Source organism: Euprymna scolopes, chromosome 27, assembly GCF_053919585.1.
Source record: "Euprymna scolopes isolate OS-2025 chromosome 27, ASM5391958v1, whole genome shotgun sequence".
Classification (NCBI taxonomy): domain Eukaryota; kingdom Metazoa; phylum Mollusca; class Cephalopoda; order Sepiida; family Sepiolidae; genus Euprymna; species Euprymna scolopes.
This window is the reverse complement of record NC_136508.1, coordinates 107,354,510-107,498,688: the sequence shown is the minus strand read 5'-3', so window position 1 is coordinate 107,498,688 and position 144,179 is coordinate 107,354,510. Positions and strand designations below refer to the sequence as shown.

The 144,179-nt window shown below is 34.7% G+C and overlaps 1 non-coding gene across 1 annotated transcript; it reads left to right on the top strand.

The window, feature by feature from the left end:
- The first annotated feature begins 83,946 nt into the window (after positions 1-83,946).
- LOC145249107 (U1 spliceosomal RNA) lies at positions 83,947-84,109 on the top strand. The gene has a single exon (XR_013863485.1). It is a non-coding gene; the product is annotated as a U1 spliceosomal RNA (small nuclear RNA).
- Positions 84,110-144,179: the final 60,070 nt, after the last annotated feature.

The window sequence follows — 144,179 nt, the reverse complement described above, 5'->3', positions numbered from 1 at the left end:
TCCCACCCATGTTAAGCAACTGTTGAGGGCTTCCACCAGCGTATCTGTAACGCCCATGGAACATTTGTTAGAACACGCTTGAGCCATTATCAGAGATGAAGAGGACATGAGGGAACCGGTTGTAATGATGGCGCAGGCAGCCAAGACTAATGCTGAAAAGAGTCCCAGTTTGAGACCAATGACCAATGGGAGATGTTTCTGCTGCGGCCAGCGAGGCCATTTTGCAAGAAATTGTACTAACAAAGGGCGGGGGCGCCTGTGCTGTTTCCAATGTGGTAGTTATGGACATTTATCCCAAAATTGTGCGGGAAATGCATCAGGGGGCAGGATGTCAGCGCCGCCCTGTTCCCCGGACAAGATTTAATTGAGGCGCAACCGACAATAAATGTGTACGTGAACCAAGTGTCTTGTTCAGCTCTTCTCGACTCCGGGTGCTCACACACCATCATGAGTGTCAAGTTGTGTCGAAACTGTACAAAGCAGAACATCAAAGTAACCACAATAGGTGGCAATATGCAAGCTTGCTGTGGAGCCGGAATTGTCAAAGTCCACACAGACTCTGGTGTGGCTGCAGACATTAATGTGCTGGTGATGCGAGGGGATTTGCTGGGATTCGATGTACTGTTGGGATATGATGCTATTAAGGCACTGGGGGAAGTGGTTATCGGAAGAGATAGGACTGCGATTTTTGGAAACCCCAGTGTGCGCTGCAGTTCACATTGATCAGCTGATTTTAAGGTGGACTACGACCCTCACTAAAAAGCATGGACTGCATCGTGGAAGTGGACAGAAGGAAGGGCGCCAACCGAATTCAAGAATAGCATTGCAGAGTACTCGAGACCCGAGAAGGCCCATAATGAATATGAGAAGGAACTTGAGGCATGGATCCAGGATGGATGGCTGATCCCCTACCCCAACAAGCTGGGACCACCCAAGGGTCTGATTCCCTTAATGGCGGTAGTCCAGCATAACAAATCAAAAGTTCGTCCGGTGGTGGACTATCGTGAACTCAATAGATACATTGAGACGTACACTGCCGATCTGACGTGTGCGTCAGCAAGCTGAGAGAATGGCGCCAGAAGGGCTCCAATGTGTCTATAGTAGACTTGCGGAAGGGTTATTTGCAGGTGCGCGTGGATGAGACATTTTGGCCATTCCAGACAGTGTGGTTCCGGGGTCAGAGATACTGCCTTACTCGGCTTGGCTTTGGGCTGAATGTGGCACCGCAAATCATGAAGACCATCGTAAATGCAGTGTTGTCCCAGCAAAAGACCACTGAGGACGCAACATCGGCCTATATTGACGATGTGTACGTCAATGAAGACGTACAATCTGCATCGCATGTCAGAGAAAAGTTAACTCAATTCAGGTGGGAGTGCAAGGATCCCGAATGTCTGAGGGATGGAGAATGGGTATTAGGATTGGACATTTGCGGGAAAGACGATACCTTACGATGGAGGCGTGGCAGTGAGATTCCAAACATCCCTGATGTTATTACTATTTTTTCCTTGTATGGGAAACTTATTGGTCACTTACCAATGTGTGGCTGGCTCCGAGCAGCTGTGGGTGTCATCAAACGCAGGGCAAGTTTAGTAACTATAGGTTGGGATGATGTATCTGCTGATGCTCTTCTAACTCTGATGACGACAGAAACCCTAGAGAGAGTTAGCAAGGAGGACCCTGCCCATGGAGAATGGAGTGTCGATGGGGATACTGTGAATGTGTGGGTTGACGCTAGTTCTTTGGCATTGGGAGTGTTATTGGAGCAACGTGGAAATATAATTGGAGACGCATGCAGGCTGCGACCCGTGAATGATGCTCAACACATCAACCTGGCAGAACTGGATGCTGTTGTGAAGGGTTTAAATCTGGCACTGCAATGGCAGTCAAAGAAGTTTCACTTGTACACGGATTCTCTCTGCATCTACCACTGGGTGTCCGACACTCTTTCGGGACGAACGAGAGTCTGCACTAAGGCAGCCAGTAAGATGTTAATTCGGCGGAGGCTAAACACCTTGAAGAGTCTTGTATCAGAGTATGACTTGTCGGTGAGTGCAACGCTCGTGGCATCACACTGTAATCGTGCAGACCAACTAACCCATGTGCCTCACAAATGGTATGAAGCTGTGAAGACAGGCGTGGAGTTCGCTACTCGATCTTGCGCAGTTGGCGCAATTAGCTCATACAAAATACAAAGAATTCATGTGCAGAGTGGACATCCAGGTATCAAAAGAACTTTGTATTTTACGAGGCGTGTGGACCCGGCAGTGACAAGGGCGGATGTCAGGCAGATCATCAAGCACTGTGAGGCATGCCAGTCTATCGATCCTGCACCTGAACAATGGCAGAAGGGGCGGTTGGAAGTTGAGCATGTGTAGCAACGATTAGTGATGGATATTACCCATTGCAGTGGTAAGCCCTTTCTAACCCTTATCAACTGTGGACCCACTTGTTTTGCGGTGTGGAGGCAAATGACCAGGCAGGAGTCAGCGAATGTTGTCCGCCAACTGTCATCTATCTTTTCTGAGCGAGGTGCGCCGGAAGAGATATTGACGGACAACGATGCTGCTTTTTGTAGCCACCAAGTTCGGGAGTTGTTGAATGAGTGGGGTGTCCGACTACGACTGCGATGTGCTCATGTGCCATCAGGGAATGGCATTGCTGAGAGGAGCCATCGCAGCATCAAGAGAATTGCTGCCAGAAAGCAATGCATTATTACGGAGGCCACGTATTGGTATAACATCACACCAAAGGATGAGAAGACACTAACAACAGCACCGGCCAATGCCATACACAAATACCGTGTTAGGATAAAGGGCATTGACACTGACCAACCAATCGACAAGGAGAGTCATGACAAATACAAGGTAGGGGATCCAGTTTGGGTTAGACCCTCTGGAAACCAGTGCACCACCAAGTTCAAGCGAGGACGAATATCTGGAGTAGTCAGCCAGCAGTCGGTCCTTGTTGATGGAACCCCACGCCATGTGCGCGATCTTCGCCCGGCTAGTGAAGTACATCCCACAACTACAGAGAGCGATGAATCATTAGATGATGAGTGAGGTCACCGAGCAAGAGAGTGGTAGTTGTAGTTCGTCTGATCAGGCAGGATCAGAACCAGAACCACACCCAGAACCAGAACCACACCCAGAACCAGAACCTGAATTTGAGATTGTAAATACCACCCTTCGCAGAAGCCAACGAACTAAGAGGCCACCCCGAAAGTGCACTCTATGTGATCATCAGATCAGGGGGGAGTGTAGTACTTACCAACAAAACAAACGCCCACGTGTTTGTGCCTTGTATAGGCATGCGCGACAACAAAACTTGGGTTTTTGTAAGCGGAAGTCTCAAGGTTGTCAGGAATCTACAGGAGCATGCGCAAGAGAAGGGATTGAGATAGTGGTATGAAAGGCAGGTTGAGTGAGAAGGTTGTTGTTGTCATTGGACGTTACAGTGACGCGTGCATTAGCAGGTGATTAAGAGGCTGTTTTTTTGTGTGTCAAGTCGCGCACCTCGGTGAAGATCATATAAGTCGTGCACCTCGGTGAAGGTGAAGGTCATAGACACAAAATAAGCTTTTTGCAAACAATCCCAGAACTTTCTACAGGAATCTAATAAGAGAAGAAATTAAAATACAAGATCCCCCATGTAAACAGGAATTAGACGATTACTGGAGACCCTTATTTGAAAAAAAGGAAGTACACAATGAAGAGGCCCAGTGGATCGAGGATATTATCATTGCAATTAAAAACAAAAGAAAAATGCCAGGGCCAGAAATAACGCCAGATAAAATAAGATCAAAGCTGGCACGAGCTTCAAATCACAAGAAACCTGGCATCGACAACATATCTAAGTTCTGGTTAAAACAGCTAACAGCATTGCATGATCATTATAGCAGATGTTTCACCAGAATGTTGAAAGCTTATGAAGCGACACCATTATGGCTATTAAAAGGCGATACAAGCTTAATAGTTAAAACCACAGAAATCAAAGTCCCCAGCAAATATCGCCCAATATGCTGCCTAACCACGACTTACAAGCTATTCACTGGATTAACAGCTGACAGCATATATGAACACTGTCATCCGGTGATTATCTTGAGGCAGAACAAACTGGATGTAGGAAAAACTGTCTGGGCACCAAAGATCAATTGCTCATCAATAAGACCATTTTGGAAGATTGCAGGAAAAGAAATCTAAATATGGCATGGATAGATTATCAGAAAGCATTTGATAGTGTACCCCATTCGTGTATACTAAAATGCCTCCAATTATACAAAATCCACCCGACTATATGAGAAATTTTAGCTGCCCACATGAAGGAGTGGCAAACATCCATTACCTTAAACCATAGCAGGGGAAGGATATCCATTCCAAATATAAAAATAAAAAAAGGAATCTTCCAAGGAGACAGTTTATCTCCTCTACTATTTTGCTTGGCAATTGATCCTCTAAGTAAGTAAGAACTGCCAAGGTGCTTATAATCTAAGCAACAGCCGCCAAAGAGAATCCTCCAAGGTAATAAACCATTTATTCTTAATAGTTAAAAGCACAGAAACTAAAAACCCCAGCAAATATCGCCCAATATGCTGCCTAACCACGACCTACAAGCTATTTACTGGATTAATAGCTGACAGCATTTATGACCATCTTTCATCCGGTGATTATCTTGAGGAGGAACAAACAGGATGTAGGAAAAACTGTCTGGGCACCAAAGATCAATTGCTCATTAATAAGACCATTTTGGAAGATTGCAGGAAAAGAAAAAGAAATCTAAATATGGCATGGATAGATTATCAGAAAGAATTTGATAGTGTACCCCATTCGTGGATACTAAAATGTCTCGAATTATACAAGATCCACCCGAGCATACGAGAAATTATAGCTGCCCAAATGAAGGAGTGGCAAACATCCATTACCTTAAACCATAGCGGGGTAAGGATATCCACTCCAAATATAAAAATCGAAAAAGGAATCTTCCGAGGAGACAGTTTATCTCCTGTACTATTTTGCTTAGAAATTGATCCTCTAAGTAAGCTCCTAAAGAACTGCCAAGGTGCTTATAATCTCAGCTACAGCCGCCAAAGAGAATCCTCCAAGGTAATAAAACCTTTATTTTTCATGGATGATCTTAAGCTGTATGCTAGCTCTGATAAGGATTTAGATCATCTACTAAAAATTGTCCACACTTTTTCCAATGACATTAAAATGAAGCTCGGGCTGGATAAGTGTGCTAAGTGTACTCTGAAAGCGGGCAAGAAGATATCTACTGAAAACATTCAGCACAATGAAAATCGTGAAATCACAACTGGATGAACAGGAAACATACAAATAACTCGGCATTGATGAAAATGAGTCCATCCAGCATTCCAAGATGAGAGAGAAACTAAGCCAAGAATATTTAGAAAAATCTGCAAAACTGAAATCACAAACAAGAACAAAGTTACGGCAATTAACCAACTTCCCATGCCAGTACTAACATATAGTTTTGGCATTATTGACTGGCATCAGAAAGACATAAATTGGCTTGACACAAAGACAAGGAAAATGTTAACTTTATACCGAGTTATTTATCGAAACCAGTGCATGCCTCGTTTGTACCTACCCAGGCGAGAAGTGCGTATGGGATTCTCGGAAGTTAATCATCAACACAGAGCCACAATCGTCAGCATAGATCAGTACATAATAAATTCCTGTAACCCCAAGCTTATGAAAATTAAAGACCATTATCAGAATCGAGCAAGTAGTACAACATCTATAACACAACTTGCCACTCATTTTGGAAAGGATTGCCTTACAAATGATACTGAGAATCCAAACAAGCCTGCCACTGACATATCCCAGAAAAGTCGGAAAAAATACACTAGCCAGTTCCATAGTGTTAAAATAGAAGAATGGACAACCCATAAACAGGCAAAATATCTACCGACTGAACTATCCCAAGAATATATTGATAGGTATGGATCCCTGGACTGACTCAAAAGAGGATCGCTCCATTACGACCAAGAGAGGTTGATATTGGCTGCACAAGACCAAGGCCTGACGACGAAAAGAAAAAGTTTAAGAAAAATGAATGAAGAAAAAAGGGGAAAAAGAACTTGAATGCCTACTAGACACTATCCTCGAGTGTCTAAGGTCTCTCTGTTACAGGGGTTTGTCAGAACAACTTGGCATGAGGATACTTTTTTCATAGAATAATATTAAACATTTAAACAATATGAATGTGACTTAAGAGTTTAATTCTCTGATTTTACACTACGAAATATCTCTTATCAAATGAACTAAATTAATTTAGTATGAAATCTAACTTTCATCAGCGACTCCGGATTAAAACTGAAAAAGTCAGGATAAAATTTCATATTGTTTATAACTTGGTAGTGATAATCTTGCTGCAGGAACCATTTTATTTAACTATGGATATACACATTAGGGAAAAGCCACAGTCTTGTAAAGTGTGTGGATATTCTTGTTCTCAAAAATCAAAATTAGTAGTACATATGAGAACTAACACTGGAGAAGTTGAAAACTTCTGGAGGCCACTCTATGAGGACACTAAAGTACATAAAGTGGAACATTCGAATATCTATGTATCTTATATAGATTTCAAGTGTTAGCCCCAGGTTGTGGGCCCCTTGATTTATGAGAACTTCAACTGAAGTAAAATAAAACCAGAAAGCGAGGAGGGACAAGACAAACTCCAAATATCAGTGTCCAGCGAGGTATATTTCAAGGTTATTGTTTGTCACCACTGCTCTTCTGCCTTACTATTGACCCACTCAGCAAACTCCTAAAAATACGATGCTGGGCACAATCTTAGTAAAGAAAGGAAAAAAGAAAAAAGTAAAAGAGTAAATCATTTACTTTTTATGGACGATCTCAAACTCTATGCAGAGACAGAAAAACAGCTTGTCTCTCTGATAGAAAATGTAAAGACTTTCACAGAGGATGTCTGCATGGAGTTTGGATTTGACAAATGTGCCAAATGCACAATAAAAAAAAGGAAAAAAAGACGACATCCGAAAATATTCAGTTCAATGATGGCTTTATTGAAGATCTAGGAGAGGATGCCACATATAAGTACCTCGGTATAGAGGAGAATGTAACTGTGGAGCATGAAAAAATGAGACATAAGGTGGAACAAGAATACACATCACGCCTTAAAAACATCCTCAAATCTGAATTAAGCCTGAAAAACAAAATAACTGCCATAAATTAATTTGCAATCCCTGTCATCACATATGGGTTTGGTATTATTGACTGGCCTCAATGCAATATTAATAGGTTAGATACAACGACCAGGAAACTCCTAACCTTACATAAAATAATATATCGAATCCAATGTATGGACAGGATATACTTATCACAAAAAGAAGGTGGCCATAGTAAGCATGGAGCAGTATATTAAAAGCTCAACAGATATGTCAATAGAAATAGTGAGGGACCACCATGGACGTTTACCCCAACAAACCTCAGTCACAAAGCTTGCTGAAAACTTTGGAGGTGCCATACTGGAAAATACTGCCGAAGTATATGATGAACCAGCAACACAGATTGCAAGAAAAAACAAAGAAATACACCGAAATAAAGATAGACACAAAAAAAACAATGGTGGGAACAACATAAAAGAGCAGGAAAGTTCCTAGAAGAGCTTAAACAGGAATATATAGAAAAAGATGCTTCACTCCAATGGCTCAAGAGCGGGAGACTTCCATTTGATGAGGAAAGACTCATTATAGCCAGTCAAGATCAGGGCTTACTCACAAATGGATTTAAAAAATGGCGGGCATACAAGTAAATGGCCAATGCCGGTTTTGCGACTCAGCAATTGAGAGCCCAAGCCACCTAATGTCTGCATGTCCAATCTTATTGGCAGATGGCCTTTATACTGCCCGTCACAACAAAGTATGTAAGTACCTCCACTGGAAGATCTGTGGAGAGATGCAACTTGACAGAGTAACAAAAATCTGAGAACATGAACCACCACCGATAACATCAAACGGAAAAGTGATTGTGTTCTATGCCAAATACATACAGGCTGGCAGATACATAAAAGACAAAGCTATCAAGCCAGATATTGTAATATGGAACAAGTCCGAAGGAACTGCGCTCATTATTAATTTCACAATCCCAAATGATTTTCGCCTTAATAGAGCTTAACGGGAAAAGATAACAAAATATCAGGACCTAAAAAATGATCTAAAAACCATATGGTCTCTGAAAGAAATAAACATTTTACCGGTTGTGATAAGAGCAACTGGTTTAATAAAAAAGAACCTTCAGAAATACTTAGAAGCAATCCCTGGGAGACAAAGCTGTTACGAGATACAAATAGCAGCTATAAAGGGAACAGCATCTATTCTTAAAAGAGCCCTCGGATATAAATTTAAATCATAACAGAATCAAGTGTTAGCTCCAGGAAGGAGCCCCTTGGTATCTTAAAACTTACTGAAGTGAAATAAAACAAAAAGAAATCTTCCCTTCAGAGCAGATTTCCAGTATGATTAGAGATATTCGTTTAATGATTTAAGATGACATCTGCCCAATAAGCAACCCCATCCCTCTTCCAAGAACCCACTTCACCTCAACTACCCGACATGGTCCCAGACTTTACATTGACAGAGGAAACACATTATCAAGGGCAACGCCCAATAAACAACGGTAACTCTCCTCAAGGCTCACCCCTGAAAATATCTCAACTAAAATATGGGCAAAAACAACACTGCAATGTCCCACCTGTAAACATGACATTGGATGCAAACCAGATGAAGCTGGAAGAAGAACTGGCTAACAATAGAAATGGCACGATGCCTGGCTGTTGAAGATCGACCCAGACTGGTGAAAATAAATTGTACCAAAGCCTTCAAGATCCTTGTTACGAAAGTGAATGATGCTCTCACAAAACTTGTCCCAACTAATGCGTCATTAACTGAAATAAACCATGCAACTTTTGGGGCAGCATGGTATATGCAGAGGAAACTTTAGCCTCACCATAAAGAGAAAAAAGAGGGAGAATTTCAGGTCACAACAAAAGAATCAGTCTTGAAAAGTAGGCTACAACAGAAAATCTTAAAACTCAGAAAGGGAACATCCCAGATATCTGCCTTTCTGTTATGTGACAGCCCAGGGGAAACATTAAAAAAGAAGATGAATAAACTTAAAACCGACTATTTACTCCATAACCAAGTGCAGCTAAGAGCTAAGGTAGCAGAAAATTGAATATTAAAGCCGACAGAGGTATATTTCTTGGATACGATAAAAACAGTCCAGCCAATTTGATATTTTTTCCAAAAAAAAAAAGATAAATAAAATAAAAAGAATCCGATGTGTAAAATTCACAGACACGTTTAATTTTACAGAAGAAACCCCGTCATATGAAGAAGATGAAATTATATTCCCTCAAATAATTAAAACAAACGAAGACAATAAAAATAACGGAGACAAGAGTGTCCATGATGATGATGATTATAAAGTCGAAACATATCCCAAAAGAAATAGAAGGCGACCCGATATTTTTGTGATCGACAATATAAAAGATTATCAAATCGATTATTGCTATTCAATATGACCTAAACATCCATTAAATGGACGTATTCATATATCTATAATGTTCTCTAGCCATCGGTTTTACGGGACCATTCAAGTCACAATGCACCATTGATAGGATGTTTTAGCCTTTGTGTCTGGTATCTTGTTTTAATAGTTTGTCATTTTCCCTTGCGTACAGACGTCGCAGTTGAAGTTTTTGATGTTTGTATTTTCATTCCATCAACTACAGTCGGCAACTTTTTGATATCAGGAATATTGCAATGTCCAAGAATTTTATGCCATGTCTGTAGATCATGGCAGGCGGTTTTCGATGGGACTACGCTATTTAAATAATATAGTCTTCCATTTTTCTTTAATGTCGAATACAGTTCCATTCGGGTATACCAGTTTTGATTTATTGGGGCTAAAGTTTATATTTGCATCTTGATTTGTGGCAGCTTGTACAGAAAATATATTTTTAAACTAAACATGACTTACACTTTTAGAGATAATGCGCCCAGCGTGCGTGTTTATTTCGATGGATCCGAATCAAAACATTCAATATGGCCTAAACATCCATCAAATGGACGTAAATAAAATGCTTATTTGAATGCCCCAATAGACTGTGAAATTTATATTACCCCTCCAGATGGATTTATAATGAAAAATTGCGTGTGGCGACTTAACAAGTCATTATATGGTCTAAAGCAGAGTGCTCAGTGTTGGAATACAGTATTTCATTATAATATTATTAACACCAATTTAGACAATGCGCTGTAGACCCCTGTTTATATACCCAACAAAAAGACGATAAACTACTGATTTTAGTTTTGTGGGTCGATGATATTTTAATCGCATCAAATTGTGACATAATGTTAACTGATGTTAAGAACAAATTAAGTAAAACATTCAAAATTACCGATCTTGGAAAAGATCCTGGTTTCTGGGGATAGAATTTACTCAAAGCCAAGGACTTGTTACGATGAATCAATCGAGATACATCGACAAAATGCTATTAAAATCTGGAATGGGAGAGTGCAAGAAACGCTCTACAACAGTCGAAAATGATATTAATAAAAATATACACACAGAATCTGAAATAATAAATATTATAGGTAGTCTTATATATTTCATGACTGCAACCAAAACTCACAAAAATTATCACGACCGACAATGAAGGATTTAAACAGAGCTAAACAAGTCCTGCCTTATTTAAAAAGAACAGAAGTTAGTATTTAGAAAATCAAGAAATCCCCTAAAATTAGGAGGTTTTTCGGATTGAGATTGGGGAAACGATGAAGATCGCAAGAGTATATCTGGATATTGTTTCAGACTCTCAGAAAATGGGCCTATTATTTCATGGAAATCTAGAAAGCAACAGATTGTATTTCTCTCGACGTGTAAAACAGAATTTATCGCGATCACACACACGACCCTGGAAGCACTCTACCTTTAAAATATCCTAAAGACTATTTTAGAGCCAGAATTAACTAAAAGCCCCGTAGTAACTGATTGTGATAATCAAGCCAGTATAGTCTTAGCACAGAACACGATAATCAACCAAAGATCTAATCATATAGATATAAAATACCATTTCATAAAAAACGAGGTGAAAACGGAATCCATTATATTGAATTACATATCATCAGAACAAAATATCGCTGATGTATTCACCAAACCCGCAACAAGAATAAAGTTACAGCGTTTTTCTTCAAACTGGTTGGGGGATTCAGCCGAATAATTTTTTTTCACGGCTCTGTATGTATATAAATGTCTATATATGAAGAAAAATAGTGCTTGACAAGACATTAAACTGTATCCATTTTATTTGTATTAAAACTTTAACCTACTAATGCGTAACTAATACTTTTGCTGAAATAAAAAAAGAGAAAGTCACTTTAAAAAAGAAAAAAAACTCGTAATTTTTCTTTTCGACAAAATACTTTTTGCATGCTTATTTTAAGGTGCGCAGAAATTACAATTGACTTTTATTTTTTGTGCACATTAGTTTTCTTTTTTTTTCAAAAATGTCCTATCTTTTTTGCATTGTTTTAATTGACAAAAATCTCTTTAAACGGGTACATATTGCATGTATGTTTATTTTTATGTATATTTATTTATATGTATGCGTTTTTTTCTTTTTTTTTTTTACAAAACTGCATAATCAAATTTAAGAAATGGCTTCTTTTTCACATATCCACCCCCTTTTTAAGGTTAAAATACCTCCCATTTCTTTTATTTCTCTTCTCTGTACACACATATCTGTTTTGACATTTGAACACAATTAAAACTGGCGTCTTTTTACATGCTAAAATTCTAGGATCCAAATGCATGTCCAATCTTATTGGCAGATGACCTTTACACCGCCCATCACAATAATTAGAAGATCTCTGGATAGATGCAACTTGACAGATCGACGAACATCTGAGAACATGAACCACCACCGATAACATTAAACGGAAAAGTGATCGTCTTCTATGACAAAGACATACAGACAGGCAGATACATAAAAGACAAGGCCATCAAGCCAGATATAGTAATATGGAACAAGCCCGAAAGGACTGCACTCATTATCGACGTCACAGTTCCAAACGACTTTGGCCTTAATAGAGCTGAACGGGAAAAGATAAAATTTCAGGACCTAAAAAATGATCTAAAAGCAACATGGTCTCTGAAAAAAATAAACATTATACCGGTTTGATAGGAGCAACTGGCCTTTCAAAGAGCCTTCGGATATAAATTTAAAACATAACAGAATCAAGTGTTAGCTCCAGGAGGGAGCCCCTTTATATCTTAAAACTTACTGAAGTTAAATAAAAAAAAGAAAAGCCATATTCTTGTGAACTGTGCAGATATTCTTGTTCTCAAAAATCAAAGTTAGTGAGACATATGAGAATTCATACTGTGGAAACACCCATATTCTTGTAAAGTGTGTAAATATAGTGGTTCTCACAAATCAAAGTTAGTGACACATGAGAACTCACACTTTTTAATTCCTACTAGACACCATCCTTGAGTGTCTAAGGTTTCTCGGTATAGGGATTTGTCACAACAACCTGGCATGAGGATACTTTTCACTAGTAACCATGACCAAATATTCAAAATCACATAGTGTTTGCAACCCAAATAATATGTCATTAGCTTTTATGCACCTTCTTCAAGTGATGTTAACTATAGTTGTTTTATCAATAGTAACAATCGTTGTTGCTTTATCAATCCATCGTAACTATAGTTGTTCTATCAATCTATTGCAACGTTTTTTTTATCAATGTATAACAACTATAGTTGTTATATCAATCTGTACCAACTATATTTTTTGTTTTATCAATCTATAGCAATTATAGATCTGTTGATTTGTAAGGAACTCACAAAAGCATGGGTGATAAAAGACGAAAAACCTTCACATTTCAATAACAGTTAGGCACTGCGGCCTAGAAAATATAGAATATCTTCACTCACCTGCTTACATACAACATCTATGAACAATTATTGACTGGCTTAAAAACTATCAGGAGGAATTCTGTTCGCAACAAGAATTAATTATTGATAAGGAAGCTCATCGCTAAGTTTTCCCATTTATTCCTATGAGAGCTTCTAGCTAGTGAAAACAAAATGACAACTTTCCAAGTCTTCATCACTCTCAAACAACTATAGTTGTTGTATCTGTTGATTTGCTATGAACTCACAGAAGCAGGGTTAATAAATTTTTTGTTTTGAAATTCAATTCTCAGTCCATAATCTAAATTATCATTTACAAAAATAACACAATGGCTCGCTTCAAAGATCTGATCGAACTCAAATAAACAGTTAGTAAATACAGTTTTTGTTAACCTTTTTGAAAATAAACTTTACTATAAGTTGTGTGTCTGTGTCTGTTAAGAAGTATGAGTTACCCTCATGATAGGATTTTTCTCATGAAATCTGTTCTTTAGTTATTATTTGATCAGGCGGAGACAAACTAGACAGCCGAATTCAAATTTATGTATTAATCTTTGTTTTTGAAATTTGTAAAAACATTATATATACATCTATAGACACATTTGCATAAACATCGTTACATAGACACAATTCAAAATATATGTATTAAGGTTTGTTTTTGAAATTTGTAAAAACATTATATTTACATCAATAGACACATTTGCATAAACATTGTTACATAGACACAATTCAAAATATATGTATTAAGGTTTGTTTTTGAAATTTGTAAAAACATTATATTTACATCAATAGACACATTTGCATAAACATCGTTACATAGACACAATTCAAAATATATGTATTAAGGTTTGTTTTTGAAATTTGTAAAAAACATATATACATCAATAGACACATTTGCATAAACATCGTTACATAGACACAATTCAAAATATATGTATTAAGGTTTGTTTCTTAAATTTGTAACAACATTATATATACATCAATAGACACATTTGCATAAACATCGTTACATAGACACAATTCAAAATATATGTATTAAGGTTTGTTTTTGAAATTTGTAAAAACATTATATTTACATCAATAGACACATTTGCATAAACATCGTTACATAGACACAATTCAAAATATATGTATTAAGGTTTGTTTTTGAAATTTGTAAAAAACATTATATATACATCAATAGACACATTTGCATAAACATCGTTACATAGACACAATTCAAAATATATGTATTAAGGTTTGTTTTTGAAATTTGTAAAAACATTATATTTACATCAATAGACACATTTGCATAAACATCGTTACATAGACACAATTCAAAATATATGTATTAAGGTTTGTTTCTTAAATTTGTAACAACATTATATATACATCAATAGACACATTTGCATAAACATCGTTACATAGACACAATTCAAAATATATGTATTAAGGTTTGTTTCTGAAATTTGTAACAACATTATATATACATCAATAGACACATTTGCACAAAACATCGTTACATAAACGCACTTCAAAATATATGTATTAAGGTTTGTTTCTTAAATTTGTAACAACATTATATATACATCAACAGACACATTTGCATAAACATCGTTACATAGACACAATTCAAAATATATGTATTAAGGTTTGTTTTTGAAATTTGTAAAAACATTATATTTACATCAATAGACACATTTGCATAAACATTGTTACATAGACACAATTCAAAATATATGTATTAAGGTTTGTTTTTGAAATTTGTAAAAACATTATATTTACATCAATAGACACATTTGCATAAACATCGTTACATAGACACAATTCAAAATATATGTATTAAGGTTTGTTTTTGAAATTTGTAAAAAACATTATATATACATCAATAGACACATTTGCATAAACATCGTTACATAGACACAATTCAAAATATATGTATTAAGGTTTGTTTTTGAAATTTGTAAAAACATTATATTTACATCAATAGACACATTTGCATAAACATCGTTACATAGACACAATTCAAAATATATGTATTAAGGTTTGTTTCTTAAATTTGTAACAACATTATATATACATCAATAGACACATTTGCATAAACATCGTTACATAGACACAATTCAAAATATATGTATTAAGGTTTGTTTCTGAAATTTGTAACAACATTATATATACATCAATAGACACATTTGCACAAAACATCGTTACATAAACGCACTTCAAAATATATGTATTAAGGTTTGTTTCTTAAATTTGTAACAACATTATATATACATCAATAGACACATTTGCATAAACATCGTTACATAGACACAATTCAAAATATATGTATTAAGGTTTGTTTCTTAAATTTGTAACAACATTATATATACATCAATAGACACATTTGCATAAACATCGTTACATAGACACAATTCAAAATATATGTATTAAGGTTTGTTTCTGAAATTTGTAAAAACATTATATATACATCAATAGACACATTTGCATAAACATCGTTACATAGACACAATTCAAAATATATGTATTAAGGTTTGTTTCTGAAATTTGTAAAAACATTATATATACATCAATAGACACATTTGCATAAACATCGTTACAGAGACACAATTCAAAATATATGTATTAAGGTTTGTTTCTTAAATTTGTAACAACATTATATATACATCAATAGACACATTTGCATAAACATCGTTACATAGACACAATTCAAAATATATGTATTAAGGTTTGTTTCTTAAATTTGTAAAAACATTATATATACATCAATAGACACATTTGCATAAACATCGTTACATAGACACAATTCAAAATATATGTATTAAGGTTTGTTTCTTAAATTTGTAACAACATTATATATACATCAATAGACACATTTGCATAAACATCGTTACATAGACACAATTCAAAATATATGTGTTAATCATTGTTTCTGAAATTTGTAAAAACATTATATATACATCAATAGACACATTTGCACAAAACATCGTTACATAAACGCACTTCAAAATATATGTATTAAGCCTTTTTTCTGAAATTTGCAGGAACGTTTTATATACATCAATAAACACATTTGCATGAACATAGTTACATAAACACAATTCAAAATATATGTATTTTTTTCTTAAATTTGTAACAAAGTTATATATACATCAATAGACACAGTTGTAGGAACTTTAAGTTAAGATTCTTCATCCAAGCTAAAAAAAAATAATCAGTCCACATGTTCCCGATGAGTCACTTTGGTAGACATGGCTACTCAACCAGCTCTCCTGACCTATCGTCTTATGACTCGCAAGTAACGTTACTTAATTCCTTTTTCTAACCAACGAACTCTTATTCCTTCTATATTCATTTCTTCACATGTATATTTATGTAAATAAATCTACATCCTTTCACTATCATAAATTGTTATATTTCGTTTTCACTTGTGACCTCTTGCTTCTCAATCACCTACCAATACATTTAACACATCCTCCACAAAATAAACTTGCAAGAAAGTAATATAATGGTTAACTGTCCTAATAAAAAATATTAGCAAAACTTTTTAAAGATAAACTTTACTATATGGTGTGTGTGTTTTTGTCTGTTAATATCAGTTAACCTCATGGTAAGATCTTTATCATGAAATCTGTTGTCTTTTTATATTTTTAGTTATTGTTTGATCAGCTGGAGACAAACTTAATAAAGATAAGTCTTTAACGATTTATTAATATTTTCACTTTTTATTTCATTATTTATTCTGTGTTCGAGTGTTAACACAGACAGAGAGACACTTAATATATTAAAACAAACATGAATTGAAAACATGAACGATAATATGAAATGACTTGAACATGTAGCGTCTACCCCGGAACTAAAACTCAAGAGATACCCAACATTTTTCATAATCGAGATTAACGGCAGACGTGACTCGGTCAGTGCCGATCACTTAAAGAAAGCGATTTTTGACGATGATGTCACACACATGCAGAAACCAAAGACTACGGTCCGTTTCGACGACCCCGACTCATCGAGCACGACCATTTCTACCAGGTTGGGTAGACGCATTCAGCGCCCACACCGATTTGCTGTTTACACTCAGTGACATTCTGTTCTCCTTATCGACATACTGTCTAGTAGGGGGAGGGGGGTAATGTAGCGTCTACCCCGGAACTAAAATTTGACAGAGACTTTTGAATTGTCACCGTTTCCGGAGAGCTCTAAAAAAGAGGACAAAAAAAAAACGTGGCGCCAAATTCGAGTGCCTTCTCTTCCTCTTTCGCTCGCTGACCCTTGAGGAGTTAACTCACACACTACTGCTGTGTCTGTCACATGTGCGCGACTGCGCGACACGCGCTATGCCAGTTCTCATAATGAAACCAAAAAAACATTCTTCTTACCATTCTACGCCACTTTTCACTCGAACGGCTATCCCACAGAAAAATATTTAAATTATCTTTTCTTTTCGACTTTACGCCAAAAAAAAAGAGAACATTTACCCAATCAGTCAAGATTTCTTTCTTTTCTACGGACACAAAGAAACCACATGAGTGTGATACACAAAAGGGTAAATAAAATTACACTTCTTTTAACAAGCCAAGTCTGACTATTTATTTTCCTTAATTTTTCTGAATATTTGTTTTTTATTAATGTTTATGAAACATTATTTTAAAGGAGCTGTTCAACGTTTTGCCCGGCGAGCAGCTCACTTCAAACACATGATTCTTTTTCAAACCTATTTTTTAATTTAATTTTTTAAATTTTTTTATTCATTATTATTTATGATTGACTCAGTAAGAGGAGCCATCAAATAAATACAGTCAACCAAACGAAGTAACTTTATTTAATTATGACATCATTAACTTAACTAATATTTGCTTAGAAATGTTATTTTTGATATTAAGCCCAAGATGACTGGAAATAATGCTGAGATAAGCAGAGAGACCATATAGTACATGGAGGCACCAAATAGTAATTCATTTAATGCTGACTAGGTTAAACGTTGCGTAATATCGGTGATCGAGTGCTGAATCAGTGTGTCAATGTGATTAAGCCATTTTATATATATATATATATATATATATATATATATATATATATATATATATATATATAAAATAAAAATTACAATAAGTTTACCAAGGTACTCAAAATGGTAAACTTAAAATATATTATAAATATTAAATATTTATATGCAAAATCCGATCCTGCATTTTGCTAATTCCTGCCCTCTGATGAGAAGGAGAGTATTTCTTCAAAACTCCGCAGATTAAGGACTATCCACTTATCTTGTGCTTCCTTTTTTCAAATTAAATATGTTTTTAACTCTTTTTCAAGATGTCTTTAAACATGTTTTATTAATCATTTGTTCATATATATATATATATATATATATATATATATATATATATATATATATATATATATATATATATATTTAATTAGTTATTAAAACCTCAGCATAGTTTTGATTGTCTTTTCACTGGGAGCCCATTTTCTGCGGTAACTGTTCATTTGAGTCTGAAATCATAAAAAACGGCCAGTCATCTCATATGATGTATAGCAATAAGATATTGAATTTTCAAGAGTTGAAAAGTTATTGAAGGCACTCTCATATATTGCACACCATTTGGAAATTAAATATTCTTATCATAAATTGATACAATGTTAAAGCATTGTAATGTTATGTGATTTGGATTTTCTTTCGACAAATATCGCGCATATATTGAAATGTTTATTGGATCTAATCGATATTTGTATAATGCATTGCCTAAAACAATTAGAATATTGCCATGTTTACAATTTTCTCATATAGCATATATAACAATAACATAATTTTCAAGAGTCTCCGACAGTTTTAAATGACTGTCCAAAAAAGTCTGAAAACTTATTGAAGGCAACTCGTATATTGCATTTTGGAAATTAAATATTCTTTTCATAAATTGCTAGCGTTAAAACATTGTAATGCTATGTGATTTGGATTTGCTGGCGACAAATATCACATATAAATTTACGTTTTTGGTGGATCTAATCCAGATTTGTAAAATGCATAGTCTAAAACAATTAGAAAAGAAAATGCATTCTGGTGGGGGTGAGGATAATGATAATAATCATGGGTGTGGCCGATGTTTAATGTTTAACGTTAATATGAGTATACCTATAAACTAGGAAATAATTACATGTTAGAAGTGCAACTAATATACGTCATCTAATAAATAATAGGATTAAACTTTTAATATCCATAAAGATCAAAGTGAACAACTCAAAGTCTCCAGAGAATACAAGCGTCATTCATTTATGGTATTATTACCATACATTAACATGGGTACTAATTAGAGGTCACCATTTCGGTAGGCTCCCACTTCGGGGCGCGTCCGATAACAGGAAGAACTGGAGCGCTGAAATAGCACGAAATACTGGTAAAAGAAGACACTGTCTTCTTATAACAATAAGGACGTGTAACGCGACTTTGTTATGAATTCATGAGGTTTTATATATCCAATATATATGTGTGTGTTTTCCCGAAACTCGGGTTACAAAGAAAGGCAGTGCATTTTATAAAGTCTGTATTAATGTTCAATGCTCCTCTTGGCTACCCAACGGGAGCTGAGGAGTGAGGCGTGTGCTCTGTCTCTAGTCGCCGTGGAAGTAAGGACGTTTCCTTCACTCGAATGTCCCACGTAAACCGTTTTCGCTTTTCATTGGCTGGAACCTCTGATGACGTATAAGAAGAAAGGAAGGAAAAGAGAAAAGAGTAGGGAGAAAGAGAGAACTAAGGTGAGAATACAGCCTAGTTTCATAGTAGTAGCAGCTCGCTACACATTCACGAGGTACATGAATGCAGTGTAAATAAATAATTGACTCCAGGTGTTATCTTTGTTTTCAATTATAAAGATTGATTATCAAATAAATTTTCAGCTTTCAGAGAAGGAGGGTTATTGTTAGGTTTCTTTTCATTGATTTGAATTTTTTATGAAACAGAAATATATTCGTTTGAGATCCGTTTAGTGTAAGGAAGAATTGCTGTATTAAACGATGTGGTGAATTATTTAAAATAATCTTTTTTTACTGAAGTATTTCGTAATAGATTATTTGAAATGAATGAAACAATGTTCATCTAATCGAAAGACTTTTTTTAAAAATCATTTTTAATTAATTATTTTTGTGAGTGAAACATTTTCGGAAAATTCCTAATTGTTAAGAGAGATATGAAATATGATTCATAACGTACTATATAAATCAAATATTCCTGTTTCTGGCGCTTCATTTTTTTTTTCACAGAAAGAGTTCTTGGGGGTTTTAACCGTGGTAATTTTTATTAATCATTTTAGGATCGTGTAGATTTTTTTTTATTTGCAGAGTCGAGTTATTCCTGTGCGAGGAGTAGTCCTTTTTTCGTACTTCTATTACTCGTAGTTTTCTTTTTTTCTCTCTTTTTGTTAACTTTTTCTTAAATAGTTTGTTTTGCAGAAATGTTGTTGCAATTATTTTTAGCTTTCTATTGATTATATTCCAAGTTATTATTTAGTTAATATTTTAAAATCATATATAGTATCCTAAACAACATGTATGTTATTATGTTAAAACAAGGTTTTTGATATATCCTGCGGTGGGTGGCCGTAATAAAAGGATATTCAAGAAAGGTATTCCACAAGGAAAATAAATGGATAAAGAGGTTCTGAAAGTTAATAAAGAAATAGAGAAGTTTATTGAGAATATTTACAGAGACAGCATGTTACGTTTTTAAGTGTTCCCGCCTAGGGAAGGCTCTCACAACCGGTGACCGGTGATAACGTTCTTTCGATAAAAAGTTCCGGCGGTGAATTAATTGCTTATCTCGCCATAACACCTCCCCCTAAGTTTTCGGAGAAATAGTCTTCGGGCCTAAGACTATTTCTCCCGAGAGAATTTGGCTTAATATCGTTTGATTTTTGGCTAGGGGCTCAGCCGGTTAACTTTTCTTTTCACCCTTGTACATTTTCTCCTCAATATCGTTTGAGTGGGTGGAGTTGGTGGAGAAGCTGGAACTCTCAAATCTGGAGTAAGTTCTGTTAAGGGTTGGGGAATATTAAAAGAATCATACAAAACCTCTAATGGCAGGTCATTTTCTTCTGCCTGTTTGTAGTCATCAGTGTGTCGAGGTCTTAGCTGATTTATATGCCTGCGACAGTCGAATTTATTACTTCTTACGGAATATAGCATGTGTTCGATTCTTTTCAGGATAATCCCCCCCCTCCCAAATTTTTTTTCCACTCCTCGACATAACAGTTTTACGAAAGGTGTGTCAGCTGAACAATAGGAGTTTTTGCTGTTTTTTCAACTGTTATATCGTCATTCTTTATTATATTATTTAAAATTTCATATTATTGAAATTATATTTCATGTTTTTATGCGTAAGTAATGAAGTAGGTAAATTAGCTATGTATTAGTTTGAAATGTTTTGTGCAGTTTAAAATTTGGATTTCATATTATGTATTTTCAAGTAAGTGTTCGCTCTAATATTTTTATTTGATATATCATTTTACAGACCAGTATTCGCTCTATGTAATCGTTTAAATCACAATCGTTTGAAAACAATTTTTATAACATTGGATATAAGATGGAAAAAAGAAAATTCGCACAATTTTCTTTTTTCAATTCCAGCGAGGCCAAAAAGGTGTTGAAACGTGATATCAAGAAACCATTTGACCTGTGAAACACATAGCACAATGGATGTTTAGGAAATTTCATTTTTTTTACACAGTGATCACAACTTATCAAGGCCTGGAAGACACTCAGGGATAAGGGTTATTGCAAGTACATTACGTTAGTGTGGAGATTTGCTGAAATGTTTACTTAAGGAGGCAGTTCATTAGGAATTTGTTAACGTTGGACTTGAAGACATCCAAGTTGTAGTCCGGTAGGAAGCAGGCAGACGAAACAGAGTTCCACAGGCGTGCAGTTCTAAGAAAGAAGCTTTGTTCATGAAATCCGCGTTTTGATTTAGGCACAGATATAAAGTGGGGGAAATTTTTCACAGTGGATTCAGCTAGATGGGTGTTTTTCGTGAAAGATTGACGAGTGGGGAGCCAGAGATTTGAGTTCAGACGAGCACCTGCCATGGAAATAACGATAAAACAAGGATAGGCTCGCAACGTCTCTTCTGTGGGAGAGAGGTTGCAGAGTAGAGAAAAGGGCATCCCCCACAAAGCCACGAAGTCTATTTTGTACTCTGTCAAGGCAGGATAGGCTGTTTTTAGCAGCTCCTGCCCACATATGGCAACAGTATTCCATACTTGGACGTACTTGGCTTTTATATAGATAGAGAATTGCATCAGTAGTGAGATATCTTCTGGAGCGGTAGAAGGATCCCACCATCTTTCCAGCGACCTTCGCAACAGACTTGATGTACGTGTTCCATTTGAGATCATGAGTAAAGGTCAAACCCAGAAGCTTGTCAAAACATGGGGCCTCACCCAGACGAGAGCCATCCATCACAATTGATGCCAGATGGGGATCAGAGCGTTGACGATGTAATGATAGGAGTTTGGTTTTGGATGCATTAAAGGTAACCAGCCCCATCTTCCCCCACTGGACCACGCGCTCGAGATCAGAGGAGAGAGAATCTGAGAGAACTTTGTCATTTACAGCCTTTGATGTGTTGCCGTAGATGGTCGTGTCATCAGCATAGATGTCAACGAATGATTTAGGAGGAGACGAAAGTCTTTAAAAGGATGAGCGTAATAATCAGCCGTCGGATGTTGACAATAATCAATTAAAAGCCTTAGCCAAAGAATTCACAACTGTACAATAACTTGCTTCTAAATTAAATGATACATATACGACCATTTCCAAGATATATAAAGATAAAAACGTGAAAATGAAAATGCCAGACCGCATGTTGTTAAACTCTCCCTGCAGAATTTAAACGCATTGGGCTACCAAACTCTGCCTAATCTGTAGTACTGTCTAGACCTCTCAACTACCGACTACCACTTTTTCAAGCCTCTAGAAAACTTTCTGCATAGGAAATGCTTAAAAAAGCACAAGAGATATAAAAATCACCTTCATTGACTCCGCCCCCATAATGTAAGACGTTTACGTTATTGGCATAAATACACTTGTTTTGTGTTGGTAAATGTGTTCATTTTGATGGTGCTTATTTCGATCAATACATTTTGGTTAAGCTGAGATATGTTCCTTTTAATTGAAAAGTTAAAAACCGCAAGAACTTTCTTGTCAACCGGACAGTTGACCATTATTTATCATTTGATATTTCTATTCTAATCACTTTGTTAGATTATATTTCTTTCTGATTTCGGATGGATGAAGTTTACCCCTATTTTAGTGAGTCCAACCAAGAGATCTTTTCAGGATTCTAGCCGTCCCTTTCAGTGCAATCGTTTGTATCTCACTTGCACTTAGTTCACCGGGTATGCTTGCTATGTACTTTTTAAAGTTCTTTTTCATAAGCCCAGTTGCTCCTATGATGACTGGTATAATTGAAACGTCTTTTAATTTCCAATTTCGTTTCATATCATACATAAGTCCTTGATACTTTGTTATCTTTTCCCTCTCAACTCTGTTAAGCCCTGTATCATTGGGTACACTGACCTCTATTACGGTCGCTTTTTTGTTTGCTCTGTCCCAAATCATTATATCTGGTTTAACAGCTGCGTTTTCTAGATATGTAGCAGTAGGGATTATGTAGTCATAGTGAATAGTGTAGTTGTCATTCCCAACTGTTCGTTTGGGTATATGTTCCCAGGATTTTTTACTACACTGAATGTTGAGTTTCTTACATATCTTTCAGTGAAGGTATTTGCAAACTCCGTTATGGCGATCTGCATAGTAACCATCTCCAAGTAGGACTTTGCAACCAGAAATCAGGTGGCCCACACTCTCAACCTCAGTGCTACAGAACCTGCATTTATTAATGTTGCTTAGACCACACATCTTTCTGAAGGCGTTTGTCATGAGGCCCTGGTCTTGTGCAGCCAATATCAACCTCTCTTGGTCGTAATGGAGGGATCCTCTTTTGAGCCAGTCCAGGGAACCATCCCTATCAATATATTCTTGGGATAGCTCAGTCGGTAGGTATTTTGCCCGTTTATGGTTGGTTCATTCTTCTGTTTTAACACTATGGAACTGGCTAGTGTATTTTTTCCGACTTTTCTGGGCTATGTCAGTGGCAGGCTTGTTTGGGTTCTCAGTATCATTTGTAAGGCAATCTTTTCCAAAATGAGTGGCAAGTTGTGTTATAGATGTTGTACTACTTGCTCGATTCTGATAATGGTCTTTAATTTTCATAAGCTTGGGGTTACAGGAACTTAATATGTACTGACCTATGCTGACGATTGTGGCTCTGGGTTGATGATTGACTTCCGAGAGTCCCATACCTCCTTCTCGCCTGGGTGGGTACAATGAGGCATGCACTGATTTCGATAAATAATTCGGTACAAGGTTAGCATTTTCCTTGTCTTTGTGTCAAGCCAATTTATGTCTTTCTGAGGCCAGTCAATAATGCCAAAACTATATGTTAGTACTGGTATGGCAAGTTGGTTAATTGCCGTAACTTTGTTCTTGTTTGTGATTTCAGTTTTGCAGATTTTTCTTACCCAGCGTAGATATTCTTGGCTTAGTTTCTCTCTCATCTTGGAATGCTGGATGGACTCATTTTCATCAATGCCGAGGTATTTGTATGTTTCCTGTTCATCCAGTTCTCTGATTACACTATTTTCATCGTGCTGTATATTTTCAGTAGATATCTTCTTGTCAGCTTTCAGAGTACACATAGCACACTTATCCAGCCCGAGCTTCATTTTGATGTCATTAGAAAAAGTGTGGACAATTTTCAGTAGATGATCTAAATCCTTATCCGAGCTAGCATACAGCTTAAGATCATCCATGAAAAATAAATGGTTTATTAACTTGGAGGATTCTCTTTGGCGGCTGCAGCTTAGATTATAAGCACCTTGGCAGTTCTTTAGAAGCTTACTTAGAGAATCAATTGCCAAGCAAAATAGTAGTGGAGATAAACTGTCTCCTTGGAAGATTCCTTTTTTTTATTCTTATATTTGGGATGGATATCCTTCCCCCGTTATGATTTAAGATAATGGATGTTTGCCACTCCTTCATTTGGGCAGCTAAAATTTCTCGTATGGTCGGGTGGATTTTGTATAATTCGAGACATTTTAGTATCCACGAATGGGGTACACTATCAAATGCTTTCTGATAATCTATCCATGCCATATTTAGATTTCTTTTTCTTTTCCTGCAATCTTCCAAAATGGTCTTATTAATGAGCAATTGATCTTTGGTTCCCAGGCAGTTTTTCCTACATGCTATTTGTTCCTCCTCAAGATAATCGCCGGATGAAAGTTGTTCATATATGCTGTCAGCTATTAATCCAGTGAACAGCTTGTAAGTCGTGGTTAGGCAGCATATTGGGCGATATTTGCTAGGGTTTTTGGTTTCTGTGCTTTTAACTATTAAGATTGTATCGCCTTTTAATAGCCATGATGGTGTCGCTTCATAAGCTTTCAACATTCTGATGAAACATCTGCTATAATGATCATGCAATGCTGTTAGCTGTTTTAACCAGAAGTTAGATATGTCGTCGATGCCAGGTTTCTTGTGATTTGAAGCTCGTGCCAGCTTTGATCTTATTTTATCTGGCGTTATTTCTGGCTCTAGCATTTCTCTTTTATTTTTATTTGCATTGATAATATCCCCGATCCACTGGGCCTCTTCGTTATGTACTTCCTCTTTTCAAATAAGGGTCTCCAGTAATCGTCTAATTCCTGTTTACATGGGGGATCTTGTATTTTAATTTCTTCTCTTATTAGATTCCTGTAGAAAGTTCTGGGATTGTTTGCAAAAAGCTTATTCTGTGTCTTTGCATGAATCTTTGCCATGCGATGTTTAATTCTTTGGGCAATGGCTGGTATTTTGCCGTCCAGTTCCTTTACTATGCTTCTGATATTTTTACAATTTGTTTTAAATTTCGCACAGATTCTTTTGACGATGTTTTTGAGTCTACCTTCCACTGTGGGATTATTCATGAACTGCTTTAATTGGCTAAGTTCCTTTCTACAGGTGTTTATTTTTTTATCAGCTTGGCTTTCCATTTTGGTGTTGCTTTGGTTACATTAGGTGTTTTATTTCTATTTTGGTATTTATTCTGAGGAAGTATTTTGTTGCTAATGTACAGCCCAGCTGCATATGTGACGTTATTTAGCTTCCTAAGGTCTTTTTCTTCTGTAACTAAAACCAACACAAAGTCAAGTATCTGCAGAATGTCTTCTTGGTTCCTCCTCTTCTCTTTTCTCTCTCCCAACAATCGAACACAGCATATAATAACAAAACTCTAAAGCACGTCTGACAGCACTGACTTCTGCCAACAGTCTGCCCCTCCTCTTAACAACACAGGCTTTTTATATCGCAAAATCGTTCACCTCTATTTGCATATTCTTCTAACTCACGTGATCACTACTCTATAAATAAGAGTCTTGACCATTTCTTTTCTTTGTTTTTATTTATTTTTGGTGACCGACCCGCACGTGGTCTATCCAGGTAAGTCACGCATTTCTCCACACTCCCCCCTGATCTCATGATCACAAACAGGACATGCGGGCAATCGTCGTTGGCGGGTACTCCTTCGAAGAAGCACTTCCTCATTGCTGTTTTCTTCATTACCACCATCATTACTACCAGTCTGTTCCATTATCCCGTCTCGTGGTTCCATAGGCGGTGTCTCACAATCAGGGCAGGGGGGCAGTATCCGTCTTTGTCGGGTACTTCTCCGAAGAATCGGAGGCGTCATCTCCTCGGTATGCTCCATCATCCCTTCTCGCTGGGTTTCGCAATCACGGGGGGTGGGCAGTATTCGTCTCTGTCGAGTATTTCGATGAGGCATTACTTCCTTGTGTCCATCGCTCTCCTCACTATTGTCATCAGTATGTCCCATCATTCCCTCATCTGGTTCTGTTGGTGGTGTTTCTATGCTCACCTGAAGGGGCAGTAAGTGATCAGGATCATCTCTGAACGGTGTGTGATCCTCCTCATCGTCCTCAGAATCAGAAGAGGTATAACAAGGGCGGATATCTTTTACGTGACGTGGTATGCCACCAATCAACATGGTCTGAGGACTTATGATTTCATCTATTTTTCCCCGGAAAAATTTCGTAGTGCACCCATCATTTGGGGTTTTTATCCAAACAAGGTCTCCCACCTGATATGGTGTATTGACAACACTCACCACTGATGGTATGGCATCAACTCCTTTCACACGCTGTTCCTATTGGTAAATCCCATTGGCTGGTGCAGTTGCTGGTGTTGCATTGTCCTTGGGTGTTATATTATACCAGTACACAGCTTCTGGAATAGAGCACTGCGTCCTGGCTGCAATTCTTTTGATGGTGCGGTGACACCGTTCTGCTATACCATTACCCTCGGGATAATATGCACACCGATAATGCATTTTAATCCCCCATTCGTGCACGAATTTCTGAAATTCTTGACATCGAAATGTGGCGGCATTATCAGTCAGAATTTCAATCGGGGCACCACGTTCAAAAAAGACGGCTCTCAACTGTTGTATAATGCTGGCTGCATCCTGTCGTGTCAACAGGCGCCATATTGTGAAACGCGTCGGGCCACAATCCGTCATGGTCAAAAAATGTTTGCCCCCATAATGTGTTATGTCCATCCCTACTCGCTGCCAGTTGCCCTCCACCTCGAGCTTCCCTTTTTGCCATTGGGATGGTGCCGGATCAATTCTCTGACACTCTTCACACGAACGTATGGCTGCTTTCACTGATGCTTTTGTAGTTGCAGGGCATACTCTTCGGACAAAATATGCAGTCCTCTGAATTCCAGGATGTCCAATCTGCTGGTGTATCATACGGATCTGGTCAGGTGTTAATTGATCCGTTACAGTCGCGCATGTTTGTTGTTGAAGATCGGATCCCTGCCTCATTGCATCGATCCACCTCTTTGGTACTCGAGTCAAGCTATCAGCCAAATTCTGCATCGACGAGACTAACGTAATGTCTACCTGCAAGCTGTATTCGTCAACTAGACGCTTAATTATTGCTAGTCTCCTTCGTACTAGCATTTCACTTGCAGCTCTAGTCTTAACTCGAGCCTTTCCAGTCAAGGTGTCGGTTAACCAATGGTAAACACACAATGAGTCAGTGTGGAGATGCACAACATTAGTCTGCCATTGCAATGCGAGATTAAGACCTTTTAACGTGGCATCAAGTTCTGCCAAATTTATATGTTAGGCATCATTTTTCGGACGAAGCCAGCATGCATCTTCCACAACAACACCTAGTTGCTCCAACACGACACCTGTAGCCAACGAACTTGCGTCAACCCATGCATTTAGTTCGTTTCCAGACACTTGCCACTCACCCCGGGCAGGGTCATTCCTATGCACTCTGGACAACATTTCAGCCATCATTTGTTGGAGAGAATCATCATCCGCAACATCGTCCCATCCTTTTGTTACTGTAGTCACTCGTCTTTTCACCACTCCTGTTGCCGATCGGAGCCATCCACAGACAGGTAGATGTCCTACCAATTTACCACAGATAGAAAACACAGTACGTCTTGTTAATACATTGGGTAACTTTGGAAGTGGGCTCCCTCGTTTCCATCGCAACGTATTGCCCTCCTCCCAGACCTCGAGGCCTAGCACGGGCACTCCATCCTTTAGGCGCTTAGGGTCTTTGCTTATTAACCCAAACGCTTTCAGTTTTATTCGAACTGCATCCGCAGACATTATGTCCTCATTAACATAGATGTCATCTATGTAGGCTGAAGCAGCTTTTGCTGTGGTCTCATCCTGCATCAAAACAGTTTTAATAATGGTTGTCATAATCAAGGGTGCTACGTTTAAGCCAAAACCCAAACGTGTCAAACAATATAGTTTTCCCTTGAGTAGTACTGTCTGAAACGGCCATAATGACTCATGGACACGTATCTGCAGGTAGGCCCTCTTTAGATCCAGAAGTGCTACATTGCTCCCTTTTTGACGCCACTCTCTCAGTTTAGCAGCGCACACATCTGCGTTTCCGGTAAACGCATCAACATGCCGATTCAACTCTCGGTAATCCATTACGGGACAAATTTTTTCTTTGGTAGGTTGTTCAACAGCCATGAGCGGAATTAATCCCTTGGGTGGTCCCAGACGTTCCTGTGGGTATGGTATTAACCAACCGTTGTCAATCCACATCTGAAGTTCTTCTTCATATGCGGCCCTATTCTTGGTAGAAACTGCATACTCTGGAATCGTGTTGCACAGCCGATCTGGTTCCTGGCCCATGGCCCATTTCCACTTTGCAGTCCACACCCTTTCGTTGTCATCAAATGTAGCACAGAAGTCCTTTTCTTCAATCGACATGGCTGCACAGACGTCTTTCCCTTCTCCAAGCCTGATACCTCTAGCTGCTGTGATTGTAACGCCTCCTAGTGCTTGTATTGCATCAATTCCAAGCAACATGTCGTAGCCAAGGGGTTTCTCCTGCATCACCAGAACGTCAACTTTAGCTGTGTCACCCTTCTCAGTGCAGATTGTGACTGTCCCTTCACCACAACATACCCGTGATAAGCCATTGATGGTCATAACGCCAACTGGGTTCCTCCGCCACACCGGACAGCAATGGGCACTAACTATAGACCGGGAACACCCCGTGTCTATAAGTGCTGAACACTGCACATCATCAAGTTTAACGCTAATGACAGGCAATCCTGTGTTTATTGGTTGGCAGGGGGCAAGGGTAGCGATAGTACCTTGCCCCCAACTTCGTTTCCCGAACAGTTGCGAGATATGTGCCCAAACTTATTGCAGCGATAGCATTGCACTGGTCTCTTTGATTGTGGATATACACCTCTCCTATCACTCCGGCACTCTTTAGCAAAATGATTGGCCTCCCCACATTTATAGCACACTGGGGTGGCATGCTTATTACTATCTGGAAGAGAGTCCACATTGCCTCCATGTCGAAAACGAGCTGCTGCTGCAATTGGTTCCTGTTCCTTACAGATGTTTCGAGCTCGGGCCAATAACTCATCAGTTGACAATTCATCGATTCTTGATGATGCCCGCAACAGTTTACTGACCTCCTCGGGTAGGCCTACCAAAAAAGCACAGCTTAATATTTTATCGTTGACCCCACCAAACGGTACAGATAATTTTCGCAGGTCGGCTAGGTACACGTCGACTGTTTCCTTGGGTTGAAGTGTCCGGCTCGTGAACTGTTGCCACGCAACAAATGGATCTGTACCAAACGCTGTATACAGGCTCTGCTTGATTTCATCCCAGTCTGGTTCATCCCCGAGTTGTTGGTAGACTGCATAGGCCCCTCCGGTTAGCCTCAAAGGGATAACTGTGGCTGGTTCTTTAATTTTGCACAGTTTACAGATTTTCTCTGCCTTTTCAATCCATTCAACGACAGCCGGTCCAGTGGTAGATCCGTCGAACTCGGGTATTAAGCGAATGTCGAATCTGTCCATTGTTAGTAACCGCACACCAAGCGCCGAAATAGCTTAAAACCAACACAAAGTCAAGTATCTGCAGAATGTCTTCTTGGTTCCTCCTCTTCTCTTTTCTCTCTCCCAACAATCGAACACAGCATATAATAACAAAACTCTAAAGCACGTCTGACAGCACTGACTTCTGCCAACAGTCTGCCCCTCCTCTTAACAACACAGGCTTTTTATATCGCAAAATCGTTCACCTCTATTTGCATATTCTTCTAACTCACGTGATCACTACTCTATAAATAAGAGTCTTGACCATTTCTTTTCTTTGTTTTTATTTATTTTTGGTGACCGACCCGCACGTGGTCTATCCAGGTAAGTCACGCATTTCTCCACAGGAACAAGCCTTATAAGGGCAATATTGACTTTGATGGTCAATGACTTAAAGAATCTTGAGGCTTGTATTTTAGGTAACCTAGGCCTTTCTTCCATGCTCATATTGTTGACTTTTTCTATTGTGTTACAGAGTTCGTCTTCTATTTCCAATTGCGCATCATCTGGTTCTGGAAGCAAAACACAAGGTGGAGTTTTTCCTGATGAAGGAGTTATTTCACACATTGATGGAAATGCAGATGTGTTACCTGCTTTATAGTGAGAGTGAGCTGGTGTAGAGGATTCTGTAGGTATTTGAGTTCCTGATATAGAGTGATGCACTTCTGTTGGACTTTGTGCTGTAAGGGTTATCTGTTGGGTAGCTACCGGCAACTGTTGCACTGATCTAAGGTGGTGGTGTTGCGGGCTCACATATGCGATCTCATCAAATTCGGTGGGATACAGAATAGGTTTCTCTAGTGGGTTAGCCTTTCTCTTTTTTTGTATTTATTTTACTTCAGTAAGTATTAAGAGATCAAGGGGCTCCCTCCTGGAGCTAACACTTGATTCTGTTATGATTTAAATTTATATCCGAGGGCTCTTTTAAGAATAGATGATGTTCCCTTTATGGCTGCTATTTGAATTTCGTTACAGCTTGGTCTTCCAGGGATTGCTTCTAAGTATCTATGAAGATTCTTTTTTATTAACCCAGTTGCTCCTATCACAACTGGTATGATGTTTATTTCTTTCAGAGACCATGTCGTTTTTAGATCATTTTTAGGTCCTGATATTTTGTTATTTTTTCCCGTTCAGCTCTGTTAAGGCCAAAATCATTTGGGACTGTAACATCGATAATGAGCGCAGTTCTTTCAGGCTTGTTCCATATTACAATATCTGGCTTGATGGCCTTGTCTTTTATGTATCTCCCCGCCTGTATGTCTTTGTCATAGAACACGGTCACTTTTCCATTTGATTTTATTGGTGGTGGTTCATGTTCCCAGATGTTTGTCGCTCTGTCAAGCTGCATCTCTCCACAGATTTTCCAATGAAGGTACTTACATACTTTGTTGTGGCGGGCAGTGTAGAGGCCATCTGCCAATAAGATTGGGCATGCAGACATTAGGTGGCTTGGGCTCTCAATTGCTGAGTGGCAAAACCGGCATTGGCCATTTGCTTGTAGGCCAGCCATTTTTTTGAATCCATTTGTGAGTAAGCCTTGGTCTTGACTGGCTACAATGAGTCTTTCCTCATCAAATGGAAGTCTCCTGCTCTTGAGCCATTGGAGTGAAGCATCCTTGTCTATATATTCCTGTTTAAGCTCTTCCAGAAACTTTCCTGCTCTTTTATGTTGTTCCCATCCTTGCTTTCTTGTGTCTATTTCGATTTCGGTGTATTTCTTTCTCTTTTTTCTTGCAATCTGTGTTGCTGGATTATCATATACCTCGGCAGTATTTTCCAGTATGACACCCCCAAAGTTTTCAGCAAGTTTCGTGACTGAGGTTTGTTGAGGTAGACGTTCATGGTGGTCCCTCACTATTTCTATTCTCATATCTGTTGAGCTTTTAATATACTGCCATATGCTTACTATGGTGGCTCGATATGCATGGTTTATTTCAGTGAGACCGAGGCCACCCTCTTTTCGTGGAAGGTATATCCTGTCCATACATTGATTTTGGTATATTATTTTATGCAAGGTTAGGAGTTTCCTGGTCTTTGTATTTAGCCTATTGATACTGTATTGGGGCCAGTCAATAATACCAAACCCATATGTGATGACAGGGATTGCAAGTTGATTTATGGCAGTTATTTTGTTTTTCGGGCTTAATTCAGATTTGAGGATGTTTTTAAGGCGTGATGTGTATTCTTGTTCCACCTTATGTCTCATTTTTTCATGCTCCACAGTTACATTTTCCTCTATACCGAGGTACTTATATGTGGCATCCTCTCCTAGGTCTTCAATCAAGCCATCATTGAACCGAATATTTTCGGAGGTCGTCTTTTTTCCTTTTTTTATTGTGCATTTGGCACATTTGTCAAATCCAAAATCCATGCAGACATCCTCTGTAAAAGTCTTTACATTTTCAATCAGAGAGACAAGCTGTTTTTCTGTCTCTGCATAGAGTTTGAGATCGTCCATAAAAAGTAGATGATTTACTCTTTTACTTTTTTCTTTTTTCCTTCCCCTACTAAGACTGTACCCAGCATCACATTTTTTGAGGAGCTTGCTGAGTGGGTCAATAGTAAGGCAGAAAAGCAATGGTGACAGGCTATCACCTTGAAATATACCTCGCTGGACACTGAGATTTGAAGTTTGTATTGTCCCTTCCATGTGGTGTAGAGCCATTGATGTTTGCCACATGGTCATTTGTTTTTTAAAGAATGTCCTTATGCTCTCATCAACATTATATATCTCCAAACATCGCAGAATCCAGGAGTGAGGCACACTATCAAATGCCTTCTTATAGTCTATCCAAGCCATTGATAAGTTTCTTTGACGCTTTTTGCAGTCCTCCAGGATGGCTTTGTTGAGGAGCAGTTGGTCCTTTGTACAAAGTTTATTCCTGGTGCATCCCTTTTGTTCGTTTTCAAGGTACTCACCCTCGGTCAGGTGTTGATAGATTGCATCTGCAATCATTCCTGTAAGCCACTTGTATGTGGTTGAGAGGCAGCAGATAGGCCTGTATTTATTGGGCAAGTGAGTCTCTTGGCTCTTGGGTACCAGAGTAGTTTTACCAAGAGTTAACCATTCTAGTGGATCTTCCTCACCGCTGACAACACGAGTAAATGCCTGTGCATAATGTTCATGAAGTGCTGTGAGTTTTTTAAGCCAGAAATTTGGGATCTTGTCAATTCCTGGGCTTTTAAAGTTGCCAAAATGGGTGATTTTTTTCCTTAGAGCATCTTTCGTGATTTTTAGTGGTGGCATATTTTGTTTGCCCTTGACAGCCTCTTTAATTGTATATATCCACTCCCTCTCTTGGTGTTGTTTGGGATCCTCATACAGTGGCCTCCAGAATGACTCCACTTTTTCCTGTGACGGTGGCGAATTTACCTTGATTTCCTCTTTAATGAAATTTCTGTACACCATCCTTGGGTTCTTGCCAAACAACTCATTCAATGACTTGGACTCCATTTTCTGTTGTTTGTTTTTAATTTGTGCAGCTAAAGCTTTTATTTCAGCTTGGTTTTCTGCTATTTTAGCTCTTAGCTGCACTTGGTTATGAAGAGAATAGTCAGTTTTAAGTTTATTTATCTTCTTTTTTAATTTTTTCCCTGGGCTGTCACATAACAGAAAGGCAGATATCCGGGATATTTCCTTTCGGAGTTTTAATATTTTCTGTTGAAGCCTACTTTTCCAGACTGGTTCTTTTGTTTTGGCCTCAAATTTTCCCTCTTTTTTCTCTTTATGCTGAGGTAAAAGTTTCCTCTGCATAAACCATGCTGCCCCAAAAGTTGCATGGTTTATTTCAGTTAATGACGCATTAGTTGGGACAATTTTTGTGAGAGCATCATTCACTTTCGTAACAAGGATCTTGAAGGCTTTGGTACAATTTATTTTCACCAATCTGGGTCGATCTCCAACAGCCAGGCATCGTGCCATTTCTATTTTATTCGCCAGTTCTTCCTCCAGCTCCATCTGGTCGGCATCCAGTGTCATGTTTACAGGTGGGGCATTGCGGTGTTGTTTTTGCCCATGTTTTAGTTGAGATATTTTCGGGGGTGAGTCTTGAGGAGAGTTACTGTCGTTTATTGGGCATTGCCCTTGATAATGCGTCTCCTCTGTCAATGTTAGGTCTGAGACCATGTCGGGTAGTTGAGATGAAATGGGTTCTGGTGTAATATCACTGGGAAGAGGGATGGGCTCGCTTATTGGGCAGATGTCATCTTCAATCAAGTGAATGTCTCTAATCATGCTGGAAATCTGCTCCGTAGCGAAAGCATTGTTCTTCATGAAGTTAAACTTCTGGCATGTGAGTTTTTCTCTTGCGATGCCTTTTTTATTTGGGCAATGATGCTTAAAGATTTTTTGCCATTCTTGGCATCTTTCTTTGAGTTTTGAATTCTTAATTTTTGCATATTCCATCGCCCATATAAGCATCCATTTATCCTCCCAGCTCCATTCAGTTTGCGTAAACTCAGTTGTGTCCCTTTGGCTAAAGTCTTCCTCTGCCTCAGCAAGAGCCTTTAGCTCTATTACATCTCTTATATCTTTGCTAAGATATTTTCTAACCTGTGAAACGATCGACAGTAAGTTTTTAGTTGTTGTCGCTAATACCTTTTCCTTTGGTAAGAGAGAGTATTTTATTTGGGACTCGAATATAGAATTTTTTTTTCTTCCCCATTTTTCATATCTTGAATATGCAAAACAGTGAAGAATTATTTTCTTCTCCTCAACAGACCACTTGATAAGATTATAGTTCCTTTTTTTGGTGGTCCTTGCTTGGTTTTGCCGAATTCCAGGACTAGAGTTGGTCTGGTCTGATGGAGTATCCAGCTTAGAGTTGTTACTTGTGGTAACATCACTAGGAGAAAGTGCACCGTTGCTTTCCTCATATGACCCAGTGCATAGCCATGCTGAGGGGATCTTTTTATTCTGGGCGACATCCTGCCAGTTTATAGATTTAGAAGTTTTCATTTTCATTTTTGTTTGAATGTTTGGTCAGGGTTTACTTCAAACTTGAAGCATCCTCATATCAGATTTTCTGACAAACCCCTGTACACAGAGACCGAAGATACCCGAGGTTGGTATCTAGTAGGCATGCAAAGTGTGAGTTCTCATATGTCTCACTAATTCTGATATTCGCGAACAAGAATATCCACACACTTCACAAGAATGTGGCTTTTCTCCAGTGTGAGTTCTTATATGTGTCACTAATGTTGATTTTTCAGAACAAGAATATCCACACACGTCACAAGAATGTGGCTTTTCCCCAGTGTGAGTTCTCATATGTCTTACTAATGATGATTTGTGTGAACAAGAATATCCACACACTTCACAAGTATGTGGCTTTTCTCCAGTGTGAGTTCTCATATGTGTAACTAATACTGATTTTTCAGAACAAGAATATCCACACACTTCACAAGAATGTGGCTTTTCCCCAGTGTGAGTTCTCATATGTCTCACTAATACTGATTTTTCAGAACAGGAATATCCACACACTTTACAAGAATGTGGATTTTCCCCAGTGTGAGTTCTCATATGTGACACTAAATGTGATTTGCGAGAACAAGAATATCCACACATTTCACAAGAATGTGGCTTTTCCCCAGTGTGAGTTCTCATATGTGACACTAAATCTGATTTGCGAGAAAAAGAATATCCACAGACTTCACATGAATATGGCTTTTCCCCAGTGTGAGTTCTCATATGTGTCACTAATACTGATTTTTGAGAAAAAGAATATCCACACACGTCACAAAAATGTGGCTTTTCTCCAGTGTGAGTTCTCATATGTCTCACTAATTCTGATTTTCGCGAACAAGAATATCCACACACTTCACAAGAATGTGGCTTTTCTCCAGTGTGAGTTCTCATATGTGTCACTAATACTGATTTTTCAGAACAAGAATATCCACACACGTCACAAAAATGTGGCTTTTCCCAGTGTGAGTTCTCATATGTGTCACTAATACTGATTTTTGAGAAAAAGAATATCCACACACGTCACAAAAATGTGGCTTTTCTCCAGTGTGAGTTCTCATATGTCTCACTAATTCTGATTTTCGCGAACAAGAATATCCACACACTTCACAAGAATGTGGCTTTTCTCCAGTGTGAGTTCTCATATGTGTCACTAATACTGATTTTTCAGAACAAGAATATCCACACACGTCACAAAAATGTGGCTTTTCTCCAGTGTGAGTTCTCATATGTCTCACTAATTCTGATTTTTGCGAACAAGAATATACACACACTTCACAAGAATGTGGCTTTTCCCCAGTGTGAGTTCTCATATGTGTAACTAATACTGATTTTTCAGAACAAGAATATCCACACTTTACAAGAATGTGGATTTTCCACAGTGTGAGTTCTCATATGTATGACTAACTTTGATTTTTCGATAAAAGAATATCCACACACTTCACAAGAATGTTGCTTTTCCCCAGGGTGAGTTCTCATATGTATCACTAATTTTGATTTTTAAAACAAGAATAGCCACACACTTCTACCTAATGTGGCTTTTCTGTAATGTGTGTATTCATATTTACATTTAATTGCTCCTGGCGTAAGTTATCACAACAAAGTTATAAGCAATATGAGATTTTATCCTGACGTTTTCAGTTTTAATCTGGAGTTTTTTATGCAAGTTTTATTTTATGCGAAAGAAATTTTAATTTCTATCACTTAATTGGTTTGATTAGTGATATTTCGTAGTGTAATTATCCAGTTTTATGGAAGTTAGATTTTATGCTAGAGAAATTTTAATCGTATAACTTTACATTCGTTTGATTAGAGATATTTCGTAGTGTAAAAGTTATAATATTCTATTTTGTAAATCAGCATATTCTTCTGAAATGCTAAATTCGATATCTTATTATTTAGTAAAACATTAAACAGAAATTTCACAAATTTAAATATGTGTTCTTATCGCTAATTGCTAAACAATCCAGAAAAAACTCTTCACACATATATGTCTAATAAAGTTGTCTGCTACCGTTTTTGTTGTCATCCATGTAAGGAAATAATTGTATATAGAATACTGTTTTAGAAGGATGGTCCCTTAATATTCATCAAAAACATTCAAACAGGAACGTCTGCAAATAAAAAATAAATGAAATTTTACATTTTAATATCATTGTTTATTTTAATCATGCCAACAAAACCAGAAACATAACTTTATAACACATTTAAAAATCACAGAAATAAAAACTTAATTCACATACATATTGTTTAGATTTAAAATAATATTCATATTATTTTGTAATAGATAAAGGAATTATGCAATTAATAAAGTAAAATAAACAATAATGTAGTAAGAATTTGCTACTGATAATAATAAAAATAGTAAGAATTTATAGGAACAATAAACATACAACTACTATAGTTGCTACTGGTAATTATATAAATATATTGCTAACAATAGAAATATAAGTTTATAATACAATAAAAATGAAGTTAAATACTCAGTACATTAAAGTAAATAATACAAATGAATATATAATCTAGTTACTTAGCAATGGATAATAACATGGTCTTTTAAAAGAGCTTTTGTTTTAAGTCATATATGTGGAAATATAGCCGCTTATTCATAATATGTTTGATATTAAACTTGATATTTTCCTAACATTACATATTTTTTAATACTCATAATAGCGCATTTAATGCAACAGAATTAGGTTCTTATTTTTTACTTTTATTTTAGAAATCAAGTTTTTTCATTCAACAAATTATTTCATCCAACGCTTTTGAATGCATTATTATCATTCCCATATTTTATTATACAAATAATATCAGCAATTGTAATAATCGATTATCAGAATTTCATATCTGGTAATACATATTCGTATATCATATACATTATATTCTTATTATTGTATATATTCTTTGTAGTTATTTTAATTTTTATTAAAATAATTTTTAAATTTTTCACATTCAAGAAATTGTTATTAGCATTCAACGAATTATTTCATCCAACGTTTTTTGCATATTTTATTTATTCGTATATTTTGTAAGTTTTTTATGATTTTTATCCTAATCATTTTCACCTTCTAATAGTATAAGTTATTAAAATGTATTAATGTTGAAAGCTTAGTATGAATTTTAATATGGCCTGTGAAATTCAACTATTATACTCATCGTCTACGAAATAATCTTCTCTTTTTCTTCTGCATATGTTGACTCACACATTCCAATTCTGTATGGCAGAACCTGCATTTGTTGTCATTACTGACACCTGCCATTTTCTTGAATGCATTGTTCATCAATCCCTTGTCTTGAGCAGCCATTACAACCCTTTCCAGATCGTGGTGGAGGGCTCTCCTTTTGAGCCCAAAAAAGCTTAATATGAATTTAAATATGACCTGTAAAATGAGCCTATTCAACTCATGGTCTACGAACAATTTCTTTCTTTCTTCTGCATATTAATGTTGTATCAATAACCAGTAGATTTATTACTGTCTTTTAAACCGTTTTAATTAGCTTCAAAATTACTTTTACTTTACTTTTTTACTGGATTTTGGATATTTATATCTTTAAACCTTTTTAATTCACTTTAAAATAACATTTCCTTTTTTAACCAAGAAATAATAAACATTTTCTTCTTTGATGAACTGATGAAAAGTCTGATGATTTGTATGGTTTATGCAATGACACACGTGTAAGACGCAGTAATTAAAACAATATGTAAGTGAATTTAATGTTTAATAACGTTACATATGTTCTGAAAGTGTAAATCATTTTAATTCAGTTTAATACACCATTGCAATTTTAAGATAGGCTTATTGAATAAATACATTATAAACGTATATCTGTTTTAAGGAGCATGCGCATATGCGTTTGTGTGTGAGTGGAAATCATAAAGTACATGGATATATGAAAATTTTAATGTAATATTTACCATGACAGAAATATATCTAGCTTCATCAGAAAACGTTTTTTTTTTGCTTTACTAAAGCACATGCATACTCTTGATATAGGAATACGTAAATTTAACAAATGTCTCGACAATTTCTTCAAAGAGACTTATTTAATTCCAAAACTAATTCGGTTGGAAAACCTACAGAAAAATCTATACATTTATTTTTTATTAGTAATTTTTTGTTTTCCGTATATATTTCTCAAATTTAAAGCATATTATTAAAATTTATAGATTGTTTAAGGATATCCGTTTATTGCTAATTCATTTGAACATAGAAATTGTTGTTACTACATGTGTTTAACTCATCAGCAAGTTAATATTTAATCTTTGACTATTGATTTTTAAAAAAAAATTCTTATTCAATATTTTTAATACACTATCCACATAGTAAGGATATTACAAAGCCTGCCTAAACCGTGCTAGAAAATTACTTATATGAAAGTAGGCTATACATTTACAAAGCTAAAATTACCAGATGTATTGTGTATTGTTGCAAATATGTATTATGTATTGTTGCAAATATGTATTGTGTATTGTTACAAATATGTATTGTGTATTGTTGCAAATATGTATTGTGTATAGTTGCTAATATGTATTATGTATTGTTGCAAATATGTATTATGTATTATTGCAAATATGTATTGTGTATTGTTGCAAATATGTATTATGTATTGTTGCAAATGTGTATTGTGTATTGTTGCAAATATGAATTGTGTATTGTTGCAAATATGTATTGTGTATTGTTGCAAATGTGTATTGTGTATTGTTGCAAATATGAAGTGTGTATTGTTGCAAATATGTATTGTGTATTGTTGAAAACATGTATTGTGTATTGTTGCAAATATGTATTATGTATTGTTTCAAATATATATTGTGTATTGTTGCAAATGTGTATTGTGTATTGTTGCAAATATGTATTGTGTATTGTTGCAAATATGTATTGTGTATTATTGCAAATATGAATTGTGTATTGTTGCAAATATATATTGTGTATTATTGCAAATATGGCTTCGTGCCACTACCAAGACAATCTTTAATAGAAGCCCTACACCAACGGTAAAGATCAATCCTGTTTCACCCCTACAAATAATTTAATGAAATGTTCTCTGATGAACTCATAGCAAATTGTATTCTCTCAACGTATCTACTAACGACCAATCGGACAAACATCAACATCTAACCATTCTCCTCTATTGATGCTTGTAAGACTTCTACCGTTTGAGACGAAAAAAGTTAAAAATTGGCGTTGGAATATTTTATCTGAAAATATTTGTTCATTCTTAATTCATCTGAACGTCAAAATTATTTTTAATCATAGACGTTTAACTTATAAGCGAGTTTAACGTTTTATATTTAAATATTAGTAAGACAAAATATTTAAATTATTATTAACATATAACAAACATTGAACCTTATTATACTATTTTGATTTTCGACTAAACATTTTATAACAATACAACTACCACATATAGATTGATATTTTCTTTGCTTGGGACAATTACATTTTCTATTTCTTCTCGTGTTTTTCTCAATGTGTCAATCCTATTATTTCAAATCAATGAAGAAAAATATCTGTTCATCTCTAATTCAGCTTAACATAATATTATTTTAAACTTAATCACATGTAAGATCAGCACATTTAATAAAAATCTCTAAAAATGGTATTATAGTTAGAAAGTTGATTTTTTTCTTTCTATTTTTAAGGAATATAGTTTTTAGAGATTTTATAGTGAATTGTTATAGGCAATGAAAACATAGAATAGAACTCCACGTTTACTGCTTTGAATAGAAAGGTAATGGAATATGATGATGTATTATAACGAGGTTCCTGAACAGAGAATTGATGAAGGGTAACACTAGATCAACAAGTAAAATAAGTTAATCTTTGTTTCTGTATCTTGCCGATATTTAATGTGCATTAATTGTCGGCCATGGTTTGTGTAGACAGAGCGGCAGGCACTTCCTGATTGAAGTAAATTTGTCCTTACAACCAGCTTGTTAAAGACTTTAAAGAGTTTCTCCCTTTACCGTTGAATGTTTTGAGGGTTCTACACCTAATGTTTTAAGATTTAAGATTATTATTGAGTTTTTATTGAATTACATGTTATTTCATATGATTATCATTATTAGTTAGTTTGTATTGAATTAAATAGATTTTATATGAGTATTCATACTAGTGATTTTTATATTGAATTAAATAAACATTAATATGACTATCATTATTATTGGGTTTTTTATTTAATTAAATATCATTTAATATGATTATCATAATAATTGAATTTTTTATTGAATTAAGATTTCATATGATTATAATTATTATGGAGTTTTTTATTGAATTAAATAAGATTTAATATGATTATCATCATTATTGACTATTTATTGATTTAAAAATTATTTCATATGATTATCATCATTATTGACTATTTATTGATTTAAAAATTATTTCATATGATTATCATTATTATTGATTTTTTTAAATTAAATATGATTTCATATAATTATAATTGTTATTGAGTTTTTGTATTGAAATAAATAGTATTTAATATGATTATTGATTTTTTATCGAATAAAATAGTTTTTATGATTATGATTATTATTGATTTTTTATTGAATTAAATATTATTTCATTTGATTATCATTTTTATTGATTTTTATTGAATTAAATAGGATTTAATATGATTATCATTGTTATCGATGTTTATCGCATTAAAAATTATTTCATATGATTATCATTATTATTTAGTTTGTATTGAATTAAATATTATTTCATTTCATTATCATTATTACTGATTTTTTTATTGAATTAAATATTATTTAACATGATTATCATTATTATTGAGATTTTATTGACTTAAATTTGATTTAATTTGATTTAATTTGATTATAATTATTATGGAGTTTTATTGAATTAAATATTATTGCATATGATTATCATAATTATTGAGTTTTTATTGAATTAGATATTATTTCATATGATTATCATTATTATTGAAGTTTTTATTGAATTAAATAGTATTTAATCTGATTATCATTATTATTGAGTGTTTATTGAATTAAATAGTATTTCATATGATTATCATAATTATTGAGTTTTTATTGAATTAAATATTATTTTATATGATTATCATAATGATTGAGTTTTTATTGAATTAAATAGGATTTCATTTGATTATCATTATTATTGAGTTCTTATTTAATTATATAAGATTTCATATGATTATCATTATTATGTATTTATTATTGAATTATATGAAATTTTATATGATTATCCTTATTATTGAGTTTTATTGAATTAAATAATGTTTTCATATGATTATAACTATTATTGAGCTTTTATTGAATTAAATATTATTTCATATGAGTATCATTATGATCCAGTTTTTATTGACTTAAATATTATTTCATATGATTATTATTGAGTTTTTTATTGAATTAAATATTAATTCATATGATTATAATTATTATTGAGATTTTATTGAATTAAATAAGATTCCATATGATTATCATTATTATGGAGTATTTATTGAATTAAATAGTATATCATATGATTATCATAATTATTGAGATTTTATTGAATTAAATAGTATTTCATATGATTATCACTATTATTGAGTTTGTATTAAATTAAATATTATTTCATATGATTATCATAATTATTGAATTTTTATTAAATAAAATAGTATTTCATATGATTATCATAATTATTGATTTTTTATTGAATTAAATATTATTTCATATGAGTATCATTATTATTGAGGTTTTATTGAATTAAATATTATTTTATATGATTATCATAATTATTGAGTTTCTATTGAAGTAAATTATGTTTCATCTGATTATCATTATTAGTGAGCTTTTATTGAATTAAATAACATTTCATATGATTATCATTATTATTGAGTTTTTATTGAATTAAATAGGATTTAATATGATTATCATAATTATGGATAATTTATTGAATTAAATATTATTGCATTTGTATTATCAATGTTATATATCTTTTATTGAATTATATAAGATTACATAAGATTATCATTATTATTTAATTTTTATGTAATTAAATATTACTTTAATATAATTTTACTTTATTATTGACTTTTTATTTAATTCAATAAGATTTCATATGATTATCACAATTATTGAGTTTTTATTGAATTATTATTTCATATGATTATCATTATTATTGGGTTTTATTGAATTAAATATTATTTCATATGATTATCATTATTATTTTTATTGAATTAAATATTAGTTTTATATGATTACTATTATTGAGATTTTATTAAATTAAATAGTATTTCATATGATTTTCATTATTATTGAGTTTTTATTGAATTAAATAATATTTCATATGATTATTATAATTTTTGTGTTTTTATTGAATTAAATAGGATTTCATATGATTATCATAATTATGGAGTTTTTATTGATTTAATATTATTGCACTTGATTATCATTATTATTGATTACTTATGGAATTATATAAGATTTCATATGATTATCATTATTATTGAGTTATTATTGAATTAAATAGTATTTCATATGATTATCATAATTATTGAGTGTTTATTGAATTACAGATAATTTCATATGATTATCATTATTATTGAAGTTTTTATAGAATTAAATAGTATATCATATGATTATCATAATTATTGAGTTTTTATTGAATTAAATATTATTTCATATGATTATCATTATTATGGAGTTTTATTGAATTTATTATTATTTAATATGATCATCATTAATATTGAGTTTTTTATTGAATTAAATATTGTGTCATATGATTATCATTATTATTGAGGCATTCAATAATGCCTCAATAATAATGATAATCATATGACATTATTAATTATTACTTCGTATGATTATCATGATTATTGAGTTTTTATTGAATTAAACAGTATTTCTTATTCTTATTATAATTATTGTGTGTTTAATTAATTAAATATAATTTTATATGATTATCATTATTATTTCTTTATTGAATTTAATATTATTTTTATATGATTATCATTATTATTGAGTGTTTATTGAATTTAATATTGTTTCATATCATTATCATTATTATTGAGTTTTTTTTATTGAATTAAATATTATTTCATATGATTATCATGATTATTGGCTTTTTATTTACTTAAATATTATTTCTATATGATTATCATTATTATTGAGTTTTTATTGAATTAAATAAGGTTTCATATGATTATCATAATAATTGAGTTTTTATTTAATTAAATATTATGTAATATAATTATCATTATTATTGATTTTGTATTGAATTAAATATTATTTCATAGGATTATCATTATTATTGAGTTTTTATTAAATTAAATTTTATGTCCTATCATTATCGTTGTTATAAAGTTTTATTGAATTAAATAAAATTTACTATGATTATCACTATTGTTGTGGAGACGCCCACTAATTAGCATACGTGGGTGAACAAGATATAGATATAAAAATAATATGCTACAAGATCACCATTACCCATTACCAAGGCCGAAAGTGATTTTTGCCAAAGTTAATGGCGGGAAAATTTTTTCAAATGTATATTTGGCCGACGCCTATTTGCAAATACCGATAGAAGAAAAATGCTCAAAGATTTTATGCAGTAACACACACAAAGGCTTTTCCAAGTATAACCGATTACCGTTCTGGATAAAAGTCATGCCGGCGATATTCCAGCAAGCAATGGACACAATGCTGAATGGTTTAGATTTTGCTTGTGCATACCTGGATGAACTAATCATAAGGAGTGCGTCCATAAGTGAACATATAGAGCATTTAAAACAAGTGTTCACAAGAATAAAAGAGTACGGATTCAAGGTGAAAAAAACAAATGTGAGTTTTTTCTAGACGAAATCAAGTATTTAGGACAAATAATAAGTAAAGATGATCGACACCCTGATCCAGAAAGAGCGATAGCAATTAGAAACATGCCAGTACCACATAATGTGACGACTTTACAGAGCTTCTTAGGCCTCGCGAACTACTACCAGGTATTTATCAAAGGCATGCACGACCTAAGAGCTCTGCTGAACGAATTATTAAAGAAAGAAACACCATGCATATGGACAAAAGAATGTCAAGACTCATTTGAGGAAATTAAAAAGACTTTGACGTCAGATTTATCTTTAACTTATTACGACTTAAAATTACAAATAATTGTTGTGAGTGACGCGAGCACGTATGGTATAGGAGCATGTATACAGCATATCATGCCAGATGAAACAAAGAAACCTATAGGGCACGCTTCAAGGACCTTAATTCCGTCAGACACGGCTTACTCCCAAAGAGAAAAGGAAGCATTAAGCATTATTTTTGCGGTGATGTATTCCACGTTTATCTGTACGGGAGACATTTTATACTGAAAACAGACCACTAGCCCCTAGTTACAATTTTCGGCTCAAAAAAGGGCTTACCAGTATATACGGCAAATCGGTTACTCCATTGGCGTACGATCTTGCTAAATTATCATTTTCAAATAAAACATCTACGTCGGGAAAAATAGGTCATGCGGATGGATTGTAAAGGCTTATACCGAAAAGGGATGAAACCCTTGAAGAGTCAGTAATTGCAGCTATACATTCCAATTATGAGGAAAAAAACATGGTGGCGAATATAATAAGAGAATTACCAGTCACCCTTACCGATATAAAAAGGGAGGCTGAAAATGACGACGTCATCAAAGACATAAAGAAAAAATTAAGGGAAAATGACAGAAAAACGCAAAGTATATTTTCCTTATGCAATGAGGAATTATTACATAGTGAAAGAGTGGTTGTACCGAAAACCTTGCAGAAAAAAATCTTACATGATTTTCATACAGGACACCTGGGTATAAATAGGATGAAGACACTTATGAGGAGTTATGTTTACTGGCGTAATATGGATGTGGATATTGCATTTACAGTAAACAAATGTAACGGTTGTGCGTTAGCTGCTAAGGCATCACCGATAGTTCATAAACCTTGGAAAAAAACTGACCAGCCATGGTCACGCATTCATCTAGACTTTGCTGGACCGATCGAGCGACAATACTACCTTATCATAGTAGATAGTTTTCCAGATGGCCGGAAGTAAAGCGGGTCAAAAACCCAACGACAGATAACACAATAAGTTTTCTGCATGAAATATTTGCACGTTTTGGGGTACCAGACATTGAAGTCACAGATAACAGAACACAATTTACTTCAAGTGTTTTCAAGGATTTTTGTGAATCGTTTAAGGTAAACCATATAACAACACCACCATTCCATCCTAGTTCAAATGGATTAGTGGAAAGGTACGTAGATACGATAAAGCGAGCCCTCAGAAAATCGATAGAGACACCGACGGATAAAGCATTACAACAGATCCTGCAAATATACAGGATAACTGAGAACCCAAATACATCGTCGAAATTATCAGCAGCAGAATTAATGTTTGCAAGAAAAATAAAATCACCATTTGATAAATTAATACGAAAGCAAGCAGTCGTATATAAAACGACACACACATCACGTAAAAGGTTTAAACCTGGTGATCAGGTATATTTTAAATGTTTTAAAAATAATATGTCATATTGGGAGTCTGGTACGGTAGATAAACGTATCGGCGACTTAGTCTACATGATAAAAGGTGCAAAAGAGATGCACAAAAGACACCAAACTCAATTGAGAAAACGTCATAAGGACAACGAACATGACAACCCTGAGGAACAGGAAGATCCAATTGATATAGTATACGAAACGTTTAATATTGAACCACCACCAACCATGCCCAAACCGAGGAGATCGGGAAGGAAAAGAAAGGCTATAGACCAAATGATAATGAACTCCAAAAGGAAAAGATATTAAAATCTACACGACTTCAAATCTTTGGAGGGGGTGTTGTGGAGGCGCCCACTAATAAGCATACGTGGGTGAACAAGATATAGATAAAGGTATCAAGTCAGCAAGACCGGAGAGCTGTGTTCGAACGCCGGATAGGTAAGAAACATGTGCCGGTTGCTACATTACAGGCTTTAACATGCCCTCTGCTGGACAATCTTCCAACTACAGTACAACTGCACCTTTGTAAATATGTATTATATTTTCGCCTTAATATATTTGTTTTACCTTTACTTTCTCCGTTCGTGTTGTTATTGAAACAAACACAACAATTATTATTGAGTTTTTTATTAAATTAAATTAAATTTCATATGATTATCATTATTATTGAGTTTTTATTGAATTAAATATTTCAATATGATTATCATTACTATTGAGCTTTTATTGAAATGAGATTTCGTGCTATTATCATTATTATTGAATTTTTTATAAAATAAAATATTATTTCATGTGATTATAATTATAATTGAGTTTTTATTGAATGAAATGTTATTTCATATGATTATTATTATTGAGTTTATATTGAATTAAATATTATTTCATATGATTATCATTATTATTGAGTTTTTATTGAATTAAATATGATTTCATATGATTATCATTATTATTGAGATTTATTGAATGACATGTTAGTTAATATGATTATCATAATTATTGAGTTTATATTGAATTAAATATTACTTCACACGATTATAATTATTATTTAGTTTTCTTGAATTAAATAAAATTTACTATGATTATCCTTATTATTCAATTTTTATTGAATAAAATACGATTTCATATGATTATTCATATTATTGTTATTGTATTTAATATTATTTCATATCATTATAATAATTATTGAGTTTTTATTGAATTACATATGATTTCATATTATTATCATTATTATTAAGTTCATATTGAAGTACATATCATTTACATATGATTATCATTATTATTGAGTTTTTATTGAATTATATAGGATTACATATTATTATCATTATTTTTTAGTTTTTATGGAATTAAATATTATTTTTATATGTTTATCATTATTATTGAGATTTTATTGAATTAAAAAAGATATCATATCATTATAATTATTATTGAGTTCGTATTGAAGTTAATATTTTTTCATATGATTATCATTATTATTGAGTTTTTATTGAATTAAATATGATTTTTATATGATTATAATTATTATTGAGTTTTTATGGAATTAAATAAAAATTAATAGAATAATCATCATTATTGACGTTTCTATTAAATAAAATATTATTTAATATTATTATCATCATTATTGACTGTTTATTGAATTAAATAAGATTTCATATGATTATCCTTATTATTGAGTTTTTATTTAATTAAATATTATTTTTATATGATTATAATTATTATTGAGTTTTTATTAAATTTTATATTGTTTAATATGATTTTCATTATTATTAAGTTATTTTATTGTAGTACATATGATTTCATATGATCATCATTATTATTGAGGTTTTATTGAATTAAATATTATTTTCATATAATTATCCTTATTATTGAGTTTTTAATTAAATTAAAAATGATTTAATATGATTATCATTATTATTGAGTTTTTTGTCAATTAAATATTATTTTCATATGATTATCCTTTTTAGGGATTTTCCATTAAATTTAATATTATTTAATATGCTTATCATAATTATTGAGTTTTTATTGTATCCAATATGATTTAATATGATTATCATTATCAGTTAATTTTTATTGAATTAAATATTATTTTCAAAAATTATCATTATTATTGAGTTCTCTTGAATTAAATACAATTTAATATGATTATTATTATTGAGCTTTTTCTTATATTAAAAAATTATCAGTATTATTGAGTTTTTATTTAATTAAATATTATTTTTATATGATCATAATTATTATTCAGTTGTTTATTGTATTAAATAAAATTTCATATGATTATCATTATTATTGAGTTTTTATTTTATTAAATATGATTTCATATGATTATCATTATGATTGAGTTTTTATTGAATTAAATAGGGTTTCATATGATTATCAATTTTGAGTTTTATTTCAATTAAATAAGATTTAATATGATTATCATTATTTTTCTGTTTGTATTGAATTAAATATTATTTTAATGTGATTATCATTATTATTTAGTTTTTATTGAATTACGCAAGATTTCATATGATTATCATTATTATTGAGTTTGTATTGAATTTAATATTATTTCACATGATTATCCTTATTATTGAGTGTTTATTTAATTCAATATGATTTTATATTATTACCATTATTATTGAGTTTTTATTGAATGTAATGTTATTTCATATAATTACCGTTATTATTGACTTTTTATTGAATTAAATATTATTTTTAAATGATAATACTTATTATTGAGATTTTATTGAATTAAATGATATTTCACATGATTATCATTATTATTGAATTTTTATTAAATTAAATATTACTTCATATAATTATTATTATTGAGTTTTTATTGAATTAAATATGATTTTATATTAATACCACTATTACTGATTTTTTATTGAATTAAATGTTATTTCATATAATTATCATTATTATTGACATTTTATTGGATTAAATATTTTTTCATATGATTATCATTATTATTGAGTGTTTATTGAATTAAATATGATTTCATATGATTATCATAATCAATGTGTTTTATTGAATTACTTGTGTTTTCATATGATTATCCTTATTACAGACTTTTTATTGAATGTAATATTTTTTGATATGATTATCATTATTATTAAGTTTTTATTGAATTAAATAGAATTTCATATGCTTCCAATTATTATTGAGTTCTCTTGAATTAAATACAATTTAATATGATTATCATTATTATTGAGCTTTGTATTACATTACATAACATTTCATATTATTATCATTATTATAGAGTTTTATTGAATTAAATATTATTTTTATATGATTATAATTATTATTCACTTTTTATTGTATTAAATGGGATTTCATATGATTATTATTATCGTTGAGTTTTTATTGTATTAAATATACTTTCATATTATAACGATTATTATTGATTTATTATTGAATTAAATATTATTTTCATATGATTATGCTTATTATTGAGTTTTTATTGCATTACATAAAATTTCATAAAATTATCATTATTATTGAATGTTTAATTAAATTAAGGATGATTTCATGTGGTTATCATTATTATTGAGTTTTTATTGAATTTAATATGATTTAATATGATTATCATTATTATTGAGGTTTTATTGAATTAAGTATGATTTTATGATTATAATTATTATTGAATTTCTATTGAATTAAATATTATTTCATATGATTATCATTATTATTGAGTTCTCTGTAATTAAATACAATTTAATATTATTATCCTTATTATTGATCTTTTTATTATATTAAATAAATTGTCATATTATTATCATTATCATTGAGTTTTTATTGAAGTAAATATTATTTTTATATGATTATAATTCTTATTCAGTTTTTTATTGCATTAAATAAAATTTCATATGATTATCATTATTATTGAGTATTTATTTAATTTAATTATTTATTATGATTATCATTATATTTGAGTTTTTATTGAATTAAATATTATTTACGTATCATTATTATTGAGGTTTTATTGAACTAATGATTATCATTATTGAGTTTTAATTCAATTATATAAGATTTTATATGATTATCATTATTTTTTTAGTTTGAATTGAATTAAATATTATTTTTATGTTGTTATCATTATTATTTAGTTTTGATTGAATTAAACAAGATTTCATATGATTATCATTATTATTGAGTTTGTATTGAATTTAATATGATTGTATATTATTACCATTATTATTGAGTTCTTATTGAATTAAATATTATTTAATATAATTATTTTTATTATTGAGTTTTTATTGAATCAAATATTATTTTTATATTATTATCATTATTATTGAGATTTTATAGGATGAAATAAAATTTTATATAATTATCATTATTATTGAATTTTTATTAAATTAAATATTATTTCATCTGATTATCATTATTAGTGAGTTTTTGTTGAATAAAATGTTATTTCATATGATTATGATTGAGTTTTTATTGAATTAAATTTTTTTTATATGATTATCATTATTATAGAGTTTTTATTTGATTAAATATGATTCATATGATTATCCTTATTATTGAGTGTTTATTGATTTTTATATTATTTCTTAGTATTATCATTATTATTGAATTTTATTGAATCACTTGATATTTCATATGATTATCCTTATTATTCAGTTTTTATTTAATTTTATATTAGTTCATATAATTATACTTATTATTGACTTTTTATTGAATTAAATAAAATTTCATATGATTTTCATTAGTATTGAGTAATTATTGAATTAAATATTATTGCATATGATTATTATTATTATTATCGAGTTTTCTTGCATTAAATAATAATAATAAAATTGAGTTTTTATTGGATTAAATATGATTTCATATGATTATCATTATTGAGTTTTTATTTAATTAACTAATATTTAATATTATTATCATTAGTTTTAAGTTTTTATTTAATTAAATATTATTTTTATATGATTATAATTATTTTTTAGGTTTTATTGAATTGAATATAATTTATATAGTCTTATCATTTTTATTGAGTTTCTATTGAATTAAATACGATTTCATATGATTATAATTATTGAGTTTTTATTGGATTTTATAAGATTTCATTTGAATTTTTATTTAATTAGATAACATTTCATATGATTATCATTATTATTGAGTTTTTATTGAATTAAATATTATTTCCTATAGTTATCATTATTATTGACTGTTTTATTGAATTAAATATTATTTCATGTGATTATCATTATTATTGATTTCTTTTAATTAAATATTATTTGCATATGATTATCATTATTATTGAGTATTTATTGAATCAAATCGGATTTTATATGATTATCATTATTGCGTTTTTATTTTTTTAGTTTTTATTGAATTAAATATTATTTTCATATGGTTATCATTATTATTAAGTGTTTATTGAATTAAATAAGATTTAATATCATTATCATTTTTTTAGTTTTTGTTTAATTAAATATTATTTTCATATGATTATCATTATTATTGAGTGTTTATTGCATTAAATAAGATTTTATATGATTATTATTGTTATTGAGTTTGTATTGACTTTTATATTATTTAATAGTATTATCATTATTAATGAGTTTTTACTGCATTAAATATGATTTATATGAGTATCATTATTATTGAGGTGTTATTGAATTAAATAAGATGTTATATAATTATCATTATTATTGAGTCTGTATTTAATTTAATATTATTTCGTATGATTATCATTATTCACTTAAATATGATTTTATATGATTATTATTATTATTGAGTTTTTATTGAATTAAATGTTGTCATAGAATTATTATTAGTATTAAGTTTTTATTGAATTAAATATTTTCTCATGTGATTATCGTTATTGTTGAGTTTTTATTGAATTAAGTATGATTTCACATGATTATCATAATTATTGAGTTTTTATTGAATTACTTGTTATTTCATATGATTATCCTTATTATTGAGTTTTTATTGATTTTAATATTATTTCATATTATTATCATTATTATTGAGTTTTATTGAATCACTTGTTATGTCATATGATTATCCTTATTATTGAGTTTTTATTGAATTTAATATTAGTTCATATGATTATCATTAGTATTGAGTTTTTATTGAATTAAATATGATTTGATATGATTATCATTAGTATTGAGTTTTTATTGAATTTAATATTAGTTCATATGATTATCATTATTATTGAGTTTTTATTGAATTAAATATTATTTCATATGATTATCATAATTATTGAGTTTTTATTGAATCAAATATTATTTCACATGATTATCATTATTATTGAGTATTTATTGAATTAAATATGATTTCATATGATTATCATTATTATTGAGTTTTATTGAATTAAATGTGATTGCATAGTATTATCATTATTATTGATTTTTTGTTGAATTATATGAGATTTCATATAATATATGATTATCATTATTATTGAGTTTTTATTGAATTAAATATGATTTCATATGAGTATTATTATTGAGTTTTTATTGAATAAACTAATATTTAATATGATTATCATTATTTTTTAGTTTTTTTTTAATTAAATATTATTTTTCTCTGACTATCATTATTATTGAGTTTTTATTGAATTAAATTGGATTTCATATGATTATCATTATTATTGAGTTTTTATTGAATTAGATAACATTTCATATGATTATCATTATTATTGAGTTTTTATTGAATTAAATATTATTTCATATAGTTATCATTATTATTGACTGTTTTATTGTATTAAATATTATTTCATGTTATTATAATTATTATTAATTTATTTTATTGAAGTAAATATGATTTCATATGATCATCATTATGATTGAGTTTTTATTGAAATAAACATTATTTTCATATGATTATCCTTATTATTGAGTTTTTATTGCATTAAAAAAAATTTCATATAATTATCATTATTGAGTTTTTAATTAAATTAAACATGATTTAATATGATTATGATTATTATTGAGTTTTTATTCAATTAAATATTATTTTCATATGATTATCATTATTAAGGAGTTTTTTTATTAAATTCAATATTTTAAATATGCTTATCATAATTGTCGAATTTTTATTAAATTAAATATGATTTAATATTATTATCATTATCAGTGAATTTTTATTGAATTAAATATTGTTTTATATGATTATCATAATTATTGAGTTCTCTTAAATTAAATACAATTTAATATTATCATTATTATTAAGCTTTTTCTTATATTAAAAAAATTTCATATGATTGTCAGTATTATTGAGTTTTTATTGACTTAAATATTATTTTTATATGATTATAATTATTATTCAGTTTTTTATTGTATTAAATAAAATTTCATATGATCATTATTATTGAGTTATTATTTTATTAAATATGATTTCATATGTTTATCATTATAATTGAGTTTTTATTGAATTAAATAGGATTTCATATGATTATTATTATTGAGTTTTTATTGAATTAAATGAGATTTTATATGATTATCATAATTTTTTATAGTTTGTATTGAATTACATATTATTTTAATGTGATTATCATTAATATTTAATTATTATTGAATTAAACAGGATTTCATATTATTATGATTATTATTGAGTTTGTATTGAATTTAATATTATTTCATATGATTATCCTTATTATTGAGTGTTTATTTAATTCAATATGATTTTATATTATAACCACTATTACTGAGTTTTTATTGAATTAAATATGATTTCATATGATTATCATAATTATTGTGTTTTGATTGAATTACTTGTGTTTTCATATCATTTTCCTTATTATTGAGTTTTTATTGAATTAAATATGATTTCATATTATCATTATTGAGTTTTTAATGAATAAACTAATATTTAATATGATTATCATTATTTTTTAGTTTTTATTGAATTAAATATTATTTCATATGCTTCCCATTATTATTTAGTTCTCTTGAAGTAAATACAATTTAATATGATTATCATTATTATTGAGTTTTTATTATATTAAAAAAATTTCATATGATTGTCATTATTATTAAATTTTTATTGAATTAAATATTATTTACATATGATTATCTTTATTATTGAGTTTTTATTGAATTAAATATTATTTACATATGATTATCTTTATTATTGAGTTTATATTGAATTAAAAATTATTTACATATGATTATCTTTATTATTGATTTTTTTTTAATTAAATATAATTTCATATGATTATCATTATTGAGTTTTTATTGAATTAACTAATATTTAATATGATTATCATTATCTTGTTTATTTTTTATTGAATTAAATATTATTTTTATATGATTATCATTATTATTTTGTTTTTAATGAATTGAATATACTTTACATATTCTTATCATTATTATTAAGCTTTTATTGAATTATATAGGATCTCATTTATTATTGAGTTTTTATTGGATTTAATAAGATTTCATATGATTATCATTATATATGAGTTTTTATTGAATTAAATATTTTTATATGATTATCATTATTATTGAATTTTTTTGAATTAGATAACATTTCATATGATTATCATTTTAATTGAGCTTTTATTGAATTAAATATTATTTTATATGATTATCATTATTATTGAGTGTTTTTTCATTAAATATTATTTACATATGATTATCATTATCATTGAGTTTTAATTGAATCAAATAGGATTTTATATGATTGTCATTATTGCGTTTTCATTGAATTAAATAAGATTTGATATGATTATCATTTTTTTTAGTTTTTATTGAATTAAATATTAAGTTCATATGATTATCATTATAATTGAGTTTTTATTGAATTAAATAAGATTTCATATGATTATTATTGTTATTGAGTTTGTATTGAATTTAATATTATTTCGTAGGATTATCATTATTATTGAGTTTTTACTGAATTAAATATGATAATATATGATTATCATTATTATTGAGTGTTTCATGAATTAGATATGATAATATATTATTATCATTATTATTGAGGTGTTATTTAGTTAAATAAGATTTTATATGATTATCATTATTATTGAGTTTGTATTTAATTTAATATTATTTCTTAGTATTATTATAATTATTGAGTTTTTATTGAATTAAATATGATTTTATATGATTATTATTATTATTAAGTTTTTATTGAATTAAATACTTTTTCATATGATTATCATAATTATTGAGTTTTTATTGAATTACTTGTTATTTCATATTATTATCGTTATTATTGAGTTTGTATTGATTTTAATATTATTTCATTATTATTGTGTTTTATTGAGTCACTTGTTATTTCATATGATTATCCTTATTATTGAGTTTTTATTGAATTTTTTATTGAATTTAATATTAGTTCATATGATTATAATTATTATTGAGTTTTTATTGAATTAAATATTATGCACATGATTATTATTAGTATTGAGTGCTCTTGAATTAAATAATAATAATATTGAATTAAATATGATTGTATATTATTACCATTATTGTTGAGATTTTTTTATTAAATATTATTTACTATGCTTGTCATTATTATTGAGTTCTCTTGAATTAAATACAATGTAATATGATTATAATTATTATTGAGTTTTTATCATATTAAAAAATTTCATATGATTGTCAGTATTATTGAGTGTTTATTGAATTAATTATTATTTTTATATGATTATAATTATTATTCCCTTGTTATTGTATTAAATAAGATTTCATATTATTATTATTATTATTATTGAGTTTTTATTGTATTTAATATTATTTCATATTGGGATTAATATTGAGTTTTTATTGAATTAAATGTTATTTTATATGATTATCATTATTATTGCGTTTTTATTGAATTAAGTATTATTTCATATAGTTATCATTATTATTGAGTTTTGTTTTAAATTTGATATGGCGTAAGTCAACCAATTAAAAATTCTCACTATATATATATATGTGTGTGTGTGTGTGTATGTGTGTATATATATATATATATATATATATATATATATATATGTGTGTGTGTGTGTGTATGTGTATATATATATATATATATATATATATATATATATATATATATATATATATATATATATATATATATATTGAATAGCGAACCCCCAGTTGTGTGTTCAGTTGTCTAACAAGTCAACCAACTTCGAATCAAATTATTGTGTTTATGGTAAACATTAGGATTTTCTAAAATCTTAATCTTAAATAAACGCATTTTTATTCACGAAATCAATATTTTATTGGATTGCAATAAAATTAAACCTTTTTTTATGTTTAATATTATTTTAAGAATCAATATTTTTGAGTGAGTGCAAAAAATAAAACTGTTTCAGATTATTTTAGAATTGATTGAATGGGATTTGTTTAGAGCGTAAAAAAAATAACTTACCTTTCATATTGTATTGCAATAAAAAAAAACTTATCTTAAGATTATTTTAAAGTTGTTGAATAATATTATCGTAAAGTGAAAAAAACACAACAAAAAAACTTACCTTCCATTCCAGGAATTTAATACGAAAAAATCGTTTTTCTTTTGTGTCCAACGCAGAAAATTTGTTTTTTGTTTTTTTTTGTCAGGATTTCTTAATATAATCTTTAGTAAATTGATACAAATTTTGTTTTGTGTGTCCAATTCATTAAGCAATTAAATATATGAAAATATAAAAGAATCAAAATTAAAAGACAAAAAATACGATTTAAACGTGAAATTATTATAAGAAGAAAAAATCAACTGCTTCAGAACAAAGAACTTATGTTCATCGTAAAACGGTGTAATCGTTATTTTGTTCCTCGTGTAAAAATTGAACATTTCATTATTAGTTGGATTAGTCGAACTACTGTTTACATCCAAGATGAGAACAGTAATCCAAATAATCCAAATATAAAAAAATGCAAAACTGAATATTTCACATAAACATTTAAAAAAATGAAGGAATTGAACAAATAGCGAAGTCAATCAAATAACAAAAATAGATTTGAACCAACAAGAAGCAAAACAATAATCACATGATTACATTATGAAAATTGCGAATTATTTTATCAGATTCGATTCCGTTAACTTTACGATGACCTTAACTTATAATTCCAGACTTAAACCTGATGTTTTACGTGCAATCAGCATCAAACGACTAACGATGAAAGTGTAGTATCTGTTTCTAGTTTGTTTGAGCATTTCAGCCATATCCCTATTCTGACTTTACGTGTCATGTTTTGCGCCCTCCCATGTATTACCTCCTTTGATCGAGAAGTAACGCAATGTTGTAAAATGTCGCGCCTCGCACATATGAATATGAGAAAAAATATAACAGAACACAAATCGATACTTAACAACATTCAGATCACTGTGTAATTTGCTTGCACCCCACTTGTTTATATATATATATATATATATATATATATATATATATATATATATATATATATATATATATATATATTATACTAAAAGTCTATGGATCTTGTATGTTTGCAATCAGATTTCCGGTTTTCAACATCCGGTTGCGCATGCGTAAATAGCAACGTCTTCAATCCGTTATTCCAATTCCAGAATTTTTATATCGCTTTTAATAAAAACAATTTCATTTAATTTGATCAAATAGTTATTTATATATACAAATAATACATAGATTCATAGATAATTATAATATATATTATAAAATCTATTTATCTATGAATCTCTTAATAATATGAAATATTACCCTATACAATTTATGGAAAGAAAACACCTCTCACTTTCCCTCTAATAGATTTCAACACTCCTACTCCCTCTGTTTTCGTTACGTACGCGAGAAAAAAGGGAGCGATGTAAAACTGGATAGAGTTATCCCCCTTAACTAATGCAGACCTTTTTACTAGAGGGCGTTATTACAAAAAAAATTTCTTTTTCTTCTTCCCATGTTTTTTAAAGTCGTCTGCTTACATTTCTGCTTACATTTCCAAACGGAAAGCTGAATCGGTAAATGCACACATTTCTATTACATTAAATAGTGTTTTCCTTTACACAATGGGTACTGAATGCTTGCTTAAATTAAATGAAAAAAGTTACATTTTATTTTCATTTTCTATTTAAATAGCCATTATTAACATGTGGAGAGTGTTTTTTTTTTTATTATTCTGTACTTTCAACTAACAATTTCATTTAAAAGATGATATATCAAAATTTGAATTTAACTATAATAAGGATTATGATACCTGTTCAGTGCATATTTACCTATAAGTATGACCAACCACTTATAATTCAGTAACTGTAATTTAAAAAACAATAACAATTATAATAAACAGAACGACTCATAGAAATCTATATATATTCTTTTTTCATTTTAATATACTTTCATAGAAATGCCTCTGTTATGTAAAAAAAAACTATTTTCTTTATGCCACAAGTGTCACGCTCATACATGAATTCCATAGCTAATATAACGTACTGACCCAACGGGTCACGGGTGGTCTAGTATATATATATATATATATATATATATATATATATATATATATATATATATATATATATATATATATATATAGGCACCGCCAAAAATGGCCGCAATATATATATTGCCAGGAGAACGAAACTCTTCTGGATGTTGTGTCCCTCCCTAACTGGTAAACATTACATTAATTCCGGGGGGAATGAATTGTTCTGTGTGTGTATATATATATATATATATATATATATATATATATATATATATATATATATATATATATATATATATATATATTATGGGCTCATAATAGTGAAGAATGCTACAAGTGTTAAATGTGATCAGATTAGGAGAGCAATCGATAGGAACATGAAAGATTTTGGCCTAAAAGTAGAAGTTAATGCTAACTTAAAACAGGTTAATTTCCTTGACGTTACTTTAGATCTGAATTCGAATACTTATAAACCATATATGAAGGATAATGCTAATCCTATTTATATACACCCGCAGTCTAACCATCCCCTATCCATTATTAAACATATACCATTATCTATTGAAAGTAGAATAAGTGACAATTCATCTAATGAAGTAACTTTCAATGATTGCAAAGCTATTTATAATACAGCACTTAAAAATAGTGGGTATAAGGACATTGAAATAAAATATAAAGTAACTAACACTAGCACAAATGGATCTAGAAATCGTGGTAGGAAAATTATTTGGTTCCCACCCCCCTTTAATATTATGTTGAAAACAAAACTTGGTACAAAATTTTTACAACTTATTAACAAGCATTTCCCACCTAATAATATATTACATAAAATATTTAATAAAAATACATTAAAATTAAGTTATAGCTGTAGTGATAACTTAGAAAGGATTATAAAAAAGCATAATGAAAGAATTTTAAAGACGACTAATAGAGAAGGTGAAAATAATAGTGCAAACACTGCGGTGAATAAATGTAACTGTAAAAAGCCTGAGGAATGCCTAATAAAAAATGAATGTCTGACCTCATCAGTGGTATACCAAGCTAGGATATTCCCGGTGGAGAACCCAAGGGACGAAAGATTCTACATAGGGAGTACCCAAATGACTTTCAAAAATAGATTCTATGGACAAACACGCTCGATGAGTAATCAAACATATGAAAAGGACACTTCCTTATCGTTATATTACTGGAAATTAGTTAGAGAAAATAAAACACTTAGTATAGAATGGAAGATTATTAGGAGGGCCAATACTTGCCACTCATTGAACTCACCATGTCCATTATGCTTATCAGAAAAACTTGAGATAACTAGGTTTAAAGACAGAGAAAAATTATTAAATATTAAAAAAGAAACTGCTGTATCCTGCAAACATTTCAGAATACACGCACTTAAAGAACTCTAAATGAGTAGACTAGAACAACTATGAGGACAACTAACCCCCCATCAAATAACCCCCCACAAAGAGGATAAGTGAGGTCGCAACTATGATCATACCCGTATGGGTTACGTAAGTCGCTTAATATTCTACTTCATCGAGCAGTTATGGTATTACTAACCGAAATAAGTACCTGTATGAAGGTATATTTGTAACCAAACGAGTAAGAGATTGTTTTTGAGTGAACCTCGTAATAGTGTGTGCATATGGATATTTTGGGGTGTGTACATATAAGATCTTTATATACCCGAGTAGGAAAAGTAATTTATAAAAAAAAAATAAATAAATAAAAAAAATAAAAATGAAGAAATATATAGATGAAAGAAAGTAAGGAATGAAGGGTGAATGAAAGAAAAGGGGATAAGGAAATTAGGGTGAATAAACAAAGATGAAGGTAAGTACTACAATATATAAGCTTGTATACTCGGTTTGTATAACCTAAATACTCTGATTTCTGTCATGTGTCATTATATATTATTATTGTATCGTGATACATCTTATGTATATCTGCCTTACCATCGAAAGAGTGTTTGCTTAATATGAGGATAGGCCTATGAGCTTCATGCTGAATTCAATATAAATTTTTACGTAGTGTAAATTTTTACGAAAAAACCTACAACTTAGAAAAATGTAACAAGCGGGTTGGGCCATGAAATATAACTATGCGTGTGGAGTTTGATAGAAAAAGGGAATTTATATAGTAAATGTATTCATGTCTGTTTCTACTTTAGATGTATCATTTGGTGGCAAGGTACAGATATATATGTATATGTCTATATTTGTGCGAGTATGTATGTATAAGTGTATTTTATGTATGCATGTATGTTTGTATATTTATATATATGTGTATCTATATATCTGTGTGTATGTTTGTATATGGATGAATTTCTGTGTGTATTGTATGTAGATGTATGTATATGCATATATATTCTTGAACTATTAGAATAGGCTGCCTCGTATATGATTGTTGTAACAATATAGACTACAAAAATGTATGGATGTCCGAATGTTGTTTATATATATATGTTATATGTGTATGTATATGTGTGTGTATATATATATATATATATATATATATATATATATATGTATGTGTGTATGTTTATGTATATATATATATATATATATATATATATATATATATATATGTACACCCGTCTGGAGTGTGGTAGCAGACTATTGCATATACGAAGGGGTTACCATGCTACAGAAGTAAAGAAATATGCTATTATTCGTCTCTGTATGTCTGTAATGTGTGTGTATATATGCGCGGGTGTAGCAAAATGTAGGCATTTATAAGTATATTGATATATGTATATAGGTACATGTGGGGTTTAGATAACTTCCGTGTTTTATATTTATTCATATTTTGTTTGTTTATTTGTTTTATTTATTTTTATTTAATTTTATTTCTTTTTTGTTTTGTTTTATTTACCGTAATGTAATTTTATACTCTATTCCTGCGTAGTTTCAGAGTTATTGTCTAGTTTCAGTATGTGATGTGTGTTGTGAATAAAAAAAAAAGCATACAGCTTGGATTCGCTTTTGGATATACGTATTGATGTGTATGTGTGTGTGTGTGTGTGTGTGTGTGTGTGTGTGTGTGTGTGTGTGTGTGGCAGTGTCTGTGTATGTGTGTGTTGTATGTGTGTTGCATGTGTGTGTGGGTGGATGTAGATTAAAAGGCACCGGTCAGTACTTAGTTGACCATCGCTAAGGTTCTTAACTTACAGACTCCAAGACTAGAAAACTAAATTCTCAAGTAACTTATGCCATAAAAACCAAAAGTTAGGTTGGATGGGGGAAAGGGAAAAGAAAAAGATGTTTATTATCTTCAAAGACCTCACTCATCCTTTTACTGTTTTTTATGACTCCCACCCAGGTTGCATGCTAACTTGATAAACAAAATAGGAAAATGTATTTGGTGGAAATATCACTTTCGACGGTAATTCTTGGCCTGAAGACGTAATCCCCCAACGTGGGTGATTACAGAAACATGTATGCACATATGTAGCCATTAATGTTTGTATAAATAAAATTAATATATATATATATATATATATATATATATATATATATATATAAATAAATTAATATATATATATATTAGCAAAAATACCCGTCCTTGACTGGGTTAAAAAACAGCCTACAGAAAGTGGACTCTGATTTATTAAAGTATGATAGGTTATGAAAAGGAAGGGTTGTGAAGTGATAGCTTCGAATTTGGCGGTATCAAAACCAAAGCAAAATATGATGAAAGTAAAAATAAAATAGATAAACCCCATAATTTATTATACCATACCTGTTCACACTAAAACACTTATCACAATATTCTGTGGATCTATATTAAAAAACCTCGTTAAACTTTGTGACATATTTCCATTCTATGAGGTCAGGCGCGAACGAGCACCCCATAATTTTATTATACCATATTTATTGAAATTGAAACATATTTATCAAAGTATTCTTACGCAGATATTCTGAAAAGTCTGTATTAAAGTGTGCCCCTTTTTACATTCTATGGAGGCCAGGCGTGAACGCAGACCCAACAATTTTATTATACCATCCATATTTAATTTAAAACATACTTATCAAAGTATTCTTATGTACATCTATATCAAAAATACTTGTACACGTTGTTTTTTTTAATTTTTAATTTTTTTTCCATACATTGTGGACCAGGCCCGAACGATGACCCCACAATTTAAATGAACCATCGTTCTGCCAGATCAAATATACCCATTCCTGTGTCTCGATACATCTTCCATCATTATACGTAATCAGTTTTTGAAAATAGTCAACCATATAGAAGCCTCTTCGTGACTACAAACACACACACAGACACACACACACACACACACACACGTTCAGCTTTATATTATACTAGCGGGGGGGTACCCGGTGTTGTCCTATTTTAGAGGTGTGTGTGATTGGTAGGAGTTGAGGGTGTTAAGGAAACCCTAAGAATAAGCGAAGTAAAAAAAGAAAACAGAAAAACGTTTTAAACTTATCTGAAAAATCAGAAACTTGTTCACGTTGGACTTGAAGACAACCATATTATAGACAGCTGGAAAGCAGGAAAACGGAAGAGAATTCCACAGGCGTGAAGTTCTAAGAAAGAAGCTTTGATCGTGGAATGTATGTTTAGGTTTAGGCACAGATAAAGAGTGAGGAAAATTATTGATAATGTTTTGAGCTAGTCTAGTGTTCCTTGTGAAAGTTTGACGAAGGGGAATCATAGATTGAAGCTCAGTCGAGCACTTTACATGAAAATAACGATAAATCAGAGACAAATTCGCAACATCTCTTCTGTGAGATAGAGGTTGAAGCGAAAAGAAAAGGACATCTCCCACCAGGCCACGAAGTCTATTTTGAACCCTATCAAGGCAGGACAAGTTTTTCTAGCAGCTCCTGCCCATATGTGGCAAAAGTATTCCATCCTTGGACGTATCTGGCTCTTATATAGATGGAGAATTGCATCAGCAGTGAGATATCGACTGGATCGATAGAAGGATCCGACCATTTTTCCAGCGGCCTTGGCAACAGATTTGATATACTTATTCCATTCAGGATCAGGGGTAAAGGGCAAGCCCAGAAGCCTGTCAAAACTTGAGGCCTCCCCAAGACGAGAGCCATTCATTTTAATTGATGCCAGATGGGGATCAGAACGTTGATGATGTAAAGATAGAAGCTTGGTTTTAGATGCATTAAAAGTAACCAGCCACTCCTGTCCCCATTGTACAACGTGATCAAGATCAGAGGAGAGAGAATCGGAGAGAACTTGGTCGTTTACTGACTTAGATGTGCTACCATAGATGGTAGTGTCGTCAGCAAAAATGTCTACGAATGATGTAAGGACGTGATTTGGAAGATCATTAATATATATATATATATATATATATATATATATATATATATATATATTCATGGGTCATATGTATGCCTGGATATATATTTGTGTGTCTATGTCTCCGTACAAGTGTATATGTAGGCATGCATCTGCTGACCTTTGTGACTATATGTATATGTGTGTCTATGTATATGCACATGAGTGAGCATATATGTACAGATGTAGCTATGCCTGGATTTATATACATATATGTGTTTATACCCACAACACACTTCACACTGAAAATAAAGTTAAGCATAGCCACTGCCCAAGGCAACATGTTAGGAGCCGCCCTCTATGTATATGAACCTTATAATTTTAAAACCTTTATACCCCATTTACCCCCCCCCCATTTTTTTCGTAGAAACTATAAAATAATCCCCATCCAATAAGCAAAGCAAATCAATACAGACCCATAAAAATTAAATCAACAACATGCATTTCGAGCATAACTCCAACATGTCCACCTAACCTTGCATTATCTACACCCACTTATTTATCCTTTATCTATTCATTCATTATCTACCCTAACTTTACCTTACTTACTCAGCATAAATACACGCATCTCTGTGTATATATGTATATATGTGTGTATGTATATGTATGTTTGTATTTTTATGAATGTGTATACTTTTATATATTATATAACCCGCGGAGTATTAACTAAAATAACTTAACTAAATTAAATTATGAACTCATTTATTTGTTATTATCATTTATTTTCCTAACTTTACTTTATTTACTAGGCATAGATGTATGCATGCCCCTATGCGTATGTATATATGTGCATGTGTGGATATGCGTATGTTTGTGTATATATATATATATATATATATATATATATATATATATGTACCTATATGGGTCTACATATTTATATTTTATAAATATATATTTTTAAGTAATTATGTATACGTGTGCATGAGCCCGTGCGTATGTGTGTACTTGTATGTATATTTATGTATGCATCTACTTCTTACTAGAGATCTGTATATCCACGTATATGTACTCGGATGGGTGTATGTATGTCTATGTATTTGTGAGCATGTACTTATATCTGTATATATATGCGAGTATATATGTGTGTACGAGAGTTGCGTGTATGTGTGTATATGTCTGCATGTAGACCCATGTACATCTGCATAGGCATTGTCTTTATATGTATGTGCATATCTGTCTACACATTGGTCTGTAATATGTATGTAAATGTATTATACGCTCTAATGCGTGCGTCAACGTCTGTATTAACTCTTAACTATTTAAAAACAACCCACTATTAAATGAACAACGACCACGTAACTCTGTAACTGCCAAAAATGACAGCCGTACTAACCCCCTTCCCTCTCCCTCTCCGCCTCCTTCCGTTTCCTCGCATCTATCTCTCCCTCTCTCGCTCTCTCCCTATCATCTAATTAATATACCTTATCGAACAGGAAAAAAAAAGTAGTCAAAATTTTAAAACCCAAAATTTGAAACAATTCCCCCTCCTCTCATTACCCCCTCTCTTTTTCTTTTCTCTTTACCATCCTCTCTCCCCCTTCCCGTCACATATCTCCACCCAAGCCTACCTGAATCTGCTACCCCACAAACACAATACAACCTAATATACTTTAAACTTCAAAACTGAAATATTGTCATTACCCGCCTCCTCCCTCTATTATCTCCTTCCCCCCTCTTTTTTCTCGTGTTCCTCCTAAAAACAATCCTTCGTAATACTAACCAACCATTTCTGTAAGGTCTGACGAGGCTGTTAGATCGTAAACACGGCCCAACATCCGAAACATATGTAACCAAACAGATAAAACGGTAATAAAAAATAATATATATATATATATATATATATATATATATGAATAAAAAAGAATACGAAAAGAACAAAAGCCTATAACTTTTCTTTATTCGTTTTCAATTGGTGACGTGCATGAATACAAAATAATATTATGAAAAAAAATTAAAAAACTTTTTTTATAAGCACATATTTTCGGCCGATCCTTCAGTCTTCATCGGTGTAGTTAAAGTGTGAGCATGCACAGGGAAAAGGGGAATGGAAAAGGAAGGAAGGTAGAGGAGGAGGAGGAGGAGGAGGAGGAGAAGAAAGAGGAGGAAAAGGAGGTATATAATGAAAAGGTGCCACGTCAGTCTTAAATATATACACATATAAGTACGCACATACATACATGCACACAGTACATATACTACACATACAAACGAAAAATTAAAAATTAAACAGTAAATAAAAATGAGAAACGCGTCTTTAACTGTCCAATCCTTTGAATTCTAACGATATTATTTATTCTAAGAGAGATTAAGAATTCAAAGGATATAAGACGTTATGAGGAGAAACGCTATGATGCTCATTTGTAATTTAACGGCTATTTCTTGTTCGAAAAAGAACGAAAACATCGTTTCTAAATTCAACCGTTTTAAGACAAAAACGAAACGCTACTTTTTATTAATTTGTATATCAATATGTACATATACATACGTATACAAACAAATACTCACATGCACAAATATGTACATATATATATATATATATATATATATATATATATATATATATATATATATATGCACATTGCACATATGCATACTTTATTGCATACATAAATGTATGCATATATACACATATACATATACTAAGAGACATATATGTACATACAAAAATGCTTGCGCATACATTTACAATGTAGGGAGAGAGAGAGAGGGAAGAGGAGAAGAGAGTGACGGGAAAAGAAACATAGGTGTGCGAGAAATACACACACACACACACACACACACACACATATATATATATATATATACGGTAATATGAAGAAAATTAACACTTAAAGAAAATGTGTTTTTAAAACATACACACATATATGCGCACACATACACATATATCCACATATACATGCATATATGTATATACATATACACATATATACATATACTGACGTGTATATACACTTTCAGGTACGCATGTCATGTGTATTAGAGGATAAAGAAAGAAAACATTAGGGAAAATGTAAAGATTTCGGAAAGAGTTACCCCATCTCACCGTGCATTTTAGTCCTAAGGAAATGTTTATAGAATATCTTTGTAGTTATAAAAATTGTAGTCACTGAGGAGTCCTAAGTTTTTGTTAAGGCCTGTAGTGTGCGTGTTGAGTTTTAGAATTAATTTTTTTTCATATTTTCGTCTCTGGTGTTGTGTAATAAAATTGGATGCTATGAGGATGTATCTGATGTTATCTATTGTGTGGTTAGGTAAATTATAGTGGATAGCTACTGGATGCTGTGTAGATTTATCTCTGATGGTATGCTTGTGGTTATTAAGACGTAGGCGGAACTCCAGGCCTGTTTCCCCCACGTAATTGCCTTTTGTGCAGTATAACAGATATATTATATTTGAGCTATTGCAATTTAGAGGGGGAAGTTTGAGATGGACGTTGGTGCCTGGAGGAGTGAATGTGCTGTTGGTGTTAATATGTGTACATATTAGACACCTGGGCCTATTGCAAGGTTTGTTTCCTTGAGATATTTGGGTGCGGTTACTCCGAGTGGATGTGAGTAAGGAACGTAAGTTGGGGAGTTGTCGTTTGGCACAAATGGGTGGTTTATTGTGTATTGTGTTGAGTGTGGGGTCCTGTTGTAATTGTTTCAAGATCTGTTTCATGGGGTGGTATAAATGTTTGGTGTTATTATTGAAGTGAAATACCATAGGTATTTGTGTGGATGTTTTGTTGTTTTGTATGTTAGTAGGTTGTGTCTGCTAATGTGTGATGCTCTGCTGATGGCTTCTTTTAATATTTTGAATGGGTAGTTTATATATAGATATTATATATATATATATATATATATATATATATATATATATATATATATATATATATATATATATATATTGTGTATGTGTGTTTGTTTACAGTTGGTTCAGATGAGATAATTCAGCAGTACCATCGGTTTCAAACCTGAGAATTAGGGACCGTTCAAGACACGCGTATCAAGATCTCTTCATCTCTTTTATAACCAGAAGTGGAAACACATATATACATAATGAGTTCACGTTTAACTCTCGTTTCGTGAAATAACCCTCCCCATATTTCTTGGATGCGGCAATTTTATTCAATTTAAAGTACAATTCCATGTTTTGTTTGAAATGCCTTTAATATGAATTCTAATATTAATTTTTAAATTAAAATTTTTTCTCAATGTCTAATCAAATTTTAATTTAATTATATAGAAATGCATTTAAATCTAACCTAAGGGATATTTCTACTATATTAACCTCAATATTATTGTATTCCTTTTTTTTTCTAATGGTTTTAAATTGAAATAAATTGTAAAATATTAAAATACAATTCAAATCCAAATTTACAAAGCTACAGAATCAAAATTAGAATTTAAAATTTAAATAAAAAAGTAATTTTTTTATTTAAATGTTAAATTCTCCCTCAGTTTTAATGTTTCTCAGCATCCGTTATAAATGTGTCTCCCAGAATATAAATGTCATTCCCGTTAGAAATGTGTCTCCCAGAATATAAATGGCATTCCCGTTATCACCGTTATCTTTCATCCCGATATACACTCTGACACACGGTATATACATACACGCTGATATATGTACACACGGTATATATACACACACACAATGATTTATGTGTGTGGATACACATGCACTGATATATGTACACACAGTATATACACACACACTGATATATGTACACACTGTATACACACACATACACTGATATATGTACACACGGTATATATACACACACACATTGATATATGGATACACGGCATATGTACACACGGTATATACACACGCGCTAATATATGTATACACGGTATACACACACATTAATATATGTACACACGGTATATACACACACACACTGATATATGTACACGCGGTATATACACACAGATATATGACACACGGTATAAACACACACACATATCTTTACACACGGTATATATAAACACACTGAAATATGTACACACGGCTACACACCACAATCTCTTGCCATTGTTTAGGCTTATTGAACATTCTCTAGTAAAACACGAACTTTACTAAACGAACATTTCTTAACTGAGAATTACTTTAATATTCTTGTAAAATTATAATTCTATAAACTTTTTTTTCTCATTTAATCATGTTTTTTATATTTTATTTACAATTGTGCTTGCTATTTTCCCAAGCTTTCATTTTCTTTGTTGTTGAAGAAGTCGAAGAACTCCGAGCGAGCCAGGGATTTGTTGCTGTGCTCGTCGATCACGGCATATGCCTTAAGTGACTTTTCTTGTTCACTAGTATATATGTTCACCAAGCAAATCTTGGAGCATGATCGTCCATTTAGGCTGTCTCCACAGATTTGTAAACAATTGGTCGAGACATCCTCCTTCTCCCCGCCATGCAACGGCATGGGTTTGGCATTGGTTGGTTGGGGTGTCGGGTGTGGATGCATCGAGCTTTCGTGGCTGTCGCTGCCACATTCTGTGCATTGTAGGATGGCCTTGCATTCCTTCGCCTTGTGGTCCGTGGTGGAGCAGCATCGGAGACACATTCCATTTTGTCTAAGGATGTCTTTCCTTTCGGACAAAGGTTTTTTCCTAAATGTCCAGCATTTTCGGAGAGGATGAGGCATGTTGTGGATGGGGCATAGTCGGTTGCAGTCCTTTGGTTTAACCTCGATCTTATGGACAGACACCTCACCGCGGCTCGTCCTTTCGTGCCCTTTAGGGGATTGACTGTCCATTGTCCGATAGAAGCTGGGGTCATTTCGGTCATCTGCCTGCTGTTCTATGAAACCGACAAAAACAGAGAAAGGGGGGAAGGACACTTGGTGTTGTCGTTTGTACTTCACACCGTATGATGCCCACTTCTCTCCTATAGAAGGTGGGAGCTTTTCCACTACTTGCCGGATGCCGCGGGCAGTGTCCAAGGTGGCGAGGCCGGGTATGTCCCCATCGTCCTTCAGAGCTTGAACCTCTGCAAGAAGATCGCTTAGGTCTCTGAGTTTTGAGTAGTCCCTTGTGATCTTAGGGAACACCTCGAGTCTCTTGAAAATAGAGTCCTCGATGACTTCAACGGCTCCGTAGCATTTGTCGAGCCTCCTCCATATCTCATACAGTCCCTTTTCAGGCCGGTTGAAGTGAGCAGTTCTTAGTCTGTTGGCTTGGTCTGAAGAGTGTCTGCCGAGCCACTTCACCAGCATATCCATCTCCTCCCGAGGAGAAAGTCTCAATCCCGAGATAGTGTTCAGGAACGACGCTTTCCAGGCTCTATAGTCTTTAGGTTGGTCTGAGAATCTTGATAGACTCGAGGAGAGCATTTCTCGGCGGGCCATGTATAGTAAAAGGTCGTGTGGAGGGTCCAAGGTTTGGTCAGGAGGAGGTCGGATGTGCTGATCGGCAGGGGGAACGACTGGTGCCTCCGACTGTTTTAGGGACCTCTGGCTGATGACATAGTCGGTAGTATGTTGTAATGCGTCGAGAGATGGTTGGTCGAGCATGGAGTTGGCTCTGTGGCGACGAGAGGAGGTGACTGAGCTTTCATCTCTGCTGGAGCAGGTGGCTGTGAGGGCCACTTCTTTGCGCGCTTTTATTTTTTTTAATTTTGTTTTTAGCTCTACCTCTTTCTGTAGAGCGTTAATCCTCAACATTTCAAGCTCCTGTTCCAGGTCCGCTTCGCTGTCAATAAGGGCGAGATGAACTTTAGCTGCTTCTGCTCTGGCCCGAGCTGAAGTAGACTTGGTTGAGGCTGAAACTTTCGACCGCGTGCGGTATGATGCGGCGGAGGACATCTTGCAATTGGTAATGTATCCGAGTGTAACGCGGCTGAGGATTTCTGTTGCTGCGCTAAATATTTTCCACGTGGACTGGGCTTTCCCCGTTTAAGCCATGAGATTTTTTACTGTTCTGGAACTCGCGGCAGTTATTCCTCAGAATCTTGCTTTCAGGTACCTACAATACCGTCTAGCAGTCAACTTTTAGAAAGCGTGCGTTGGCAGACAGATAAACTCAAATTAACATAACGAAAACAACTGGTACGTTGAAAACGCTTTATTAATTAGGTAAAAAATCTGAAACAAAAACAAAACAAATAGTTAAAAGGAGAAAACATAATTAAACAAAAGGAAATAATACATGAAAATAATTATGTTTTGGACAGGCTTCCAAATTAACAGATTCTGGGATATCTTATCTTTTTCAATCAACTGTTAGGTGAAAATCCGTAACAGTTGGAAAAGTGTCTTTTCTTCATTAAATTGTTAGGTGAAAGTCCGTAACAGTTAGAAAAGTGTCTTTTCTTTTATCATTATTAAATCGTTAGGTGAAAGTATGGAGTGGTTAGAAAATGTCTTTTCTCCATTAAATTGTTAGGTGAAAGACCGTAACAGTTAGAAAAGTGTCTTTTCTTTTTCTTTTTATTATTATTAAATCGTTAGGTGAAAGTATGGAACGGTTATGTCTCCTTTTTACAAAGGTTGTTATTCTAGTGCGGTGCATAAACTACCCAACGCCCATGAAATAAAAATAATAGAAGTCTGAGAAAAGATATAAGTTCTGTGCGAGCGAAGAAGGAAATAATTAGAATTTCTACAAATTAAGTGTGGAAGTCACACACTAGATTAAATAAACAGAAACAGGGTTTCAAGTTCTTCGTAGAAGAAATAGCTAGGTAAAGGAATAATAGGATGTACTAAACGTACCTCATGGCTTAAACGGGGAAAGCCCAGTTCATGGAGTCGAGCAAAGTCAGTCTGTGTAGTTTTGAATTCCGCGGTAAAAAGGAGGGAGGAGGGACAGAATCGCAGAACGAGACTAAAACGAGATCCCGTGGATAGCGACATGACATTTTTTTCCTTTTCTTTTTTCATTTGGAATGCCTAAACGGGTAAGTTTTCCATTAAAGAAAGATCAAGAAGGGAAGAAATAAGAAAGAAAACTATATATGAAAAACTCGCACAGAGATGAATGAGAACGAGGCCCGAGGCACCGGTGCTCTTAAAGCATGTGTCCCTTGTTAAAAAAGGGCCCGGTCTGAAGACAGAACAGTAATTTTTTATTTATTTTTGTTTCATCCGTGATTTGATATAATTAATGGGTACTTGTACAGTTTAATCAACACATCAACAAATGAAAATATTGAAAAAAAATTATTTTATGTACTCGTTATGGAATAAAGTTTTCATGCAAACATAATCACTAAATGTGATCAAGCAGTTTTTTAATTTTTTTACCGAGGAAAATCAAATTTTACTGAGATCGATCGGGTAGCGGCCATCTTTTTCTCACTTAGGAGAAGGGAGCACCAGAGGGAGATAACTTACAGTTTTTCAAAATTTGACGAGTTTATTTTAAAACATGAGCAGAAAAAAATACTTACATAATTTTTTTTTTCACTTATTTTACAAAGTTTCTGTGTCTTTTTTAAAATCTTTTTTATTTCGTCCTTTGGTAATATTTTTTTGCGTTTGCGTGTCACTAAATAGCCAAATGGCGACGATCGATCGATTTCATTCAAATTTGATTTGCCTCTCTAAAAAAAAGTACTTTATCAAATTAAGTTACTTTTTTTCGGAGAACTTCATTCGATAACGGGTACGTACAATATAACTTTTTTTCAATGTTTTCGTTTTTTAATGTCTTGGTAAAACTGTACCCGTGCCAATTAATGAAATACAAAACTGTTTGATTTAATTACATAAAAATGTTGTTTTTTGGTTTAGTGCTTTGGTTTGAATTCTAAAAGTTTTCATTCGTTTGTATTTGTTCTCATTGAAAAGATTATGAATTTATGTTGTTCACATGTAAACGACCTTGAAATTGAATATTACAATAAGATGTAAGTTCCGTTAAGAATTGAGGTATTTTGTAAAAATGTTCGTAAGTTTAAATTAAAGTAAATTATTTGTCTTAAGTTTGCAGGTTGAAACAAGTAACGTAGAAAGCAATACAAATGAAGACTCAACAAACAAAGGTAGATCAAATAAGAAGTGTATTAGGAAAAGGTATATTTACAGAATATTTACATAATGGTGTCAAATAAGAGAGTCTTTGCTGGAGAAACATATTTGCTCTCGGCGGCCTTCGGTGGCTTCTGGTGAACACACCCTCAGACTAACTGTGCCTTCCTATTTATGTGTAATTACTATCCACATATGCAAATGAATTTGTGCCACCACAACACCTTCCTCCCAAGATTTGAAGCCGCACGGATTTCAATATCTTTTTCTCTTGAGATTTAACATTAATGGTTCATTAAACTTTCTTTTTCTACCTGATCTTCGGGGCTCAGGTGTATATTGAGGCGGTTCCAAATTAAAGGATTCGTATATACATGGTTTCCTCCTCTTCGACTGCTGTTGTATAATCACCATCTTGCATGTGGCGTTTTTTTATTTGGTTCAGGTGCCTTTTATGTATATTTTGTGAACCTTTAATCATGTATGTAAATCACCAATGCGTTTATCCACTACTCTACATTCCCAGTAAGAAGTGTTATTCCTGTAGCATTTGAAATATACTCGATCTCCCGAGTTATATTTCTTTCGTATCATGTGTGTAGTGTTTCGGACAATTGCCTGTCTTGGCAATAGTTTATCAAACGCTGATTTCACCTTTCTGGCAAACATTAAATCAGCTGGTGATATGTTTGACGGGGTATTAGGGTGCGGTGTTATCCTATATATTTGCAAAAATTGTTGCAAAGCTTTTTCCGTTGGTATCCCAATGGATTTTTGCAACGCTCGTTTTAACGTGTCACCGAACCTCTCTGCGACGCCGTTTGATCTTAGATGATACGGCGGAGTAGTGATATGCTTTACTTGGAACGTGTCACAAAATTCCTTAAAGTCTGTGGATGTGAATTGAGTTCCATTGTCAGTGACCAGTGTGTCTGGTACACCAAATCGTGCAAATAACTCGTGTAGGAATCCTATTGAGTTGTTCGTTGTTGGATTCCTGCAACGCATGACCTCATGCCATTTTGTATAACTATCTACTACAATTAAGTAGTAATTTTCTCCTACTGGACCAGCGAAGTCCATGTGGATTCTCGACCATGGGTGGTCGGTTTTCGGCCAAGGTTTGTGTACTATAGGTGGGGATTTTGCCGCTAAATGGCATCCTTCACATCTATTTATTGTTGTAGCTATGTCGACGTCCATGTTACGCCAGTATACGTAGCTTCACATTAGAGACCTCATCCGATTTATCCCCGGATGTCCTGTGTGGAAGTCTCTCAAAATCCTCTTCTGCAACGTTTTAGGTATTACTACTCTCTCGCTATATAATAACACATCGTTACATATGGAAAAAATTTCCTGAACTTTTTTGTCATTTATAATTTTTTCTTTTATATCATTTATATATTCATCTTTATCGGCTTCTCTTTTAATGTCCGACAATGTTACCGGTAGTTCTTTAATGATGTTTGCTACCATATTTTTCACTTCGACGTTTGTTCGAATTGCTGCAATCACTGATTCTTCCAAATTATGTTTTTGTGGTATCAGTCTTGAAAGTCCATCCGCATGGCAAATCTTTTTCGATGCTAGATGTTGTAGCTGGAAATCGTAATTCAGTAGGATCGTACCCCAGCGCAGCAATCTATTTGTGGTGTATAAAGGCACTCCTTTTTTTGATCCGTAGATTGGTTTTTATGGTTTATGGTCGGTTTCAAGTATGAATTGTCTACCATATAAATATCGGTGGAATTTAGTCCCTGCAAAGATTATACTCAACGCTTCTTTTTCAATCTGTGAATACGCCTTCTCTGCTGGAAGCAGCGTTCTCGAAGCGTAAGCTATCAGCTTTCTAGATCCATTAGGCATGATATGTTGAATGCATGCTCCTATGCCGTAGGAACTGACGTCACTAGCGACGACTATATTTAATTTTGTGTCATAGTGAGTTAGAAATAATTCAGATGTTAGTGCGCTCTTTATTTTGTCAAAAGCGGTTTGACATTCTTGCGTCCAGTTCCAAGGTGTGTCCTTTTTTAACAGCTCATTTAAGGGAGCTCGCAAATTATGCATCCCTTCAATAAAAGATTGGTAATAATTTGCGAGTCCTAAGAAACTCTGCAAGATTGTTACGTTATTAGGTGATGGCATATTTTTTATTGCCGCAGATCTTTCTGGGTCTGGACGTCGCCCATGTTTATTTATTATATGTCCAAGATACTTAATTTCGCTCATACAAAAGTCGCATTTATTTTCTTTTACTTTAAACCCGAATTCTTGTATTCGAGTGAATACTTGTTTTAAAAGCTCCTTATGTTCTTCTAGGGATTTGCTCCTGATAACAATTTCATCCAGGTATGCACATGCGCACTCAATACCACTTAGCATGGTGTCCATCGCTTGTTGAAAAATGGCAGGCGCTACTTTGATGCCAAAGGACAACCGGTTGTATTTGTACAATCACTTATACGTGTTGATGCATAGTATTTTTGAGCAATTCTCCTCGACCGGTATTTGTAAATACGCGTCGCTCAAGTCTATCTTGGAGAAGATATTACCACCATTCAACTTTGTGAATATTTCCTCTGGGCTTGGTAGAGGGTAATGGCAATCTTGTAATATGGAGTTTAGACCTGTCGAAAAGTCTGCGCACACTCTGATTTCATCATTCTTTTTCTTTACATATACGGTGGGGGCTGCCCAGTCGCTATGTTCTATTTTTGATAGTATTCCTGTCTGTTCCAATCTGTATAATTCTTTATTAATCTTTTCCAACCCAGTGAACAAAACGTTTCGCTTTTTTCTAAAAATTGGGCTGGTGTTTTCTTTAAGTGCAAACGAGGCCTTAAATCTATTGCAATGACCTAATTTAGTCATAAATACATCAGGGAATAATTTTTTAAAGTCCTCTTTTATATTTTCTGTTGTTGGAGTAGTACATTCTATTTTTTTACAGAATGTATTAATTGGCTTATCCCAGAGTTCAAATTTCTCAATTAAATCTATTCCAAACAGGTTTTCACTATTTTTCAATACGAACATTTTTAATCTCTTTCTAATCCCTTTCAATTTTATCGGAAGGATAACTTCAAATTTTATCTCACCACCAGTTACCGTCCGAGCTGATTTACTTGTTTTTATCATGGTTGGTTTACCCAACTTTTTCCATGTATTCAAGTTTATTATAGAAATATCCAGTTGTAATTTATTGGCGTTTTAAATATTTCCACTTTTATGTATTTTCGCCGATTTTTATCTATTTTTTCATTTGATTTTGTTTGCTGTACTCTCTTTCTGGTGAAATATTTATATCTGCAACAATCGCTTTTGTGTCCGACTTTCTTGCAAATGTAGCATTTTTTCTTCTTATAAGGGCAATCCGATTCCCAATGTCTTTCTGCGCATCTCTTACAGTTATATCTAGGAAGAGACTTGTTATATTCTTTACTATAATTATAATTATTATATTTGGAATATCTCGTTCCGTTTTGACTGCTTTTATTTGTATAGTTCTTGGTTGGTGTGTATGGTTTTCTAACCTTTCTTACATATGCCACTCCGGATTCTTCTATCTTTTTTAAATCCTTTTTTAGTGTAATGGCCCTTTCACAATCCTCTGCTAATTTCTGAAGTGTTAAATCTTGCTCAGATTCCAGCTTAGAAACACTCGTCTGCGTATTTCTGCATCTTTCGTGGACACTAACCCTTGTTCGAAGATTAGGCATTTGAAATCTTCTACTGTTAGTTCCGCTAGCTTAAAATTATCACAGTTTTTATTGACAACTGATGCGTATATCAAATAATCTTGGTTGTCCATCTTCCTTAGATTCATACACAACCATCTCTTATGAAAAAGAGATATATTCGGATTAAGTAATTCTTTTAGTAATTTTACAGCTTCCATGAAATCTAATCCCGTAGTTCTTTTTTAGGTAGTATATAATCTACGAACTTGCTGTGTTCTCTTACACCCAACTTCCTGAGTAAAATGCTCACTTTCTGGCTATTTGGCCAACTTTTGCAGTCCAGTTGAAAGACATCCTCGTATCTTGTATAGTATGCTTCAAAAGTCTTTTCTTCCTCCGGCACATAATTAAATGTGTCCATGCTATTAAATATAGTTGTATGCGAGAAATTATTACTGTCGACATTTTCTCGATTAGTCTTTAATAGTTCCAGTGTTTTAGTAAAACGTTCATTTTGCCTTTCTTCATATTGTTAAGAGAAACATTTTCGCACCCTTCATATATATCAATTAAGTAGACACCCCTTCCCACACCCAATCCTTAGCAGACGGAGTCAAAAATGAGGCTGGCCGAGCGACCTAGATTTCTACACCCACGCAATGACCTTCAACTGTCGCCAACAAGAAAAACGCGGGAGAATCAAGGCAGTTCGACGAAGGCGGTGGACACGGAAACATGTGTGGGGGCATTTTGCTCGAAAAATGGAAACACCGCGGTTGATTCGCATGGTGAAAAAAAAAAAAGAAAAACATCTCGTCGACTCGTACCGTGCCACAAAGGAACAATATATACCCACCTTGGCACTAATCGATTGGAATTCACGCCGTGCTGATAAGGAATAACATATATCCACCTTAGCATAAATGGATTGGAATTTACGAGAATCGATCATTCAAACCAGCACCTCATAAAAGGGAAAGAAGCTTCGGGTGAATTGAACGTCGACTCAGCAAAAGAAGTTAAGTAACTCTTTCTAAATTGTTTTTGCTCGATCAATTATGTGAACTGTTGAATGCCCCATGAAAAAGGGGAAAAGAAAAAAAAATGGGGAAAAGAAAAGCAACCTTCGAACTGCTGAATCCCCCCCTGTTGATCGGCCCATAAGTAACATATCATTGACTATAAAAAAAGAAAAAAAGGAAGAAGAAAAAAAAGGGGGAAAGAAAAGAAAAGAAAAAAAAATAGAGGAAAGAGGGAAAAACTATTTCTATATCTTGAGACTTTCAGTGTGACCCCCCCTCTCTGAGTATCACTCATATCTCGTTGATTCTCATCGAAGAGAACAAAAAGAACCTTCCTAAGACAATCGAAATATCACTCACCCCCCTCTCCTTGTCCCAAATCATTGCCTGCATGTATATATTCTTTTATTCTTTTTTTTCATGTTATTTCAGTTATGATTTCAGTTGCATGTTCTGTTTTCGTAGTTACATTTTACCCGGTTCAATTTGTTTAAATAAATTGTTGATTTAATAACTCTCACACCCGTGTCGACTTGTGTCTCTTTTGTTTGCCTTACATTGCCGCCCGTGAATGCCTCGAGTATATTCCACGACGATTCTGGTCTGAACTTGGACACTGTACCATAGAGACCGCATAGTTTGCAGTCGGTACCCGTCAAACTTTTCTTTTTCTTAAAACGCGTGCCCGGTCTTGGGATTTTCTCTGAGAACTCCAACCTTGGTACCGTACAGGGAGGTTCTCGTCAAGAAACAGGCTCGTGGTACCGTCACAATATTCAAATTGTAATTTCTTCTGTCTTTCTTCTTGTTCAAGTTGTAATTTCTTCTGCCTTTCTTCTTGTTCAAATTGTAATTGCTTCTGCCTTTCTTCTTGTTCCATTTGCCATTTCAATAATTTCTCCTCTCTACGTGCATCTAGCTCGGATTGCGCCTTTTGTTGCGTCTGCAAAAATTGCATTAACATTCTAGATAAATCTTCCATTTTTTTTGTATCCTTCAATAGCAGTAATGCAGTTATGAAGAAAAATTGTACAATTTCACAAGCAACACAATATCCGTACCATATAAAATGGCTTGTGTTACAAAAAAAAATTATTCATAGTTCCTGTTTCCAATAGTAATATCGCTGCTCGAATAATATTTTTTCACTTCGCTAGCGAGTCAAGCTCATCCAACCACAACATAAGTCATACGGATCTGTTTGTCGTTTTACAAAAATTCACTTTTACAGTTTATTTTTTTTCAAGATGGATTCCACAGGAAACGGCGTAAATTGTCGCTTTTTTGCCACGTTCGAGTTTTTTGTTCTTTGAGACTGCAATTAAAGGTTTTGGTTTGTCTCTTTTTTTTCCGACTAGTATTTTAGTAAATAAAATACTATTAATCGAGGTTACTTTTTTTTAACCTGAATGTAGTTTTTGTTCTTGGAATTTGGGAAACAACCGTTTCTTTCTTTTAGTGTTGTACTTCGCGAGGAAAATATTTTACAGTATTCCAATGTTCGCTGAATTATTACTTTTTTCCGTTTGAGTCGAACTTCTGTTTAGCATAAAATCCGTTTTTACGACTATTTCGTTCGTCAAACCTTGTATTCCTTAGCAAGGTCAACCATTGCGTTGTACGTTTTTTTAGTGAGTTCTTTCCATTTCTTCGTCAAACTGTTATATTTGACGTTCATCCTCGACGCCACTGTTAAGTTTGCAGGTTGAGACAAGTAACCTAGAAAACAATATAAATGACGACTCAAGACTCAACAAACAAAGGTAGATGAATGGGTGCCACCACAACAATTTGTTATGGACTATTGTTATTAGTGAATGAAAACGTTGTGATATACTGATATTGGTGAGAATTTTATGAAGGTATTTTAGTTTTTTATTAATGTTTGTTGGTGGTAAGTATAGAAGTGTGATACAAAAACAGTGGTGGGCACAACACAAAAATTATACTTATCTGCCTCCGGTTGGATGGTTGTGGTCGATGTTGCCTAGGTCATTCGGACCAGAAATTAGTAATGTTGACGTGGCAGAATAGCCTGGCCTCCGGTCCAAATATTTACCTGGACATGATGTTAGTTAGAAGAGGCGACATAGATTTCTTATCTTGTCCCATGTTCGCCTGGCTAGGTCATTCGGACCAGAAATTAGAATGGCCCGTTTGAGAGTAGATAATAGGCCTAGGTTGGCAGGCTACTGGAAGTTGAACGCCTCCTTACTGGAGATGAACGACTTCCAGGAGCAGCTGACAACACTAATTCAGCGGGAGTTAGTGGGGGCGGTTACCGGGAGTAGCTGGTGGGTTAAACTTAAGGCTACCATTAGGCTCTTTTTTGTCCAATAGAGCCAACGCCTCGCATTAACTAGCGCACGGACCAAAAGGCATCTAGATGATAGGCTGACCCGGGCGGTGGCTGGTGGAGATCCCCTAGAGATAGCAGTAGTTAAGGGAGGCCTCCAGCGCTTAGCTAGCGAGCGTTATGAAGGTCAAGTAGTTAGAGCTAGGTTAAAAAGTGTCTCTAACGAAGCCGTGAACGTTGACGCTGTTGAGCGTAAGGCTGCCTTAAGACATTGCTCAGATGGGTACATTCGGAAGGTGAAAAACCTGGAAGGACATACCCTCGTATTGACTCGGGAAATTTGCAATGGGTTTCGTCAACATCTGGAGGAACGCTTTATCCTACCACCCAGACTCTGCGGCCAGGAGTTTGGCAGCTATTTAGCCGGCTCACCCTGCCTTACTGCGAACCGAGCAGCTAGCTGTGATGGGATGGTTACAGAATGTGAAATCATCACTGCATTGAAGCAGGTTGGGCTTAACAAATCTATGGGGCTCGATGGTCTGCTCTACGAACCGCATTTGAGGCTGTCGCCCATGTTTGTTCCTCTTCTAACGGGTGTGTTTAACCACTGGTTTGCTCAGGGATCCATCCCTGACAGGTAACCAAAGGAGTGGTCACACTACTGAAGAAGAGAGAGCAGCATGGTGGGGAGGACTTAGATGATTATAGGCCCATCACTCTGCTAAACACAGAGTTGAAGATTTTGGCCCGCGTTCTTGCAAGCTGACTGCAGTTTGTTATCGACGACTTGGTCGAACCGTATCAGACTTGTTCTGTGAAGGGGAGATCGATTCAAAACAACTTGCACTTGGTGCGCACGATCATAGAGGGGTTAGAAGACGACACAGGAGCCGCGATGATCAATTTAGATCAGTCCAAAGCGTTCGATAGGGTCGACCATGGTTTCTTGGAATCTGTTATGGAGACTGCCGGCTTTGGTCCGGACCTTTGCAAGTGGATTTCTGTTCTGTATCGTGATCCTGCGGTAGCGGTACAAGTAAATGGTAGGTTGTCGGAGTCCTTTGGAGTCTCTCGGTCGGTGCGCCAGGGTTGTCCGCTGTCGCCTCTGTCGTATGTCCTGGCATTGGAGCCCTTCCTTCGCAAATTAAGGGACGAGACGACTAGACCAGTCCTGCGCGGCATAGCTCTACCTAGTGGCAAAGTCGCCAGGGTGTCCACGTACGCTGATGATGTCACCGTTTGCGTAGGGCGAAAGAAAGTGTCAAGCGGTGAGTGAGGCGGTCGCTGAGTATGAAAGTGTCACAAGGGCCACAGTCAATCCCAGCAAGTCCGTTGGCCTGCGGTTGGGCACCTGGACTGGGGTAAACTCGCTTCCAGGTGGGTTCGGCTGGACGGATTGTCCAGTAAAGATTCTCGAAGTGTGGTTCGGGCCTGAACTCCAGCTGGACGAAAATTGGTCGGAAGTACAGACGAAGGTCGAATCGTCAGTAAGGACTTGGATTCGCAGTTGCTTATCCCTGAAGGGTCGTGCGGAGGCGTGTCAAACCTACGTCTTTCCGTTGATCCTTTACCACTTGTTAGTACTTTCTCTGCCTGTGGACCGCTGTAAGGCTTTGGAGCAACTCCTTTTCAAACTACTTTGGAAAGGGGGAAAGCCATATGGCCGTAGACAGGTCTGTACACAGAAACTCAGCGAGGGAGGCTTAGGAATGCCTTACTTGTTAATTCATAAGTACGCCGAAAGATTGGTGTTCCTGAGTCGGACACTGCTTGGGGAATTGCACTGGGTACCAGTTGTGGAGCAAGCTTTTCCACAGTTCATATCCTCCCTTGCCACTGAAGGTCGCAGAAAACCGGTGGGGGAACGGCAATTCCTCTACAAATGCCGAGCCGCCCTTAGGGCATTGCCGAGGTCCAGTGACCTTGCACGACCTATGAGGAGGCTATATCAAGATTTAGTGGGGAGGACCACAAAATATCCGCTGGTTGAGCGGCTGCAGATATCGAGGGAGGAGGTCCTCTCTGAGTGGAATTGGGCGCCAGCCAGAAGCTTTTTAAACAATTCAGAGTTTTCTATTACATGGAGGCTTGTCCGGAATGCGCGGCCACTTTTTGGCGTGCTTGCCAGAGACTGCAAGAGGGATGAATTCGCTCCCTTTTGCCCCTGCTGCGAGGATGACGAGGATGAAACAAGAGATTACGCTTTTTCTTTTTTGCAGCGGAGTTCGGAGGCTCTGGGAGTACGTCGGAGAGGTAACGGCTCGCATTGACCCCGAGCCGTTGGTGCCGCTTGATTTGGCGTACGTCGTCGATAACATAGATCCGCCGTTCACTGGGGAGAATCGGTTGGTGTTTCTCGCGATGCTAGCCGTAGCCAGGTTAGTGACATGGGTTTCATGTCTTAAAATTGTCTATGGGGTTGAATCTGTTTCCGATCGGGATCTGGTTGTTTACTTTAAACATCAACTTAAAGTGAAGATCAGATGCGATTGGAAAAGATTACATCGCATAGATTTTGATAGGAGATGGGTGAACAACACTAGTTTGTGCATCCGACGAGACGCTAGGTTAAAGTTTGTTTTCCCACCCTAGTTGTATTGGTCTGGCGGTGCTAAGGTTCGACAGAACCCAGCCCCAAACAAAGTTATTTTATAGCATAAGGTTAGTTAGGTCTTAACCACTACGAGTGGAAAATTTTTTGTTTAGTGCTAGACTAGAACAAGTATGAAAGTGGATCCCATCCCTGATTTTCTTTTTCATCGGCACTAGGAGAGCTTCCAAAAATGCCCAGTCCAATTTTGTTTTGTCCCCGGTCTGTTGCCCCTATACGTACATTTATCTTGCAAGACGCCGTCCATTCCCTATGTTACCCATCCCTTTCTAATTTGTTTTCAAAATATCGTCCCTAGGTCCCCCACTCCCCACTAGGGAACGACCCGCTTGCTTCCGACCTCTGGGACCGGAAGACAGTGGGCGCTCCACATTTAGAAGTAGGTTGGGGGGATCCCTTACTAACCCGCCCCCATAGGCATTTTGTTTAGTTGTTTTCTCTTTCTTTCTTTTTGGGTGTATCTTAGCTTGCTCCCCTCCCCATCATCTAATCCCTCATTTAAATTAATAATAAAAGCCAAAAAATCTTTTTATATATATAATTTTTGTTTGTTTAAAATCATGTAAACATTCATTGTTTCAGTTTGCATATAAAGCCGACACATACGCTGGGGAGATTTTAAGTAGATAAATCCCATGGTAAGAATGAGGTATTATGGTGATAGTGTCTTAATGTAGGGAAATTAAATAAAGTTTTCTCAAAGACCTAGTTAAGTAGTGTAGAATGACCCTCGACCCCCACCTCCCCCTACTGGCTTCATGCCTAAGTGTCCTGGACCCCAAATAAGGGTCTGGCAGTAGATAATGCCAGGCCTGGGGCCAAGCACTAAATAAACTTACCTCTCGTAGAGGTAACGATGATCATTAAAGTCGTTCCCCCAGAGTGAGACCCTTCCATTGCACTGCGGTTGGGTTGACCTTTGCGATCGTCTCAAATGTTGACGACTCGGACGCGTTATTTCTAAGTGTGGGGTCTGCGTACGCGCTCATCCCAATAATGTAATCAAAATCAGAAATTCCACCCTGCTTCTCCTTCTGAGCAGAAGACTACTTTAATTCCCAGCTACCCCCTGTCCGTATGTCACGTGTGTAAGGACGTCCTTGTTTCTTTCTGTTTTCCCAATCGCCTGTCTCTATACACGCCACAGAAAGGCCAATTCTCTCGGCCAGTTTCTCATCCACTCCAATTGCAACGTTCTGATATAATCTAATCTGCATGTCAACGTTTGCTCTGAACATATCAATCTCGTAAGCGTAAGAAATCCGCCAACCTGTCGCCTTCAACAACTGAAAGTGTCTTCTTTCGAGATTGATGAATGAAAACCTTTGACAAACTACCGCAGAATTAGTGTGTCTATTGGTTGAACCCCACTCATCACCTCGAAAATTGGGCATCCAAACAAAGTTGAATGATGTGCACTGGTAATTTTGGTTACCAAAATTGTTATTTTATGGAAGGCAGATATTGTAAACGGATTACTCGTGAAAAGACCCAATCCTCTTAACTTAATTATGAAGGTGTTTTTGGTTACCAAAATTATGATTTTATGGAAGGCGGATGTTGTAATTTTGAAGGTGTTTTTGCTGCTGTTGTGTCTGGCAAATAATGTGGAGACCCTAACTTTTAAACACATGCGAGGTTGGCACACGCGTCTCTCAATTGAGGTATGGAAGCACCGAATCGATTCAATTTTCAATTATATTTTAAGTTTATTTTTTTCACCCCCTTAAATAAAATATAACAAATAGGCAAACCCTAATCCCCCATAATAAAAATATATAAAAAAATGTACACTATTTTTATCAATTATTTTTTAAAAATTTAATGGCATATCTTTTCATATAACTATGTTTAATTAAGGTAATATTTTATATATTTGCCAAACTATTTAAATATTTAAAAGTATATTTATTTACAGAAACATGAAAAAAACTATGAATGTGTCACATTTTAGCAGTTTAAAAAAGGTGAATTTGTAACAGAAAAGAGTTGCACAGTTTAAAAATGTGAATATTCACATATGTTAATAAACACTAAATTCAAAAATCATAATAGGTAGATGATATTGTCGAAACAGTTACTTTTAAATCGGTTACACCATATAAATTCCTGACGGTTGAAATTTTCTATATAAAAATACGGAAACTTTTTCAATCAATTATTTTATTATTTTTAATCGCCTTTCTTTTCAAATAACTATGTTTAATTAAATTAATATGTTATATATATATATATATATATATATATATATATATATATATATATATATATATATATATATATATAAAAATATGCGATTAAAAAAATGTAAAAAAATTATTGATAAAAAATTTACGAATTTTTATATCTTTTTATTATAAGAGGGTGAAAATAATGTTTTCACAGAAGGTTTTAAATCTCGGAACGGTGCGTTTGCGTTGGCCACGCGGGACTTACATTAACATTTTTGTTCTTTAGAAACGCTTGTTGAGTTTGAATAAAAGAATATACGTATTATATACGTTTGAGGCCAAAACAACGCATTATTACAAAATAAACAAAATAAAACTACCGTAAAAACCACAAACAGACTTCTACTTTCTGATTCTCTGCTCCAACAAAACGGGGCAAAAAAGAAAGAAAGAAAGACATACTGAAGATGAAGTTTTGCTTCAAAATATATTTATGAATTTTAATATAAATTTTAAACAAAATAAATGTTTATTTTGTAATAATGCGTTGTTTTGACTTCAAACCTATATAATACGTATTTTATTTTATTCAATTCAAAATCCAGTTTTGTTTAGTCGTTACGCTCCAATAACTTTCAATGGAAGCATGTTTTTGTCTGCCATATTTTTTTATAATGAAAGAGCGTAAAACAGACCAAATGTATAAATTTATTTCATGCGGACTATTATTATTATCCTCATCTTAGTGGTAACCGCGACGGGATGGGAACTTTGAATCTCCTACCTGCATTCTCAGCAATTACTGCGATCCATAGTTATTGTCGTCTCACCTGACGAAGGCCAGAGGAATAGTTGGCTGAAACATTGTGAAACAACAACTAAGAAAGATGAGGATAATAGTCCGCAATAAAATAAATTAATAAACAATACCCATCTCAATAATGAATTCCAATTAAATAATATATAGGGCAAATTTAGCTTTTTTAAAAGGCCAATCTGTCAAACCTTAGAAAGTCCAATTTTTAAAAGTTATACGGTGGTCTTAAATGTCGTACATTTAGTTTCATAAAACATGATAAAAAAGAACAAAAATGAAACTTTTTCTGATTTTATAATACTTTTGCTGTCAAATAATTTACGCCGCTAAACTACACATTGACCTAGCAATCTTTTATAACATTTTTTTTTTATTATCAGGACTACTGTTTGAAATGTTTTAAAACGCCCCGGCTCGCTGCGTGAGGGGGATACGATAAAAATATAACAGAACGCAATATCTATTAAGGAGCAGGTAACACTTTTGGGAGTTATGTCCCTTTGTTTGTTCGTATTAGGTACGAGCAAAAATGGGCGGACAAAAATAGTTTTGAAAGCTGATTTATCATAATTTTTTTGTAGGTTTCACACCACTTTTTTTTTTATTGTATTTGAAAGATTAAAGACTGAATTTAATTTCAAAAAGCAAGAAAAAATATTTGCACACGTGAAGAAAAAGTTATGAAAAATGTTTTCACGGCGAGCTACTCAATTCATCTAAATTTCGAAGTTAAATGAATTAATTTTATAAATCATTTAAAAGATAAATATTAATTTCCTGGGTCTATTTCGAAGATAATTAGTGAAGTCAAGTCCTAATATATTGAATTAAATTGAAAAAAAAAAAAAAAAAAAAAAAAAACACCACCTTGTTTGGACAAAATATAAATTAATTAGCCCAAAAACCGAGTGATTTTGCCGTTCGCAAAACGCAGCAAAGTAAAATTTTGTTAACACGGAATATACGAAGGCCAAAAATTTAAGGCAGTCGAAAGACTGTGATAATGACGTCATGTAATTAAAACGGAGTAAGGGATGTGATAGTTTCCTTTTTTTCCCACCCCCTGCCCCTGCATCCGTGCATTCCTATTCTGACCGCTTATATACATTTTTCCATTTTTTAAATTTAATTATTTTCTATGTTCTTGTTTGTAATTTTTTTTAATTATTGTTCAATATTATATATAAAAAATATGTTACGCCGAAGGTTTCACATTCTTGAGAGCAAGGAACTTATTAAAATCTTGCATATATAAATTATGAGAAACCTGTAATTAAAAAAAAAAGTAGAAATATTCTTTGCAATTATAATTTTTTGTGTGTGAAAATATTAAATAAACACTGCTTAATTCAACGGTAATATCGGTAGTTCGAGAAATTCATTAATACGGGCTTTAGGGTCTTTTTTCGTAAGGTTCCAGTAAAATTATTTTATTTTATTTTTATTGCCACAAATTACGATGCTATAAAAAAGAATAAATTCTTAAGTTTTTTTATTTACTACTGAAAACCATAACTTTAGTAAAGGTATTTTCTGTTTAAACAAAATAATACATTTCCACTAAGATTCAAATAAAAATAATTAGTTCATTATATTCCGCGATCATTATTTGATAAATACTGAAACTTTCATTAAAATTGGTTAATTTCATGATTTTTGGTGAATTTTAATTAAAGGGAGGGGTCAAAATGCAAAATGTTTATACATTTTGAGCATCGGCATTCATTTTGCCCGTACCTAATATATAATATATATTAAGAATTAACATAAGAAATCGTAATAACCCTTAAAAATTGACAAATATAATCTAAACTTGATAGGGACACAGTTTTCACACGAGTAATGATATAATGATTACACCGTATTAAATTCATTGTTTTTTTTTTTACAGTTGATTTTCTTTTTGAATAATTTCACATTTAAATGGTGTTTTAAAATTGATTCGTTTATAGTTTCAGTTTTTTTTTTTTATTAAGAATAGACAAATAATTTGAACTTGACAGAAAGCAATTCGACACATTTAACTAAAGAACAGATGTTTTTTACACGAGGAACGAAATAATGATGACACCGTAATATTACCGTGTTAATACGATGACCCTAAATTCATTGTTCTTTAGCAGTTGATTTTTTTTCTTTAAAAATTTTACGTTTAAATCGTGTTTTTTATCTTTTAATTTTTATTCTTTTATGTTTTCATATATTTTATTTCTTAATGAATTGAACACAAACGAATTCAACCTTTTTTTTTTTCGTATTCCTGGAATGAAAGGTATTTTTTTTTTTTGTTTTTGTTGTTGTTGTTTGTTTGTTTGTATTTTGCATTTAAAGAAAAATTCATTCACTATCCTTTAAAACAATTTTAAATTATATAATATTGCAATCCAATAAAAAATATTGATTCGCTTTGATTCGAAGTTGGTCGAATGGTTGGACAACTGAACACACCATGTGCAAAATGAACAGACGATACTCAAAATGCATAAAAATGTTGGGGTTTGTATTACTGTACACATTGATTCGAAAAAGTCGCCAAGAACAAATATATAACAAATAAATGCTATCAAAGGCAAGATAAGATACTTTTCTATAGGCACCGCCAAAACTGGGGTGGGAGGGCAGGTCAGTACTTTTTGACGGACCGTCTTTTTAAAAATCTACCAAAAATCAGGTAATTATCTGATCAATACGAAATTTTCAGCGATTATTAGGAGAAGAATGAACTTTATAACAGTGTACTTATTTTTCATAAACGATATTTATATATATATATATTATTGCTTACAAAACCCCTCCTTGTTTTGAAGTGGGAACAAATATTCTTAAAATAATCATCTGAAACTGAACAAAACATATTGTGTTGTTGTAAGGGACAGAATTATAGATTAAAAAAAAATTGTTTGCATACCTTATTTTGGCGTCTGAATATCAGAACTTCGATTGTGTTTAATTATCCCGCTTTTGAGTTTTGAAGTGTGAAATTCGGTGAATATGTTAAGTAAAATAATTAATTTAAGTTAAGCAAAACAAAAAAAAAAAAATGTTTTAATATTTATACGAAAAAAGCCATTTTAAAATTTTTGATAAATAAATTAACAATTTTTTTTTAGCGAGCCGAATAATGCATGACCATTATTAAACAGGGCATGCTTTGAATAATCGATACAAAAAAAAATCGATAAATGTTGTGCCCTTTGTGTAAAAAATAGCATCATTTTTTTCGATCCCGTTTGAAAACGTTTGCCGCCTTTCGACTACGGTGGACCAAACGCGCTGAAATAATTTTTTTTTATTCTGCTTTAAATTGCCCCCCCCCCATTTTGGGGAGCCTGACCCCCACACACATACACATTAAAAACCAAACTCATACAAATGGTCACCCATCTGGTAATGGCCAGCCTCAGCTTAATAATACATTGAAATTTTCGTCACTGAAAAATACGTTTTTTTGGCCTGTTTAGTCTTCCATAGTTTTCTTCTTATAAAACGCAAACGTAAACAGAGTCGAGATCGACTCTCTGCATCGACGCGAAATATCTGGTTACCTATATAAGTGGAATTATTTGAAATTCAGGTACTTATATTATAATATTTTTGCATATTCTCTTAGAAAATCAAGACAATAAATAAATTAATTAATTATTTCAAAAACCTTTTTTTTTTAAATATTTAAGTACGTTTTTTGTGCAAGACAAAAAATGTCAATTGTTAACTTTTGGGGAAAATTTAACATTTAAAATTTAATTAAAAATAGTAGAAAAAGGTTTTACATTATTCTGTTTTCTATATGATAAAATTCAGGGTTTTATCTTTATGGAAAAAAAAAAGTTACTCAGAAATAATGGATTTTAATAAATGCAATTTCGTTTTAAAAAACAACAACAACTTGATTTTGCGGCCATTGTTGGCGGTGTCTACTTTTCTACTTATCTGGAAATGTTTTTAGTGTTTTTATTTAATGTAACATGTTTATTCAGTTCGAAAAACATACAGTGTTTACCGGTGTATTGGAAAGTTTAAAATGGCGCCGTCTTCTCTGTTGAACACAGTAAGTTTGGGGAAAGGAGTTAAAAATTAAAAAAATATACACAAAATACTGTTAAAAACCCACTGAATATATGTCAGCCTATGTCATGGTAACATATATTGAGCGACTTCCTGTACTTTCACCTAATAATTTAATAAACAATAGATACTGTAAAAATATAGTTGGGCATAACAAAACCTTGCAAAAAGTGTTATTGTGACATATAGTTGATGTGTGTTTCTGGGAAAATTTATTTAATTTTCGATTTATGAGCGATTATCAGAACTCCCAAAATGACGATCTCATGTCAGCCATATTTTCTTGTTCTAACATAATATTACGCACTATTTATTTCAAAGGAAATAACCACCTTAAAATAAGTTACAACAAAATAGTTTTATCCAGGATTGTAGAAAAGTAACTTATATAGTCTTTAGTAACATTTATTATATATATATATATATATATATATATATATATATATATATATATATATATGAATTAAAAATTAATACGAAAAATATATAAATGTTTATCTTTTCTGTATTTTTTCCCTGTGTGTTGACGTGTAGGAATACAAAAAGTCTTTTGAAAAAAAACAAGAATGTTTCCTTCAAAAGCACATAATTTTCGACCGGTCCTTCGATCTTCCTCAGTGTGAATGATAGAAAACATGAGAGAGTGGACAGAGTTAGCAACGGGAGGAGGGGCACGGGTATAGCCATTAAGGTAAAGATCTATTTTAATATGACCCTTCCAGCATTTTTGACTTGGAATGGTCACCAACTTGTGTGGCCTCTATTCAAAACTAAGTCTTTCATAAAAATTTGAATTGGACACCCATGCATCCCATGAACATACTCGCATATCTGAACATGCATGTACATATACTCGCACACTACCATATATTCTTATTCTCATACCCATACATATATAGGACATGCGCACCCACGTTTATAGACGTATACAGCTGCCCCACTTCCCCAAGCCAAGTGACTGCCACGACATATCTTCACAGAGAGAGGAGGTTGCCTGGCTGATTAGATCTTAGGAAGAGAGAGAGATAGCGAGATATATAGAGAGTAAGTATTAACGCCAGATTGATAGAGAGGTAGAGAGATTGAATGTTCGCTTTGCTCTGATGTCACAATATACATAGACATATAATGATGGCAGATTAATTGTTACATGCATCCAGCATTACAGGCGTACACACGTCACAGCTTTTTTATCGCCACATGACTTTTTTCTTTTTTTTTTAATAGACAAGTGAGAGTAAGATAGCCAGCAACAAGTCAAACTTCAGACCAGCTTAATGCGGGTACTGGTCTCCCGCTTTGTTTTTTTTTAAATAAAAAGTTTAGTTGAGACAGACACTTTTGGAATAGTAACTGACGATGATATAAACAAATTCACACATTTTTTCACAAATAAAATCAGCGACAGATAGTCAAAATGTAAACACAGTCCAACCGACATATATTAAAGACGCTAATTTTTTTTTAAATAAAAAGTTTGGTTTAGACAGACACTTTTGGAATAGTAAATGACGCTGATATAAACAAATCCACACATTTTTTCACAAATAAAATCAGCGACGGATAGTCAAAATGTAAACACAGTCCAACCGACATATATTAAAGACGCTTACTTTTTTTTTTTAAATAAAAAGTTTGGTTTAGACAGACACTTTTGGAATAGTAACTGACGATGATATAAACAAATCCACACATTTTTTCACAAATAAAATCAGCGACGGATAGTCAAAATGTAAACACAGTCCAACCGACATATATTAAAGACGCTTACTTTTTTTTTTAAATAAAAAGTTTGGTTTAGACAGACACTTTTGGAATAGTAACTGACGATGATATAAACAAATTCACACATTTTTTCACAAATAAAATCAGCGACGGATAGTCAAAATGTTAACACAGTCCAACCGACATATGTTAAAGATGCTTACTTTTTTTTTTTAAATAAAAAGTTTGGTTAAGACAAACACTTTTCGAATAGTAACTGACGATGATATAAACACATTCACACATTTTTTCACAAATAAAATCAGCGACGGATAGTCAAAATGTAAACACAGTCCAACCAACATATATTAAAGACGCTTACTTTTTTTTAAAATAAAAAGTTTGGTTGAGTATAAAACCTAAGATTAATCGGTATTTGCAGCATTGATCATGTTTATTTTACTTATAGTAACAATATTATATTCCATATGTTAAGTAACTTTATTACATTATTATTCATTGCTAAGTAAATGGATTCTATATTGATTAAGATTATAAACTTTAAATTTAAAATTAGTATTTTAATTCGTTTTTTTTAATATATAATTATGCTTAAAAATTCCTATATTATTGTTTATTTTACTTTATTAATTTCCTCTGATACAAAACATTATAGAATAGACTTTAACACTTAACCAATATGAAAGTGAATTAAGTGTATATTCCCGTGATTTTGAAATGTTTTGTTAAAACTAATGATATTAAATTACATTTATTTTTTATTTGCAGAAATTCCTGCTTGAACGTTTTTAATACATTCTTATGGACCATCATTTTCTTTAAACAATATTCTATAGACAATTATTGCCTTACGTGGCAGACAATAAAAACTTATGCCAAAAACTTTATTAGAAATACATGTGTGAGGAGCTGTTTTATCTGGATTGTTTAGCAAATAATGATAAAAACGTCACACATCTCAAATTAATAGGAAAAATCGTGATATTTAGTCGAATAAAAGATTAGAAAAGACAATATATTAACTTTTACACAATATTTCTTGTCAATAAATGATAAGTTATATAAATTAAACTTTATTTCACACAAAATAAACATGCACGAAAAACTGAATTACAACTAAAGAAGTGTGGAAAAATGCCATATTTTTTATAATAAAATAGTGATAAACTGACTCCAGGATAACTTTTAATAAGACATGCATGTGCAAAGTGAGGAAAAGCCACTCACCTGTAAAGAGTGTGGATATTCTTGTTACTACAAATCGGATATAGTGAGGCATATGAGAACTCACACTGGCGAAAAGCCATATTCTTGTGAAGTGTGTGGATATTCTTGTTCTAGAAAATCTTCTTTAGTGACACATAAGAGAACTCACACGGGAGAAAAGCCATATTCTTGTGAAGTGTGCGCATATTCTTGTTCTACAAAATCAAATTTACTGGCACATATGATAACTCACACTGTTGAAAAGCCACATTCTTGTGAAGTGTGCGGATTTTCTTGTTCTATAAAATCATATTTAGTGCAACATATGAGAACTCACACTGGGGAAAAGCCACATTCGTGTGAAGTGTGCGGATATTCTTGTTCTGAAAAATCATATTTAATGGTTCATATTAGAACTCACACAGGCGAAAAGCCACATTCTTGTGAAGTGTGTGACTATTCTTGTTCAACAAAATCAAATTTAGTGAAACATAAGAGAACTCACACGGGAGAAAAGCCATATTTATGTGAAATATGTGGATATTCTTGTTCTAAAAAGTCATCTTTATTGACACATATGAGAACTCATATTGGGGAAAAGCCCTGATTTTGTGAAGTGTGTTAATATTCTTTTTCTGTTATAAGTCAAGTTTGGTGGAACATGCTGGGCAGGACTGTCTCACAGATGAGAGAAAAACTAAGCAAGCCTGTCACAGAAATAGCAAGAAGGAGCCGGCAGAAATATACCGAAACCTTCCAAAAGAAGAACCTTAAAGAGTGGGACCAACATCAGTGTGCAAAGTATTTTCTAGGGGAGCTCTCCCATGAATACATAGACAAAGAAGGTTCCTTGGAATGGCTCAAGAGGGGAGCCCTCTACTATGATCTTGAAGGGTTATAATGGTAGCTCTAGACCAGGGATTGAGTACCAATGCATTCAAGAAGATTGCAGGTCTACTCAATAACAACAAATGCAGATTCTGCCACACGAAATTGGAAAGTATGAGTTACTGGTAGCAAGTTGCAAGGTCCTTCTGCGGGATGGCTACTACACAGCAAGGCATGATAAAGTATGTAAGTACATCCACTGGACCATTTGTAAAGAATTAAACATCCAATGTAGCAGCAGATCCTGGGAATATCAACCTGAAAGAACAGTTGAAAACGACTTTTGAAAATGTTGCTGTGAAGCCTGACATAGTTATATGAAATGTCAGAGAGAGTTGCAATCTAAGTTTAAGTGCGTGTCCCTTATGACTGAGGTTTGAACAGAGCTGAAAGGTAGAAGCAGACCAAATATCGAGGTCTCATGTATGATATGAAAAGAAACTGGAATATTAGGGAAATATCAATCATACGATTCATATATTAATCATAGGTGGCACGGGGCTTATGAAGAAGTCCTACCTAACGAATATTCCTGGTAAACAAAGTACAAAAGAGATCCAGCCAATTGCACTTAACGGAACAACAAGGATACTAAAAATAGCTCTCGGTTGGTTTCAATAAAAAAATGCACTGTTAGCAGATGGTTTGGCTGCCTCATACACAGCGTTACAATCATCAAACTAAATACTAAAAGGAGCTATCAGTTGGTTTCAATAAAAAGTAGAGCAATGATGACAGTACTATAAAAAAAATTATGCTAAAACTCAAACAAAACCAACCTGCCTTCTCCCTTGAGGCTTGCATTTAGGAACATCCGTGGGCTTAGAACTAATTTAAATGATGTTGAAGCATTTCTCCTAACAAACACCCCGGATATATTAGCACTAAGTGAGACTAACCTACTCTCTTCCATCTCCTCTAACTACTTTAACATGCCTGGATATCTCCCACTCTGCCATAAGGACTCTGACAGACATAGGCAGGGGCTTGGAGTCTATATTGAAAACACCCTGTCCTTGACTTGAGAAACTAAACTAGAATCGGACGATCAAGCCATTATGTGCTTTAGACTTAACATGCAACATAACATTAGCTACTTTTATTTTCTCTACCACTCTTCCTCGACCCAGGACTGTACCTGAATAAACAAAGTCTTTGACAGCATAGACATAGCATTTTCCCTCGAAACTAGCGCACAAATCTTGACACTGCAAAAGCATGTGGACATGATCTCAACCCGGCTGTGGTATGAAAAAAGTGCTCTGCTGAAGTAGCTCCAATTCTCTTCAAACTTTACAACAAATGCCTTAATGAATCTTGCTTTATTGTCTGCTGGAAAACTGCTTGTTTAGTTCCAGTTTTAAAGAATTCTGGCGAAAGTACTGACCTAGTAAATTATCGCCCCATTAGCCTCCTCCCACTTTTCGCTAAAATATTTGAGACCATAATTAACCAAGCTCTATTCCAACACCTTACGGATTCTAAGCTTCGGACTGACCACAGGAGGCACCTAACTGTAATCTTAGAATGTATATACCATTCACTGGACAAAGTGGGAGAGGATAGAGCGGTAGCTCTAGATATATCTAAGGCTTTTGACAGGGTGTGGCATGAGGGTCTTCTCAAGAAAATCAGATCATATGGTATCACTAGACGAATACATAACATAATTAAATCCTTCTTAGATAAGAGAAAAATCCAGGTTGTCCTCGACGGACGTATATCTAAACAATATGATATAAAGGCGGGAGTACCTCAGAGGTCTGTCCTTGGACCGCTGCTATTCCTAATATTCATAAATGACCTCCCTTACAAAATTGCCTGTGAGATTGGTATATATGCTGACGACACCACGCTCTATAACAGACACGACAGGAAAACAAATGAACACATCTAAAGAAATGGCAGAAACACTCTCTATCTGGAAGTACATCTTTTAAACTCCTCAGCTTAACGCTCACATGCTAGAAAGATACTAATGCATGACAGTATCGTATAAATCAATAAGGCCACCATTCGCCCATGTATGGAGTATTGCTGTCATATTTGGACTGGTGCATCTGTCACTAGTCTCTCGCTCCTAGACAAGGTTCAAAAGAGAGTCGCCAATCTCATAGGTCCTGAACTGTCATCGAAACTTCAGCCTCTGTCCCATTGACGAACTGTTGCATCCCTCTGCCTGTTCTACAAGTATTTTAACGGTGAAAGCTCTGTCGAACTGCAAGCACTTGTGCCCCCTCGACGTATATGCCCCGTCAAACCCGACAAGCAGCTAAACCCCACCCATTCACAGTAGAGATCCCTAGATGTAAGAGAGTCTCCTACTCCAGTATTTTCTTCCCCAGAACAGGTAGATTTTGGAAATCCCTTCGGGGTCCCTGCTTCCCCATCTGTTCTGACATGCAGAAGTTCAAGTGCAACGCGAACCGACATCTTTCTGCTCAACTCCCTCCACAGTACCCTTGATGCCTCTGTCCCTGATAGTAGCCCCTACAACATAAGTGGCAATGTGCCTTGTTTGGGGTTAAAATGTAAAAAAAAATGTTTGCAGCTGCTTTGGTTATCTCATACTTAGCATTAGAGTATTCAAATACACTCGATTGTACAAGTCTCTTTATACAGAGGTTTATCAGCAAAACCTTGCACGAGGTTACGCTACGCTAGAAGTAAACTCTGTCCAAATCAGAATCACATCAATTATTTGCTACCCAAATAAGATCTCACTATGGCTTACTTAACATTAGCTTTTCCGAGGAATGGTTCCTCTTTTCCAAGTGATGTTACCTCAATTAATAGCACGAGGCTGGGTACTCAACCAGATCAGATAGATCCATGTCTTGTAATTCCGTAAGACACAAGGATCAAAACGAAAGATATGCTACAACATATAAAAATGGTTTATTGAGGTAAAATTATGTCCTTAATGTTTTTACTAACTTTGAGAGATAAAGAACTTTAATAGAACATTCAAATATCTATGTATCTCATATAGAGTTCAAGTGTTTGTCCCAGGTAGTAAACCCCTTTGATTTCTGATAATTTCGACGGAAGTAAAATAAAAAAGTGAAAGAACATAAATTTGCACAGTATGTAAATATTTTTGTTCTCATAAATCAAGTTTAATGATGCATATGAAAAAATACCCAGTTATTAAAAACAATATTTTTACATAACATGTGCCACATAGTTTTGTTCTAAGCATTAAGATTTATTCATATGAGAACTTGAAACTATACAGTATTATATATGATTGACTAAATTATTCGAAATATGTACTGCCATAATATGAAGAATAGAACAATATGCTAAACTAAAGAACTGCTGAAATACGACATAGTTTATTATAATATATATACATGAATATATATACATACATATATATATATACATACATATATACATACATATGTATACATACATATATACATACATATATATATATACATATATACATGCATATATGGAGAATAGAACAGAATAGGATAAACTAAAGAACTTCTAAATACGACAGTTTCTACTATACACACACACACACACACACATATATATATGTATATATATATATATATATATATATATATATATATATATATATATATATATATATATATATATATGCAAATGAACTCATAAAAACTTCGGAAATATATGAACATAATGTCCGGAACACCAAACCTTTGATAAACGAAGATAGCTGTATAAGAACTACGTTAAAACTTAATAGATCAAAACTCTAATAAATATTTGAATGATACTAAAATCGAATGATAGCTTCAAGAGTGTATCTCTTGATTCAATAAAACTTACTGATGTAAAAATAGAAAAGCGAACAATTGATTTTTATTTATATAAATATATAAAATAAGCAACGTTTTTTCACAAAGTGTAAACATTTCTGTTCTGATAAGTAATGTTGTGAAAATAATTGATGAAACGGAGATTCATATGAGAATTTCCACTAAGCAAAAGAGTGCGGAAAGTTCTCAAGTAACTTTATCAGTGGTATATATATATATAGTGGTGCCTCGCGCTAATTGCTCTAAAGTGTTTAACTCCCATTTAATCAGGAAATACTCATTGAAGTTGGTCAAAATCAAGGCTTACTGGCAAATTTGCTTTTAAATATAGTTTGTCTCCAAGCAAATGGCCACGTTTTGCTTGCTTGAGAGTCCAAAACACATTATTATATTATCCCCAATTATATATATATATATATATATATATATATACACAGTAACTTTAGCAGTGTTATATATACAGTGATGCCTCGCTCTAATTGTGTTTAACTCCCATTTAATGAGGAAATACTCATTGTAGTTGGTCAAAATCAGGGCTTACAAATTTGCCTTTAAAAATACTTTGTAACCAAGCAAATGGCCAGGTTTTGCTACTAATTGCTTAAGATGTGCATCCTGGAGACAAGCGCCCGCATGTTTGTGTGTTGTGTGGGTGCGTAAGAGAGACGGACGAAAATGAAAGACTTACCTGGGGGCCGGCTCGGCGTCGCTGACCGAAAATAGAGAAAGAAAGATCAAGATGGCGGCAACCGTCTTTTGTAAAGGATGATATCTCGCAAAGTCACATGAATTCTCGCAATATGCAAATTTAGCCGGCCTGCAATGGCCATAAAAGCGGGTGATTGAAAGACGTTGGGAGAGCGATGATTGACTTGGGTGGGAATCGTGTTGCTGTTGCTTCTCGTGCCGTGTGGGTGTGAGCATATCTTACCGTTGTTGGGACCGTTCTGAGTAACCGATTGTTGGGTCCGTTCTGAGTAACTGTTCGCGTCCGTCTACGTACCTTGCTAGTTGGATTCCGTGCAGAACCGGTGTTTACTGGTTATTAATTGCTTTACGTTGCTGCAACATTACACATCTACAGAGGGTGCAGTACTTTTAAAGGATTTTCCTTATACATCTACAGAGGGAGCAGTAATTTTAAAGTACTTTCCATAATCCTATACATAGATTAAAAGTGATTCTATAATGAACAGCAACCCTTAATATCTACTTTTGATAGGAGATAGTATTCCAATAATCTATGCACAAACTGAACCGGCACTCATCATAATACAAACTTCCGGATAGTAAGAGAAAGACGAAGCCATCTTTCCTCTTTAGAAGTCTAAAGACAACATACTCAATGTCTAAAATTCCATGCACTTGCATACACTGAAAACATGCCACTTATCCATCCATCTATACTTAAATATACTTACAGAATATGCCATAACTTGTATCTTTCTGGTATACTTGAACCTAACTGTACTCCAAATAAAATGTTCTCTTTATCTATATTGATCATATATCTTATCTTTCAGTCGTATTAAATACTCAGTCTGGGCACCAATTTTAAATTTCTGGTATTAATTAGATCATAGTTTAACATATTATCCTAATCCTGAACATACAAAACTATATCTAACCTTGCATAAACTCGTCTCTCAAGCCAATGCTGTTACAAATTTAGTGCTTCCACTGCATGAATTCGTACCCATCCCCTCTCGCATTTGTTTCATTATCTTTACATGCAAATTTCCATTAATGAAAACAACACAACGCCTACACTTGGTTTACTGGCATCTCCTTTTATTCTCGCGCAATTCTACACAATACAGGTCCGTCGCTGACTAGGGACGTTACTCTAGCGGTGTAGCCCGAGATTAGTTCCTCATGCAACATCTTCCCTCTTTTAAGAACAACAACAAAGAAAGACTATCCACTAACAAAAACGCAAAATACCTAAATTACAAAACAAAACAATGCTTTTTTCTTGTGGCCTAGGCTTTCACTGGACTGAATACCCTCCGGCCTAACAGGGATTATTCTGCCCTTTTCACTTGGACTCAGTTCGTATAGTCTTTGAATCTAGCCGGATCTCTTACTAGTCTCCCTGAACCTGTCATCCTGATTCCTTCAGTATTTTTGTTTGCTGGGGATGCTGTCGCCGGTCTCATTCTTCCTCTTCTATTACTTTCAAGCCGAAGTGTTTGCGAATTACAAACCCCTTCTGTACTTGGCAGTTAAGTTATTGGTGCCTTCTCACTAGGCCTTTGGCATGACTGAGGGATCAATGATGGGGATGGGAGTGCTTGTGCTGTTTTTTTTTAAATTCACCCTATTACGTCGGAGCAACTCCCCACAACTTTGACATGGTATGACCTCTCATCCAGTCTCTGCCACACAACTACCTTCTTCCACTCTCGCTGACCTTTTATGTGTGGTTTAATACGTACCATATCTCCATGTTGCACTGGCTGAAGTGGTTTTACTTTCCGGTTGAAATAATGCTTTTGCTTTCTGCTGTCCCACTTAACTGTTTTGCTTAGATTTTTGTGTAACTCTGGTCTGAGTAGGTCCTCTCTGGTTGGAAGAAGTGTCTTTGTTCTTCTTGACATTAGCTTTTGCGCAGGTGATAAGTGACCCTTGGCTGGCGTATTCCTGTGATCCCACATCGCTAGGTATGGATCAGCCTTATCTTCCATTGATTCCCAGAAAAAGTTCTTTGCCATCTTTACAACAGATTCTACTTTTCCATTTGCCTTGCTATTGTAAGGACTGACGGGTGTAAGTTCTATTGATTTTAAAACCAAAGAATGCTTTTCACTAATATGCTTTCTCACGTTGCTGACCAAATTTAGTTTTCTTAGAAGTTACTTGAGTAAACTTGAAATGTTATTTAGTGTTACTTCTGTAAGAGATCGTTTTAGTGCTCCGGTTTCCCATGCTGTATAAAACTGTAGCAGAAGCAGCAATAACTAAAATGAGGGGAAAAAGAGCTTACCTCGGGTATGTCTGTTGTGTCACCAGTTGGGGGGGGGGAAAAGAGAATTCCAAGATGGCGTCCGGGGGGTTTTATTAGCATTTACCCCATGCAACTCTCGGAAAATCACGTTTCTGTCTCATGTGATTATGCAAATGGATAATTCCCGGCCACTATAAAAGCAGGAGGCCAGAGACGAGTCGGCAGTGTCCTGCAAACTGTGTGTGTGGGTGTTTCTGGCGATTGGAGTGTGTCTTCTTTTACCACGGTTATCACGGACAGGAATTCCCTCTCTTCTGGAGGTGGGCGATATTGACTATTTTGAAGTTGTACTGTTGCTGACAGAACATTTATTTATTTTTTTTTTGCCTACTACATTTTTGTTTCAAGCTATTTCGGCCCGAATATGGCGAAGGTGCGGATAAGCAGTGATATTATCAAGCCGTTCTCTGGCGAGGGAGACGTTGTAGCATGGCTGAAAAAAGTGAGACTTGTCGCACAACTTCAGCAGGTGGATGACGTAGCGAGTCTGCTACCTTTATACCTGGAAGGCGATGCACTGGCCCTCTACATGGAAATGGAGGATGACGATCAAAAGAAAATAGACCAGATTGAGGCTCGATTAAAGGAGGCATTTACTGATGACGCGTTTGCAGCATATAGAAAAATAACTATGGTTAGATGGGCTGGTGAACGTGTGGATGTGTACGCCAACAAAATCAGGCAGTTGGTTGGATTGCCCGGATTCACAGAAGAAAGCTCAGAGAGACTCACAAAATTAATTTTTGTCACTGGATTCCCTGACACCATCTCAATTGCTCTTCAACAGGTGCCGAACATCAAAGCCCTGACCATGGGGGAGCTAATGTCGAGAGCGAGAATTTTGACGACGACTGGCGAACAACATCAGGATGTGGTTGCGGCCACACGCTCACCCAACAACAGGGCCCAGAATAATCCTGTTAACGTGACCTGTTTCAAATGCAATGTTAAAGGCCACCTTGCAAGGGACTGTCGAAAACGTGGAACACGGTGTTACCGTTGAGGTGAGAGTGGACACTGGGCTCGGAACTGCTCGGGAAACGAGCAAGGGGAGGACGCATAAGCGCCAGTCTCCTTCCCAACCAAGATGTGAACACGACGCTCCCGGTGATAAGCATCCATGTTGACGGGACGCGATGTTTGGCGCTTATTGATACAGGATGCTCCAGGACAATTTTACATGCAGACCGGTGCCGGTCTTGGAGAAAAACAAACGTAAATGTCAACACAATTGGTGGAATGTCCCATGCATGCTGCGGTGTTGGAACGGTCTCTGTATCCACTGATGAAGGTGTGTCTGCCAGAGTCGATGTGTTGGTGGTGCATGGCAAGCCACTGGGATTTGACTTGCTTCTAGGGATCGACGCCATAAAAGCTCTAGGAGGTGTCGTTGTCAAGCCTACAGGATCAGTGCGGCTGGGCGCCAGGAAAAGTATTAAATGCGCAGCCATTTCTATCGATGAACCAGATTTCACTGCTACCTTTGACCATCAAAACCGAACGTGGACCGCATCGTGGAAATGGTCTGTGGACCACCCCCCTGAAAGGCTGCATAATCGAGTGTCAGAGTACCCAGTGCCAGCAGAAATTCGTGAAGAATACACGCAGGAGCTCCACACCTGGATAGATAATGGTTGGCTCGTGCCATACACAGAGGATAAATTGGGACCCCCCAAAGGTTTAATTCCCCTGATGGCTGTGATACAGCAGAACAAAGCCAAAGTGCGCCCGGTAATGGACTACCGGGAGCTAAATCATTACGTAGATGCATTTACGGCCAACGCAGATGTTTGTGCGGCTAAGCTGCGTGAGTGGAGACAAAAAGGTGCTAACGTGTCTCTACTGGACCTCAGAAGAGCATACCTACAAGTCCGGGTCCATGAGACACTGTGGCCATACCAGACTGTGGAAATCGATGGGAAAAAATACTGTCTGACCCGTCTGGGGTTTGGTTTGAATGTGGCTCCCTTGATAATGAGAGCAATTGTCAGCGAAGTACTATCTCAGGAAGAAGTTATAAGCCGCGCAGCATCTGCTTACATTGATGACATTTTTGTCAATGAAGACGTGGTGCCCGCGACCCGTGTGAGAGAACACCTCGCGCAGTTCGGGTTGGAGTGCAAGAACCCGGAGCAGTTGAAGGACGGTGCACGGGTGCTGGGATTGGCAGTCAGGATGGAACGCAATGAACTGCGGTGGAAGCGAGGAAATGCAATTCCGGAGGCTCCCAGTATTGTTACGCGACGAACAATCTTTTCCCTGTGTGGTCGACTTGTCGGGCACTTTCCGGTGTGCGGTTGGCTTCGTGTGGCTTGCGGAATACTCAGAAGGAGAGTAAGTTCGGTAACGAAGGGCTGGGATGATGAAGCAAGGGACGCCGTACTACATCGTATGATGTTCGAAACCTTAAAATCTGCACAGCAGAACGATCCGGCACAGGGAAATTGGTGTGTGGACGGCAAAGAGCTGAATGTATGGGTCGATGCTAGCTCCCTAGCAATTGGGGCAGCCTTGGAGATGTGTGAAACTGTGCTGGAAGATGCATGTAGGCTGCGACCTGAAGATGACTCTCAACATATCAACTTGGCTGAACTGGATGCCGTATTGAAAGGCATCAATTTGGCTCTCCAGTGGCAGAGCAAGGTGCTACACATAAAGACAGATTCTGTTTGCGTATACCATTGGGTCTCGGACACGCTAACTGGAAAGGCGCGAGTACGCACCAAAGCAGCAAGCGAGATGCTTATTAGGAGGCGATTAAGCACTCTTAAGGAGCTCGTGAAAGAGTACGGGCTGACAGTGGATGTGACGCTGGTTCCATCAGCACGAAACATTGCTGACCGACTGACACGAGTGCCACAGCGGTGGTTTGAGGCAATGAAAAAGAAAAACGGTCTTGACCCAGTGATAGGCGCGGTCCACACAGACGAGCTGGATGAGAGTCAAATCATGGCTATTCACAAAGATAGTGGACATCCGGGGGTGCGACGCACTACCTACTTTGTCAGGAGAAGATGTCCAACCACGACAAAAGCAACTGTCAGAACGGTCATACAGAAATGCGAGGAATGTCAGTCCATTGACCCAGCGCCAGTCAGGTGGGAAAAGGGAAAGCTGGAAGTTAACGAGAATTGGCAAAGAATTGGAATGGATATCACGCATTATGGCACCTTCCATTTTTTAACTTTAACAGACTGTGGTCCATCGCGTTTCTCCATTTGGAGGAAATTGGCAAGGCAGGACTCGGCAAGCGTGATTCATCAGTTGGAGACAGTGTTCCTCGAGCGTGGCGCGCCGCATGAACTCCTTTTAGACAATGACACAGCTTTCTGCAGCAATATGTTCCAAGCATTTGCATGTAAATGGGGAGTTCACTTGCGATTCCGTTGTGCATACGCTCCAGCCGGGAATGGCATAGCGGAGCGATGTCATCGTACAGTGAAACGAATAGCGGCTAGAATGTGTTGTCCCATACAGGAGGCTGTCTACTGGTATAACATCACACCAAGAGACGACACATCTCCCTCCACTGCGCCTGCCAATAGGATTTATCAATACGAAGTTCGAGTAAAGGAGACCAATCTCGCAACTGCGTCCCCAGGTCCCAAGAACAGCTTTTACCAGGTTGGAGATCGCGTATGGGTCAGAAGACCGCAAAATCGATGTACCACGAGGTTCGGCAAGGGTGAGGTGACCAAGGTGATCAGCCCTCAGTCGATTTTGGTGGACGGTGTGCCTCGTCACGTGAAGGATTTGCGCCCTCGCCATTATGTTGTTACATCGGAGGAAGAGGGAGACTCAGACAGTATGATGTCTTCTGAAAAGACAGAGAGTATGATGCAGGACGACGAAGAGGATTTTGAGCCATATAATGTACATACTGAAGAAGCGATGGAAGGACCACCCGTCTTGCCTCTACGAAGGAGTACCCGACAGAAACGAATACTGCCCCCCTGCCCTGATTGCGAAACACCGCCTATGGAGCAGACTGGTGGCAATAATGGCGATGAGGAGGATGGCAGGGAGGAAGTGCTGCCTCCGGTTCTTCGGAGAAGTACCAGACAGAGACGACTGCCCCCCTGCCCCATTTGTGATCATGAGATCAGGGGGGAGTGTAGCAGAAGCAGCAATAACTAAAATGAGGGGAAAAAGAGCTTACCTCGGGTATGTCTGTTGTGTCACCAGTTGGGGGGGGGGGGGAAAGAGAATTCCAAGAAGGCGTCCGGGGGGTTTTATTAGCATTTACCCCATGCAACTCTCGGAAAATCACGTTTCTGTCTCATGTGATTATGCAAATGGATAATTCCCGGCCACTATAAAAGCAGGAGGCCAGAGACGAGTCGGCAGTGTCCTGCAAACTGTGTGTGTGGGTGTTTCTGGCGATTGGAGTGTGTCTTCTTTTACCACGGTTATCACTGACAGGAATTCCCTCTCTTCTGGAGGTGGGCGATATTGACTATTTTGAAGTTGTACTGTTGCTGACAGAACATTTATTTATTTATTTTTTTGCCTACTACATTTTTGTTTCAAAAACGCTGTCCTTTCAAAAGCCACATACATTTCTGCAGTTTATGATTCAATGTCTACTCACGTTTTGATGTATTTCAACCAATATTTCTCATTAATGTCGATTACTTTATATGTTTTGATCTATTTCAACTAGCTTAATATTTCGCAATAATTTCGATTACCTTCAGGAGGTTTCTTTATATGTTTTGATGCATTTCAACATTATACTAATATTTCTCAATAATTAATAATACATTTAGGATGTGCAGATTTTCCGCACAATTTCAGAGGATTTGTTAAATAGTAATATCCAATAAAATACCTGTTTTCACTGCTGTTCAATGATTCATGAAACATTCAATAAATGCGTTCAAACACGAACATCTGCAAATAAAAAAATTAAATGATAGTCAAATTTTTAGTATTTACATTCACATAATAGAAGTCTGTGTTTATTGTTGTCAATATTATTTGATTAAAATCACAACTTCTACATTAATTTAAACATAAAAAACATATAAGGCATATTAGTAAAATAACCAGATATTTTCTACTTTGGCAAAAAAGCAGTCAATACAGGTGTTTCTTATAATATGATTTATTCTACAGAAAATAATATCTAGTACTTTCTTATAATGGTGGAAAATAGGAAAGATTCATACACTTACACATACACACACTGCAACACTCACACACACATATATACACCACTTTCTTGCAAAAGTGGAGAATTCTTGACTGCTTAACTGTGGTCCATTATCAGTGACCACCTGATCCGGTATCCCATGTCGTGTAAAATGGTGCTTAAGTTTAGTGATCACCGTTCTAGCTTGTGTAGTCGGGAGATGGTTAATTTCACAGAAATTACTCATATATTCAACGGTGCAGAGATAGTCCCTATCTGCAAAGCTAAAGTGATCTACTCCTACTTTTGTCCATGGTCTCTCCGAACTTCATGAACACTTAACGGCTCTTCAGGATTGGCTACCTCATATTTCCTGCACGTTGGGCATTTTGATACAAAGTCTCTGATGTCACTATTCATATTTGGCCAGTACAAACATTCTCTTGCTCTTCCGCAGCATCCTTCGACACGTAGGTGTGTGGAATGCAATTTTTCTTTTAAAACTGCTCGCTGTGTTGTTGGTACTACTACTCGGTTTTCTCTGAATATTAATCCATCTTGTACCGTCATTTCATTCCGCATGCTAAAATATGGTCTCACCTCTGGGTCAAGATGCACTTTGTCTTCTGGCCATCCTTCAAAAATTACTTGCTGTAACATCTGCATGCATCTGTCTTTTTTGTGGCTGAGCGCAATTCGAGCAACCTTCCCTCTGTTACTGGAATATCTTCTGTTTCCTGGACATCATCATCATCATCATCATCATCATCATCATCATCATAGATACATTCATTGCTCACTCCATGAATGTATGCCCTTGACAATGTGTCTGCTAGGAACATCTTCTTACCAAGATGGTATAGAACAATCACATTGTAAACTTGCAACCGCATTAATATATTTTGCAGTTGCTTCGGGCATTTCCCCAATTCCTTTTTCATTATTGCTTTTAATGGTTTATGATCAGTCAGTACTGTAACCTGTTGACCAAATGTGTACTGGTAAAACCGTTCACATGCATAAACCACTGCCAATAGTTATTTTTCTATCCGTGCATATCGGGTTTCTGTGTCTGTAAGTGCTCGGCTAATATATGCTAAGGGTTGGCCTTCTTGTAGCAATGCAGCCCCCATTTCTTTCTCACTTGCATCACATTGAACGACGAAATGGTGCTTCACTCACCAACTTTTTGATTTTCTCAAAAGCTTCTTCATGGGTCTGTGACCATGTCTATGGCACATCCGCCTTTGTTAAGTTGTGAATTGGAGCCATCACATCAGAGATGTGGGGCAGAAACTTTGCCAAATAATACACAAATCCTCCCAATCGTTGCACTCCCTTAATTGTCTGTTGGCCGTGGCATATCTTTTATGGCTTTTATTTTCTCAGGATCTGGAAGTAAACCCTCACTGGTTATCCTGTGACCCAGGAATGATACAGATGTTTGCTGTAAATTCATTTTCTCAGCATTCACTCGCATCCCACGATCACGACATCTTTCCAACAGCCTTCTGATTTTCTATCATGGTCCTTTGTTGCTTCTTCCATCGTTTTACCAATCCCAACCACCAGAAGATCGTCTGCTTTGTTGATGATTCCTTTCAAATCAGCCACATTATTATATAGTTCTCTTTGAAATATTTCCTGGGCTGGAGCAATTCCAAATGGTAAAACCTTCCATCGAAACCGACCATATGGAGTGGCGACAGTGGTCAAACGACTGCTGGCTTCATCTAACTTCAGGTGCCAAAATCCATCCCTTAAATCAGGAGTTGAGAAAACCTTGCTATCAGCAAGTTCTGGGGGGGGGAGATCGTGTAATACCGGTAACTGGAAATGCTCCCGTTTAAGAGCCTTATTTAATGGTCTGGGATCAATACATATCCGTAATTTTCCATTTTTTATTACCAGTGATAAGGCACTTACCCATGGTGTTGGTTCGTTCACTGGTTCAATTACCTTCTTTTTCACCAGTCTTTCTAATTCGGCTTTCACTTTTGCCTTGATACCCACTGGTATTCTTCGAGCCGCTGAAACATGTGGTGTTATGTTGTTCACCTCCAGATGAACCTCTCCAGGTAACGTACCCAATTCCTCCTGGAATACATCCTGAAGGTCGTATATGATGCTCTCTGGGTGGTGGCTGCTGCTTTTTTTAGATATGTTTGCAACCCTCTTAAATTTGTCATTGTTCACACTAATGAGGGCCATTTGCTAGATGGCATTTGCTCCAAGTAGTGGATGGAAGTCTTCCTTTACAATGACAAAATTCATTGCATACTTGAGTCCGGTTTTTTGGATTTATCATTTTTATCCGACGTTCTCCTAACGGTTTCATTTGTGACCCGTTCCACATGACAAGGGTCTTATTGGACTGCTCAAGTGGTTTCCCCGCCACATGTTTCTCGTTCAGGATGTTCATTGAGGCTCCACTATCTAACTGAAAAACAACCGGCTTTTGTTTGACCATCATTTCTGCATTTATCACTTCAGGTCTGATCGAATTGATTCCTTCTTTCGTGGTCACACTGTCCACGTGTCCATAGTATGAACCATCACTACTGCTATTGCTATCATCTTGTTTTCCAACAAACCGAATATTCTTTTTTCTTGATTTGCATCTTTTTGCAAAGTGGTGCTTTCCATTGCATTTGAAACACGTCTTCCAAAAAGCTGGACAAAACTCTTTTCCGGGTTCATGTCGCAATGCACACGCCCTACACCCTCTGTTACTTTCTGTGGTTGGTGGTTTTCCCTCGGGTCTCAGAATTCTAGACTGTAGCGTTGCATTTTCCGATAGTTTGCATATGTCTATGCATCTCTGTAAGTCCAACTGTCTCATTTTAAGCAGTTCCGCTTGGGTGTGTGGGTTATATACTCCAAGAATTATCTGGTCTCGTAGTCCGAAATTGAAACCCATAATATATTTTTAACGCTTCATCCCCAAGTGTATGCAGCAACATCGCCGTTTGGTATGGTACTGGCTGTCTCGCAAGATACGTGATGATAGCATAGTTATTCCATCTTAATTTAAACAGCTTCCAGATTGCTGATAGATTATTTTCAATACACAAGGGTTGTGGGGGTCGTATCGCCGCCACTGTTTTATTTATCTCTTTCATGTTAAGTTCGGACACTTTTTTTTCAAATATAATCTTGTGTTTTCCGGCCGATTAAATTGGTTTAAACTTCTTTTTTCATATTATTTAAACATAAATAGATCACAATGACTAGATAAAGCAAGGCAAACCTTTTTTTCTGTCTGTGTGCAATGTAAAACAATAAATCAACCATTACTTATCTTCGTTTGTTTTTCTTACAATACATTTTCCATTTTGTATTCCTCCTTAGAACTCTGTTCACCCGACCGCTGCCAACGTGTTTCATTATCTTTACATGCGGGTTTCCATTAATGAAAACAACACAACGCGTACATTTGGTTTACTGGCATCTCCTTGTATTCTCGCGCCATTCTACACAATACAGGTCCGTCGCTGACCAGGGACGTTACTCTAGCGGTGTAACTCGAGATTAGTTCCTCATGCAACAGCATTAACAATGGAAAGCATAGTAATGTCCTTTTAATCACTTCGAGGAGTAAAATCTTACAGTAGATGCTAACCTAGATAACCGTTTTATTTTCAGTAGATATTAACCTAATAAACGGATTAATGTTAACTACCCATGCGGGGTCGTAGAAATATCTGAATTAGGACCCAGGCGCGGGGCGAACCCTTTCTGTGCTGATGGAACCGTGGATCTTCTCAAGTCATCCGTATAGGAGAAGGAAAAATCTGAAGCCAAACCTAGGGGAGGAAGGCCTCTTCGGTCCTGGACGACAACCTTCCTAGAGCTGGTGACTCGAACAAATCACCGGTTGGCAAACCTAAACTGCTTAAGGAGGAGATAGGCTCTGTCTATCGCCCAGCTCTCATACTCCTTCTCTGCCTATTAGCCAGGCGGAAAGGTGCTATCACAGGGACTCGTCAGTGTTGTATTTTGTGTTCTTATTAAGCTGATGAAAGTTCTTTTGTTGTTCATGTTAAAAAGAGTAAGAGTCGTAGGAGTGTTCATGCGTCTTAGTCATGTTGATGGAAGATATGGAGACATTAACAAGTATATATAACGAGAGAGAGAGAAAGAGAGAGAGAGTACATATAAATACACTTTGAGAAAGTGCTTCGATATCTAGATAGATAGACCGAGAGATTGACATTTATGCTTTTGACAGTTCTGTATGAAACGGGAGTGTTTATATAACATAAATAGTTTGACACATATACTTTCTAACACATATTTTTAGATGATGATTTTATCAAATGGTTCTTATAACATAAATTGAATTACAACACGAAGACGCATGTTATGAAAAACATGATGATCATTTATTTCTTCCATATGACCGGTTTATGGCTTTGCATCAAGGAATTCAATGTTTCTCTCGCTTCCAGATGGTGCCAAGGTTATGTCTGAACCTCTCTTGACTCTTCCACTCTCTGCCTCCTCGACTCTCTGACCAACCTAACTTCAAACTCTTTCCTATATTTAGAAATCACATGTATGTCTGGCCAACGTTACTATAATGTCATCAACATACGCGATTTGCACGTTTTTGAAACATTTCTGATGACCAGGAAATTTCCCATTTTCCTTTGTTGTTTTACAAAGGAATTTAACCTACTTGTCTAATTCATATAACCCATATTTTATTATGCATTCTTTCTAACAATGTGCGTAGTTTCCAGCAAAATTTGTATTTATTAAATATTTTATCAGAATCAACAATTTACTGGACATTCCATTTTAAACCTATTGTTCTTTAAAACTTATCTCCAAGGTTCGATTTCCGTTTTCTCTGATTTTATTTTCATTTACTAATTCTCTTTATTTTTACTTACATGAAAAGGGGACAAGCCTTTTCATGTAACAGTCAGAATCGCTTAGTGGTTGACCTTGTTTCCTGACTAGGGCAATGGACACCGTTTTTCCCCGCTCTCGCCACCTCCCATCCCTGGACACTGTGGAGGTGCTTCAGTACCATATATGTCGGTACAGTGAACTGGGCTGACTTTGCTTAATGGATTGAGGGTACCGGATTGACAGTTTTCTGGCTGCTGTTTCCGACTGATAGTACAGCAGACCTAACTCTTTCGTAGTGCTTAGAGAGGCTGCTCCATCAACAGTTGTATAATATCAAGCTGTTTGTTCTGCCATGTCGCACATGGAAAGGGGACCTGCACTCATCCCCGGTGGGGTTTCCTGAGGTCACAATCCTGTGGGCGAGGTCTACTTGTGTTGCATCTCTGATATTCTGTACAACCACGTGTCCACCACCCCTCACTCCCTCACCCTAACCGAAACTTTTAAATCAAACAAAATGAAATTACACCTAAAGCAAAAGATACGAGAAAGTGTGGTGAAGTAGAAAAAAAAAGAAATTTAAAAAGAAAATATATATAAGACACAGTTGTTCCTTCTAAAAGGTCGAGCTCTTCAACGTCCAAAAATAATTCACCGTCACAAAAAGAATTCACCGTCACTTCTTCCAACCGTCGTTTCACTCTCTGCGCTCTTCACCCTGCTTAAAAAAGTACCGTTTATATGCTGCCCATTTCTCCACTTATGCGAATTGACTATCAACCAGAGCCATCTAGTTTTCCATTTCTCCAAACAGCCAATTTGCAAGGGGGGACAACTCAAACCACACAGAGCCATCTAGTTTTCCATTCCTGCAAACAGCCAATTTGCAAAGGGGGACAACTCAAACCACACGCCCCCTTGATCTACACGATCATCACATGTCAACCATTCACATAGTCGCTCAACCAACATGGCGGCCGTCTCTCTCGCTGCGATCTCCGCAGAGCCTCTTCGTGAACGTCGCTACTTGGCTCGACGTCGCTGTCTTCCTCTGATGACACCACTACCGGCCGCACATCAAGGATGTGTCGAGGGATGCCGTCGATAGATACATTGTTCGGGGACTGGACACTTGTCACAATGCCCCTCCCCCAGCGTGTGGTACAGTGAGCATCAGGCGGTTTGATCCACACTTCCTCTCCCACTCGCACAGTCGCTCGCTTCTCCCCTTCCACCGCGGGTACCTGTGCAGTTCGGGGATGCTTGAAGACTGCCCTCTGCGGCACTTACTCCACTTTTTGCCCTGACTTTGGAGCCATATTATACCAGAAGACAGCTTCTGGCGGCGAAATCTGGCCCCTTTCAGCTATAGCCTTAATGGTCCTGTGATGCCGCTTCACAATTCCGTTTCTGCCTGGTTTATATGCAGCCCTGAAATAACGCCGCACTCTCCACTTATGCAACACATTCTCCATGGCAGCTGAGCGAAAGGCAGTTCCATTGTCCATTAGCAGTTCCGTCACTGGACCCCTTTCCAAAAACACCTCTTCCAAGACCTTTGCAATTTCACCTGCATTTTCCGCCTTGATCTCCCTCCAAATGGCTACTCTTCCTGGTCCACAGTCGACCATTGACAGATACGGCCCCTGTCGATAGTGCGTTACGTCTATCGCCAACCTGCTCCAATTCTCTGCCACCTGAACCTCACCAGCTTCGTGTCTACTCGTCGCAGGGTCGATTGATTGACACCGGCTGCATCTCTCAACCACTGTTCTAACGGCCTCCTTTGTGATTCTGGGGTCCACCTTCCTGGCCAAGAACAAGGTTCTATCCACTCGAAAATGGTGCATGTCATGCAAATATTTCAGAGTGTCTTTATTCAAACAACATATTGCAACAGTCGCCTCATTCGCCGCCTTTAGCCAGGTTTTCCGCACCCTCGTCATCACATCTGATCTGTTCGTTACTGAAGGAACGATAGTGCCCCTAAGTTGAAGATCAAATTCCCTAATCAGCTCCCTTAACATCATCAATCGACGCTTTACTAGCATATCGGCAGCGCCTTTCGTCTTCACCCTCCTTTCTCCTTTAGCTTCGGACTGGATCCAAGAGAACACAGTGGCTGAGTCGGTCCTCACCTCAACATTCTGTAGCCCCCATTTCAAGGCTAAGTTGACGCCCTTCATAACCGCATCCAGTTCCGCCACATTTATGTGAGCCACGTCGTCGTTTTTCCGAAACCAAGCAGCATCTTCTGTAGTAACACGACCTATCTCCAAGGTGACCCCCACTGCTATACAGCTTACATCACACCACACAACACCTTCTGCACTGTTGGGTGCATGCCTAACACCTCTCACTGGATCCTCCCTCTTCACCTCTTCAATAATCTCTGTCATAATGTCCACAATCTCTTTATCAACTCCATCCTCCCACTTCGCTCCACTAGCTAGCCTTTTGATATAACTACATGCAGTCCGTAGCCATCCTGCAATAGGGTAATGCCCCACCAGTCTTCCGCATATTGAGAAGAGTTCTTGCCTGCTCAATTTTTCCGACACCTCCAGGATCTCATTTACCCTCCGGAACATTAACCGTCCTATCTGGTCCTTTCTTAGTTGGAGCCCTAACACAGCTCCTCCCTCCAACGATTCCGGGCGTTTTGCAATTAGCCCAAAGCTGTTGAGGTGTTTTACTACGTCCTCCGCAGTTGTTACCGTCTCATCCACCAAAATATCATCAATGTAGGAACTGGTGGCTCTTCTGACTGCGTCCTCCTTGCTTAGCACCGTTTTGAGGATCGCTGCCATGATTTTTGGTGAAGAATTCAGGCCAAAATCCAACCTAGTCAGGCAGTACGTTCGGCCCTTGTATCTGACCAGCTGGTATTTCCAGAATTCCTGTGAAATGTGGATCTGTAGGTATGCAGATTTTAAATCCACAATCGTCGCAGCCTTCTGAATCTGCCTCCACTCTCACATGGTCTCTCAACACGTCCATCACATCGCCTCCCGTGTCACACGCAACGTGTACGTTCAACTCTCTGAAGTCCAGTACTGGCCGAACATTTTGTTTTGTGGGCTGAACAACCGCCATTAACGGCAGCACACCTTCCACCTTCTCCGTCCATGGTCTTAAAATCCCCTCTGAGATCTATCGGTCCACCTCCTTCTCAAATTCAACTCTTGTGCCTCCTCGCAACGTATGCTCGTAGCATTCCACTCTGTTTTTTTTTTTTAATTCAATTTTCACCCCAAACAAGGCACAGTGCCACTTTGAAGCAGGGGGCTACTATTAGGGAATTAATTAGCGGGGTCATTATGAAGGGAGAAGAGTAGAAAGATGTTTGTTAACATTACACTTGAACTTCTGCATATCATTGCAGTTGGGAAAGCAGAATCCCGGAAGGGAGTTCCAAAGACCCGCAGTTCTGGGGAAGAAACTATTGGAGTAAAAGGCTTTCTTGCACCTAGGGATCTCCACTGTAAAGGGATGAGACTTAGTAGCTTGTCGGGTTTGTCGGGGGTAGTTACGTCGGGGAGGTACAAGTGTTTGCAGTTCGTCAGAGCATTCACCATTAAAGTATTTGTAGAACAGGCAGAGGGATGCAACATCTCGTCGATGGGACAGAGGTTGAAGCCTAGATGACAGTTCAGGACCTATCAGGTTTGCGACTCTTTTTTGAACCCTGTCCAGGAGCGAGAGACAAGCAGCAGATGCACCAGCCCAGATGTGACAACAGTACTCCATACATGGGCGAATGGTTGCCTTATAGAGGTATAGGATACTGGCAGGCGTAAGTAGTTTTCTAGCACGGTAGAGGGAGCCAACCTTCCTTGCAGCAGCCTTGGCAATGCTCTCAATGTATCTATTCCAGTTCATATTCCCTGTAAACGTTAGGCCGAGGAGTTTAAAAGAAGTACTTTCAGGCAATGTGTTCTTGGCCATTGCTATTGGTGGTAGAGAAGGTTTCTTGTAGTTATTGAAGGAAACAAGCTTAGTCTTAGCAGCATTGAATGTGACCAACCATTTTTGTCCCCATTCCACTACGGATTGGAGGTCATCCTCTAGTGTTTCTGCCATTTCCTTGGATATGTGTTCATTTGTTTTCCCCTCATATCTGTTATAGAGAGTGGTGTCATCGGCAAATATACCCATCTCCGAAACAATATTATCAGGGAGGTCGTTTATGAATATCAGGAACAATAGAGGTCCAAGGATAGACCCCTGAGGCACTCCCGCATTTATGTCATATTGTTTGGATGTACGTCCGTCGAGGACAACTTTGATTTTTCTATTACTTAAGAAGGATTTAATTACGTTATGAATTCTTCCAGTGATTCCATATGATCTAATTTTCCTTAGAAGACCATCGTGCCATACCCTGTCAAAAGCCTTAGATATATCAAGGGCCATCGCTCTACCCTCCCCTGTTTTATCCAATGAACGGTATATACGTTCAGAAACTACAGTTAAGATATCTGCTGTTGAACGGGCTTGCCTGAATCCATATTGTTTGTCAGTCAAGAGTTTAGCAGCTGTTAGGTGCTGGACTAGGGCTTTATTAACTAAGGACTCAAATATTTTGGCGAAAAGCGGGAGGAGGCTAATGGGGCGATAATTTAGTGGTTCACTTCTTTCACCAGAATTCTTGAAGACTGGTACCACAGAGGCGGTTTTCCAGCAGTCGGGAAAACAAGATTCGTTAAGGCATTTATTGTAAAGTTTGGACAGAACTGGAGCAACCTCGGCAGAGCATTTTTTTAATAGCACAGCCGGGATGAGATCTGGTCCACATGCTTTAGAGGTGTCTAGGTTTTTTATAATAGCATGTACCTGAGAAGGGGTGATTTTCAAGTGGTCAAGTGTGGCGTCTGTTCGCAGAGGAAAATCAGGGAGTGAGTGGTGTACCGAGTTCAGTGTGGAGTTTGAGGCAAACCGACTGGCAAGCAGATTAGCCTTGTCAGTTGCCGTGCAAGCAATCTCATGATTGTTTGTTAGTGGGGGAATAATTGACTGTCCATTATTAACTACGCTGTTGTAGATTTTCCAAAAATCCCGGGTTCCTAATTTCTGTGCTTCGATGCGCTTTCTGATGGTTTCAGAGTAATCTGACTTAGCTGTGTCTATCACTCTCTTACAATTATTTCTAGCTTCTATAAACTTCTGTTTATTTGAGCTGGACTTATGTCGGTTGAATCTGCGGAACGCATGCTGCCTTTGACAAATGGCAGCTGCACAAGCAGAAGTAAACCATTGGGGAGTAGGGCTTGCTATAGTATTTCCGTGCGGGAACATGTGCTTCAATAGCAGTTTTGAACCATTCAGTTGTCTCATTTGCACACTGTTCCGCTGGAAGAGTAAAGATATTTTGCCATGGGGCATCTCTGATGAGCTCCCTGATGGCTTCTCAATCAGCCTTTTTGTAATACCTCGTTGTTTTGAGTAGTGGGTCTTCAGTTTTAGGGCGAGAATTTAGGCTGATTTCTACCATTATCACAGCGTGATCAGCATTCCCGAGTGGGCTATGGGCATTTGTTGTACAGTCATTGGGAACTGTTGTCAGAAAGAGATCTAGAAGTGAGGCATGTTGATCGTGCTGGTCTGGGAAACGTGTCGGAAATGTAACCATCTGAGATAGGGAATGAGATATAGAGAAGCTATATGTGGCGCTACCAGCTACGTCTGTGTGATTTGAGAATCCTAGCCAGTTACTGTGGTGGACATTGAAGTCACCAAATACATGTATTTGTGCGCTAGTATCGAGGGAGAGTGCTATATCTATGCTGTCTGAGACTTTGTTTATTAGGGTACAGTCTTGGTTTGAGGGAGAGCGGTAGAGAAAATATAAGTAGCTAATATTGTGTTGCATATTTAGTCTGAAGCACATAAAGGCCTGGCCCTCTGATTCTAGTTTTATTTCTCTAGTCAGGGGAAGGGTGTTTCGAATATAGACTCCAAGTCCATGCATATGTCTGTCCGAGTCCTTACGGTAGAGTGGGAGATAACTAGGCATGTTTAAGTGGTTAGAGGGTATGGAGGAGTGAAGGTTAGTTTCACTTAATGCTAAGATATCCGGGGTGTTTACAAGGAGAAATGACTCAACATCATCTAAGTTAGTTCTAAGCCCGCGGATATTAGTAAATGCAAGCCTCAAGGGAGGAGGCAGGTTGGTTTTCTTTGAGTTTGGTCCTGGTTTAAACGTAACTTTTGCTTGAGCTGTCATTTCATTTTATTTTATTTAAAAGTTTCAGTTAGGGTGGATGAGTGAGGGGGTGCTGGGCAAGTAGTTGTGCAGAATACCAGACATGCAATACAAGTAGACCATCAGCTGTCCTCACCCACAGGATTGTGGCCTCAGGAAAGCCCACCGGGGATGGGTGCAGGGTCCCTTTCCATGCGCGACATGGCACTACAAACATCCCGATATTTTACAACTGTTGATGGAGCAGCCGCTCTAAGCGCTACCAAAGAGTTAGGGCTCCTGTACTATCAGTCGGAAACAGCAGCCAGGAACTGTCAATCCGGTACCCTCAATCCATTAGGCAAAGCCACCCCAGTCCAACTTCACTGACATATATGGCACTGAAGCACCCCACTGTGTCCAGTTTAGGGGGATGGGATGTGGCAGGAGTGGGGAAAAGCGGCGTTCATTACCCTAGTCAGGAAACAAGGTCAACCACTGGGTGATTCAAGCGAGTCCCTGTGATAGTACCTCTACGCCTGGCCAATAGGCAAAGAAGGAGTATGAAAGCCGAGCGATAGACAGAGTCTATCTCCTCCTTAAGCAGTTTATGTTTGCCAACCGGTGATTTGTTTGAGTCACCAGCTCTAGGAAGGTTGTCGTCCAGGACTGAAGAGACCTCCCTCCCCTAGGTTTAGTTTCAGAGTTTTCCTTCTCCTAGACGGATGGCCTGGGAAGACCTACGGGTCCATCAGCTCCGAGGGGGTTCGCCCCGCGCCTGGGTCCTAATCCAGGTATTTCTGCGACCCCGCATGGGTAGTTAATATTTATTGGTTATTTAGGTTAATATCTCCTGGAAAAATCGGGCATTTAGGTTAGCTTCTACAGAAGATTTTCACTCCTTTCACTCCTGTTGTTCAGTATGAGAGGTTCTCCCTTCCATGCCCATTGACTGTCCATTTCTCACCATCAAAGTGTGCAGAGAAATCTCGGTCCTCTATCGTGCAACTTTTGTCTAACCCGGTCGTTCCTGTGACACCTTTTTCGAATTGCACACCTGCAGCCCCTTGATGTCCTCCAAATCTCATGGAGTTCCTATATACCGTAACGCCCACTAGTCGAGCAATTGCGTCCATCCCTAGAACCATATCGACACCCGTCACAATTTTGTTAATAACAATTGTCTGGATTGTTAGTGACTTCCCACGTACCATCAACCGAACGATACTTGTGCCATTGCACTTCATCTCTCTGCCGTCAACTGCCGTAATGCATTGCATGTGTCAACCATGTCTTTGGTGACAATTGTTGAAGTACAACCCGTGTCAACAAGGGCTTTTGCACTTCGTCCATTTAGGGTCAGCTCTACTTGTGGTGACATACCCTGAAGCGCCTTCATTGAATAAGTGAGGTAGCCACCGGCGCAGTGGCTTCCCCCTGTTCGTTTCCCTGGGGACAGAATCTGCTGATGTAGCCGACTTCCCCACAGCGGTAACACGTGACTTCTGGCTTTAGCTCTCTGCACTCCCTCGCCATATGGGGGCCTTGACATCGGTAGCATCTGCCAGAGAACCTGGGTCTCTTCCAAACTCCTCTCTGCTTATCGTCCTTCACAATTTCCTGCTGCAGTTTGCTTCGTTGAGCTACAGCTACGATTCCCTGCTCACTCTCTTTTTTCCTAGCCAGCACCCTAGCCTGTGTAATCAACTCCGCCACCTCCATAGTATTCACATCGGGCAGTTGCTGCAGAGCTATAGAAATATGGTCCGGGAAGCCATTGATAAAGGCCATCTTAACAATCTGTCGACGGCCTCCTCCATTGAATCCTGCTAGTCCCGTCAACCTCCTGATATTGTTGGCGTAAACATCGACAGGCTCTCCGGTCCACACCATACGGCTTAGCTTGCCATATGCCACAAACGGTCCTTCGGTAAATGCTTCCTTCAACTTTTCCTCAATGGTGTCAACCGACAGTCGATCCTCCTCCCGCATCTCCAGATATAGGGCCAGAGCATCACCATCAAGATACAGCGGTATTAAGCTGGCTACATCCGCAATATCCCGCAACTTAGCGACAAGTTTAACTTTGATCAGCCAGGTTATAACATCTCCCTCTCCAGAGAACGTCTTAAGCATTTCACTGCTGATCCTCTTTGCTTCCATAGTTCCCACCGAAATAGCTTGTAGTGAAGTAGAAAAAAATGTTAAAAAGAAAATATATAAGACACAGTTGTTCCTTCCAAAAGGTCGAGCTCTTCAACGTCCAAAAATAATTCACCGTCACTTCTTCCAACCGTCGTTTCCCTCTCTGCGCTCTTCACCCTGCTTAAAAAAAAAGTACCGTTTATATGCTGCCCATTTCTCCACTTATGCAAATTGACTATCAACCAGAGCCATCTAGTTTTCCATTTCTCCAAACAGCCAACTTGCAAAGGGGGACAACTCAAACCACAGGAAGAAACTCAAAGAAAAAAACAAAAAAAAAGAAAACATTTCAATTAGAAAAACAAATTCATTTGATTATTTCCCCCCCCACCCCCACCAAAAAAAAACATTCAAATAAGAAAAAGTATTTTTGCTATTTATATTAATGATGAAAATATATTTTTTATTTTCGTCCCCAAAACATTGTTTATCATATTCCGACCCTAGAAACGGAAACCACCATTTCTAGTTTTTATTTTATTTCCCAAGGCAACAATCCTGTAGATGAGAGTCGGCTGGTAGTCTACTTGTGTTGCATGCTTTGTATTCTGCACGACCAATTTGCACAGAACCTCTCACGCTAAAGCTGAAACTTATAAATAAAACAAATAAATAAATTACAAGTAAGAAATAAATAAACAAATAAATCAAATGGCAGTCCAATACAGCTCAAGCAAAAATTACTTTTAAACCAGGACCAAACTCAAAGAAAACCAACCTGCCTCCTCCCTTGAGGCTTGCATTTACGAATATCTGCGGGCTTAGAACTAACTTAGATGATGTTGAGTCATTTCTCCTTGTAAACACCCCGGATATCTTAGCATTTAGTGAAACTAACCTTCACTCCTCCATTCCCTCTAACCACTTTAACATGCCTAGTTATCTCCCACTCTGTCGCAGGGACTCGGACAGACATATGCGTGGGCTTGAATTCTATATTCGCAACACCCTTCCCCTGACTAGAGAAACAAAACTAGAAGCAGACGACCAGGCTTTCATGTGCTTCAGACTAAATATGCAACATAATATTAGCGACTTGTATTTTCTCTACCACTCTCCCTCAACCCAGGACTGTACCCTAATTAACAATGTCTCTGGCAGCATAGATAGAGCACTCTCCCTCGATAATAGCGCTGAAGTACGTGTATTTGGTGACTTCAACGTCCACCACACTAACTGGCTTGGATTCTCTAATTACACAGACGTAGCTGGTAGCACAACAGATAGCTTCGCTATATCCCATTCACTATCTCATGCGGTTACATTCCCGACACGTTTCCCAGACCAGCAAGACCAACATGCCTTACTTCGAGATCTATTTCGGACAACAATTCCCAATGATTGTAAAACAAATGCCCACATCCCACTCGGGAATGCTGATCACGCTGTGATAATGGTAGAAATCACCCTAAATTCTCGCCCTAAAACTGAAGGCCCACTACTCAAAACAACGAGGTATTACAAAAAGGCCAACAGGGAAGCCATCAGGGAACTCATCAAAGATGCCTCATGGCAAAATATCTTTTCTCTCCCAGCTGAACAGTGTGCAAATGAGACGACTGCAATTGAGGCACATATTCCCACACGGAAATTCTATAGCAAATCCCACTCTCTTCAATGGTTTACCTCTGATTGTGCAGCTGCTATTGCTCAAAGGCAGCATGCGTTCCGCAGATTCAACAAACATAAGTCCATCCCAAACAGCCAGAAGTATATAGAAGCCAGAAAGAATTGTAAGAGAGAAATAGAGACAGCTAAGACAGATTACACTGAAACCACCAGGAAATGCATTGAACACAGAAATTAGGAACCCGTGATTTTTTGAAAATCTACATCAGTGTAGTAAATAATTCAAATATTCCCCCACTATCAATCAATCATGAAGTTGCTTGCACCGCAACCGATAAGGCAAATCTGCTTGCCAGTCGGTTTGCCTCAGACTCCACACTGGACTCGGCACACCACTCCCTCCCCGACTTTCCTTTGCGGACAGACGCCAAACTAAACGATTTGAAAATCACCTCTTCTCAGGTGCACGGTATCATAAAAAACCTAGACACCTCAAAAGCATGTGGACCAGATCTCGTCATGGCTGTGCTAATAAGAAAATGCTCTGCTGAGATTGCTCCAGTTCTTTCCAAACTTTACAATAAATGCCTTAATGAATCTTGCTTTACCGACTGCTGGAAAACCGCTTCTGTGCTTCCAGTCTTCAAGAATTCTGGTGAAAGTACTGACCCACTAGATTATCGCCCCATTAGCCTCCTCCCGCTTTTCGCCAAAATATTTGAGTCCTTAGCTAATCAAGCCCTAGTCCCACACCTAACAACTGCTAAACTCCTGACTGACAAACAATATGGATTCAGGCAAGCCCGTTCAACAGCAGATATCTTAATTGTAGTCTCTGAACGTATTTACCGTCCACTGGACAAAACAGGGGAAGGTAGAGCGGTAGCCCTTGATATATCTAAGGCTTTTGACAGGGTATGGCACGATGGTCTTCTAAGGAAAATTAAATCATATGGTATCACTGGAAAATACACAATATAATTAAATCCTTCTTAAGTAAGAGAAAAATCCAAGTTGTCCTCGAGGGTCGTACATCTAAACAATATGATATAAATGCGGGAGTACTTGGACCTTTATTGTTCCTGATACTCATAAATATCCTCCCTGATCAAATTGTTTCAGAGATGGGTATATTTGCCGATCACACCACCCTCTATAACAGGCATGAGGGGAAAACAAATAAACACATATCTAAGGAAATGGCAGAATCACTAGAGGATGACCTCCAATCTGAAGTGGAATGGGGACAAAAATGGATGGTTACATTCAATGCTGCAAAGACTAAGCTTGTGTCCTTCAATAACTACAAGAACCCTTTTCTACCACCAATAGCAATGGCTAAGAATACGCTTGAAAATTACTTACGCCTGAAAGTATCCTCTACCTCTATAAGGCCCCCATTCGCCCATGTATGGAGTATTGCTGTCACATTTGGGCTGTTGCATCTGCTGCTTGTCTCTCACTCCTGGAAGGGTTCAAAAGAAAGCCGCCAACCTGATAAGTGTTGAACCGTCATCTAAGCTTCAACCTCTGTCCCATCGACGAAATGTTGCATCCCTCTGCCTGTTCTACAGATACTTTAATGGTGAATGCTCTGACGAATTGCAAGCACTTGTGCCACTTCGACATGACTACCCCCGACAAACCTGACAGGCAACTAAGTCACACCCCTTTCCAGTAGAGATCCTGTTATGATTTAATTTGTTGTTAAGAGTTATCCCCCTTGGGATTGACATTCATAATAAAAGCGCCCTCTGTTTCATTTTCCCGCTCGATCCTTTCAAGAGCGTACGTGTATTTTACAGTTAATAAAACCTTTCTAAAAGGCAATTCTTTACTTACTGATACTATTCACTTCAATCTGATACTATTCACTTCAATTTTATTAACTGTAAAAAAAAAAAAAAAAAAATAATGGATCGAATCTTACGTCCCGACAGATTCGAGGTGGAACCTACATGCCCTAATTCCGAAAAATCCTATAGGCATTGGAAATTAACCCTCCAGAATTATATCCGCTCACATAATAACGGATTAATCGAAAACACTTCAGATAATTTCTTTGCCTTGATCAATTGTATTTCAGCCTCTGTTTTCGATTTAATAAGCGATAAAACCGACTACGATAGTGCATTAAGAACATTGGACGCCGCTTATTTAAAACCTAAAAATATTGTTTATAATAGATATCGATTGATGACGACGAAGCAACAAACAACACAAAATATAGATGCCTTCATACTACAATTGGAAATGCTTGCCAAAACATGTAACTTCGAAGCGGTTTCTGCTGAAGAAAACAAAAATCAATACATTCGGGAAGCTTTCATCGGTGGAATTTCTTCTTCGTCCATCCGACAACGACTGGTAGAAAAACCCATCCTGACTTTACAAGACACATATGCCACGGCCAGATCTCTTGAACAAGCAGAAAAGCATTCGATAAGCTACGCAAATAACTTTACGGTAGCAGCTACAAATAATCCTTCGGGCTACAATCGTATAGCTGTGACTAAAGAAAATATGCATCCAAAAGGGGTTTGTTTTTTCTGTGGAAAATCACGTCATCCTCGATATTTATGTCCTGCACGAAACGCCGAATGTAAAAAATGCAAAAAAAATGGTCATTGGGCTAAAGTGTGTAAATCTTCTATTTCTAACACTCATACTGCTGTTCTTTATGACGACTCTGACTACCCCTCACCTTCTCTATCCTGACTAGGAACTAACTCCAAAGATGTCACATTCACTCAATGCCAAATTAACGGGCACTTCGTGAACGCTATGGTGGACTCCGGCAGTGTAAAAACATTCATTAATGAAAATACTGCTAAAAAACTTAAACTCTTCACAATACCTAAAAACAAAACTATAGCTCTGGCTGCTTCCGATCAACATGCTAAAATAACTGGCGAAGCTGTCGTGGATTTAATACTGAAAGATAAAACCCATTCTGGAATAACAATTGAAATCATTGAAAACCTTTTCATTGATTTAATAATCGGAAAAGATATTTTAAAAAAATATAAAAAAGTAACACTTAAATTCGACGGTCCTAGAGACAAACTTATAATTGGAGCTATAAATACGAATAATTTTTTTCCTACCATAAACGTTCCACCCCCTCCTCTCTTTTCTAATCTTTCTCCTCATACTACTCCTATTGCGACAAAATCCCGACGTTACACTTTTGCCGCCAACAAATTCATAAAAGAAGAGACTGCTAGAATGTTGAAAGAAGGCATAATTGAACCTTCGATATCTCCGTGGCGAGCGCAAGTTCTTGTAACTTCGAATGAGAATCATAAGAAAAGAATGGTAGTCGACTACAGCGATACCATTAATAGATTCACGGAACTAGACGCTTACCCAATGCCTAATATCAATAAGATGGTAGACGACATCGCTCAATATAACATCTTCTCTACTCTCGACCTAAAATCTGCTTATCACCAAATACCTATAAATCATGCTGATCGTAAATTCACTGCGTTTGAAGTAAGTGGCAAACTTTTTCAATTTACTCGTCTTCCTTTTGGCGTCACCAATGGAGTAAGTGCTTTCCAGAGGAGCATAGACTATATTATAGAAAAAGAAAATCTAACCGATACCTTTGTGTATGTTGATAACGTAACTATATGCGGAAAAAATCAAGAAGAACACGATTACAATCTTCAAAAATTCTACAAAATTGCTAAACAATATAACATCACTTTAAATGAAAATAAAAGCATAATTTCTTCTAGTTCTATTACTCTACTCGGCTACACCATAGAAAATAATCAAATAGCTCCCGATTATCAAAGACTAAAACCATTACTCGAAATGCCACCTCCGCTGAATCTTAAATCTCAAAAAAGAATAGTTGGAATGTTTTCCTATTACTGCAAATTCATTAAAAAATTTTCTGATAAAATTTTATTACTAAATCAAAACAAAGAATTTCCACTACCTCCATCTGTATTAAAATCTTTTCAAACATTGAAAAATGATCTAAAAGACGCCACTTTAATAACGGTAGATCCAAATAAAGAATTTGAAGTAGAAACGGACGCTAGTAACTATTGCATTGCTGCAACACTAAATCAAGAAGGTCGTCCTATTGCATTTTTTTCAAGAACTCTCAATACTAACGAAATTAAGCACCATGCAGTAGAAAAAGAGGCAGCCGCTATTGTAGAAGCTCTCCGTAAGTGGCGACATTTTCTACTCGGCAGGCACTTTAAAGTCATCACAGATCAGAAGAGCATCAGCTTCATATTCGACAATAAAAGAAAATCAAAAATTAAGAATGACAAAATATGTCGTTGGCGTATAGAATTATCCCAATACAATTTCACTATAGTTTATCGACCTGGACCTGAAAATATTGCTGCTGACACATTCTCTCGCATCTCTGCTCTTACTTACAATCTACAAGATCTTCGTGATTTACATAAACAATTATGTCATCCTGGTGTTTCAAGACTAAGCCATTTTATAAGAACGAGGAACCTCCCTTTTACTTTGGATCAAATTAAGAATATTACTGACTCTTGCTCATCCTGTCAATTACTGAAACCCAAATTCGCCAATACCAATGGAGGGACTCTCATTCAAGCCATATTACCTTTTCAACGATTAAATCTTGATTTTAAAGGCCCTCTACCTACCTCTATACATGGCAACAAATATCTACTTACTCTAATTGATGAGTATTCCCGTTTTCCTTTCGCTTTTCCTTGCAGAGATATGACAAGCAAAACCATTATCCACTGTCTAAACAAACTCTTTTCAATTTTTGGTTTGCCTGACATGATACATACTGACCGTGCTTCTGATTTCTTAGCAAGAGAAATAAAGGATTTTTTACACAAAAAAGGAATTGCTACTTCTAAAACAAGTAGATATCATCCTGAAGGTAATGGACAGATTGAAAAACTCAACGGTACCTTATGGAAGGCCATTCAAACAACATTACATTCTAATCAAATGAAACTACCTTATTGGGAAGACATACTACCGGACGCACTTCATTCAATTAGATCATTACTTTGTACTGCCACTAATATGACTCCCCATGATAGACTATTTAAATATAGTCGTAAATCTGCTTCCGGAATTTCAATTCCTTCTTGGGTTAAACCAGGCCCAATATATATTAGAAACCACACTAAAACAAGTAAACATGACCCTCCTGTAACGCCTGCCACCCTAATAGATGTCAACCCCCACTACGCTTATGTTCAACTACCTTCTGGTACTGAAACCACTGTCAACATTCGAGACTTAGCTCCAAACTCATCAAATGAAGAAAACTCTAATAATAATCCTACTACTTCAGAGACTTTATTTGAACCTTCTACTAATGAAAACATTGGTCATGAGGAAGACAAAAATCAATCGTCTGATCTTGAAGAAAATCAGATTTCACTAAAAAATAATACTGAAAATCAGCATTCCTGCCAATCTGTGCGGAGGTCGTCCCGAGTTCGACAATTCCCTAGTAAATATAAGGCTTTTGTGACTAAATACTGAAAAAACTGCAGTTTGGGTTCATATGTTATTTGTAAATAAAATGATTCTTATGTGATTGTAAAAAAAAAAAAAAAAAAAAAAAAAAAAATTTGTCTATAATTAATTACCCCTTACTTGAATACTTTAGGACGGGGAAAATGTTATGATTTAATTTGTTGTTAAGAGTTATCCCCCTTGGGATTGACATTCATAATAAAAGCGCCCTCTGTTTCATTTTCCCGCTCGATCCTTTCAAGAGCGTACGTGTATTTTACAGTTAATAAAACCTTTCTAAAAGGCAATTCTTTACTTACTGATACTATTCACTTCAATCTGATACTATTCACTTCAGATCCCTAGGTGTAAGAAAGCCTTTTACTCTAATAATTTCTTCCCCAGGACTGCAAGTCTTTATAACTCCCTTCTGGGATACTGCTTTCCCAACTGTACTAATATGCAGAAGTTCAAGTGTAATGTGAACAAACATCTTTCTACTCATCTCCCTTCATAACGCGCCTGCTAATTGCCCCGATAGTAACCCCCTACTTCAATGCGGCACTTGCCTTGTTTGGGGTGAAGATTGAATAAAAAAGGCTCTTGTAGAGTTGCACAAAGACTGCATCCGAGAGGAAGTCAAAAGTATGGCGAATGATCCCAACAACTTTATTTGCTTTTGCCATGGATTTTGCTACATGTTCCTTAGAACTCAGTTGGTTGTCGATGTAGACACCTAGGTCTTTCTCATGATCATGATCTTCCAGTGTTATCACTCCAAGCGAGGAATCTTTCAATGTGTATTTAGCCTCTGATCTCCTGCTCCCTAGTTTCAGGATGCTGCATTTCTATGGGTGAAAACTGAGCAACCAGTCCTGTGACCAGTTCTGCAAGTTATCTAGGTCAGCCTGTAGGCTGTCTGTGGCTCCTGGGATGTCACTACGTGTGAACAACTTTGTGTCATCTGCAAACAGCTTCATTTCATTTTGGCAGAGTTTGGGTAGGTCGTTTATTTAGATGACGAATAACCTTGGGCAAATGACACTTCCCTGTGGTATCCCACTCGTTACTGGTGCTGGTCTTGATTTTGCTCCGTTTACACACTGTTGCCTAGCATTTAGAAACGCCTGAATCCAGTTGAGGACTTTGCCCTGGATGCCATATGGCTCAATCTTTGTCAGAAGGCGACGGTGACGCACGGCATCGAAGGCCTTCATGAAGTTCATGTAGACGATGTCGATACTTCCTCCGGCATCGAGAGTTTCTGTCCAGGTATCCATAACATTCAGAAGCTGAGTAGTACAGGACCTTCCCCTGTACAAAGCCATGTTGCTCTGTGTTAATAAGGTGGTTTTCCCTTAAATGCCTTATAACTTCTTCCCTGGCGAGTTTTTCCATCACCTTACAGAGTATGCATGTGAGACTAATTGGTCTGTAGTTACTCGCTTGTAGTCGACTTCCCTTCTTGAAGACGGGGGAGACTGTTGCCTTTCTCCAGTCCTGTGGCACTTGTCCCTCTAGCAGAGATTTACGGAAAAGCAGTGATACTGGGTGTGCCAAGGTATCAGCAGCCTTTAAAAGAACAAGAGGGTTAATGCCGTCTGGTCCTGCAGCCTTGTTGGTCTGTAAGTTCTTGAGTAGTTTCTGTACATTTTCCTCAGAGATTTCAAATGTTTCTTAAGGTACGTTATACTCAGTAGGTGGTGGGTCGGGTAGCGGACCATCGTTTTCTCGGGTGAAAACGCTCTGGAAGAAATCGTTTAGTATATCTGCTTTTTCTTTGTCTGATATTGCTTTGCTTCCATCTTCCATTTTTAGGTTTCCTATCCCCGATTTCGTTGTCGTCTTGCTTTTAACGTATGACCAAAATGCTTTGGGATTACTCTTAGCCTCAGCTACTACCTTAGATTCTAGACCTCTTTTTGCTTTCTTGCATTTTTTGGTGGCTTTGTTGTTTTCCTTAAATTATTCGGTGTAGTCTTCTTTCTTTCTGGTTTGATGCCACTTCCTGAAGAGTCTGTGTTTCTTCCTGACTGTTTCCAGCGTTTCTTTGTCCATCCATTTTTTGTATGGGCTCAGCCTACTGATTTCGTTGGTACTGAGCGTTGGACTGCCTAGTTGATTTTGTCATTAATCACATGCCCTCTACATTTTTGCCTTCCAGCTCTTTATCCCAGTCTGTTTCCTGTACTTCACTTATGAGTTTCTCAAAGTCCACGTTTGGGAAGTCGAAACGTTTTTACTTGGGCTGTTTTGCCATTGTAATTTCTTCAATAAGGTTTTCACGGTTCGTTAGGACCATGTCTAACACATTAGATCTTCCCCTTCTCTATATCTTGTTAGTTCTTTCTGATGTTGTGCAAGAAATGCGTCTTGAGTAGCTTTCAGGAATTTTGATGCTGAGTGGTCAGGACCGACTGTGCTGATTTATTGCTTCCAGTCTATGTTTGGAAAGTTAAAGTCGCCGATCAAAAGTATGTCCATTTTTGTTGCATCTGTCACTTTGCTCATAATGGTATTTACTTACCGTGTGTTTTCCTCACTGCTGCTCTAGCAGTATCAGAAGACCTACAAGGAGGGAGGAGATATTTGCCATGTTGCAGTCGAAGAAGAGTGCCTCTTTGAAGTCGTTAGTATCCATTCTGCCACAGATGGTCGGTTCCAAGTCGTTTGAGATCAGCAATCATATCTCAATCGATCTTGCTCAAGTGTGTGGAACAGTTCATATCCCTCTATATTTATTTCGCATTCCTGAAGATCATATCGTGATCTTTTGGGTTTCAGCTCCGGTAGGCCTAGGATTGCTGGCTGGTCTAATTCTATCATTGCTTGTATTTCAGCTTTTTTTGTTGTCACTGTATCCAAATTACAATAAATACATGTTAAATCTTGGCCTTTTGGTCAAGCTCAAAGTGTAGTATCTGTTCTTCAGATGCTGCACTTCCATTTCTTGTTCTCTTTCGGTGGAGGAGAAATCCTTCATGACTGAGACAATTTTTATTTTTGTACCTTTTCTCCACGTTAAAAAACGACCCTGGTATCTAACTCTGTCCCGTGGGGAGGCATAGTAAATAGGTACAATAAATGCATGTTAAACCACTGTGTCCACATTACAATAAATACATGTTAAACCACTGTGTCCACATTACAATAAATACATGTTAAATCACTGTGTCCACATTACAATAAATGCATGTTAAACCACTGTGTCCACATTACAATAAATACATGTTAAATCACTGTGTCCACATTACAATAAATGCATGTTAAATCACTGTGTCCACATTACAATAAATACATGTTAAATCACTGTGTCCACATTACAATAAATACATGTTAAATCACTGTGTCCACATTACAATAAATACATGTTAAATCACTGTGTCTACATTACAATAAATACATGTTAAACCACTGTGTCCACATTACAATAAATACATGTTAAATCACTGTGTCCACATTACAATAAATACATGTTAAATCACTGTGTCCACATTACAATAAATACATGTTAAATCACTGTGTCCACATTACAATAAATACATGTTAAATCACTGTGTCCACATTACAATAAATACATGTTAAATCACTGTGCCCACATTACAATAAATACATGTTAAATCACTGTGTCCACATTACAATAAATACATGTTAAATCACTGTGTCCACATTACAATAAATACATGTTAAATCACTGTGTCCACATTACAATAAATACATGTTAAATCACTGTGTCCACATTACAATAAATACATGTTAAATCACTGTGTCCACATTACAATAAATACATGTTAAATCACTGTGTCCACATTACAATAAATACATGTTAAATCACTGTGTCCACATTACAATAAATACATGTTAAATCACTGTGTCCACATTACAATAAATACATGTTAAATCACTGTGTCCACATTACAATAAATACATGTTAAATCACTGTGTCCACATTACAATAAATACATGTTAAATCACTGTGTCCACATTACAATAAATACATGTTAAATCACTGTGTCCACATTACAATAAATACATGTTAAATCACTGTGTCCACATTACAATAAATACATGTTAAATCACTGTGTCCACATTACAATAAATACATGTTAAATCACTGTGTCCACATTACAATAAATACATGTTAAATCACTGTGTCCACATTACAATAAATACATGTTAAATCACTGTGTCCACATTACAATAAATACATGTTAAATCACTGTGTCCACATTACAATAAATACATGTTAAATCACTGTGTCCACATTACAATAAATACATGTTAAATCACTGTGTCCACATTACAATAAATACATGTTAAATCACTGTGTCCACATTACAATAAATACATGTTAAATCACTGTGTCCACATTACAATAAATACATGTTAAATCACTGTGTCCACATTACAATAAATACATGTTAAATCACTGTGTCCACATTACAATAAATACATGTTAAATCACTGTGTCCACATTACAATAAATACATGTTAAATCACTGTGTCCACATTACAATAAATACATGTTAAATCACTGTGTCCACATTACAATAAATACATGTTAAATCACTGTGTCCACATTACAATAAATACATGTTAAATCACTGTGTCCACATTACAATAAATACATGTTAAATCACTGTGTCCACATTACAATAAATACATGTTAAATCACTGTGTCCACATTACAATAAATACATGTTAAATCACTGTGTCCACATTACAATAAATACATGTTAAATCACTGTGTCCACATTACAATAAATACATGTTAAATCACTGTGTCCACATTACAATAAATACATGTTAAATCACTGTGTCCACATTACAATAAATACATGTTAAATCACTGTGTCCACATTACAATAAATACATGTTAAATCACTGTGTCCACATTACAATAAATACATGTTAAATCACTGTGTCCACATTACAATAAATACATGTTAAATCACTGTGTCCACATTACAATAAATACATGTTAAATCACTGTGTCCACATTACAATAAATACATGTTAAATCACTGTGTCCACATTACAATAAATACATGTTAAATCACTGTGTCCACATTACAATAAATACATGTTAAATCACTGTGTCCACATTACAATAAATACATGTTAAATCACTGTGTCCACATTACAATAAATACATGTTAAATCACTGTGTCCACATTACAATAAATACATGTTAAATCACTGTGTCCACATTACAATAAATACATGTTAAATCACTGTGTCCACATTACAATAAATACATGTTAAATCACTGTGTCCACATTACAATAAATACATGTTAAATCACTGTGTCCACATTACAATAAATACATGTTAAATCACTGTGTCCACATTACAATAAATACATGTTAAATCACTGTGTCCACATTACAATAAATACATGTTAAATCACTGTGTCCACATTACAATAAATACATGTTAAATCACTGTGTCCACATTACAATAAATACATGTTAAATCACTGTGTCCACATTACAATAAATACATGTTAAATCACTGTGTCCACATTACAATAAATACATGTTAAATCACTGTGTCCACATTACAATAAATACATGTTAAATCACTGTGTCCACATTACAATAAATACATGTTAAATCACTGTGTCCACATTACAATAAATACATGTTAAATCACTGTGTCCACATTACAATAAATACATGTTAAATCACTGTGTCCACATTACAATAAATACATGTTAAATCACTGTGTCCACATTACAATAAATACATGTTAAATCACTGTGTCCACATTACAATAAATACATGTTAAATCACTGTGTCCACATTACAATAAATACATGTTAAATCACTGTGTCCACATTACAATAAATACATGTTAAATCACTGTGTCCACATTACAATAAATACATGTTAAATCACTGTGTCCACATTACAATAAATACATGTTAAATCACTGTGTCCACATTACAATAAATACATGTTAAATCACTGTGTCCACATTACAATAAATACATGTTAAATCACTGTGTCCACATTACAATAAATACATGTTAAATCACTGTGTCCACATTACAATAAATACATGTTAAATCACTGTGTCCACATTACAATAAATACATGTTAAATCACTGTGTCCACATTACAATAAATGCATGTTAAATCACTGTGTCCACATTACAATAAATACATGTTAAATCACTGTGTCCACATTACAATAAATACATGTTAAATCACTGTGTCCACATTACAATAAATACATGTTAAATCACTGTGTCCACATTACAATAAATACATGTTAAATCACTGTGTCCACATTACAATAAATACATGTTAAATCACTGTGTCCACATTACAATAAATACATGTTAAATCACTGTGTCCACATTACAATAAATACATGTTAAATCACTGTGTCCACATTACAATAAATACATGTTAAATCACTGTGTCCACATTACAATAAATACATGTTAAATCACTGTGTCCACATTACAATAAATACATGTTAAATCACTGTGTCCACATTACAATAAATACATGTTAAATCACTGTGTCCACATTACAATAAATACATGTTAAATCACTGTGTCCACATTACAATAAATACATGTTAAATCACTGTGTCCACATTACAATAAATACATGTTAAATCACTGTGTCCACATTACAATAAATACATGTTAAATCACTGTGTCCACATTACAATAAATACATGTTAAATCACTGTGTCCACATTACAATAAATACATGTTAAATCACTGTGTCCACATTACAATAAATACATGTTAAATCACTGTGTCCACATTACAATAAATACATGTTAAATCACTGTGTCCACATTACAATAAATACATGTTAAATCACTGTGTCCACATTACAATAAATACATGTTAAATCACTGTGTCCACATTACAATAAATACATGTTAAATCACTGTGTCCACATTACAATAAATACATGTTAAATCACTGTGTCCACATTACAATAAATACATGTTAAATCACTGTGTCCACATTACAATAAATACATGTTAAATCACTGTGTCCACATTACAATAAATACATGTTAAATCACTGTGTCCACATTACAATAAATACATGTTAAATCACTGTGTCCACATTACAATAAATACATGTTAAATCACTAACAGACTGCTCAAATAAAGTACTTGACGGAACAAACTCATGCAATTTTGATTAGAAGAAAACTTTGAAGAAACAAACACAATTTTTAAACCATGTTTTGTTTTTACTTTCTGCGCTGAGGGCTTGCCCGGGTACTTTACTATGTGTATTACTTTGCCCGTCTCGTCGGACCCAGTGGGCGTTCCCGTCCCCGACTTTTTCAATTCCTCTCTCTTCACTTCATCTCCTGGTAAAGGGCCTCCTCTTCTCCTTTTGGTGATTTTGCATTTTGTCATGTCCTCCTCTTCAGATTGTACCTGCTTCTTAATTTTGTAAAATGCTCTCAGGGTTTCGTTACGAGCGTTTTCTGAAGAGAAGGTTAGTCTCAGCGGCCTCGTCTTTCTTCTACTTCCAGTTTCCCTGTCCTCTTGTGGTTCGTCTTTTCTCTTTGTACTACTGAGTAGCTTTTCTAAACGAAGGATCTCAGTAGGTTGGTGCCCTCCTTTTTTCCATCATTTCCTGCACCGATCTCTCATCTCGTACTAGCTCATGCTCTTGCCCTTTTGATGGATTTTCTTCCAGACCGAATATAACGATGTTAGTCGCCCTTCTGCTACGATGGCAGAATTCGCTTAACTCTTTCTTTGTTGCCTCATTAGCTATTTCCTGCATAAGCACTTCGTTAAAACTTGATATTTAACAATAATTAAACACAATTAATTAAAACTCTATGTTGTAACGAAACATTTTGAAATAATGGAATTTTAATCGTTTTAATCTTTTAAAAATTAATTAATGTTTACGAATTTCTTTTTCTAGGCAATTCAACTGATTATAGTATATATTAATTCGAAAAAAAACACTATTGAAGAAACCATAATAATATTAAATTTATATCAATATTTTAATTGCAACTTCAAGGTAAATTTTTGTTCAATATGTGTACTTAAATTTTTTAAAAATAAATATTTTTTTTACTTATTTGAACTCTTATGTTTCATAATAAATAGAAATTTCGAAAGATTTAAATATATTTTGTTCAAATTTCGAAAAAATAAATAGGGGGGTCAGGCACTAAAAAAAATATTTCCCACGAAAATCTGACCATTAGTTGATTTTTGCTAGATTTATTAAATACGGGTATATTTTCACGTTCAGAATGTCACTGCATGGGAACGTTATTTCAAAGCGCCAATTATGTAAACACGATTCGTCTCGCAATTTCATTATTTTCGTACGATGAAAAACATTTTTTTAATTATTACTGGTTTATTTTGCCCTTCTTTTAAATGCTATAAAAGTTATACGGATAATATTAATTTCTAATAAGGGTGGGGCAATTCCCTAATGCACCCTGACAGTTCTTTTCCCTTAAGGACACCTACATGTCGGAAAACTAGACAACACGGAATTTATCACGACGACTGCACGAAAAGTCACATTAATTTTTTTACTGCGCGTGAGGATGACCAGGACGATTTATCTTGTGGTCAATAGGGGGAGGAGCATGCATGGGTGTAAGAGTTTTCTGTCCTTGACAATAGGAGGCAACCAGAGTGATATCCACTAGACAGGAAGGCAACGAGACTAACCTACCCTGATTTCTATAAAATAACGAACATGGGCGCCGCCATTTGTATTTTTGTATTGAACTCGACACGAGCCAGTATACAGGCATGCAGTTCTAAGAAAGAAGCTTTGTTCATGGAATCTACGTTTAGGTTTAGGCATAGATAAAGAGTGGGGGGGAATTATTGATAACGTTTTCAGCTAATTTGTCTTGTGTTTTATCTTTACAGAATTGTAAATAATGAAATGTTAGATATTTCAGGCGATATTTGTTTTTTTTTATAAAATATTGCTCATGTCAGAGTGTTTCCTCATGTAATTTATCTTTTCCACATTTGTTTTGTGTTTCATTTTTGCAGAAGCGTAAATAATAAAATGTTATGCATCTGGAGATGTAGTAAAATGTCGTCTTTCCAATGGTCAGATGATGTATGAACCCTACAAGATGAATTAGGCTGGCAAATAAATACTAAGAATCTCTCGATCGGAGCCAAACTATAGATCAATTTATGCAAGTTTGTCTATTGAAGATATGTGCTGCAATAATGCAGATAGAAACCTTTGATAATCACTAAGTGATGAATATTTATCCCAGAAAAATTGTTCGCTATATTCACCAAATTTAAATATTGTAAATAATATTTGCTAAACTATCCATAGTGCCTCTCATGAATTCTGTCACGAAATAAAATATTACATACTCTATGGAACGTTTTTTTTTGTTTCTGTCTGCATGAAAACAATATTATTTGTATAAAACCTCTGATGACGTACTGCAGCCAGAATTTAGGAGGAATATGAAATGAAAGATACAACAACCACATACAAAACAACGACGACCAAATTTAAACAAAGTTAAAGTAGAAAACAAAGTAACCACTAAGAGAAATATGCTGGCATCACACAATGGACGATGAGTTTTTAAAAAATCGTATCTGACTTAATTAAGCAAACTTAACTCAATATAATTTGGTAACTTCACAGAAGTAGACTTTCTTGATCTTGGCCTCCTGGACAATGCTCCAAGACTTTCTAAAGCTGCCATTCAGAGCTTCTGTCAGCAACAATAAAAAAGAAACCTTCCTTATCTCAGCTTCTTGTACATTCCTCGATAACTTCTGCCGATAGTAAATCTATTATCCAACACTATAGGAAAGATAGGCAACTGTTGTGTTGGTATATTAAAAGCAACAATTTATCATGTGCTCTCATTTCCAAACATTTGTTAAATGTATCACGTCGCAATAATACAACACGATCCAAGCCTTAAAATTCTTCTTCTTCTCAGTTGGCTCGCTCTCCCTCAAGAGAACAAGAAGATGTTGCTATCGGTTAATTAGGTTTAAATGTCGGCAAAACTAGGATCACAACAACCTTACTCAACATTGTTTTTTACACATGAAATTTAATTTCTATTTCATTTGGGGCCCACCAAATTAACTTTGCTTGTGACCTCAAATTACATGAGGCTACCAAATTCGCTTAGGCTTACAATTACGGCCCTGTAATTGAGACACCATTACATTCTCAAATCCTTATAATATAGAATTAATTGCAATTCAAATATTGATATTCTAGTATTTTTGCATATTCTCACAGCAAATTATTCTAAATATAATTTGAATATTAAATATTAAGTTAATTTATTAAAAAGCATTCTTAAAATATTATTTTTATGCTTAATGTTCTCGGCGAAAAATTGATACCTAACTGATGTAAAAAAACAACTTTTATCAAAACTTATTGAACATTTTATATTATTCCGCTTTTACTATGGTAAAATTCAGTGGTTTGTCTTTCTAGAAAAATCTAAATTTGTTCAAAAATATTAGATTTAAATACAAGTTTATTAGTTTTAAAGACATCAACTTGAGTTTTCCCGGTGTTTTGGGCATGTATAATATAACCCCTTTATGTTTTTTTCTTTGTATTATAAGCGATTTATTGAAATTCATAAAGCAAATTATTGAAAAGCATACAATTTCAAATGAGGAAATCATAACAATAAATATAACTTATGACTATAGTCTTAGTTGCAATTGTCATAACAAAATTATAAGAATATTTTTAAGAATAAAAAACACTATTTGACATTTTAAAATAAATATGTAGGAAAAAGATTCGCGAAATTCTTTTATTAAGAGAAGGTAGACAACACAGACACAACCACGTGGCGATTTTTTCTTTTAGTGGCATAGTTATTATAACAAATAGTTATTATAACAAATAGTTATTATAACAACCGCAAACGTGTAGTGGCGCGACTTTCTTTACTGCACATATTCAAAACACGATCTCTGTGCAGACATGTAATTTAAACTCTGCTCGATGCTCTGAATGCCTTTTTAAGGAGAGCGGATTTTAATCGTACGAATTGAGAATTAAAAATTAAATCATGTTTTGTTGTTTGAAATTCGAACATTTACAAACTGTATATTTCATTTATAATTCATTTTACTGGAAATTTCTGATGTCTTTCTTATTAAGTCAGTTATAATAAGCATTTATCATACGAAACACACAAAAATACACACACACACACACACACACACACACATATATATATATATATATATATATATATATATATATATATATATAATAAATGACAAAAGTCTATATTAAAAATCTAACGATGTTAAACAATTAATTCCTTTAAGTAAATGACCATCTTGTTATTTGTTATATCTAATGATATTGAGCTTTAAAATGGTTATAAATGATAATAGAAATAAAATTAAAGCATATTTCAACACATACACTCACATATATATGTGTGTATATATGTTAGATTGATGCAAAAACAGTAATGTTACTTTTGTATATTATTTCTGAATTTATATATATATATATATATATATATATATATATATATATATATATATATATATAGAGAGAGAGAGAGAGAGAGAGAGAGAGAGAGAGAAAGCCATGTCATTTTAAAGTGCATTATTTGTTAACGTTCTCAATATCTTTATTCATTTTTCACAGGCTTTTCGATAGCATAGACAAAATTCAGATCTGCACGATTTTCTTGTTCCAGTTCAAACAAGGCCAAAAAGTTGCCGAGACAGCTCGTGATAGTAATGATGCGTTTTACCTATGAATCACTAATAAACGTGCGGCACAATGGTTGTTCAAGAATTTTCGCAATAAACACTTGAAAGCCTCAACAAACCACACAGAAGTTTTGTTGAATCACTGAACAGTCGTTCGCTATTAAAATGAAGTAAAAATAAGTTGGATAAAAAGTTGCCATATTAATTGAATGATAATGAAAAAATCGTTGTTTCTTCTGCGCAACAAAAACAATGCATTTCTTGAGTAGATTGTGACCTGTCATGAGAACCGGCGACGTTCGGTATAGTGGCTGGACTCCAGACTGCTATGCTAATAAAATGAATAAACTTGTTTCTCGTTGGCAAAAATGTATAAATTCTAATGATCCTTATTTCAATGAATAATAACGTTTATTATGAAAGGAGTTATGATCTTTGAAGCTGAACGCCATAAACATCCTTTTTTGCACCAAACTAATAGATATGTATAAATTATATAATAAATAATTATATAAATATAATAATTATATGAATATAATTTTGCAAATATATTCTGTTTATTTACTTGTTATTAAATTTTTAATCTTTTGTCTTTAGTTGTGATTTTGCAACCTAACATTCCATTTCGTTGTTTGGATATATTGTGGTTGTATTTCATTGTTTGGATATATTTTGGTTGTATTTCCTTGAAAGCTGCATCTCTTCACAAATCTTCCAATTAGACACTGTGTAATGGAAGACAGTGTAAACACCATCTGCCAATAGGATTGATCATCTACAGATAAAGTGAATTAAAGGTCATCTATACATAAAGTGAATTAAAGGTCATCTACACATAAAGTGAATTAAAGGTTATCTATACATAAAGTGAATTAAAGGTTATCTATACATAAAGTGAATTAAAGGTTATCTATACATAAAGTGAATTAAAGGTCATCTACACATAAAGAGAATTAAAGGTCATCTACACATAAAGTGAATTAAAGGTTATCTATACATAAAGTGAATTAAAGGTCATCTACACATAAAGTGAATTAAAGGTCATCTATACATAAAGTGAATTAAAGGTCATCTACACATAAAGTGAATTAAAGGTTATCTACACATAAAGTGAATTAAAGGTTATCTATACATAAAGTGAATTAAAGGTTATCTATACATAAAGTGAATTAAAGGTTATCTATACATAAAGTGAATTAAAGGTCATCTACACATAAAGTGAATTAAAGGTTATCTATACATAAAGTGAATTAAAGGTCATCTACACATAAAGTGAATTAAAGGTTATCTATACATAAAGTGAATTAAAGGTCATCTATACATAAAGTGAATTAAAGGTTATCTATACATAAAGTGAATTAAAGGTCATCTATACATAAAGTGAATTAAAGGTCATCTACACATAAAGTGAATTAAAGGTCATCTACACATAAAGTGAATTAAAGGTCATCTATACATAAAGTGAATTAAAGGTTATCTATACATAAAGTGAATTAAAGGTTATCTATACATAAAGTGAATTAAAGGTTATCTATACATAAAGTGAATTAAAGGTCATCTACACATAAAGTGAATTAAAGGTCATCTATACATAAAGTGAATTAAAGGTCATCTACACATAAAGTGAATTAAAGGTTATCTATACATAAAGTGAATTAAAGGTTATCTATACATAAAGTGAATTAAAGGTCATCTATACATAAAGTGAATTAAAGGTCATCTACACATAAAGTGAATTAAAGGTCATCTACACATAAAGTGAATTAAAGGTCATCTATACATAAAGTGAATTAAAGGTTATCTATACATAAAGTGAATTAAAGGTTATCTATACATAAAGTGAATTAAAGGTTATCTATACATAAAGTGAATTAAAGGTCATCTACACATAAAGAGAATTAAAGGTCATCTACACATAAAGTGAATTAAAGGTTATCTATACATAAAGTGAATTAAAGGTCATCTACACATAAAGTGAATTAAAGGTCATCTATACATAAAGTGAATTAAAGGTCATCTACACATAAAGTGAATTAAAGGTTATCTACACATAAAGTGAATTAAAGGTTATCTATACATAAAGTGAATTAAAGGTTATCTATACATAAAGTGAATTAAAGGTTATCTATACATAAAGTGAATTAAAGGTCATCTACACATAAAGTGAATTAAAGGTTATCTATACATAAAGTGAATTAAAGGTCATCTACACATAAAGTGAATTAAAGGTTATCTATACATAAAGTGAATTAAAGGTCATCTATACATAAAGTGAATTAAAGGTTATCTATACATAAAGTGAATTAAAGGTCATCTATACATAAAGTGAATTAAAGGTCATCTACACATAAAGTGAATTAAAGGTCATCTACACATAAAGTGAATTAAAGGTCATCTATACATAAAGTGAATTAAAGGTTATCTATACATAAAGTGAATTAAAGGTTATCTATACATAAAGTGAATTAAAGGTTATCTATACATAAAGTGAATTAAAGGTTATCTATACATAAAGTGAATTAAAGGTTATCTATACATAAAGTGAATTAAAGGTCATCTACACATAAAGTGAATTAAAGGTTATCTACACATAAAGTGAATTAAAGGTTATCTATACATAAAGTGAATTAAAGGTCATCTATACATAAAGTGAATTAAAGGTCATCTACACATAAAGTGAATTAAAGGTCATCTACACATAAAGTGAATTAAAGGTTATCTATACATAAAGTGAATTAAAGGTCATCTATACATAAAGTGAATTAAAGGTTATCTATACATAAAGTGAATTAAAGGTCATCTATACATAAAGTGAATTAAAGGTTATCTATACATAAAGTGAATTAAAGGTCATCTACACATAAAGTGAATTAAAGGTTATCTACACATAAAGTGAATTAAAGGTCATCTACACATAAAGTGAATTAAAGGTTATCTATACATAAAGTGAATTAAAGGTCATCTATACATAAAGTGAATTAAAGGTCATCTATACATAAAGTGAATTAAAGGTTATCTACACATAAAGTGAATTAAAGGTCATCTACACATAAAGTGAATTAAAGGTTATCTATACATAAAGTGAATTAAAGGTCATCTATACATAAAGTGAATTAAAGGTTATCTATACATAAAGTGAATTAAAGGTTATCTATACATAAAGTGAATTAAAGGTTATCTATACATAAAGTGAATTAAAGGTCATCTACACATAAAGTGAATTAAAGGTTATCTATACATAAAGTGAATTAAAGGTCATCTACACATAAAGTGAATTAAAGGTCATCTACACATAAAGAGAATTAAAGGTCATCTACACATAAAGTGAATTAAAGGTCATCTATACATAAAGTGAATTAAAGGTTATCTATACATAAAGTGAATTAAAGGTCATCTACACATAAAGTGAATTAAAGGTTATCTATACATAAAGTGAATTAAAGGTCATCTACACATAAAGTGAATTAAAGGTCATCTACACATAAAGAGAATTAAAGGTCATCTATACATAAAGTGAATTAAAGGTCATCTACACATAAAGTGAATTAAAGGTCATCTATACATAAAGTGAATTAAAGGTTATCTATACATAAAGTGAATTAAAGGTTATCTATACATAAAGTGAATTAAAGGTTATCTATACATAAAGTGAATTAAAGGTCATCTACACATAAAGTGAATTAAAGGTTATCTATACATAAAGTGAATTAAAGGTCATCTATACATAAAGTGAATTAAAGGTTATCTATACATAAAGTGAATTAAAGGTTATCTATACATAAAGTGAATTAAAGGTTATCTATACATAAAGTGAATTAAAGGTTATCTATACATAAAGTGAATTAAAGGTCATCTATACATAAAGTGAATTAAAGGTTATCTATACATAAAGTGAATTAAAGGTCATCTATACATAAAGTGAATTAAAGGTTATCTATACATAAAGTGAATTAAAGGTCATCTATACATAAAGTGAATTAAAGGTCATCTACACATAAAGTGAATTAAAGGTCATCTATACATAAAGTGAATTAAAGGTTATCTATACATAAAGTGAATTAAAGGTTATCTATACATAAAGTGAATTAAAGGTTATCTATACATAAAGTGAATTAAAGGTCATCTACACATAAAGTGAATTAAAGGTCATCTATACATAAAGTGAATTAAAGGTTATCTATACATAAAGTGAATTAAAGGTCATCTACACATAAAGTGAATTAAAGGTTATCTATACATAAAGTGAATTAAAGGTTATCTACACATAAAGTGAATTAAAGGTTTCTACACATAAAGAGAATTAAAGGTCATCTATACATAAAGTGAATTAAAGGTCATCTACACATAAAGTGAATTAAAGGTTATCTATACATAAAGTGAATTAAAGGTCATCTACACATAAAGTGAATTAAAGGTTATCTATACATAAAGTGAATTAAAGGTCATCTACACATAAAGTGAATTAAAGGTCATCTACACATAAAGAGAATTAAAGGTCATCTATACATAAAGTGAATTAAAGGTCATCTACACATAAAGTGAATTAAAGGTCATCTATACATAAAGTGAATTAAAGGTTATCTATACATAAAGTGAATTAAAGGTTATCTATACATAAAGTGAATTAAAGGTCATCTATACATAAAGTGAATTAAAGGTTATCTATACATAAAGTGAATTAAAGGTCATCTACACATAAAGTGAATTAAAGGTTATCTATACATAAAGTGAATTAAAGGTTATCTACACATAAAGTGAATTAAAGGTCATCTATACATAAAGTGAATTAAAGGTTATCTATACATAAAGTGAATTAAAGGTCATCTACACATAAAGTGAATTAAAGGTCATCTACACATAAAGAGAATTAAAGGTCATCTACACATAAAGTGAATTAAAGGTCATCTACACATAAAGTGAATTAAAGGTCATCTACACATAAAGAGAATTAAAGGTCATCTACACATAAAGTGAATTAAAGGTCATCTACACATAAAGTGAATTAAAGGTTATCTATACATAAAGTGAATTAAAGGTCATCTATACATAAAGTGAATTAAAGGTTATCTATACATAAAGTGAATTAAAGGTCATCTATACATAAAGTGAATTAAAGGTTATCTATACATAAAGTGAATTAAAGGTTATCTATGCATAAAGTGAATTAAAGGTCATCTACACATAAAGTGAATTAAAGGTTATCTATACATAAAGTGAATTAAAGGTCATCTACACATAAAGTGAATTAAAGGTCATCTACACATAAAGTGAATTAAAGGTCATCTATACATAAAGTGAATTAAAGGTTATCTATACATAAAGTGAATTAAAGGTCATCTATACATAAAGTGAATTAAAGGTTATCTATACATAAAGTGAATTAAAGGTTATCTATACATAAAGTGAATTAAAGGTCATCTATACATAAAGTGAATTAAAGGTTATCTATACATAAAGTGAATTAAAGGTTATCTATACATAAAGTGAATTAAAGGTCATCTATACATAAAGTGAATTAAAGGTTATCTATACATAAAGTGAATTAAAGGTTATCTATGCATAAAGTGAATTAAAGGTCATCTACACATAAAGTGAATTAAAGGTTATCTATACATAAAGTGAATTAAAGGTCATCTATACATAAAGTGAATTAAAGGTTATCTATACATAAAGTGAATTAAAGGTCATCTACACATAAAGTGAATTAAAGGTCATCTACACATAAAGAGAATTAAAGGTCATCTACACATAAAGTGAATTAAAGGTCATCTACACATAAAGTGAATTAAAGGTCATCTACACATAAAGAGAATTAAAGGTCATCTATACATAAAGTGAATTAAAGGTCATCTACACATAAAGTGAATTAAAGGTCATCTATACATAAAGTGAATTAAAGGTTATCTATACATAAAGTGAATTAAAGGTTATCTATACATAAAGTGAATTAAAGGTCATCTACACATAAAGTGAATTAAAGGTTATCTACACATAAAGAGAATTAAAGGTCATCTACACATAAAGTGAATTAAAGGTCATCTACACATAAAGAGAATTAAAGGTCATCTACACATAAAGTGAATTAAAGGTCATCTACACATAAAGTGAATTAAAGGTCATCTACACATAAAGAGAATTAAAGGTCATCTATACATAAAGTGAATTAAAGGTCATCTACACATAAAGTGAATTAAAGGTCATCTACACATAAAG